The 141381-nt window shown below is 51.9% G+C and overlaps 2 protein-coding genes and 1 long non-coding RNA gene across 4 annotated transcripts; 1 reads left to right on the forward strand and 2 right to left on the reverse strand.

Moving 5' to 3' along the window:
- Positions 1-6882: 6882 nt before the first annotated feature.
- Positions 6883-61041, reverse strand: WNT3A (Wnt family member 3A). Its single transcript, XM_007988211.3, has 4 exons — positions 60971-61041; positions 44707-44948; positions 15468-15733; positions 6883-7362 (listed from the first exon to the last, which is right to left on the reverse strand). The coding sequence occupies exons 1-4, from the start codon at positions 61039-61041 to the stop codon at positions 6883-6885; spliced, it is 1059 nt and encodes a 352-aa protein (XP_007986402.2).
- A 31948-nt stretch (positions 61042-92989) lies between these two features.
- Positions 92990-100278, reverse strand: LOC140710225 (uncharacterized). Its single transcript, XR_012091162.1, has 3 exons — positions 100167-100278; positions 99820-99926; positions 92990-93957 (listed from the first exon to the last, which is right to left on the reverse strand). It is a non-coding gene; the product is annotated as an uncharacterized lncRNA (long non-coding RNA).
- A 173-nt stretch (positions 100279-100451) lies between these two features.
- Positions 100452-129847, forward strand: WNT9A (Wnt family member 9A). 2 transcript variants are annotated; one of them, XM_007988213.3, is made up of 4 exons: positions 100452-100626; positions 123158-123414; positions 124280-124542; positions 126705-129847. In XM_007988213.3, exons 1-4 carry the CDS (start codon positions 100532-100534, stop codon positions 127185-127187), a joined length of 1098 nt encoding a protein of 365 aa, XP_007986404.3. In that variant the 5' UTR covers positions 100452-100531; the 3' UTR covers positions 127188-129847. The 2 variants fall into 2 exon arrangements, with proteins under 2 accessions (XP_007986404.3, XP_007986403.3); XM_007988212.3 differs by lacking the exon at positions 100452-100626 and having other exon boundaries at positions 111724-123414.
- The last annotated feature ends 11534 nt before the right edge of the window (positions 129848-141381 follow it).

Below are 141381 nucleotides of genomic sequence, written 5' to 3' on the forward strand. Positions count from 1 at the left end.
AGATGATCCCAAAGGCAATCACTGACAGCAGTCCAGTTCTGCAGGGAGGAACACTGACCTAGTCCCCCAGACCTTGGAAGTTGCTCCAGGAGGTCTTGCCCCTGGGCCCCAGGGCTCCAGACCTGAGTGCCCTGTCCTGAGAAATCCATCCTGAGGGGTTCAGAGGCAGAAAGGGGGATCCATGAGGGGAGGAGACTGGGAAAGAGGGCTGAGCTGTCCAGGAGAGGGGCTGGGGCCTGTGGAGGGTGGTGGTGCCACTGTAGGGCAGAGGGAACTAGGGCCCATCCAAGGTCTACAGCTGGACCTCAGGGTGAGACTGCTTCCCCCAGGACCTGGGATGAGGCTGTGTCTCCCAGACCCCAGGGCAGGGCCCTGTCTTCTCATATTCCAGGGTGGGGCACATCCCCAGCTCAGTCCAGGCTGAGGGTCTGCACTTGTCTTACCTGGACCCGCAGCCCAGGGTGCTCCAACCTCCTCTACCCTCCGCCAGTAGCCCAGGAAGGGCAGGGCCTACAGGTGGAAGGGCAGGGTCTCGGGACAGAGCCTGGCAGAGGGCAGAGGCTGGCTCAGCATCCCAGGGGTTCCCCTCTGGTTCTCCCGTGGACTTTCTCTCATGGCTTCTCACCCCAGGCTTCAGTGCAGGGTGGACAGTCCACCCACCGAGGCCCACCCCGGGCTCGGGGACCAGGGTCCCCCACTCTGATGATGCCAGGCTCTGAGTGCACAGCCCTGATTGTAATTCCTGGTGAGAGGCTATCTGCAGGGGAAAGGGTGGAGGTATCCACCTGGCTGAAACACTGGGGAGGGCCAGACTAGAGGAAGGCTCCAGGGAATGAAGTTACAGGGTCAGCTTATCGGGGAACCTGTGGCCAGGGCAGCCTTGCTAGGGCTTAGGAGTGGCTGATGTCTGATGACGCCTCAGACACTCCACCTCATACACAGACAGGCGTACTGAGGCCTGGATGGCAAGCTGGACCTGACACCATTTCTACAATGCCCTGGTCCTTGGAGGACCCCCTCCAAGGACTGGGGTGTGGCACTCCCAAGTCCCAGCTTCTCTTCCTCTTCAGGGGCGTCCCCCAGGCCTCGCCTTCCCCAACAATAAGCTTCTAGAATGTTCCTTCTTGAGGATGGCCCCAGGGACTGGAAGGAACTCCTGAATTCCTTCCTGGCTGCTCAGCCTGTGTCCTGGAGTTCCCTGGAGGCCGTGACAGACCCCACTCCAACCTCAGACAGGCTGAGGAACCCCTGGGCCAAGGCCATCTTTTGGGCTATGTCAACTCCTGGGGTAGCAGCTGTGCCCCTGGGAGCTGACAGGCCCAGAGCTTGGTCAGGGGTCCTGCCCTCTCCTCTCCCACCCACTGGAGGGTGGTGACGCCAGGCCCACACTAGGGGAGCTAGGCTGGATGTGGAATCCGGTTGAGAGGGGAGGGGCCATCTCCACTGATGGGCCTCTCAGGCCCCCACCAACCCAGCATGGCCCAGAGAGGACCCATGATGGAGCAGGGGCAAGGACCAGGACCGGCAGGGCCTCGGGGCACACCCAGCCCAGGCTCAGCGCTTGGGATGGGCACTGGGCAATCAGTAAGTAGGGCCTCACCCCCACCCCATGTTGGGCATGGGGACCTGGAGCTGGCCTTGCACCTGCCTACTGCGGTCCCAGTGTCCTGGGGAGGCCAGGCTGGCAGCCTCCAGGCTCCTCCTTGAAGGGAGAAAACTGAGGCCCCAGGATCCTGAAAGTAGGTGTGGGGAGGGGGTGTCAGAGAGAGGAGGGGTGCCCAAGGTGAGGGCCAGCCACACCCCTCTGGGACTTCAAAGCCCACAGGGTGAGATGTGCAGGGGGCTGGGCAGGGGAGCCCTGGTGGGGTGGGGCCCTACCACCTCCGGGCCTTTTATATGGTTATTCCTGTCCTGTCTCAACTACCTGTGAACAGGCCCACCAGGCGCATTTCCTCCTTCTGCAGGGCGGGTGGGCAGGATGGGCTGTAAACGCCCTGGGGGGTGGCTTCTGAGACTGACTTGGAGGCCTGCAGGCTCTGGGGGGTTGGGGGCTGGGGCTCTGAGGGTGATGCTTGCCCTTGGCAGGTGAGGGAGGCCATGCACCAGGTGCAGCAGCCCAGGCCAGCAGGCCCTTGAGAGGGAAGACCTCCCTTGGCTCCCTGCCTTTTGCATAGAAGAGAAACTGAAGCCCAGGCAGGGACAGGGCTTGCTCCTACACACGGTGAGTTGAGGGTTTTACCTCCCAGCCCCATCGCCTATAAACTGGGGTGTGTCCTATGGCCCCAGGGGCTGCAGACCAGCTGCACCCCATTCCTCAGAGACACATCCAGGACCTCTTGTGGGGTCACCCTCTGTCTGTGCTAGGGCCACCATGGGGATGAGGACTGCTGAGACCATCTTCACAGTGGTCCTTCACACCCGGCCTGCAACGGGACCTTGGGCTCTCCACCCAGATGGCCCCCTGGGTCTCCAGCAGGCTGTGTGTCCTCAGGCCAGCACCATCCCCTCTCTGGACCCCAGCAGTGGAGATAGAGCCTGGGTGCTGGGGATCTCTCTGGGGCCTCTGGGGCCTACCTCAGCTTCAAGCCCCCAGGTGGCCCCACACTCTCACGCCCTCTGCCTGCCCAGCTGCCTCCCGGCTGGGTCAGTGTCTTTCATCTGCAATGCCCCCAGCACTGGGGCCCAGTAGGTGCCAATTAGGGTGGCTCTGCCCTGGGTCCTGACTAAGAGGCATGGTGCCCATGGGCCGGGGCTGACCAGGGGCTCCTGTCGGGTGCTGCCCTCCCCCAAGGACTGATGCTTTATGGCTATTGCTCAGGAGGGCCTGGCGGGTTGAGCGGGCTTGGGGTCCCCTCACTGGTGATGCACCACGGGGGAGAAGGGTCCTGTGTCCTTAGTCACTGCCTCCCTCATTGTAGACAGCAGCACAGCTGCCCCCCTGGGGCCCCCCTGGGAATTCCAGTTGCCCTGCCTATGGCAGGTCAGAGCTGCCCTGGAGCAGTGGGTGACCTGCCTGGGATGGGCGTCAGAGCCCCAGACAATGAGGCCATGGCTGGGAGTGATATTGGGGTGCCCACCAGACCTCGAAGCTGATGCACAGTTTTGGGAGGTAATGGAGAGGGGAATCTGACCTCCAGAGCCCTGGACCGGGTCCCTTCTCCCCTGGTCCTGACAGGCCCTGGGTAGCTCTGTGCTCCCGTGGCTGGTGGCTCTGGAGAAGCACTCCCTCCCCACAACCACCCCAGCAGCCACACTTCAGCCCTCATCCCCTCCTAGGCCTGGCCTCCTTGACTGTCCTCGGCAGGGGCCTCTGCTTCATGAGGCTCTGCATGGCTGCTGCAGGCAGGGGTTGGGCAGTGGCCAGACCTGGGCAGGAGTCCTGTGCAGCAATCAGGGTATGCTAGAGGGCGGCATGCTATCTTGCTCTGTGGGTGCTATGTTGCCCCACTATGCCAGCACTGTGAGGAGGCCCTGGGCATTGAGTGGGGTGGAAAGACCTGACCTGGGGTGGGGAGGAGCAGGGCCCTGGTGGGGGCCAGGCTGGATCTGTAGCCTCAGGGAGGTGGCTGGGACACAGGACCAAGGGGTCCTGGGGAGTGGGTAGTGAGGGGCAGGTAGGGGGTTTGGGAAGGCCAGGCTTCTGGTGGACCACTCAGAAAGGTGAGGAGCAAAGCCTGTAGCTTGAAAATAGCGCCCAGAGAGGGCAGCCAGGCCCAATGTGGCCTAGAGAGGGTGTCCTGCTGGGCAGCCATGAGGGCACCTTGGAGCGAGGGTGTGGGGAGGGAGGTCAGCAGTCCCTCAGGCCCCTCTGCCCAGCCTGAGCTACATGCCCTGAGCCTGTGCCCTCCCGGTCTGGGATGGCAGGTGCCTGGCAGGGTCAGGGGACACTGTGCCTGGAGGGATCATGCTCCTGCCTGGGGCTGGCCCGTCTCTGGCTCTTGGGGCCGGGAGATTGTGTTCTCATGGCCTCCATGCCTAGGATGCTGGTGCACCCGCCCTACTCCTGGGGCTGCCTTGACCCCCGCTTCCTACCACAGGGCACACCGGAGGATGGCCAGCCCTTCCTGTTCTCTTCAGGCCTGGCTCCCTGCTGGCGTGCACATGGCCTGAGTATGGTGGCTGTGTTGGGCCTGGCCTTCAGGCAAGTGCACTGGTTGCTCCACCTCCATGGCTTTTTCCCTTGGCATTCACTGCCCTGAAGGTCTGGCTGGGCATCCAGACAGGGCCCAGAGATGGGCACAGGGACCGGGCAGGCATGGGAGGGCAGAGAGTGGAGCAGAGATCCTTGGTGGGGCTGGGATGGGGAAGGCATGGCCTTGAGACAGCCCTTGGGCCCCTGCTTCCTGTTTCCAAAGGCACACCCAGCACCCCTAGTGAGGCCACATGAGGGCTCCTGTCAGTAGGATGGCTCACCTGTTGCAGGGGCTCTCCCTGCCTTCCTTGGCTGGGGAAAGGAGATGGGGGCTCCCACAGGCAGGTCACCACTGTGCACAACCGTACGAGGTGAGGATCCCAGAAGAACTCCTTATGGCCAGCCCCATCCCAAGGTCCTGCTTGGATCCAGCTGATCCTACACTTAGAGGCCACCAGCCACCCTGCCACTGTCCGCAAACCCAGAGAGTTGGGGGCACGTCCATAGCTGGTGCTGGGGTGTCAGCTGAGTGAGTATGGGCTCTGGGGTGTCAGCTGAGTGAGTATGGGCTCTGGTGGGCATCCTGCTGCTCTGACTTGTTGGGGGCTCAGCCAAGCCCCTTACCTTAGGGCTACCTACCTGGGGACTCCAGGTGCCTGCTGCTGTCTCCCTATTAGAGGCTCTACCCCACTGCAGGCCTTGGTGCCAGTGGCCAGTCCCTCAGCTTAGCTATTTTTATTCCTTCCACCTGGAATTCCAGCTCTGGAGGTCCCCTACCCATCATGGCCTTGGGGCATCCCCCTGCCCCTGGACCCAGGCCCTGAGATCCTGAGTAGGCATCTTCTCAACTCTCTCAACACTGTGCTGACCCATCACCAAAAATCCAGCCCAGACCACAGCCTTGATGGCTTGTTTCTGTTTTTTCACTTTTCCCATTGTTTGAAACTCACAAGCTATGACTAAAATAATTTCTTTCATAGAAAGAAAAGGAAAAAAAAAACACAACACATCTATTCGTCTAACTCCAGTGGACAGTGAATATAGCAGCATCAGATATAACATTAAAACCAAAACGCAGAATTTGAGGCAGAGGATGGCGGTGTCCCCTCTTCTGGGCTCTTGGGGCGCCCCGCCTGGCCGCGTCTCCTCCTCGCACCTTGAGGGTGGGAGCCGGTTCACAGTGGCAGAGGCTGAGGCGCGCTGACCATGGGGCAATCAGGGATATGGGCCGGGTGGGTTCAGCGGCCTCGTATTCATTCCGGGGCCAGGCAGATGAGTTAGGAGGGGCCGGGCCATTGGCTCCAGGAAAGCGGACCTTTGCTCCAGTCCCGCCATGAGAGGCCAGGAAGGGGGCCGGCCCATCTCAGGGCTGTGGGACCTTCGCGAGCAGCACAGTGGGGAAGGGGGGGTGATACCCCCCAAACCTCCGAACAGCCCCCAAATGAGACCAGCAGTTCTGGGCAGCCTGGGGGACTGGACCCCGCTGTGGACAGGCGGAGGAAAGGAAGGGACGGGACGAGAGGCTTCTATCTCTCCTGTGGCTGGATGGAGTGCAAGTGGGGAGACCCGAGGGCAGGGAGGAGGGGCTGGGCAGCTGCAAAGAAGAGGGCGCAGCTGAGTAGCGCAGAGACGGGCGGGGCCTGGGGCGCAGCAGGCCGGCTCCCTAGGAGGAGGACCTGACGGTGTGGTAGCCCTGGCAGGGCGGACCTCTTTGGGAGGGCCTCAGTCACTTGCCTCCGCGAAGCCCCGGTCCTCTCCCAGGACCGAGCTTGGTCTTGGGGTTGGGGGCTGGGAGGCGCTTCAGGCTTTCCCCAGTAGGGTTCCTGGTCAGGTGGGTGGTCAAACCCCAGGCAGAGGAAGGGGTGGCACAGGCGTCGGCGCGCCTGGAGCATTCCAAAACCAGGCGCTTGGAGAGGAGCCCTAGGATCCCAGGGGCACGGGTTGGGGACCCGACTCGCTTCATGGAACCTTCCCAACTAGACACAGGAGTGGATGGAACCTTACAGGTGATTGGGGAGGAGGGAGCTAGTGGGCTGAATTCCCTGCTCTGGATCCCAGATTCCTGGGCGGTTCCCAGGGAAGTCCCACCCGCGGAGAGAAGCCCCGCCCCATCGGAGCCTTGTCCCAGAGGAGCCCCACCCACAGGAAGGAGCCTATGCAGGCCACGCCCCCCAGAGCCACAGTCCGCATGGAAGGGGCCCTGCCCTGGTCAGGAGAAGCTCTGCCCCCTCCAGGCAGAAGCCCCATCCACCATGAAACCCCACTCCTAAGGAGGAGCTCCGCCCCCAGGGAGGAGCCTACCCCAGAGCCCTGCCCCATCCTAGAACCCCGCCTCCTTCAGGAGGAGCCCCACCTGCGGGTAGAAGCCTACCTAGTGCCCCGTCCACCCAGAGCCACGCCCTCGCAGGAAAAGCTCTGTCCCACCCAGGAGAAGCTCCGCCCACCATGTAGCTCCGCCTCTGTCCTGGGGAGCCCAGTCTCCAGGGAGAAGCCTACGCAGAGCCCCTCCCCATCCTGGAGCTCCGCCTCATTCAGGAGGAGCCCAGCCACCAGAGAGGAGACACTGGCTCCAGCGAGGAGCCCTGCCTTTAGGTAGGAGTTCTGCCCCCAGGTAGGAGCTCCACCCCTAGGGAGGAGTCCCGCCCCCAGGGAGGAGTACTGCCCCTTTTAGGTGAGAGTCCTGCCCCACCCAGGGAAAAGCCCACCCCCAGGCAGGACCCGCCCCGTCCAGGGGGAGCCGCGACCGGTGCCTACTTGCAGGTGTGCACGTCGTAGACACGCGTGCACTCCTGGCAGCTGACGTAGCAGCACCAGTGGAACACGCAGCGGCACTTCTCCCGGCGCCGCTCCGCTCTCGCGTTGTGGCCGCGGCCGCAGCAGAGCAGGTCGCAGCCGTCGATGCCGTGCGAGCTGACGTTGCAGGTCCGGTCGCGCGTGCCGAAGGAACCTGTCTCGGGGTTGGGCTCGCAGAAGTTGGGCGAGGCCTCGTAGTAGACCAGGTCACGCTCCGTGGGCACCTTGAAGTAGGTGTAGCGCGGCCGCAGGGTCTCCACCCATCCGCGGGACTCCCGGTGCTTCTCCACCACCATCTCCGAGGCGCTGTCGTACTTGTCCTTGAGGAAGTCACCGATGGCGCGGAAGTCGGGTTGCGACCACCAGCATGTCTTCACCTCGCAGCTGCCCGACAGCCCGTGGCACTTGCACTTGAGGTGCATGTGGCTGGCAATGGCCTGCGGGGCACGCGCAGGAGCCAGCGTCAGGGCGGCCCCCTGGTGCGCCTCCCCGAGGAAACAGCATTACATGTCGCCCGCAGCCCACCTGCTCCATAAAGTCCCCGGGCAGAGGGGGCAGACTCCCAGACAGGGCCCCAGGGCCACCCCCTTCCTATGGTGCAGATACTGGTGCCTGCTCCCTTGCCATACCCAAGCCTTCCCAGGTCAGGGCTTGGGGGGCTCCCCTGTCCCCGTCTCCTAGCTGAGTACTTCTACACTGTCTAGGGTGGAGTGAAGGAAGGACAGAGTTGCAGCGTGGGATGCCATACACGAAGAGCCACGGCAGTCAGAGTGCAGGGATGCAGGGGGATAGGCGTTCCTTCTGACCCTGAGGACCCAGGCACGCTGCCCAGAGGAGGTGTATACGGCCTGGTGGAAAGGCAGGAGTCCTGAGCATGAGTAATAAGAGTGGCCCAAGAAGCTGGTCACTGTATGGGTACTACAGAGGAAGAGGAAGGCAATGTTGGGACGTAAGGGGACGTCCTTACCTGAGGGGATGGGGCAGGACCTGGCTGAGGAGCAAATTGGTTTCTCCTACGGGCAGTGGAGAACTCAGCTTCTTTTCCCTTCTTTCTTTGGGGAAGGGGTGGGGGTGAGTGTAAAGGGGCATGTGAACATCAGAACAGTCTAGGTGGCACTGCACTGTGGCAGCCACTGGCCAGACAGGAGCCCGTGAGGCATGGCAGTGCAAATTCAGAAGTACTATAAGTGCCAACTGCATGCTGGATTCCCAAGACTTAGTGTACAAAAAGGATGGGAAACAACTCATTCATAATTTTAATACTGACTACATTATTGAAATGATAGCATGTCGGCTATCCTGAGTTAAATAAAATTTAGTATTAAAATTTGTTTCTGGCCGGGCAGGGTGACTCATGCCTGTAATCCCAGCACTTTGGGAGGCTGAGGCGGGTGGATCACTTGAGGCGAAGCCCGGTGTCTACTAAAAATACAAAAATTAGCCAGGCGTGGTGGCAGGCACCTGTGGTCCCAGCTACTTGGGAGGCAGAGGCAGAATTGCTTGAGCCAGGAGGGGGAGGTAGCAGTGAGCAGAGACTGCACCACTGCACTCCAGCCTGGGCTACAGGACAGAGTCTGTCTCAAACCAAACCAAACCAAACCAAACCAAACCAAACCAAACCAAAACCAAAACCAAAAAACTTGTTTTACCTGTTTACTCTTTAAATGTGGCTACTAGAAAATTTATAATGATCTTTGTGTCATTTGTGGGACAAATTATAATAATCCATGAGCCATTTGTGGCTCCCATTCTACTTCTATTGGACAGTTCTAATCTAAGGCTTCAACTGGGCTCTGGGTCCCAATCTTGCCTCCTCCTCATCCCCTTCTGGCTCTTTCTTGAACTCCTCCCTCTGATATTGACTGTTTCCTATGGGCATCTGCAGAGTAACATATGCCCCGCCCTGCCCAGTCTAGTTTATCTAATATCCATTTTATTTCCTCTTTTGTTTTAGTTTTATGTTGGATCAAACTTACATAGGTGCATACTTTAGAGAGTCCAACAGTTTCCAAGACCTGTTTAGATAAACAGGAATTCTGGTCCTACATGCAGCCCCTTGCAATGTTTACAACTCTAGTAACACACTTATCTTGACACCTCTTGATTTTTCAGCATTAGGCATTATTTATTGGCCTCTCGCCATGGTGGATGGCAGTTAGTTTTCTCTCCTTACTCCACCATACTGATGTATACTTCCCAAACACCAACCACTCCTGCCCTAAAAACTAGCTTAATTTCACATCAGTATTCACTGCTGGTGGTATTGGGACAACTTTAAGTGTCATACATTATGATGACTTCTTTTCCTCAATGACTTTTTGTAGTTGGTATTATCAATGTACCTGTAACTGATTCAGCCTCAAATTCTCCCTTACTTATCTAAATATTCTCTTCAAAATGTCCAAACACATCAGCTATTCTATCAATTTCATCTTCTTGCAGATATTTTTTTTTCCCAGAAAAGATATTGTAAATTTTTTGGAATGTCCATGTCTAAAAACAATCTTTTCTACTATCCCATTTAATCGATAGTTTTTCTGGGAAGTGAATTCTTCGCTTAAAATTCATTTTTACATCTTGGAATTCAAAAGTATTATTACTCTGTTTTCTTCTAGCTTTCATTATTGCTCCTGAAAAGTCTGGCACTAGTTTGATTCCTGATTATCAAGCCCAAACATTCTCCTTGGCAGCTTGGAGGACTGTTCTGTGTGGTAGGCTCTGAACTTCACAACAGTGTGTCTTGAAGTAGATCTTTTTCTACTGTTGTTCTAGTCACTTCGTGGGCCTGTTTGGTCTGAAACCTGTGCTCCACAGTTGTGAGGAAGCTTCCTGCCTTGTTTCTTTGCTGACTGCCTCCTCTTTTTGTTTGTCACTGTCTTTCTTGGACAGATCCTCCAAATCTTCTCCTTGCTCTTATTTTTAATCTCTCTCTCTCTTTTTTTTTTTTTTCTGTCTTGTGGGAGGGTGTCTCAACTATCTTTCAATTTGAAGATTTTTGCTTCTGTTATCATATTTTTAATTTCTAAGAGCTCTTTTGTAACCTGAATGTTTAAAATTACCATCCTGTTCCAATTTCATGGATATAGTGTTTTATCTCTTTGGGGATATTAATGATCATCCTTTGAAGTTTCATCTCTCTTTACAATGTCTCTTTCCCATAAATTTTGTTTGAGTTTGTTTGTTTTGGACTCTGCCATTGTTGTTGTTAGAGGCCTTCCTTAGAGGTCTGATGATCCTTGGCTGTCTGCTCATATTTAAACATGGGACACTAAAAATCTTATTGGAAGTTCCTGTACATGGGAGAGACTTGTCAGTCTTGGTCCTCTCTATAGAGTGATCTAGCTGCATTGCTTTATTGGGACCTTCCACAAGTCACTGTCTTGAAGTCTTTTTTGAGTTGGTCAGAGTCCCCAGAGCAGAATCTTCCATCCTCTTGCCTGGAGGATAACTAGGGTTCACAGCTAGCATTAGGAAATCAGGAGGAGAGAGAAAGGCATGAACTTCCATATGTAGAGAGAAAATTTTCACTTTGGAAGCTTTACTCTGAGATGTGCTTGGCGTCCCTCAGATCAGACACCTCTGCTTTGCAGAAAACAAACCTCCAGACTTCAGCCACAGGGAAAGGAGAGGCTGCTGCTTGGCTACAAAGAGTTGGGTAGTGGAGTGAGTGGGCTATAAAGTACTCTGAAAATCACCTTTCAACCAATCTTCCTGTTTTCAGTCCCATATTTATCTCAACTTATCAAGATATCAGATACTGGGAATTCCTAGACTGGTTCTCAAATTTCTCCTCTACTGGCTTAAGACTCAGTTTTCTTGGGTCCGCTTGAGTATTCATCTATCTGCTTTTAGCTTTCAAAGTTTTGTTAGCATTGTTTCCCCTTTATTTTCTGTACTCTCACGAGTATCCATCTCTATCTATTCATCCATCTATCTAATCTATTTATCCATACATCTTATCTATCTATATTAGCATGTATATCTATGTATAATCTCTATGCACTATTTATATCCATTTATATCTGTCATCTATATCTACTATTACCTGTCTCTACTTATATCTATTTATATTTTATTTATATTTATCTCTACATATCTATTTCTTTTAAAATTAATTTATTGTTATTTTAGTGGGTTCCAGGAGAGTGCAGACGGAAGTGTTCAGCTTCTCATCTTTAACTGGAAGTCTTTATTTGTTCTGCAATTTATATGTAATTCTTTTCCAAATCTATTATTTTTTTTTTTTGAGACGGAGTTTCGCTCTTGTTGCCCAGGCTGGAGTGTAATGGTACACTCTCGGCTCACCGCAACCTCTGCCTCCTGGATTCAAGTGATTCTCTTGGCTCAGCCTCCCAAGTAGCTGGGATTACAGGCATGCACTACCACACCCAGCTACTTTTGTATTTTTAGTAGAGATGGGGATTCTCCATGTTGGTCAGGCTGGTCTCGAACTCCTGACCTCAGGTGATCCACCTGCCTCGGCCTCCCAAAGTGCTGGGATCACAGGTGTAAGCCACCATGCCCGGCCTATTATATTCTTTTTATAGTTTCTAGTTTCCTGCTGCAATGTTCACACTTGTGTTTTAGCCTTGGGAACCTAAGTAAGCATTTTCCCCCTCAAAGTCTGTGTCTAATAATTCCAGCATTTTCCCCCTCAAAGTCTGTGTCTAATAATTCCAGTATCTGAATTTCCTGTGTACTTGTTTCTGTTTTTTTTTTTTTTTTTCTGATTAAACTCATTGTATCATCAGATCATGTGATAGATTATCTTTGATTGTGTGCTGGACATTGTGTTTTCTTTTTTTTTTTTTTTTTGAGGCAGAGTCTTGCTCTGTCACCCAGGCTGGAGTGCAGTGGCATGATCTTGGCTCACTGCAAGCTCTGCCTCCTGGGTTCACGCCATTCTCCTGCCTCAGCCTCCCGAGTAGCTGGGACTACAGGCGCCCGCCACCATGCCCGGCTAATTTTTTTTTTTTTTTTTTTTTTTTGTATTTTGTAGTAGAGACGGGTTTCACCATGTTAGCCAGGATGGTCTCAATCTCCTGACCTCATGATCTGCCCGCCTCGGCCTCTTAAAGTGCTGGGATTACAGGCATGAGCCACTGCGCCCAGCCGACATTGTGTTTTCTAAAAAATTATTATAGAAACATTTATAGGCTTAGAGGAGGGATATCGTCCTTCTCCAAAGAGGATTTTGTCTGCTTTTTCCAGTGTATGGGAGTACCAGCAATTTGGGATTACCTTAATCCAAGTTCAGGTTTTGAGAGATTTCTAGTCTGCCCATGTGCACAGGGCAAGACTACTTCTGGCTTGGCTTTGCTCTTCAGGGTCACAGCCTACACTGAGGAAGGATTTACCAGAGATCCCACCCTTGGTGGGTCCCTTAGCTCTGTGAGTCTGCTGGAAATGCAGTGCAACCTCTGTAGTCTCTTCCAGGTCAGCAAATGGACCCTAGACAAAAGCTACCCCAGGTACCAGGCTTGGGATTTTCTCTTGGATCAGGGGCTGTTAATTCCTCACTAAATGGTCAGTTATTTGACACTTAAAAATCATTTTATGGAAGTATAATAGACATACAAAAAAGTATATGTGTCATAAGTGCAAAATATACAAAATTTTACGAATTACCTGCCCCAGAACACCAGTGTCTCAGAAACCCCCATCCTCCTCTCTGTCTTTCCAGGACATAGATTCTCACAGCATTTTCTTGATGACTCATAACATTGAGCACCTTTTGTGTAGGTACTGGAATTTCTATATTTTCTTTCATAACATGGCTTTTAATTTTTTGGCCAATTTTCTCATTGGTTTGTCTATCTTTTTCTTCTTAGTCTGCAGAGTTATTTTCCTACCGTAGCTTCTCTACATTTGCTGCATATGTGAATGTGGATGTATGTATGTGAATGTGTCCTCCTCTATGGGTTGCCTTTTCAATCCCATAGTGGTGTGTTTTTATGGATGAAATTTCTTAATTTGAATATAGTCTATGTTATTCCACTTCTCTTTCAATGTGAGTGTTTTTTGGACTGTTTAAGACGCCTTTGCCTACTCTTAAGATCACAAAGATATTATATATTTTCTTGTAAAAGTTTCATTGTTTTACCTTTCCCACTGGGATTTATAATTGATTTTTACAGATGATGTGAGGTAGCAAGCCAGGGTTATGTTTTTTCCATGTTGCTATCTGTCTTAGTCAATGCTGTATTGCTACAACATAACACCTGAGACTGAGTAATTCATAAATGTATTCTTTCATGGTTTGGGAGGCTGGGAAATCTAAGATCAAGGTGCTGGCAGGTTACGGCTTGGTTTATCTACTTCCAAGAGGGCACCCTGAATGAATGCCATGTCCTCCAGAAGGGAGGAACATCATGTCCTCATATGGCAGGAAGGTGGGTGAGAGAGAGAGAGAGAGAGAGAGAGAGAGAGACATCCTCTTCTGCAAGCCCTTTTACAGCAGCATTGGTCCCTTCATGAGGGCAAGGCCCTCATGACCTAAACACCTCTTATTAGGTGCCCCCTCTCCAGACTGTTGCACTGGGGATCACGCTTACAATATATGAATTTTGGGAGACACATCCAGACCATAACACCACCCAGTTGACTTAGCACCATTTATTGAAAAGCCCATTCCTCCCATGGCACTGCACTGCCTCATCTATCATGAATTGGGTACTTATGGGGACTCCACACTTTTAACAGGGTGCTTTTTATAGTTCATCCTGCATCTGAAGTTGTCTTCCGTAGGAAGATTAGTCTGAGTTATCTAGTTCCTCACTGTTAAAAGGTGAATATCCCCTGTTCACTCTTCACCCCTGTGTGATCCCCTGATTCTACAGCCAAGGCCAGCTGCCATCTTCATGTTGCTAAATCCTGTGGATGCCACTTGGTCCTTACACCCGTCACTGCCCATCAGCCATATTTCCTCTCTTGGTAATCCACTGATCTTCTGACCAAGTCCTTTCTAACAAGCTGCTGTGGTCTGAATGTTTGTGTTCCTCAAAAATTCGTGGGTTAAAATCTTTACCCTCGGCTGGGCACGGTGGCTCACACCTGTAATCACAGCACTTTGGGAGGCTGAGGTGGGTGGATCACTTCAGGTCAAAAACTCAAGACCAGCCTGGCCAACATGGTAAACCCCATCTCCACTAAAAATACAAAAATTAGCCCGGTGTGGTGGCATGCGCCCACAGTCCCAGCTACTCAGAAGGCTGAGGCAGGAGAATCGCTTGGAACCCGGGACATGGAGGCTGCAGTGAACTGATGATGCCACTACTCCAGCGAGACTCTGTGTCCCCACCCCCCCAAAAAAAGAAATCTTTACCCTCAAGGTGACAGCATTAAGAGGTAGGGCCTTTAGAAGGCGATCAAGTCAAGTCATGAGGGTGGAACATCGTGAATGGGATTCGTGCCTGATATGGTTTGGATCTGTGTCCCCTCCAAATTTCATGTTGAAGTGTAATCCCCAGTGTTGGGCGTGGGACCTGGCAGAAGGTGTTTGGGTTATGGGGGCAGATCCATCATGAATGGCTTGGTGCTGTCCTCATGATAGTGAGTGAGTTCACACAAGATCTGTATGTGGTGACCTCGCCCCCACTCTGTCTTCCTTGCTTCTGCTCTGGCCCATGTGACGTGCCTGCTACCACTCCACCTTCTGCCATGTGTAAAATCTCCCTGAGGCCTCCCAAGAAGTTGAGCAGATGCTGTTACCAAGCTTGTGCAGCCTGCAGATCTGTGAGCCAATTAAACCTCTCTTCTTTATAAATTACCCAGTCTTGGGTAGCAACACAAGAATGGCCTAAAACGGTGCCCTTATAAAAGTAACCCCAGAGAGATCCACACCCTGAGTGAGGACACAGAAGGCATCATCCATGAGGAGCAGGCCCTCACTGGACAAGGAATCTGCTGGTACCATGACTTTGAACTTCCCAGTCTCCAGAACTGTGAGTACTAAACTTCCATTGTTTATAAATTATCCAGTCTAAGGTATTTTGTTGTAGCAGCACAGACAGACTAAGACACAGGCTCACGAAGCTTTACACGGCTTGATCTGGGTTGGCCTCTCCACATCAAGATGTTCTTTTTTCCATTACACTCTGTACTCTGCCCAGACCAAGTCGCTTGTCGTCTTTCACCTCCAGGCTGCCTGGGAGGCTCTCTCAGCCTCCCTCCCCCTAAATTACTGCCAACTGTCCTTAACATCGGGTCACCTTGTGTGCATTTCCTCATTGCAGAATTCCTCCCCATCTCTGTGGCTGCCTGGCTGTCTCCAACCCTGGGCTCTTCAGGGGTTCCTGTTGACCAGGCCTTTGCCTCCTCCCTCCTTCTTGGCTACCCCAGTCCACACGTGGGCTCGCCATCCCCAGGAGCGCATTGGATGCTGTGGTGCAGCTGGATGGTGCTAAGCTTTGCATACCCCAGGCAGGAGTTGAGAAGACCCTCAGCCTGGCCACCATCCTGCCATATGCCCCAAGGAACCAGGGCACACGCCCTGTTGAAGAGGCTCCTTTTTCCCAAGCACCCTTGCAGGCAGTGAACCTACCTGGCGCCCAGCCTCATTGTTGTGGCGGTTCATGGCTGAGCGGGCATCTGGCCGGTTCTCCCGGGCGTCGGCGAACTCCCGAGACACCATCCCACCAAACTCGATGTCCTCGCTACAGCCACCCCACTTCCAGCCCTTGCCTGGTGAGCCCTGGTGGCGGCTGCTGCAGCCACAGATGGTGGCCGTGCCCTCTGCACATGAGCGTGTCACCGCAAAGGCCACACCAGCTGAGGCAATGGCGTGGACAAAGGCTGACTCCCTCGTAGCTGTAGAGAGAGGAGAGATGCAGGGTTAACAGGGCTCAGCTCAAAGGACCGCCTTGGGCAGGGCAGGGGTCTTAGCTCATTTGCATTGCTGTAAAGGAACTCCTGAGGTTGGGTGGTGTATAAGGCAAAGAGGCTTACTTGGTTCACGGATCTACAGGCTACACAGAAGCATGGCTCCAGCAACTGCCTCTGGCAAGGGCCTCAGGCTGTTTCTACTTGTGGCAGAAGGGAAAGCGGGGGGGGGGGCGGGTAAAGGGGAACCAGTGTGTGCAAGAAATTACATGGTGACAGAAGCCAGAGAGAGGGGAGGTTGGTACCAGGCTCTTTTTAACAATCAACTTTGGCTAGGTACAGTGGCTCATGCCTGTAATCCCAGCACTTTGAGAGGGTACGGTAGGACTGCTTGAGACCAGGACAGCCTTTTCAACATAGCAAGACCCCATCTCTACAAAAATTAAAAATATTAACTGGGTGTGGCCCCAGCTACTTGGGAGGCTGAGGCGGGAGGATCACTTGAGCCCAGGAAGTTGAGGCTGCAGTGAGCCATGATAGCACCACTGCATTCCAGCCCTGTCTCAAAAAACAAACAACTGGGCAAGGTGGTTTATACCTGTAATCCCAGCCCTTTGGGAGGCGGAGGTGGGAGGATTGCTTGAGCCCAGGAGTTTGAGACCAGCCTTGGCAATGTAGCGAGACCCCATCTCTATAAGAATATTTAAAAATTAGCAAGGTGCAGTGGTGTGTGCCTGTAGTCCCAGCTATTCAGGAAGTGGAGATGGGAGGATTGCTAGAGCCCAGGAGTTTGAGGCTGCTATGATCACACTCCAGCCTGGGTGATAGAGCAAGACCCTGTCTTTAAAAAAAAAAGGCACAAGGAAGGCCAGCGTGTACCTGGAAAGATTGTCGACATCACCCATCCTGGGGATATGCAAATCAAAAAACCCAGTGAGGGGTTGCCTCACACCTACGGGGACAGCTGCAATCAAAGGGTCAAAGAGTAGCAAGTGTTGGCAAGGATGTGGAGAAATCAGACCCTGACCCTTATTCACAGCTGGATGGAGGGGAAAGGTGCAATCCTCTTGGGAGGCACTTTGGCAGTGTCTTCAAGGGTAAACGTACACCAGCCGTTAGGCTTGCCCCAGAGGAAACCTGTGTCTGTGCACAGACTTGTAAGCAAATGTTCACACAAGCCATAAACTGGAAGTACCCCAATGTCCATCAACAGGGATGATTAAAAAACAGTGGCAAGTCCATAACAGCATTTAATTTAGGAATAACAAGAAAAATAGCATGAAGGATCTCAAAATAACCATACAACTGAATGAAGACAGGTAAAACCAGACAAAAGCCACTTCCTTCTGCTGCCCAGACAGCCTGGGGTGCAGACCCCAGAGTGTGGCTCCACCCCGCACACCGCCCACCTCTGCTGTGCCTCTTGCCATTTCCTTCCTCCACCCCGAGCACCGGCACTTGCATGGCTGAGCGGTAGGGCCACCTCTTCTGGAATCTTCTCAAGACCAGTGGCCTCCAGCGCCTGCCTCCCCAGGGCCAGCCCCAGTGACCCAAATGCTCCTGCCTACAGCTTGGAAGGCTGGCTGCAGGGTGTCTGCCACTGCTGACATTGGAGCTGCCTGGGTCCTTGTACACAGCTTCCTTCTTCCCCAAAAAGGGAAATAGAGGCTGAGTTGGGGAAGTGGCATTGCTTGTGCAGAAGGGTGGTTGGGGAGGGCTGGAATTTAGGAGAAAGCTCTGGAGGCTAGGATCAGAGGGATGGGAATGAGGGGTGGTGTGGGCTTTGCAAAGGCCAGACCCCCAGCCAGGCTTCCCCAGACAAGTTGAAAGAATGAGCCGTGTCTTCGGGGTGGGTGTATGCAGACACTTCTGCAAGGGCACGAGGAGAGGGGTGGGCCTGGCCAGGCCCTGTTTTTATTGATAAAAGGCTGGGGGTCTATAATCCCAGCTACTCAGGAGGCTGAGGCAGGAAGATCACTTGAGTTCAAGAGTTCGAGGCTGCAGTGAGGTATGATTACACCACTGCACTCCAGCCTGGGCAACAGAGTGAGAACCTGTCTCAAAAAAACAAAATAAAAAAAAGACAGGCACTCACTTTGGACCCACCCTCCAACACAGGTGAGGAACAGAGTGCCTGCTGTTTGCCAAGCATTGCAGTCTGAGCTGGGGAGGCAACAGGGAGCCAACCAGGAAAGAGCCCAACCTGCTACTGGGCAGGGATCTTACAGACCTAGCAAGAAGACACCTGGGCTTTGGAGCCCCTGAGCCTCGGCCTGCCCTCGGGGGGCTGGGTGTGTCCTGGGGCAGGTTCCTGCGTGTCTCTGCTTCTGTTGTGGGAGGGTCCTGAGCCCCCACCTTTCCTTGGCTCTGACCTTCTCTCTCCCCTCGAGGCCCTGGGAGAGCAGGAGGGAGAAGGGAGCTCTGATGGGCCCTCTCGATGGGGACAGAAGGAGGCCTGAGGTTCTCCTGGAGCCAGGGTCCTCCCATGGATCAAGGCGGGGGATACAGGGCTGTGTCCCACTGTGTCCCCCTGCTCCTCCTTGGTAAAGGCCCGCAATGGTCCCCTCAGGGTCACAACAGAGTCATCATAGGGGGCTGTGACCTCCTCTGACACCTGGATATCCAGAGAGCTTTCATCCTCGGGTGGATGGGACTGATATAGTCTGGATATTTGTCCCCGCCCAGATCTCATGTTGAAGTGTGATATCCAGGGCTGCGGTGGGGCCTGGTAGAGGTGACTGGGTCATGGGGGGTGGGTCCCATGGCTTAGTGCTATCGTCGAGATTACAAGTGAGTTCTTGCAAGATCTTGTTGTTTAAAAGTGTGTGGCACCTCCTCCCCCACACTCTCTCCCGCTCCTGCTCTCACCATGTGACACGCCTGCTCCCCCTTTGCCTTCCGCCATGATTGAAAGCTTCCTAGCCTCCTAGAAGCAGAAGCAAGAGCCATACTTCCTGTGCAGCCTGCAGTGCTGTGAGCCAATTAAACATCTTTTCTTATAAATTGCCAGACTCAAGTGTTTCTTTATAGCATTGCAAGAATGGCATAACTCAAGAACACAGGCATGTGGTTGCAGGCTGCCTAGGAGAGGACTGAGAGAGCAGCCCCTGGGGCTTGTGATGTCCTTGAGCCCAGGCCGGCAGGGACAGAAAGGCATGAGTGAGTGTGCACACACTCAGACGTTCCCACACAGCCCAACACACATCCACACACAACCAGCACAGAAGAACGCACGTTTGCTCCCATACCAAGAACATACAAAGTAGAAGGTATTCGAGGCTGTGGCTTTGCACTGGCATCCCCTGTCCCCCTGGCTGCTAGCAAAGCCCCCTGAGCCCTTTGGGCCTGCTTTGGTTGACTCTTCTGTGGATTGGCCAACAGCTCCCTGATGGCAGGTCCCAGCAGCCCCATCCCCTCCCTAGGGCCCTGTCCAAGTCAGGCCTGGACACCCACTGCATCCAGCCACAAGCCCAGAAGAAAACTCTCCATTTCTTCTGTATCCACTTCCCACCACCAGCTCAGGAAGGGCTCTGCTTGCTGGTCAGAGACTGTCCAGTCCTGAAACAGCCCCAGTTGCCCAAGCTACTCTGGCCTTCCCAGGTGGCCTTCCCAGGTGGGCCTCTCAGCCAATTTGCCCCTCCTGGTTCTCATCTGTGGGTCCATCTCCCACCTTGCCATGAAGAGGCCCCTAGGAGGCCCCAGCTTCCAGCTTCCTCCTTCTACCACATGCATGCACAGCCACATGCACAGATGCATGCACACACAGACCCATGCATACCATACACGCATGCACACCCCACCTGATGCACATGCACACACACATGCAAACACACACATATAGGCATGCACACCAAACACATGCACACATCATACATGCACACACATGCACACCACACCACATACCTAAGCACACATGCACACCCCACTACATGCATGAACACATATACACATGCATGCAAGCACAGCATACACGTGCACTCACATACATGCACATCCCACACACACATGCACACCATGCAGGCATACCACACATACCATACACATGCACACACATGCATGCACACCCCCCACATATACACACCCCACCACACACACATGCACACATACAAATACACACACTACACAACACATACACATACATGAATACACATGCACATACATGCACACCCCCCACATGCATGCCCCATGCACGTGCACACACACATGCACACACATATACATATGCATGCATGCACACCATACACACCACACACATGCACACCTCCCATGGATGCACATATGCATCCACAACCCACCACACGCAAACACATGCATACACACAGATGTACACCTCTCCCTCGCAACACACTCTCTGCAGGCTGAGGTCTTTGCCCAATGCCAATCTGAACATGCCAGGCCCCCTCTGGATCTATCTCCTCTCCTGACCTCAATGCCGCTCCCTGGCCTCAGGCCGCACTCAGCCCTTTGTTCTCCCCTTGGGCTCTTTCTAGTTCCTTACTTGGCTCAGGTTGGACCTGCTGTGCCCCTGCCTGCTCTGAGGGGAGCGGCCAGGGACTGGGTATCCTCTACACCTGGCTGCCCCTCCCCAACCAGGAAGATTTGCCCACTGACTCCCTCCCCAGTCCTGGCTGCCTAGGGGCAGGAACTGTTTGGCATACCTTTTATTTCCAATCTGGAGCACAAGGTCCAGCCCATAGATATTTCCTGGGGCCAGAGTGAAGGGCAGGAGCCCTGGGCTGAGTCAGGGAACCAGGAGGGTCTGAGCCTACCCACAGCAGGCCCACCCTTGCCCCTGGGTGCAGATGGTCACCCAGGCCCATCAGCAACTTCTGCTCTTTCCTTTCCCAGGGAGCAGCTAGGCAACCACCTCCTCCTCACCTCTCCAGGAAACTTGAAGCCGCCACCCCCAACCCCATGTTACTTCCCTGACACAACTGATCAGTTCACAGACAGGCCTGGAGGGGCCTTTGCTGAACCCACTGCCCCTGAGTGAATATACGTGTGGCTGGATGCAGGGCACTTCCTCTCTGTGCCTCCAGGCCTGAGGCCTCTTCTTGTCGTCCGCTCCCTAGTCAGCACCCCTCCCCTACCATCTGCCCTGCTTCCCTTCCAGGGCAGCTTGAGAGGGCAGGGTTGAGAAGTGTCCTGGGTGCTCCTGGCCTCACGCATGGCACACAGCTCCACCTGCCCTCCTGGTTGGACCCTCTCACTCCCAAATGGCCTGGACATCCCACACCCTGAATACCCTACTCCAGCTGAGCCTGCCTTCCCACCTGGTGGGCTGGCTACTACAGGAGTCTGTCTCCAAGGCCAGCCCCTCCCTCTTGCTCCTGAGCTTCTGATAAGAGGAGAACCAGAGCCTGAGGCTAGGGCTCTCTCTGCCTCACTCATGCCCTACCCATAACAAGGGCTTGGAGATCCCTGCTTATCAAAACTCGGGCAAACAGCCCCAATAGCCAGACACACTCAAGGGCAAGGGCAGGTGGTGCTCAGGGCTTCCACTTGGAGAGAAAAGAGCTAATTCTTGCTCAGTTTGGTCACCAGCTGGCTGAACCTTGATTTTCCCTTCCATCACGTGTGGAGGTGGAGCTCCTTGCCAGGTGTGAAAACCCTGGTGCAGGCCTTCAATTTACTGGTGAAGACTGAAGACAAGAAGTCTCTGTAGAGAGGCTTGGATCCCAGGACAGACACCCTCATCCGAGGCCAAAGTAGAAGCTGCAGGCTGAAAGACTACAGGCCAGAAAAGCATGAGAACCTATGTTCTGGCAAAGAGAGGCTGCATTAAAGTTGAAGCCACAAGGTCTCCAAGCAGTTCCACAACTGCTCACAGTGTTTATCAAGCACAATGGGAAAAGCCTTAATTGTGCACTGGAGAAGTCTGGCAGATGCCACCTTATGCTGGGGACTGAGTTAACCTTGCTGGAAATGGGACACACAATACCATGTGGCTCCAGGGATGATGCATGAAGGCCACATACAGCCTTCGAGGTATTCTCGCCCAAAATGCACAGCCTGCATCTAATTGTCGGGAGACATCAGACCAACCCAAATTGATGGCTGTTCTGCAAAATGCCTAACTGTGCTCCTCAGAGGTCTCAGGGGCATGAGGGACAGGGAAGAGCGGAGGAGCCAGAGGCATGGCATCACCAAAAGTGACAAGGGACCCAGGAAGGTGTTCTGGGACAGAAAAGGGATCTTGATAGAAAAATGAAGGAAAGCTGAGTGACATCCAGAGTGTGGTGAATAGAACACACTTAGTTTTGAACAATTGGCATGGTTATGTACCACAGGGTTGGGCAAGGGGACCCAGGGCTCTCAGTGCCACTCCTGCAATGTTTATGTAAGTCTGAAGTTATTTCAAAATAAAAAGTTAAGCCTGGGCAACATAGCAAGACCCCCTTTCTTAAAAAAAAAAAAAACATAAACATAAATGAGCTGGACACGGTGGCGTGCATCTGTAGTCCTAGCTACTCGGGCTGCTGAGGCAGGAGGATTGCTCGAGCCCAGGACTTCAAGGCTGTAGTGAGCTGTGTTCACACCATTGTACTCCAGCCTGGGAGACAGAATGAGACCTCATCTCTGATACAAAAATAATAAAATAAAATAAATAAAAAGTTAAAAAATGTCCTGAAACCATACAGAAGGGAGACCCCCAGAATGTCCAAGTGGCAGCCACAGCGACAGGAGATTTAAGCCTATGGGATGGATTCCACCCAATGTTCTAGGGGGAATCTTTTCACTACCCTCCCAAAATAGCACAAACGATGGGGTATATCTGGGAGCACGGGCATCGTTCTGGAGAGAGAATACATTGCTTTGATCAGATTTCCACAGGAGTTTGAAGCACACAGGTTATGAACCACTGCCCAGAGTCATCTCTGTTTACAGAGGAGCCGATTCAGGGCTCCCCTGAGGCCAGGGCTCATGTCCAGGCTCTGGAGTCCTGGCAGCCAGCCTCTACGGAATGCAAGTTCTCTGCCACAAACACCTTTGTCAGGGGTTTCTGCTTTTGTTGACACAACAGAGGCATCTATGGGGGTGAAACAGAGGCATCTTGCCTGTGGGAAGTGCCAGCCATCCCAGAAGGCCAGGGAATCATCCCAGTCAGCAGGAAAATGCCTTCATTAGAGTGGACTGTCAGAGGTCCCACTGGAATGGGACACAGGCTACTGGGAGGCAGGGTGCTTAGACACAAATGCTGCCAATTTGGCCAAGTCACCTGGGAAGGAGCCTGGTTGAATTTTTTGAGTCACCTAAGGCCTGCTCTATTCAGGCCCAAGACTTTTATTCTAACACAGCAATCAGTTGTCAGAGAAAGGAAGAAGAAAGGAAACTGCATAACAAAATTGTTCTGTAAGGGAAGTATCTTCCACTTGGGAAAACCATCTTTCCCAGAAACTTGTTTTCATCTCATTTAGCAGTTATTTACTGAATTCATCCAAAGTATCAATTATCTATCTTTCCTTCCTTTCGTTCATTCATCCATCCGTCATCTACATCCTCCATCTATCCATTCATCTATCGTGCATCATCCACCATCCATCCATCCATCCATCCATCCATCCATCCATCCATCACCTATCATCCATCATCTACCACCACCTACCACCTATTCACCTATCAATTCATCTATCCATTCACCATCCATCCATCCATCTATCCTCCATATATCTATTATCTATCATCTACCATCATCCACCATCCACCACCCATCTATCCATCCACCCATCATCCATCATCTGTCATCTACATCCATCCATCATCCATTATCCATCCATCCATCATCCACATCTATCCATCATCCATCTATCATCCATCATCCACCATTCATCCATTCATCATCCATATCCATACATTATCTATACATCTATCATCCATCGTCATCCACCATCCATCCATCCATCCATCCACAATCCATCCATTGTCCATCCATTACCCATCATCCACCATCTACCATCACTCATCCATCCATTCACCCATCATTCATTCATCATCCATCATCATCAATTCATCACCCATCCATCATTCAACCATCATCCATCCATCATCCCCTTCATCATCTATCCATTCATCATCTATCTGTTGCCCATCATCCATCCATCTCTAATTCATCCATCACCATTTATCCATCACCATTCATCCATCATCCACCCATCATCCATTCATCCATCTAGCCACCACCCACCATCCATCCGTCATCCATCCATCCATCCATTCATCCATCCATCCAGGATCTGAGAATCCCTAATGAGCCAGGCACTGGGCTGAACTAGGAATATGAGATGAATAAGAAGCAAGGTGCCCACTCTCAAGAACCACAGACAAAAAATCCTCCAGAGGCTGGGCGTGGTGGCTCACGGCTGTAATCCCGCACTTTGGAGGGGCTGAGGTGGGCAGATCATGAGGTCAAGAGATCGAGACCATCCTGGCCAACATGGTGAAACCCCGTCTCTATTAAAAATACGAAAATTAGTGGAGCGTGTTGGTGTGCGCCTGTAGTCACAGCTACTTAAGAGGTTGAGGTGGGAGAATCACTTGAACCCGGGAGGCGGAGGTTGCAGTGAGCCGAGGTCGCGCCATTGCACTCCAGCCTGGCAACAAAGGGAGACTCCATCAAAAGAAAAAAAAATCCTCCAGAAAGTGGACTGCTGCTCAATATGATAAAATTTCTAACAACCTAGGCTTTCTGAAAGTTGAAGGAGTTCCTGTCCTGGTGATAAATAAAACAGAGGTTGGATGACAACCTTTCAGGAGAAGAGAGTCCTTGCCTTGGTAAGGAGAATGAACCAAGGGAAGCCTTCCCTATCTCTAGTGGGAGGCTTTGCTGGTGTGTGTGTTAGGCTTTTTGCCTGGGACTGTGCTAAATCACGTGCTTTTGGGAGCTTACAGTTCACAAGGGAGGCAGTAGAGAGGACAAGGACACACAGCAAGGCTTGACAACATGAGCTCTGAGGCAGGCCTGGGATGGAGGGGCGATGAATAGTGGGTAGATGGATGGGTGGGTGGATAGATGATGGATTGAGGGATGGTGGATAGATGGATGATGATGAATTGATGGATGGTGGATGGATGGATAGATGGATGGATGAATGATATTGATGGATGCTGGATGGATGGACAATGGACAGTGGATGGATAGATGGATGATAGATTGATGGATGGCACATAGACGGATGGATAGATGGATGGATGTTGGATGGTGGATGGATGGATGGATGAATTGATGGATGGTAGATCATGCATGATGGATAAATGGATGATGATGATGGATGGATGGATGAATGATGGATTGATGGATGGTGAATTATGCATGATGGATGAGTGGATGATGGATGGATGGATGGATGGATGGATGGATGGATGGATGGATAAAGTCTGAGAAGGTGAGGGAGTTCTAGGTGGTAAGAGGTGGGCATTTAGGGAAAGGCAGAAGAGCTGCCAGGCAAGGTTCCATCACAGCTGAGGGCAGTGCAGTTGTTGGATGCAGGGAATCATGAGATTAACTTTGATGGTTCCTTTGTCTCTTGCATCTCGGAACTTTTGGACTAGAGGGATCTTAACAATCCTTTGTTTCTAGATTTGGATTTAATGGGCTTTGCAAGTATCAAAGAGCATCTGGGGACTAACAGAGGACTGCCAAGTGTTTTTATTTTGTTGAGAGAGGAAAAGATATAGATAGGTAGGTAGATAGATAGATAGAGATAGAGATATATCTATATATAGACAGATATAGATATGTAGATATATGGTAGATATTATACATATATATGTATAAAATATCTACCATCATAATTTCAAAAAAGGACCTTTGAACATCAAACAGGAAGGATATATTTCCAAATTCTTTTTTTTTTTTGAGATGGAGTCTTGCTCTGTTGCCCAGGCTGGAGTGCAGTGGCATGATCTTGGCTCACTGCAAGCTCCGCGTCCCGGGTTCATGCCATTCTCCTGACTCAGCCTCCTGAGTAGCTGGGACTATAGGCGCCCGTCACCATGCCCAGCTAATTTTTTTGTATTTTTAGTAGAGAAAGGGTTTCACCATGTTAGCCAGGATGGTCTCAGTCTCCTGACCTCGTGATCCACCCATCTCGGCCTCCCAAAGTGCTAGGATTACAGGCGTGAGCCACCGTGCCCGGCCATGTTTCCAAATTCTTAAATGTTGAACATTTGCCCAAATCATTCCAAAATCCTTGTCTTTCACATTTTACTAAAGTTGCTCAGTTGCCACTATTTATTAAGCAGTGACTGTCTTTTAAGTGGCAAAGAAGGCTGCAGCCTCTGTCCCCTCAGAGCTGACCTTCCTATGGGGAGGTGACCCAGGAAGCATTTCAGCAGGGACAGGTGTGTGCTCAGAAGGTAGGTGCTGAGGGAGCACAGCATGGAGGCTTCCCTGCTCTGGGGTGACAGTGGGAAAAGCAGGTCCAAGCCTATCCTTGTATTAACTAATGAGAGAAGTGTCCCTGACAGGAAGATGGCTCAGAGAGGGTCAGCCACGGGCCCCAGGCTGCACAGCAGTGAGTGCAGAGCCCAGACAGAGGGGTCACAAGAGAGGTCCCTGAACCCATCATTACAGGCTCCTGCAGCTCCAATGGGTGTTCCCATGGCTGGTGTTTCCATGGCTGTAGCTCAAGGGAGCAGGGAGCCCACCTGCCTGGCTGGGCCCTCACTGCATGGCTGAGAGGGGCATGCCTATCTGTGGAAAGGCTGTCGGGGCTGATACAGGGCAAGAAGAGAAGGACGGTCCGGAACTCCTGGGCTCCTGGGACATGCCTGTTGGTACCAGAGGGGACTCCTGAGTGGCTTTTCTGAGGGACAAACAACTTGAAGGAGGGAAAGTTCTGGGTAGGGGGAGGGGATTGTTGTTAAATGCAACCATAGGACAATGAAATCCAGCTCCTCAGGGAGGCAGAGTGCTCAGTCTGAAGGGCTTCACCCAGGTTGGCCCCTCTGGGAAGCCCAGCAGGGAACTAGGACTGGAGGCTTCTAACAATGGTCATGGCTGGGGGAGGGTCTCCAGTGATTCTGACACATCAACAGAGGTGAGATCTCCCAAGGTCAGATTCCATTCTGTGCTGACCCCTCCTCTGGGCTGTGACCAGAAGGGAGGCTATGGACAGCTCTGCCATGACTTTGTAAGGGCTATATGGGACCCTGGACAAGACCCTGAATAGGAGCCTGCCAGGAGAAGGGGGTGGGGGGTGTCTCTGATATGCTGATGGCCATCCCCCCATGAGTGGACGGTGGTCACTGGGTCTCTGGCCTGGCCTCTTCCTGGAGGTGGGCACCTTGGTCACAGGCTCTGGGATTCAGGGCCCTGGCTGCTGGCAGCTGGTGGCTGGGCTGCTCAGCCTGGGAACGGGGCTATGGTTCTGCTTCTGTGGCCCCATCCTGGGGCAGCTGACACCTCCTTTCCTAGGAGCTTGGGATGCCACCTGTGCCCAGTCTGCTTCTTGATGTTGACCCATGCTCACCTGGTCATGCCTCCTGGGGCCCTCCAATGCTGTCCCCAGCCCCTGGAAACCTGTGGCTTCATCTCTTTCCCCTGGCAATGCTGACGGTCTGACTGGACACCCCCAGCTCCAGCAGGGAAGCACAGGCTGAGGGCGGGACCCCATGGTGGCCAGCTCAGCCAGGTGCTAGGGGCTCAGATTCCCAACATTGCCCACTGCCCAGGAGAAAAACTGCTGAATCTCCACTGAGAAGTTCTCACCTTCACTGTGACAAAAAATTCCTTCTGCCCCCCAAGTGCACCCTACTGCAGCCAGCTTCTCTCCTCAGGTCTGCAGGGCAAATGCCCCATCCCCCAGGCCTTGCCCCTGCCTGATCTGCCAGCCCTTTGCAGCACCAGTGAGGAGCAGTCTCCCTGTACTTCAGGGACTGGCCTTCAGGCATCTTGGTGGATGGAGGGTCACAGCGAACCCAGTCCCCCCGTGCACACTGCACCCTGTATTACCACACCCCCACCACACACGTGGGACCCATAGAGTTGTGGGGACAATGGCCACCCCGAATGCATTGGGTCCCTCTCTCCTGGTGCTGCCCTCATCTCCTGCCTGCTGAGGCCACAGCTGCTGGAAGGGGCTGGCTGAGTGAGGGGGTGCCTTGGATCCCAGCTAGGACCACCTGACCAGACTGGCAAAATCCTTCTCGTGCCCATCGGGAGGCCACAACAGGCTTCCAGCGCAGCAACGGGTGGGCCCTCTTCCCCCACTGAGGCCCGAGCACAGGGGAAGGAGAAGACCCTTTGCTGTGCGGCACACAGGGGGACTCAGCCCGCGTCCCTGTCCCCTCCGGAGCCGACGCCCGGGCGCCTCCCCTCAGGGGCTGCCCACCTTCCCTCATTCCTGCGGCCCCAGGAGGAGCCAGGCGGCCGGGAGGGGGTGTCGCGGTGGCATTTGGTAATCATGGCCTGCACAAAAGGCCCCGGAGCCACCTGAGAGCGGAATGCGGCTCGCGCCCCACCGCGGCCACGGCCCCTGACACCGCCGGGCGGCCCGCGCGGCCGGGCGCCGTGCTGACCCGCTGGGGCGCTTGAATCCGGCTTTGTGCGCCACTGTCACGCCAAGTTAGGCCCACAATGGCCGGCGATATTTTATATGAATTTCCCCCGGTCGGTGATTAGGCGAGCGCAGGCCAGTCATAGCAACCTGGAAGTATGCGCCGCGCGCCAGGCCGTCGGGCGCGAAGGGAAATCCCCATTCAGACGCTTTAATTCAGCACCGCGAAGGGCGTGTGAACCGCCCGCGCATTTGCACTCTCCCCTTGTGCTTAATCTTGTTGCCGTCGCTGGGATATTGTGCTCCCAGCCGGACGCGGCGGGGAGTCAGCCGGGGTTCCCCTCCCACTGGGGAGAGTTAATGATATACCAGAGAGGCCGCTGGAGCCAGGGGAGCCCCCCAACCCAACGCAGCTTAAACGGCAACACTTTCCGATGGGGGGGGTCAGGGGTCGCAACCTGGATTTGGGGACGCTGGTTCCCTAAAGAGCTGCCCTCTGTGTCCCCATGTCCTAGCAGGCAGGCCCCACCCCTATGCCGGCCCTCATAGGCAGGGGACACACAGGGAGGTGGTGGACCACCCCGAGGGGCTCCTGGGGACTCTGCCGGGAGGAGAGGAGGCTGGGCTGTCTCCTGACTGGGGATGACATTGGGGAGATGATAGGGGAATTGTGGGGCACCCAGCAAGGCTTACTGACATGTGGTGTGCAAGAACCCTTTCATTACTCTCCCCACCCTTTGGGGCTGGAGGGGTCCTGGGGCACCAACCAGGAATCTGGCCCTGTGCTTTGAGTGGGGATACCCTGGGGTTCACAGTCCAGGGCAGGGGGTGGGGACTGGAAATGCTTGAAGAGGGGGTGGTGTGTGAAGGCTGAGTGGGAAGGCCACTGCTGCAGGCCCCACCCACACTGGGTAGGAACAAGCAAACCCCAGGGCTCTGGGAAGTGTCCACAAGGAGTTGTGGGAAGCACACTTACTTGGGAAGCACAAGAGATTGCATACCTCCCCCTGCCACTACGCTCCCCCCAGCCCATCTGGCAGGTGCCAGGACCTGGGGGGACTCCTGGGCCCAGCCCATGTTAGAGGGCACCGAGTGTGTGAGCACAGGTGGCATCCCTAGGCTCCAGGCCTCACTCGCTCCTGGCCTCTGTCCATTTCTCTAAGGAGCACATACCCCACCTGGCCTAGAGCAGGCCAGGCTCTCTGCAGAGCCACATGCCGCCTGAGATCCAGATGCTGGGCCCTGGGTTGCTGCATCTACTGCAGCCATCCCTGCCCTTTCTCTGTACCTGTATCCATGGCAGCTTTACCTTGCCGGGGGTCAAGAGTGGAGTGTCTCCAACTCTTCAGGGAAGTGAGCCCTCCCGGTGCCTGGGGCCAGCGGCAGGGGACAGAGAAGCTGCATAGTGTGCCCAGTCTCCATGCACTTAAAATTCCTCAAATGCTTTCTGCCCCAGGCAGGTTGAATGTCCTGCTCCTTTTGGACCCCAGAAGAGAGAGCTCTTCAGAGACCAGGCTCAGCTTCTGTGGCAGAGCCCCATGTTCCAAGGACTGATGGTTTCTCCCAGCCTCAGTCTGGTGGCCCCAGCCCCCAGTCCCAGCCCAGGTGGATGGCAGATGGGGCTGAAAGCAGGAGGTGTGAGGATATGAAGCTCCTTCCTTCATATGTTCACACTCATGCACACGCACACACACATGCACATGCATACACAGAGGCATGCATATATATGGCATATGTGCACATATAGGCACACACATGCACCCCTCACAATGCACACACTAGGGTGCACACTCATGTGCACACACACACAGGAGGCTGGGCCCCTCTCCTCACAGCTGGCTGAGGGTTTTTAACTGTGTTCAACAAGGCCATCTTGGCAGGGGTGGCCAGGCACCCTGCGGCCCCTGCCACAAAGCCTGGGGTGACCTTTGACATGATTAGGGTTGCCCTGACCCTAATCCAATCAGATGATTATGGAGAGCATGGCCAGGGCCTCCACAATGGCCTCCTGAGCAGGCCTCTCTCTGAGGCACCCGGCAGGCTCCTTCCTCCCAGGCCACCAGGACTCCAAGCATTTCTGAGTCTCTGTGGTAGCAGGAGGGAGGAGCTGGTACTTCCCCTTTCCTACTTAAACCTATTTAAGCCATGAGGAGGTAGGAAGGGTCCCAGACTGTGTTACTCCATCAGAAAGGGGAGGAGAAGGGGGTAGTAGGATGAGAGAAGGGGAGAAGGAGAGGGTTGAGGGGAGGTGAGTGGGGTGGGAGGGGAGGCTAGAAGCGCAGTGGGAGTTCAGCCCTTTGCAGAGAGGCCGGCATAGCAGCAGGAAAGCAACCCGAAATGAGGGCTCCCTGCCCCCACCGAACGTCAGCACCTTGGGGCAGGACCTGGGCATCTGTGGGGCCCACTTGCCCCTGGAGAGCCTGCGGCATTAATCCAATAGCCCCATTGAGAAATTCTCAGTGACCGCGCAGATCCATCCCCGCCCTGCCTGGAGGGATCCTCTAGAGTCCTACCCTCTCTGCTTCCTCCCAGGCTGCACCTGCCTTCCCTGCGGGCTCTGGGTTCCTCCAGTGATTCCTAAACTGTATGCTCCAGCTAGGCCCCGTCACTGCTGGGCCTGCCTGAGGGCTCTGCTCACCCGCACATCAGCCCCAACCTTGGCATGGGCTGTCCCCTCTGCCTGGGGACTTTGCAGCCAGGTTGCCAAGGTTCAAGTCTCTGTTTTGTCACAGTGCTTCAGCTTCCTCATTTGTAAAACAGGGTCACTGCACTGCTGGCCTCATCAGATGGGCGTTAGGATTCAACTGGCCACGGTGTGTCGAACACTTAAACAGTGCCTGGAAAGTACTGGATATGTGTGTTTTAAAGAAAGGAAATCCTTCAAGATTCAGCCCAGGGGTCACCTCCCCTGGGAAGCCCTCCTGGGATTCCCTGAGGAATGCACCATTGTCTTTAGGTCACTGACTTAACACATTATTTCTAAGCATGTGCTGTGTGGCAGAGTGCATCTCTGTGCTTTCACAGGGGACTGACTGTGTACATTTGCACCACATGTATACCTGTGGCATGTGCTATCGGGATGCTGTCACACACCAGACCCATGGGAGACCCCCAAGGGTCCCAGCTCTTGTTCCAGGAGACTCCTGGATCTTCCTGGAGTATGCCAAACCCTAGGGAGTTTCTCCCAGAAACCAAGAGTGGGAGCTATTGATAATGACTGGGACTTGTGAAAATCAGGCACCTTTAATTCCCTATTTTCCTTAAACTTTAAGGAGGACCTAACTGAGTCATGTGCTGATAGGCTTTTTCCACATTTTGATGATAGGCCACCATGTGATTTTTGGCATACATAACTCTAAAAACATTCAAAGAATTGAGAGATGCATGATAACTAAGTGCTCCCATTTTTATCTATTTATTTATGTGAACAAAATTTTTCTCAAATCTAGCACTACTAAGTTCAAAAGCAAGATGGGCCTACCTGCAGCTAATATCCTATCCGGTGGTGAAAGACTGAAAGCTGTTTGTCCACTCTCAACTCTGCTATTCATCATGGAACCGGAGGCTCTGGCCAGGGCAATTAAGGAAGAAAAATGAAAAAAGTGCATCCAGATTGGAAGGAAGAAATAAAACTATCTTATATGTAGAACGCCCTAAGAATCTGCAAATAAAAAATATATTAGAACTGATAAACAACTCCAGCAAGGTTACAGAGTACAAGATTCATATTAAAAATAATTTGTGTGTGTATGTGTGTGCACACGCGTATGTGTGTGTGTGTGTTTTTGAGACAGAGTCTCACTCTGCTGCCCAGGCTGGAGTGTAGTGGTGTGATCTCAGCTCATTGCAACCTCCGTCTCCTGGGCTTAAGGGATTCTTGTTCCTCAGCCTCCTGAGTAGCTGGGACTACAGGTGTGCACCACCATGCCTGGCTAGTTTTTGTATTTTTAGTAAAGACAGGGTTTTATCATGTTGGCCAGGGTGGTCTTGAGCCCCTGACTTCCAATGATCTCCCTGTCTCGGTCTCCCAGAGTGCTGGGATTGCACGCATGAGCCACTGCACCCGCCTTCATTTGTGTTTCTATACACTAGTGACAAATAATTCAAAAATGAGATTAATAAAACAATTTCATTCACAACAGCATCAAAAAGAATAAAATACTTAGGAATACATTTAACAAAAGAAGTGCAAGATTTGTATGCTGAAAACTACAAAATATCATGAAAGAAATTAAAGACCTAAATGGGAAGATATCCTATGTTCATTGATCAGAAGACACAATATTAGTAGAACAATATTTCCCAAACCGATCTATGCATTCAACACAATTTCTAAAAATCTAAGCTTTGTTTTTTGCAGAAATTGATGAGCTAATCCTAAAAGTGATATGGAACTGTAATTGCCTCCAAATAGCCAAAATAACCTTGAAAAAAAAGATGAGCAGGAGGACTCACATGTTGTAATTTCAAAACACTACAAAACTATAATAATCAAAACAGTGTGACACTGGCGTAAAGACAGACATATGGAACAATGGAATAGAATAAAGAGCCCAGAAATAAATTCATACATCTAGGGCCAACTGATTTGCAGTAAAGGTGCCAGGACTATTCAAAGGGGAAAGAACAGTCTGCAACAGATGGTGCTGGAATAACTGGATTTCCACATGCAAAAGAATGTGATTAGATCCCTGCCTCACCTCGTCTATGAAAATTAAAATAAAGACCGAGATGTAAGAGCTAAAACTCTAAAACTCTTATATATATGTTAAAAAAAACACTAATTAAGAGTAGATCTTGGCCGGGCGCGGTGGCTCACGCCTGTAATCCCAGCACTTTGGGAGGCCGAGGCGGGCGGATCACAAGGTCAGGAGATCGAGACCATGGTGAAACCCCGTCTCTACTAAAAAATAGAAAAAAATTAGCCGGGCGCAGTGGCGGGCGCCTGTAGTCCCAGCTACTCGGGAGGCTGAGGCAGGAGAATGGCGTGAGCCGGGAAGGCGGAGCTTGCAGTGAGCCGAGATTGCGCCACTGCACTCCAGCCTGGGCGACAGAGCGAGACTCGGTCTCAAAAAAAAAAAAAAAAAAAAAAAAAGAGTAGATCTTTGTGAGCTTGGGTTAGGCAATGGTCTCTTAGATATGGCATCAAAAGCCAAGGAATCAAAGAAAAAAACTGATAATTTGGAATTCATCAAAATTAAAATCTTGCATGCCTCAAAGGATACCATCAAGCAAGTGAAAAGACAACTCATGGAATGGGGGAAAATATTTGCAAATCATGTATTGGATAAGGGACTTGAATGCAGACTATATAAAACACTCTTACAACTCAATGACAAAAAGACAAACAACCCAATTAAAATGTGAGTGGAAGAATGGAATAGACATTACTACAAGGAAGAGAGGCAAATGGCCAATGAGCACATGAAAAGATGCGCAACATCCTTAGGTATCAGGGAAATGCAAATGAAAACCTCAATGAGACATTGCTTCACACCCACTAGGATGGCTAGAACAAAACCAGCAAGCAGAAAATAACAAGTGCTGGTGAAGATGTGCAGAAATCAAAATCCTCAGATCCTGCTGATGGGAATGTAAAATGGTGCAGACACTTTGGAATAGTTTGACAGTTCCTCAGAAAGTTAAGCAGGGAGTTCCTCTATGACCCAATTCTGCTCCTAGGTATATACCAGAGAGAATTGAAAATACACATTCACACAAAAAGCATTACTTATAATAGTCAAGAAATTGAAAAAACCCAAATGCCTATCAATGAGTGAATGGGTAAACAAAATATGGTCTATCCATACAATGGAATATTACTCAGCCATTAAAGGGAAGGAAGTTCTGGTATATGACCAGGCTCCTAGACCATAGATTTGGGGACTCCAGAGCAGCACTCATTCATAGGCCTCTCCTTGAAGCAGCTGGAGGTGCAATTAGGTTTAGAACCCAGTGCTGTTCACTGACTTTGGGGTTTTGCATTCAGCTGGCTGGCCCCCCAGCCAATCTGCTGGCTGGGATTCCCATCTGTGCAGATCTGTGCCTTTCCATGGGCGTGGTCCAGACAGCGATGGCACAGGCTCCCCAAGGCTCAGCTTGGAGGATAGAACCAAGGTTTCCTGAATGTATGACTCATGAGGCTAGCTTCTTCCTGGCCTCCAGCCGGGGTCAGATGTCCAGGTTGGGAGTCAGTGAGCTGATGCCGTCTATGGGCAGGAGCCCTCCCCCCTTCCACAAGTGAGATGTCCTCTCCTCTTCCACAAGTGAGAGACACCCTGACATTCTGGAGGGCAATGGAATATCCTAAAGATGCCCGAGGGTAGCAGGGCTTTAGGGAATGGCATGCTGCCCTCTGACCCCATGCAACACAGCCTTCCTCCATCAGCTGGTATGGCTCTAAGCAGGACAGGCTTCCTGTTTTCTTCCTAAAATCCCTGCTTCCTTCTTAGAGGGGGAGTGGGCAGCCCTAAGCACCCCATCCTGGCTCTGGAGCCAGCAACCACATGGCACAGGGCCCAGTCTGGTGTTCTTGGCCTTTTGCAGTGTATATGTTGCCCATGCCTCCCTCCATGCCACCACTGGCTACAGGACAGCCCAGGAATCCTAGTGGGCAGCAATTGCATCACACGCACACATAGACATGCACATGCATGCCACAGCCACATGCACACTTGCACAGGCACATCCATATACACCCATACACAGGCACATGTATCCACCAAACCACATACACATTCACTACACCTGACACACATGCACACACATGCACATGCACACAACCCCACACCACGTGCATGTGCACACATGACACATCACACCACGTCCCCATGCACGTGCACACTCACATACGCACAATGCATTACACATCACACACACCCTTGGACACGCTCGATGAGCTGCACAGCCCTGGGACTTTACTCCTGTGCACCCTGGCAGCCGTCTCCAGGGGAGTTGCGTGGTGTATTTCCCCAACCAGCAGGTCTGTGAGGTCTGACAAGCTGTAAGCATTCTTCCATTACACAAATGGGAGGCTGAAGCTCCAGGAAGTGAGCTGCCTCTCACTCAAGGTCACAGGAAGGCCACCGTCCGAGCTCCCCAAGTTCCAGTTTCTTCTCCTACGTGGACCCTGACTCGTCCCTCAGGGACATCCTCCTTATCCTACAGTGACCAGTGCCTGGACTCTGAGCCTGACCCTCTTGTCCCCACTCTCTGCCCTGCAGTGCCTTCCCCACGCCTGAAGAACACAGGCCCGTGATGGGGGCTGGGGTATGGCCATGATTGCTGGATGTTGGAGGGCTCCTGCCCATGGACGGCCTCAGCCAGGCCCCGCCAGCCCTGGAGGCAGTGTCAGCTGCGCACTCAGGGGCTCTCCTGGTCGGGGCACATGCCGGGCCCCCCAGAGCCAGGCACCTCCTCTTCAGAGGACTTGTGGTCTTCCTTTGCATTTGGCTGCAGGGGCTGAGCAAGGCCATGCTCTCTTTCCACAGAATCATCAGCTAATGGGGCTCACCAGAGGCTGTGAAGCTGGGTGAGGGGATAGGAGCAAGCGTGGGGGACACTCCTGAGAGGGCCTGTGGGAATTACAACAGTAGAAAGGGTGTTCCTGGCAGAGGGACTGCAAAGTGCAAAGGTGGGAGGGAGGGAGCATCATGCTCCGTGTTTGAGAAGCAGCCAAGAGGCCAGTGGGGCTGGAAGACACAGGGAGTGTCTCAGTCCGTGTGGGCTGCTCTGACAAAACACCATAGCCAGGGAGCTCATGAACAGCACAAGTCTAAGGGCAAGGCACTGGCAGGTTTGGTGCCCGGCGAGGGCATGTCCTCGTTCACAGACCTCTCTTTCTCACTGGGTCAGTATATGTGTGGTAGGAGGACTGAGAGGCTCCTTTTTATTTATTTTTTGTTTATTTATTTATATTTTTCCTTTTTTTTTTTTTTTTTTTTTTTGAGGCGGAGTCTCGCTCTGTGGCCCAGGCTGGAGTGCAGTGGCCAGATCTCAGCTCACTTCAAGCTCTGCCTCCCGGGTTCACGCCATTCTCCTGCCTCAGCCTCCCGAGTAGCTGGGACTACAGGCGCCCGCCACCTCGCCCGGCTAGTTTTTTGTATTTTTTAGTAGAGACGGGGTTTCACTGTGTTAGCCAGGATGGTCTCGATCTCCTGACCTCGTGATCCGCCCGTCTCGGCCTCCCAAAGTGCTGGGATTACAGGCTTGAGCCACCGCGCCCGGCCTTTTTTTTTTTTTTTTTTTTGAGATGGAGTCTTACTCTGTTGCCCAGGCTGGAATGCAGTGATGTGATCTTAGCTCACTGAAACCTCTGCCTCCAGGGTTCAAGTGATTCTCATGCCTCAGCCTCCTGACTAGCTGGGATTACAGACACCCGCCACCATCCTTGGCTAATTTTTTTGTATTTTAGTAGAGATGGGGTTTCACCATGTTAGCCAGGCTGGTCTCGAACTCCTGACCTCAAGTGATCTGCCTGCCTCCACCTCCCAAAGTGCTGGGATTTCAGGCGTGAGCCACCGCACCCAGTGTATTTATTTTTATTTTTATATTTTTTTCAGAGACAGGGTCTCATTCTGTTGCCCAAGCTGGAGCACAGTGGTGCCATCATGGCTCACTGTAGCCTCAACCTGGACTCAAGTGACCCTTCCTGAGTAGCTAGGACTACAGGCATGCACCACCGTGCTTCACTAGTATATGTTAACTTACTTTTTGCAAAGATGGGGTCTTGCTATGTTTCCCAGGCTGGTCTTTAACTCCTGGCCTCAAGCAATCCTCCCACCTCGGCCTCAGTGGCACTGATCCCACTCATGAGGCTTTACCCTCATGACCTGACCACCTCCCAAAGGTCCCACTTCCTAACACCATCACCTGTGGGTGAGGATTTCAATGTAGGAATGAGGGAGGGGCACAAGCATTCATACTCTTGCAGGGAGGACAGGGAGGAGGGTAAGGTGGCAGCCAGGGGCCGAGGGTTTTTGACCTGAGCAACAGAAAACTGGGGTTGTCCGTTATAAAATGAGGGAGCCAGCAGGGAAGCAGATTTGCGGAGAAGTGAGATGAACTGTGGCCTTGGGCATTCTGCCAGCAGGACCCCTAGGACTGCAAGGTCCCTGGGAGGACTTTCCCAGCATGACCTATCTCGCCTTTGTCTGAGTAGCCTTCCTTCGGCACCATGGTCTCCAAGGTCTCCTCAGCTTGCTGATCACATGCTTAGCACAGCTGTGATCCCCTGGGCCCCGCCTCGGCCAGCAGGACTGTGCTGGGCCACCCTGGGATGGATGGTACTATGCACATTCCGCCCTACATGCTGGTCTCCCAAAGTAACCTTGATGCTCCATCGAGTGGTGGGATCTGTGTCCTCTACCCCAGAATATAGCCTGGAACACAAAAGGAAGCTCTGAGGGCCCTCCAAAAAATTAGACACAAACAGTTAGTACCGACATTGTTAGCTCTCTGGCAAGTAGTTCAAGGGTCATCGCAACCCAGTGAATGTCAACTTGAGGAAATGGTGACCTTGACTTGCTAGGAGAGCCTGGTGGTGTTTTCATGTGGTGGTGCCCACAAGCCTCCCTGGGACAGTGAAGGCCAGTGTTCCCCGGGCAGGTGGATAGATCTGGAGGGAGTGGAGGAGACCTTTTCCCCAAGGAATTGTTTGTCTGTTTTAACCTGTTTGGGTAAAAAAAAAAAAATTCATTTTGCCTAACTCAGAACTCTCTCAGGATGGAGCAGTGGCTAATCGAAGGGTGGTCTTTGAAAACCTTGAAAGTTAAATAAAGCCACTGCCACCTGGGGCAACTGGATAAAGGGCATTTGTGAAAAACTTGCAGCCAATACTGCTGAAAAAAATCAAAGACAACACAAACAAACAGAAACACATCCCATGCTCATGGACAGTAAGAATCAATATTGTGAACATGACAATACTGCCCAAAGCAATCTACAGCTTCAAGGCAATTCCGATCAAAATGCCAACATTATTTTTCACAGAATTAGGAAAAATAATCCTAAAATTTATATGGAACTGGCCAGGTGTGGTGGCTTAAGCCTGTAATCCCAGCACTTTGAGAGGCTAAGGTGGGTGGATTGCTTAAGGTCAGGAGTTTGAGACCAGCCTGACTAACATGGCAAAACTCCGTCTCTATTAAAAATACAAAAACCAAAAACAGCAACAACAAAAAATTAGCCAGGTGTTGTGGCACACGCCTGTAATCCCAGTTACTTGGGAGGCTGAGGCAGGGAATCCAGGAGATGGCTTGAACCTGGGAGGCAGAGGTTGCAGTGAGCCGAGATCCCTCCACTGTACTCTAGCCTGGGCAACAGAGTGAGACTCCATCTCAAAAAAAAAAAAAAATTATATGGAACCAAAAAAGATCCCGAATAACCAAAGCAATCCTAAGCAAAAACAAATTATACTACTAATTATACTACTATACTAATTTGAAGCAAGCTTCAAATTATACTACAAGGCTATGGTGACCAAAACAGCATGGAACTTGTATAAAAGTAGGCACATAGACCAATGGAACAGAATAGAGAACCCAGAAATAAAGCCAAAAATGTACAGACAGCTGATCTTTGACAAAGCATTAATTGGAAAAAGGTCACCCTACTTAATAATTGGTGCTGGGGAAACTGGCGAACCACATGTAGGAGAATGAAACTGGATGCTAATCTGTCGCCTTATACAAAAATCAACTCCAGATGGATCAAAGACTTAAATCTAAGACCTGAAGCTATAAAAATTCTAGAAGACAACATTGGAAAAACTCTTCTAGACATCAACCTAGGCAAATAATTCATGACTAAGAGCCCCAAAACAAATGCAACAAAAATAAAAATAAATAAATGGGACCTAATTGAATTAAAAAGCTTCCGCACACAAAAATAAATAGTCATCAGAGTAAACAGACAACCCACAGAGTGGGAAAAAATATTCACAAACCATGCATTTGACAAAGGGCTTATATCCAGAATTGACAAGGAATTCAAACAAATCAGCAAGAAAAAACAAATAATTCCATTAAAAAGTGGGTAAGGGACATGAATAGACATTCTCAAAATAAGATATACAAATGGCCAACAAACATAGGTAAAAATGGTCAACATCACTAATCATCAGGGAAACACAAATTAAAACCACAACAAGATACCACCTTACTCTTGCAAGGACGTCATTATTAAAAAATCAAAAAATAATAGATGTTGGTGTGGATGTGGGGAAAAGAGGATGCTTATACACTACTGGTAGGAATGTCAGTTAGTTCAACCACTGTGGAAAACAGTATGGCAATTCCTTAAAGAGCTGAAAGTAGTTCTATCATTCAATCTAGCAATCCCACTACCCAAAGGAAAAGAAGCTATTATATGAAAAAGACACTTTCACACATATGTTCACAGCAGCACAATTCCCAGTTGCAAACATGTGGAACCAGCCTAAGTGCCCATCAACTCACGAGTGGATAAAGAAAATGTGGTGTATAAGGCCAGGCACGGTGGCTCACGCCTGTAATCCCAGCACTTAGGGAGGCTGAGGCAGGTTGATCACCTGATGTCAGGAAGTCAGGACAAGCCCAACATGATGAAACCCTGTCTGTACTGAAAAAACAAAAATTAGTGAGGCTTGGTGGCAGGCACCTGTAGTCTCAGCTACTCTGGAGGCTGAGGCAGGAGAATCACTTGAAACCAGGAGGTAGAGGTTGCAGTGAGCCGAGATCACACCACTGCATTCCAAGCTGGATGACAGAGTGAGACCCTATCTCAAAAAAAATAAAATAAAATAAAATAAAATAAAGAAAATGTGGTATATATACACCATGGGATACTACTCAGACATTAACAGGAATGAGATAATGTCATTTGCAGTAATTTGGATGGAGCTGGAAGCCATTATTCTAAGTGAAATAACTCAGGAGTGGAAAACCAAATATCCTGTGTTCTCACTTACAAGTGGGAGATAAGCTAGGAGAACACAAAGGCAGACAGAGTGATATCACGGACATTGGAGACTCAGAAGCGGGAGGTTGGGAGGGAAGCTAGGGATAAAACACTACATATTGGGTACAATGTACATTATTTAGGTGAGGGGTGCACTAAAATCTCAGTTAACCGCTAACAATTCGTCCATGTAACAAAAAAACACTTGTACCCCAAAAGTTATTGAAATAGGAATTAAAAATAAATAAATAAGAATAAATAAAGAAAAACATGCAGCCAACACCATACATGCAGGCAGCTCAAAGTTTTCACCCTAAGATCAGGAGCAAGGGAAAGATCCCCACTTTTACCATTTCTGTTCAACATAGCACTGGAAGTCCCAGCCACAGCAATCAGGAAAGAAAAAGAAATAAAAGACATCCAAATAAGAAAGGAAGAAAGGCAGCAGTTTCCATCCACAGATGACATCAACCTGTATGTAGAAAATTCTACACAATGCACCAAAACCCTCTCAAAGCTAACAAACAAATTAAGCAGGGTTACAGTTGAGGATCAAAACTCAAAAAAATGTATTTCTTGATTAAAAAGTTGTATTTCTATATATTAACAATGGAAAATCTGAAAAAAAAATTAAGAAAACAATTACAAGCTGGTCACAGTGGCTAACACCTGTGGTTACAGGCACTTTGGAAGGCCGAGGTGGGAGGATTGCTTGAGCCCAGAAGTTCAAGACCAGCCTGGGCAACATAGGGAGACCTCCATCTCTACAAAAAAAAAAAAAAAAAAAAAAAATACAAAAAATTAGCCAAGCAAGGCTACTCAGGAGGCTGAGGCAGGAGAATTACTTGAGCCTGGGAGATGGAAGTGCAGTGAGCCTAGATGGTGCCACTGCACTCCAGCCTAGGCGACAGAGACAGACACTGTCTCAAACCAAAAAAAAAAAAAAAAAAAGAAAAGAAAAATGTTTCCATTGACAGTAGCATCAAAAAGAAAAAAAGCACTTAGGAATACATTAACCATGGAGGTACACAACTCATACCCTGAAAACTACAAAACATGGCTGAAAGAAATTACAGAAGTTGGGCACAGTGGCTCATGCCCTGTAATCCCAACACTTTGGGAGGCCAGGGCGGGCGGATCGCTTCAGCCCAGGAGTTAGAGACCAGTCTGGCCAACACAGCAAAACGTCATCTCTACAAAAAATACAAAAATCACGGGGGCATAGTGGCACATGCCTATAGTCCCAGCTACTTGGGAGGCTAAAGCAGGAGGATCGCTTGAACCTGGAAGGTCAAGGCTGCAATGAGCCGTGATCATGCCACTGCACTCCAGCCTGAGCAACATGAGCAACAGAGTGAGACCTTGTCTCAAAAAACAAACAAACAAACAAACAAAACAAAACAAAACAAAAACAAAAACAAAATTAAAGAAGAAGATCTAAATAAATGGAAAGATTCTGAGCTCCTGGATTAAAGGCCTTAATATTGTTAAGGAGGCCGGGCATAGTGGCTCAAGCCTGTAATCCCAGCATTTTGGGAGGCCGAGACGGGCGGATCACGAGGTCAGGAGATTGAGACCATCCTGGCTAACACGGTGAAACCCCGTCTCTACTAAAAAATACAAAAAACTAGCCGGGCGAGGTGGCGGACTCCTGTAGTCCCAGCTACTCGGGAGGCTGAGGCAGGAGAATGGCGTAAACTCGGGAGGCAGAGCTTGCAGTGAGCTGAGATCCGCGGCCACTGCACTCCAGCCTGGGCGACAGAGCGAGACTCCATCTCCAAAAAAAAAAAAAAAAAAAATATTGTTAAGGAGGCAATGCTTCTCAAGGCAACCTACAGAATCAATGAAATCCCCATGAAAATCCCAGCAGCATTTTTTTTCACAAATGGAAAAATTGCTCCTAAAATTTACATATAGTTGAAAGGGACCCCAAATAACCAAAACAATCTTTTTTCCTGTCCCCTCCAAACAATCTGGAAAAGAAAGAACAAAGTTGGAAAACTTATTCTTCCCAATTTCAAAACATACCACAAAGCTACAACAATCAAAATAGTGTGGTATTGGTGACAGACAGACATACAGACCAATAGACTGGAATTGAGAGTCCAGAAATAAACCTATATGTCTATGAGCAATTGAGTTTCAGCAAGGGTGCCAAGACCATTTGATGGGAAAAAGAACAGTTTTTTCAATAGAAAGCACTGGAATAACTGAATTTCCATGCACAAAAAAATGTGGTTGGATTCCTACCTCTTACCACATACAAAGATGAGCTCAAAATAGATCAAATACTTCTATGTAAAAGACAAACTATTAGGTTCTTTGAAGAAAACATAGTGTGAATCTTTGTGACCTTAGGTTAGCTAATTCTTGCTTCAGTATGACATCTAAATAAATTGGATTTCACCAATATTAAAACATTTTGTGTATCAAAGGACACTCTCACAAAAATGGAAAAACCTACACAATGAGAGAGAAATATTCACCAATCATACATCTAATGCACGTCCAGTATCCAGAATATATAAAGAACACTCACAACTCAACAACACAAAGACAAAAAATCCAATTTAAAAATGGGCAAAGGACTTGACTAAACATTTCAAAGAAGATCTACAGCTGGCCCCAAAGCCCATGAAACGGTGCTTGGCATCATCAGTCATCAGGGAAGTGCAAACTGAAATCAGAAGGAGGTTCTACTTCACACTCTAGAATGGCTAGAAGTAAGAAATACAAGCACCAGATAACAGTGTGTCAGCGAGGATGAAGCTGGAACCCTCAAACAATATTGGTAGGAATATAAAATGGTGCAACTGCTGTGGAAAATAGTGTGATGGTTCCAGCACATTGCAGCCTTGACCTCCCAGGTCAAGCAAAGCAAAACAGAATTACCCTGTGACCCAGCAATTCCAATCCTAGATACAGAAACCAAAAGATGTGAAAAAAGGTGTTCAAACATATGCATGTCCAAGAAAAGGCCACAGTAGCATTATTCACAGCAGTCAAAAGGTGGAGACCACGCTGATATGCATCAGCCTGAAGAATGAATAAACAAGCGTGCTCCATCCATGCAATGGAATATTATTAAGCCATGAACAGGAATGAAGTGCTGAAACTGTCCACAGTGCAGGTGAATCAACACGTTCAGTGAAAAAAAGCCAGACGCAAAATATTGAGCGATGCCGTTTCTTTTTTTTTTTTTTTTTTTTTTTTTTTTTTTTTTTTTTTTTGAGACGGAGTCTCGCTCTGTCGCCCAGGCTAGAGTGCAGTGGCCAGATCTCAGCTCACTGCAAGCTCCGCCTCCCGGGTTTACGCCATTCTCCTGCCTCAGCCTCCCGAGTAGCTGGGACTACAGGCGCCCGCCACCTCGCCCGGCTAGTTTTTTGTATTTTTTTAGTAGAGACGGGGTTTCACCGTGTTAGCCAGGATGGTCTCGATCTCCTGACCTCATGATCCACCCGTCTCGGCCTCCCAAAGTGCTGGGATTACAAGCTTGAGCCACCGCGCCCGGCCAGCGATGCCGTTTCTTAAACAGGCAGAGTAGCTAAATCACAGGGGAGAAGGTAGGTGCGTGGGTGCCAGGGGCTATGGAATGGAGAAGAACGGGAATGGCTACTTAATGGGCACAGGTTTCCTTTTTCCCTTTTGGGCACAAGACATTTTGGAACTAGGCAGGTGATGGTTGCACAATTCTGTGAGTATACCAAATGCTACTGAATTGAATACTTTAAAATTGCGGACTTCCTGGTATGTGAATTTCACCTCAACTTTTTAAAAAAAGATGCTAAAGGTTTAATCTTACCCATGTTCTCACCGTCTCTGTCTCCCTGTCTCTCAGTTTCTCTCTGTGTGTCTCTCTGTCACTTTTTGTCTTTCTCGTTCTATTTCTGTCTCTCTATCTTTCTGCATCTTTGTGTCTCTGTCTCTCTGTTCCTCTGTGTCTTTCTCTTTTGGTCTCTCTGTCCCTCTCTGTCTCTCTCACTGTGTGTCTTTGTCTGTCTGTCTCTGTGTGTGTCTCTGTCTGTCTCTCTCTGCATCTTTCTGTCTCTATCTTTCTCCATCTCACTGTTCCTCTCTGTGTGTGTCTGTGTCTCTGTCTTTCTCTGTGTCTCTGTCTCTATTTCTTTCTCTCTCTGTCTCTGTCTTTCTCTCTGTTTCTCTTTCTCCTCCAGCGTGCCTCCAAACCTCTCCCTTCTTGTAGGTCTTTCAGTTTGTGTATTTCCTCTGCAAGTCTGGCCTGTGCCCTGGCTCCTGGGAGCAACCCCGCCGCTGGCCATTGTTGGAGTCACCCTAGAATGCCCGCTTTCCTGTCCAGGGAGCAGAAGGAGGAGGGATACCCGAATAACCCCACGGGCTCAGTCGTGCTTCAGCCCCAGATCGTCCTCCTGGCGGTAAGCGGGAAGGACCCTAGCGTCCACGTGAGGCGCTGTTCCCACCGTGTGCACAGATAAGAATGTCAGGCTGCGCTAGGCGGGAGACTCTGTCCCACTCCAGACTCATCTGCCCTCCCCCAGACCACTCCTGTACCTTTGTCCAGCACAGGCCCGAAGATGGCCAGGCTGTCATGGACGGTGGTGCAGTTCCACCGGCGGCCGCGGAACTGGTGCTGGCACTCCTGGATGCCAATCTTGATGCCCTCGGCCACGCTGGGCATGATCTCCACGTAGTTCCTGCAGAAGCGGAGCTGCTTGGGGACCAGGCCTGGGATGCTGGCGCACAGGATGGGCTGTGAGCCCAGGGAGGAATACTGTGGCCCGACAGCCAGCGACCTGCAGAGGGCAAGACCTGGCGGTGAGTGTGGGGCTGAGACAGTGACACAGATGAGCAGGCTACAGACCCTTTGCTCTGGGGCCTCAAGTGCATGCGGGTTGGGGGTGGGCGAGACGCAGCTTCCACCATGAAGGAAATCCGATTTCTTATTTTGCAAGTAAGATAATTTTTTTTTTTTTTTTTTTTTTTTTTTTGAGACGGAGTCTCGCTCTGTCGCCCAGGCTGGAGTGCAGTGGCCGGATCTCAGCTCACTGCAAGCTCCGCCTCCCGGGTTCCGGTCATTCTCTTGCCTCAGCCTCCCGAGTAGCTGGGACTACAGGCGCCCGCCACCTCGCCCGGCTAGTTTTTTGTATTTTTTAGTAGAGACGGGGTTTCACCGTGTCAGCCAGGATGGTCTCGATCTCCTGACCTCGTGATCCGCCCGCCTCGGCCTCCCAAAGTGCTGGGATTACAGGCTTGAGCCACCGTGCCCGGCCAGTAAGATAATTTTTACTTAAAATTCCAATTAAAGATTCTCTATGGCCTCTAAAATAATGTTCATAAACCATGCCTTCTAATTGTTTTTTTTTTTTGTTTTTTTTTGAGACAGGATCACACTGTGTTGCCCAGGCCAGAGTGCAGTGGTATGATCATGGTTCACTGCAGCCTCCAGATTAGCTGGGACTACAGGCACACACCACCACAGCCAGCTAATTTTTATTTTTACATTTTGTAGAGACAAGGACCTGCTATGTTGCCCAGGCTGGTCCCAAACTCCTGGCCTCAAGTGACCTCCTGCTAGAGCCTCCCAAAGTGCTGGGATTACAGGCATGAGTCACCTTGCCCAGCTCTTAAGCCTATATGTTATACATGAAGTGCTTGACACAATGCTGTGTGTGGAATAAATACTCAATGCTGGCTATTTAATTTTTTCTAGATGTTTTGATATCATCTATGTGTTTTTCTGTATGTTTTATCTGGAAGTCTGATTTTACAAGGCCAGGAACCTGACCTGCCCTACCCCCAATACTCAGCTCAGAATCCAAGTTGTCCAGATCTGTAATAGGACATGATGCAGCCCCGCATTCCTGCTCAGTACAACTGCCTGGGCCTCGTTCACACCAGGTTGACCTGGAGCCCGTTGGGGGACTGAGGGCTAGAACCTGAGAACTCAGGCCGGAGACTGGGTCAGGTGGGGACTGCCCAGAGGAGGGATGCCTTTGGCTTTAGGATTGGAGGAGGAGACCTGGTTTCTGGGATGTAGGCGTGACCCAGCATAGAAATCACCGTGGAACTCAGACCCATCCTGCCAGCCCGCAGGCCGGCTTTTGGCTATGTACCCCTAGATGTAAACACGTGTCCACAGTGAGACGTGTTCAGGAATCTTCCCAGGCCTTTGAGCCTGAGAGCAGGAACTTGGACGCCACCCAAGCATCCGTCAATAGGAGAGTGAATAAACAAATGAAAGCCGCCTCTAGGGTGCCACCCTGCTCAGAAAACCAAAGGCATGGGCTCCCGTGAGCACGTGGGGAGGAGGGGCTCAACCATGAGATGTTCCTGGGGCCCTCTGATCCCCCAATCTGAACTCAAGACCAGGCAACACTCATCCGCAGGAGAGTCAGCACCGTGGCGACCTCACTCCTCGTTTTCGAGGTCCCAACAGCTCCCAGGCTGTGCTCTGCTTTGGCAAAAGACATTTGACATCTGTGCCTTTTATTTATGTATTTATTTATTTATTTATTTATTTATTTATTTATGTTTTTTTTTTTGAGACGGAGTCTCGCTCTGTCGCCCAGGCTGGAGTGCAATGGCCGAATCTCAGCTCACTGCAAGCTCCGCCTCCCGGGTTTACGCCATTCTCCTGCCTCAGCCTCCCGAGTAGCTGGGACTACAGGCGCCCGCCACCTCGCCCAGCTAGTTTTTTTTTTTTTTTTGTATATTTTTAGTAGAGACGGGGTTTCACCGGGTTAGCCAGGATGGTCTCGATCTCCTGACTTCGTGATCCGCCCGTCTCGGCCTCCCAAAGTGCTGGGATTACAGGCTTGAGCCACCGCGCCCGGCCATGTGCCTTTTAAATTAATGTAATTAAGTTTAAAATTAATTAAAATACAAGAAATGTAAAACTCAGCCCTTCAGTGGCACCAACCATGCTTCATGTGTGGCCCGTGGCTACCCTGAATGGGACAGTTAGATAGGGAATGTGCCTGTCATCAGGGAAGCTCTGCTGGGCCAGCCTGGCCGAAGTGCTCTGCGTTTAACTGGGATGTTGGTTACGTGAGTGCTTCACATCAGAACGAATTGAGCCATGCACTTAGGGTCTTCCATTTTGCTGTACAAAATACACCTCAATTTAAAGAAATCACCAGGTCCTTTTGGGCACTGGTGGAGGTGGGTGGAAAGAGAGTTCCTCATGCTTACGACCACCTGTCGATGTGTCCACTGGATCCAACCAGTCTGGATCTCTTTAGTAGAGACCCAGCGTTCAGGGTCCCCAGTATGTCTACCCTCTGGAGATCTGGCCTCCCTCTCCCTGGTCACCTTCCCTCCTGTCTGGCCCCCATTTGAGTGCATAACCTCACGCCAGACCCCATGGGCATCCCCAGGCCACCACCCAAGCCTGCACCCCTGTGGTCTGTCCTTGCACAGTCGGCTCCCTTGTTCACTCCTTTATCCATTCACTATACGCAGGTACCCTGCCCCGGGTGTCCCTGCACACCCCCTCCACCGTTTTGTAGATCCCAGTACTCCCAGGAAGGCCAGCCCTGATGTAGGCTGGGTTGGTGTCCCTGCTGTAGGTAGCTGGACAGTCTTCTTCCATGTTTCCCTCCCCTATCCTCTCTCTTCCTTTGAGTCCCAGCCACTGGATGACCCATCCGGGGTCCCTGGGGTATGGTGTGCACTGCCACTGCCCAAGCCCAAGTGGTGGTGACCAGGGTCAGCTGTCTCTTATCTGGACTGTGGGAGAGAGGCCTCTAGACAGGAGAAGGTGGGTTGAACCAGGCTAGGGAGGTGACCATAGGGGCTGGATTCGTGGTTTTCAAACCATGCACCTCAGAGCACCCAGGAACCCCAGCAAAGGGGCCTTGAGGTGCCCCTGTAGGGTAAGGCTGGGAGACCAACTGTCTGCTTAGCCCAGGACTGCAGGGGCTTCCTTTTTTTGTTTGTTTGTTTTGAGATGGAGTCTCACTCTTGCCCAGGCTGGTGCAGTGGTGTGATCTCGGTTCACTGCAACCTCCCCCTCCTGGCTCAAGCGATTCTCCTGCCTCAGCCTCCCAAGTAGCTGAGGTTACAGGTGTGCACCACCACACCTGGCTAAGTTTTGTATTTTTAGTAGAGATGGGGTTTTGCCATGTTGGCCAGGCTGGTCTCAAACTCCTGACCTCAGGTGATCCACCCGCCTTGGCATCCCAAAGTGCTGGGATTACAGGCAAGGGGCTTCCATTTTTAAGCCAGGGTGAGGTGAGGTGGCTGCCCCAGGTGAGGTGCCTCCATTCCATGAACCCAGATGCTTCCCCTTCACCCATTCTATGGCGAGACTCCATGTGGGATGTTACTTGCAAAACATCCAGCACTGGTTCAGGACGTGCCTGCTACAGTGTTTGGGACAGAGCAGACTGACGTAAGCATAAAAAGATAAGACAGATAGATAGAGAATGGAGAGGGTGGTGGGTGTGAGATAAAGCAGGCTGACTTCAGCGTGAGCTGTGGACACACAAGGCTTTGATGTCCAAAGGCTGCATCTTTTCCAGATGTTTGAGAATTTTCCTAATGGAATGTTGTAGGGGACAAACATTTGAGTGTCATGGCTGAGGCCTGGGAGTGTGTCTGAGAAGGGCTGAGTACCTAGGCTCCAGGGCCAGCCTGGCTTACAGCCAGAGAAGTGAGCAAGAGGTGTCCGAAAGAAGGAAAAACTTGAGTAGTTGAATGTCCTTGTTCACTTGGAGACTTAGAATGAGGAGAAACAAAGGAATCCACTTAGAGTTTGCTGCTTACAAAACAGGGACTGCCCTGGGGGATGTGGCCATTTCCAAGGTGCATCCCTTCTCCAAGGCTAGATGCTGCATTCATTTTGGGGGCTGTCACTCTGCCCACCCCAGAACACTATGACCAGCACGGAGCCAGGGTTACCTGGGCTCTCAGGCTCGGAGCTGGGAGGGGTTGCCTTTTCCCCGGTCTCTAGGGAAAGCAGAGAGGGGGACTCCCAAGTCTGAAGCCTCCGTTCTCAGGGTGCTGAGTCAGCCAGCTCTGTGCCCCTCTCACCCTCCTCCTGGGTGGGCCCTGGCCTACCATCTTCCTGAGTATGGCCAGGGTGCAGGTGGCCAGCTGCCATCCCAGAGGTGGCTCCAGCATCCCTGGCCTCTAACAGCTCTGATGGGTCCCCTCCCTTGACGGGCCCTTGTGGATATGGGGTCAGGATGGGCTTCTCCTGCCTCCTGTGGACCAGAGGGCCCCTCTAGTTCCTTGAGTTGCTTCCTGAGAGATTTCTCCTTCTGACAGCACCAGGTCACCAGAAGGCCTGGGCCACAGACCCTGCCTGAGGAGGGTGGAAAGCTGGCAGGCAGAGGGGGAGCTCCTGTGGGGCCAGGAAACAGTACAGAGGAGGGCCCAGGAGGCTCACTGGGTCGCCAGATTTTGGTTGGGCCTTGAAGGATGAGTTGGGTCATTAAACAGAAAATCAAAAATAAGGCTGGGCACGGTGGCTCATGCCTGTAATCTCAGCACTTTGGAAGGCTGAGGCAGGTGGATTGCTTGAGGCCAGGAGTTCAAGACCAATCTGGGCAACATGGCAAGACCCCATCTCTACAAAAATACAAAAGTTAGCTGGGTGCGGTGGCACACACCTGTAGTCCCAGCTGCCTGGGAGGCTGAGGTGGAAGGATCACTTGAGCCCAGGAGGACAAGGCTACAGTGAGCTCTGATTACACCAGACTGGGTGATAGAGTGAGATACTGTCTCTAAAAAAAATTAAAAATCTAAATTGCACAGGCACTATCCCTTCCCCAGCCCCCAAAAGCTCCTAGGATCCAAATTTCTAATCCAAGGAGAATGCAGATGCCTGGAATCCATCAGTGCTTGAGAAACCATGACCTGTAACTTCCTCCTCCCACACTCTGTGGGCCAGGCTTGCCTGGGACAAGGGACAGACAGGCCTGTCTCAGGGTCTCGCCAGGGAGTATTGGCTGCAGTGAGTTGGGGAGGGGTTCTGCATATGGAGAGTGAATGAGAACCCAGTCTTCGAGATCATGTGTCCCCAGGGTCCTGTTCTCAGCACAAGTTCTCAGGATGCATCAAATACGATGCAACCTGGACTCCCAGATCCGACCTTGGAACATGAAAATGACGCTCATGCCCAAACTGGGGAGGTCAGTCTGCGTATTTTTTGTAGAGACAGGGTCTTGCAGCACTGGCAGGCAGCAGATACTCCCTCTCCCTTTCCTGCTCATGCTGGCATTTCCTGACCACCTCTGAATTCCAACACCTAAGCTTCTCAGACCCAGAGAAGAAGAAGGATCTGAGGGCCAGGCTGCCACCTCCGGCATCTTGCTAGGCAAGCTCCAGGGACCTGAGCCACCGCTGTCTCCGCCAGACTATCGACATGGCCTTTATTATTTGTAAAATTTTATTAATTTACTGTTTTAGAGATGAAGTCTTGCTCTGTCATCCAGGCTAAGGGCTCACTGCAGCCTTGACCTCCAGAGTTCAAGGGATCCTCCCATCTTAGCCTCAGCCTTCCAAGTAGTTAGAACCACAGGTCTGTGCCACGATGCCTGGCTAACTTCTGTATTTTTTGTAGAGATGGGGTCTTTCTATGTTGCCCAGGCTGGTCTTGAACTCCTGGACTCAAACCATCCTACCGCCTTGGCCTTCCAAAATGCTGAAATTACAGGTGTGAACCACCGCGCCCGGCCACTGTGGTCTTAGAGAGCTAGTCCCTCCTCTTCCCTCCTCCTGTGGCCTCTCCACCTTTCCCGCACTCTTGTCTCTGAAAGGGAGCCTTGCTGAAGCTGGTTGTCCCTTCCACTACCCAGCATTGCTCCTGTTACTACCACCACCCAGCCCCTTACCTGGCCTCCACCTGCTGAGCAGAGCTCACTGGTGACCTGAACACAGGTTCCAGTCATGTGGCTCCCCAAAACCCACATGACCTGCATAGGTGGCACTGGGACCTCCCAGAGCAGCAAGCCAAGGCTCAGGGAATGAAGCTTTGCCACAGCTACTGGCTAATACAGCAGAACAGGGCTTCCTGCATGCTGGCCTCCAGGGGCCGCTGCTTTCTAAGATCCTACAATGCCCTTCAAATGTGTTGATGTAGTTTGGATGTGTGTCCCCTCCAAATCTCATGTTGAAATGCAAACCCCAGTGTTGGAGGTGGGGCCTAGTGGGTCCCACCCATTTAGGTCTCAGAGGCAGATCACTCGTGAATGGCATGGTGCCCTCCCTGCGGTAATGAGTTCATGCAGGAGCTGGTTGTTAGAAGGAGCCTGGCACCCTCCCCTGCTCCCTCTCCCGTGTGTGACACATGTACCCCCCCTTTACCTTCCACCATGAGTGGAAGCTCCCTGAGGCCTCAGCAGAAGTAGATGTTGGTGCCATGCTTGTAAAGCCTGCAGAACCCTAAGCCAATTAAACCTTTTTTCTTTCTAGTCTCAGGCATTCCTTTATAGCAATGCAGAATGGACGAGTACATGTATGAAACCCCAGTCCCTGCAAAATAACATTTACAAACGAGTCAGAGATAAATGGCGCAAGTCACACAGAGCCTGGACAGCCTCCTTGCAGCTGACGACCCAAGACATCACAGGGCTTCCTGTCCCCAGTGCAGCCCCCTTTCCACCCCAGGAGGCCACCCGGGGGCCATGGGTGGTGGCCCTAACTGTTGCACCTGCAGCTTTGGGACTGTTGGAACCTCAGTTTCCCCAGCTGAACTGGGTGGTCATGGTTTAGAGCAGGTTCCTCTAAAGGGTGGCCCCAGAAGCATGAGTGCCATGGGGAACATGTGCTAGGTTCACCCAGGCTGCCTCTGGCTTGGACATTCTAAGGCTAACAGGGAAACTTCTACGGCTTCCTTGAGTCTAAACTTGCTCCATGGCCATGTCTGTCTTCACGAGGACTCTGAGGGTCCTTGGGGGCTTCCTTGGGTCAAGTCTCTGGGGAGTCAGTCTTGCTGATAATCACCCTGGGGGGGCCAGGGACCTACCTCCACCCTAAAAAAGGGTCCCCAAAAGAGCAAGGTAGTAGCAGACTCTTAAAGCATGTGGGGGGATGGAAAGGGACATCAGGTGCCTGGAAGGTGACAGGCATGGACAGACCCTGAGCACTGGCTGTCAGTCCGTGGCTCCTGCCTGCTCATGGCCTTGGGCGGAGCAGCCACGAGTGGCCGCTGTCCTGCCTGGTGCCCTAAGACAAGCGTGGCCCCAGCCAGCAGTCAGGGCCAGGAGCTCCCACTTGGGCTTCTGGGGCTTCTGATGAATTCTCCAATCTCTCCTTCGACCTCTCCCACGCTTTGTAGGCATGCAAACAAGTGTCTGGTCAGGGACGAAGGGTCCTTGCTGAGGGTCACTCATACAAAGAACCACAGGTAAGCACTTGGGCGGCGCGAGAGGGAGGGAGGGGGCGGTGATCTTGTCAACCGTCACTCCCTACTCACTTCCTGGATGGATGCCATCGATCTGGATCGCAGTGAGGTCTGGGCCCTGCCTCGGGGCGGTGGGAACAGCAGGGGCAGGAAGGCTGGGCCCAATCCCCCGGGAGAGGCTGAGGCCAGCCTGCCCTCCCTGACCCCATGCCCTGCACCCCGAGCCTGTGATTCACCGGATGGGGAATTCATTCCCTTTGCCCTCTCACTGCCAACACCACAGTGTCCCAGGAAGAGTCCATGTTTCCCACGTCCAGCCGCCACACAGCTGAGTGGCTGGAATTCTATCTGCCCAACTGGATGGGACACCAGATATCCCTCTGGCCATGCAAAATCGGTGTCCCAAGGGAATGTGCCCCTGCTCTTCCAATATCTCCAGCCTCTCTTGCTCTGTCCCCTTTCCCTGGAATCCCAGCTCTGGAGTGAACGGCAGAGCTGGGCTAGCAGATCACAGCACTCCAGCACCACAAGGCCTACTGGAACCATCGTGTAATCATCCAGAAGTCCCCAGAAACGGAGATGATGCTTAATGAGTTTTCAAAAACGGAACACAAACTGTTTCTATTCTTAGAAAAACAAAAAGTTGAAAAAGTTGATAACATCACAGACTTGTCTTTCCTTCCAGATTTTCACAAATGCTGTTAGGTTCTTTTTTTTTTTTTTTTTTTTTTTCCAATAATAGTTTGTTTTGAAGGGGAGGCTGTCATATTCACTCAAAACACACACAAATGTAGTTTTGTAAAATGGCCCCAGTCTCTAGACCCACGGCTCCCACCTGTGGCCAAAGTCACAGCAGCCGTGCCTGCAGGCACTAATGGTTTTTCTTCCTCACTCCCTCACTTCTGTCGAAAGGCCAGGCAGCTCGCCAGAGGTACGGCAGAGACGCTGGCTGTGACATGCAGGGGAGGAAGGAGGCTGGCCCAGGACCACAAGGCAGGCGGTAGGCTAGCCCAGTCCAGACCATGCTGGCCTCTCCGGCTTGGTTTGGTCCCACGTGCAATTTCCCATCTTATGTGGTGGCACTGGAGGTGCTACCTAATCCCTATGGATGGAGGCTCAGGGCAAAGCGTGGAGGCCTTCTCGCAGCCACACAGCTGTGGGGATCCTGAGTGGCCATCATATCCAGCCTCCACTATTCCCGTGCAAGTCCTTCTGAGGCTGGCAGGCTCTTAGGTTTCTCAAGTCCAGGCCTGGTGTCTTTCAGCAGTAAAATTTAGCAAACTCAGAGCACCCATGTACCAGGGGCACAGCTCTGTGCTTGCATGTTTGCTGGGGGCGTGGAGACCTCACAGTAATGCTCCACCCAGGTGTGTGGACAGGAGGCCTGGAAGGCAGGCATGGGCTTCAACTAGGGCCCTGTTCCTCATTTGTTTGTTTGCTCTTTCTCTCTTTCCCCTCCGGGGCCTCAGTTTCCCCATCTGCCTAAAGGGGTTATGGACCCCTCTCCTACCTGAAGCTCTGAGAGAGGAGGGGAACAGTGTGTGGAATGGGGGCACTGCTCTCAGGTCCTGCTGCCCTGCTGGATGTCATCTCAGCCTCCTCCTGGCCTGAGAGGGACCCAGTGCACCCCACTCGCGGGCCTGCCAGGGCTGCCCCTCCAGGATGCAATTTGTGCCCTGAGCCCAGCTGGCCGCCTCCTGGGACCCCCTCTGGCTCCAGCACAGCTGCAACACAGGCAGGTATGGAGGACCAGGGCAGGTGCATGTCTCTGCCATGGAGGGTCCTGCTTGGGCCAGTGGGCTTCCCCTCTGTGGGGCCTCTGGAGCAAACATCCTGTTCCAAATCTTTGTCTTCTTAAGATCAGGGCCACTCCATGGGCAGGGATAAGGTTTCCTTCCTCAGACCTGAAGCTCAGAGTGTTTGCCTGTTGGTGGATGACATCCCAGCTCACCCAGGCTGAGACTTCCCAAGGGTGCCCACCTGCCCGGGAGACCCCTGAGGCTCTGGCTTCTCCTCACACCCAGTGGTGGAACTGCAGCTGCCTGGAAGACCACTCTTGGCAGCTCAACCTTGTGAGCTGGCTAGGGTCCCCAGGATTTAGAGCCCCCAGGTCCCTCCTGGGTGTCGGCACCCCTTCCCAGTCCAGGCTGCCCAGCCCTGCCTGGAGCTTTCCCAACCCGCACCTCCTCCTGCCCGCTGGCCCAGCTGGGATTACTGACACATACTTTGAACGAGTCCCAGCAGGCACAGCGGCTCCTGTGCCCGCGGCCACGCACTTGCCAGTTTCCCTGGGCGGCAGCGGCACGTTTTGCCGGGGAAGGAATGTGGAAGCAGCAATGTGAGAGACACCTCCAGGGTGTCACCTGGGGAGGCCAGTAGGGAGGCCAAGGAGGAGGCCATGTGCCCCTCACCAGCCTCAGGGTTGTAACCAGTGAGGGGTGGGGTGGGGGATTGTCCAACATTAAAGTGCACAGCCTGGGCCATGAAGCAAGACTCCATCTCAACAAAAAATAAAAAACATTAGCCAGGCGTAGTGGCATGAGCCTGTAATCCCAGCTACACACAAGGGGCCAGGATGGGAGGATTGCTGGAGCCCAGGAGGTTGAGACCAGCCTGGGCCACATGGTGAAACCAGTCTCTACAAACATACAAAAATTAGCTGGGCGTGGTGGTGCATGCCTGTGGCCCCAGCTACTCAGGAGGCTGAGATGGGAGAATCGTTTGAGCCCATGAGGGTCGAGGTTGCAGTGAGCCGAGATCACATCTCTGCACTCCAGCCTTGGTGACAGAGTGAGACCCTGTCTATGGGGCTGTACAGGTCTCCTTTGTGAATGACATTCTTTTCCTTCAGCCTCGGTAGCTGCAGCTCAGCACTTCCCAGGTACCATTCGGGGCACTGGCTCTCATCCCTAGGGAGCCTTTTCTCTTCAGGAGCCAGAACCAGCCTCCTTGGCACCTGCAACCTCTGCCCCAGCCCCGCCCCTTGAGCCACACAGAGTCTAATCCTTCTTCCCCAACCAACTGCCTTCAGAGACATGAAGTGGATCTTCTGAACAGAAACAGCAACGCAGTCCTTCAACTACTGGTAAAGGGGGCAAGTTAGAAGACTCGCGTTTTGGTCAAAAATCCAATGGATGAGGGCTACAGGCAGTGGTCCACATTGAGAGACCTCCCCACCCCCATCACTGCAGGTGTGGCTTCAGGCTGGCTTTCTCAGACTAGAGTCCCAACAGAGGGATGCTGTTGGTTTGTTTTTAAATTTCCATTATTACAAAATCCACAGGAATGGTTGCAGCACTGTCAAACCGCTACAATGTCACCAAATCCTTTTTAAATTCCCAATTTCTATTCTGGTTTCTTCATGGACAGATGGTCAAGCGTTCACATTTGGGCTCTGCACGGTAGGCCCCACGTTGAGAAGCCCCAACGGGGTCCCTTGATGGAGATGGCACGAGCCCTGTTGCCTGCATCTTGGGAGGGCTGCTGGACACTGGAGCTTCCCTCCTCACAGCACGGCGATGTGCACAAGGGACCCAGTGGAAGAAGTGGCCACTGAGTGGTCACCACCCCTAAGACTGGGCTGCTGTGACTGTATCTACTCATCCTGTTCTCCCTGCTACAAAGGATTCCAGGAGGCCTATGCGAAGCAAACATCATTGGAACAAGCCTCTTGAGTCAGAGGGGCAGCTGGCCTCAAGGACCCAAGTTGGCCAGTGCCTGAGGTGCCAGCGCCAGGCAGGAGGAGCTTTTGTGCTCTGAAAGGGCGTGGTGGGTCCCTGTGGTGGCTATGGATCTGTGGCCACTCCTGACTGTCACCCTCAGGAGGGGTTTGTGTGTGGGCAGCTCTGAGGGGCAATGCCACCCCAGGGCCCTGAGATCCCACAGCTCTGGGAGGGCTGGCCTGATGACTCCACTCAACTCGTTTCATGAGTTTTATTTACTAGTGACTGCTGTCCTCAGTGCCAGAGGCAGAGATGAGAGGCAGAAACTGCAAAAGACAGAGAGACAGAGGTTAAAAGAGATAGAGTGATAGAAACAGGCAGAGAGAGACAGACGGACAAAGAGTGAAAGAGGCAGAGACAGACACAGAGAGATAGAGACAGAGATGGGCAGAGACAGATACAGGGAAGAGCCAGACAGACAGGGAGAGACTGAGAGACAAAGGTATGGAGACATGGACGAACAGAGACAGGGAACCGAGAAACAGACAGAGAGACACAGATAGATGCAGGCAAAGGGGGAAGGAAGAAGGGGCTAGGGTGAGGCCGGGCCTGTGGAGGGAGTGTGCCAGTCACAGGCTAATGTGGAGGCAGGGCAACTCCAGGAGTGGCACCCATCCCTCCTATCACGAGGCCCTTCCCATCTGAGCTTTTGGGTACCCTGGGCCATGTCCCTGCCCTGCCCGACTGGCCCCTCTCAGTCCCCGAAACACCCATGCTGCAGCCACCTGCCCACACGCCGCACATGTCTGCCTGACCCATCATTCCAGCCGAGCTCCTTCCCTCCTGCACCCCTTCCTGGCTCCTGCCCCCTAAGCTGCCTCTTCACCTGACCCGTCTTCCAGTCAAGCTGTCTCCCCACCACAGTGAGGCCCATCAGGACTGAGGACACGGGGCGAGGTGCCTGGCGGTGGTGTGGTGCAGACACTGGCTGAGTAGGGCCTCCAGGGGTGCCAGCCCTCCAGCCCATGAAGGGCTGGGATGAGGGGCTGAGCTCTTGTGCCCAGGAGGTTGTTTGCGCCCATGAGTGTGTAGGAGAGTGGGGGGCCTGAAAGTGTCTACATGTTTTGTCGAGGGCTGTGTGAGGTGCCCTATAAAAATGGAGGTCACGATGTGTTTCTGTCATAGTGACAAGCTCGAGGTCCAGAGGGATGTGAGGGGGACTCTGGAGGGAGCATGAGTGAGGCTGTGGAGCAGGTCAGGGAAAGGGAAAAGGCTGAACACGACCCACACTGCACTTCCCTGGGACAACCGGGGTGGCCATCTATAGGCAGCCAGGCCTCTGTGCTCAGGAGCCCACAGTCCAGCAGGAGCTGGTGATGGCCGGGCAGAAGGAACGGCCTGAGAGGGACAGCAGGGCTGGGTGAGGGGCGGAGCTTGCTGTGCTCTGACAGGCAGCAGGGGTGGCTATCACCAGGCCTGGTAGCAACTCCAGGTGGCTGGGAGGGTGTGAGTCCCAGGGGAGGGCCAGGACTGAGAACGGAAGCAGGAGGTGGCCGTGGCGGGAGTGCCACAGCCCAGTCTGGTAAAGGCAGCCGAGGGACTTAAAAGATGAACAAAATCCAATTGCGAGCCCCAAAGTGGGCTTGGACCCTGGGGAGGTGGTGGCGGGAGGCACAGGCCTACCTCTAGGGTCCTGGTGGGGTCCCTGGGGAGATGACAAGATGCCATTAACCCAGACATGGGAAGAAGAAGGGAGAGGTGCTCAGAGTGCCCTGGAGTGCGGGCGTGCCCGGGGATTGTTCTCAGATGGGGCCTCGGTCTCCTTGCAGCGCAACTGCCCTGTCCTCTGTCCACATGGACTCTTCCATGAATTCTTGTTCCTGAGAACTCAGCTTAGAAGGGGTGTGCAGGGAGGTGGGGGTCACTAGGTTCCTGCCATCTGTGGCCTCATGGGACGCAGGTGGTCAGGTGCATAGGCCTTGGTTTGGTCTCCTGCCTGGCTCCTGTCTGTCACTGGATGAGCTCAGAATGGATGCCCCTGGACATCTGTGCAGCTCTGAGCCATTCAGTGTTAGACCAGGCCCGTCTCTGCATTTCAGACCCGCTCGGCCTTGGGACTGCTGGCATCTGCTATGTGGGTGTAAGACACCTCTGGGCCACCCAGCCCTGGGGAGGCAGGTGACCCTTCACACTCTCACAGTGCTGCTGGCCACACATGGACACCTTTGCCTCTTCCTCTGCCAACTTCAAAAGCCTAATTACCCTGATTTGGGCTGTTTCCTGGTTTGTTTCTCCAGGTGAGGAGATTCCCCTTCACTTTCACTTTCATGTGCTAGTGATGGTGGAGGGGGGAGAAGCAAGGGGCCAGCGGCTTCATGTTAGGGAGGGGCTGGGGGCGCAGGTGAGGAGTTACAGAGAGGCCACCCACCCCAGCCTGCTCTGCTCCACTGGGGCTCACCAGGAGCCCACCTGGCAGGGGCCAAGGTCCCTTCCTCCCCTGGTGATGCTTAATCTGGGGAGGATGCTGGGAGACAGGAGAAAGGAGGAGACGCTCTACTGGGTAGAAGACTCGGAGAAAGAGAGAGAATCTTCCCTGGCTATTAAACTGCAGGACACAAGTGGCAGGGGTCCAGCAGCAGGGGTCCTGCAGCGCTGTGTCCTTCTGTGAGTCTTCCTCCCTATGCTGCCCGTGTGCTGCTCACGCCTGGGGGAAGGCATGTGCTTGCTCCAGCAGGAGCAGCCTGCCTGGGGGCAGAGAGGGGATCAAGAAGGGGGCAGACTTGTCCCCAGGAAGCCAGCCTCCCCCAAGCGGAGGCTGCTTCTCAGGAAGCAGAGAATCCCCAAGTGTGAGAACCCTACTGAGAACAAAGTGGGGGTGGGGATGGGGGAGGGGTCCTCACCACCCACCCACATCAGTGTCAGGTGGGGGTTCTATGTCCCCCTTCCCTGTGTGGCCAAAGGACTGTCCTGCACTCTTGATGGGAGGGTGGGGAGGGTACAGGGACTTCACTTCTCTGCTCCTCCTGGCTCCCCTGCAGAATACCTGACTGTCCTGGAGGGTGTCTCAGGGTCCATTCAGAGTAGAACACAGGGGGCCCAGGTGAAAGGGAGGTATACATGCGTATGAGGTGGATGGGGACCGAGGCTAGGAACCCTCAGGGCCGACAGGACAAAGATCCTAGGGCGCAGGGTTGCCAGGAGGCTGACGACATTTATGGGAAGGGCGCGGGGGCCAAGGCGCTTCCTTTTGCGCTCAGGAACGCGGCGGGTTCTAATTAGAAGCCTGCCTGGTGCGTAAGCTGGCCGCCCTCAGGGCTCTCTCCGACAAACGCGCTGCCCCTGACTCCCTGCGGCCGTCTGGACGCGCGTCAGTATCCCAGCGCCCCAAGGCGCGCCCTGAGCCTGGCCCTCAGGTGGGCCACTGGGCGCCGCAGGTGCCGCACAGGAAATAGGGCACGCGGAAGTGGGGGTGCGCGGGGGTCCCCGAAGCGCGTCCCCGCGGCCTCGCGGCCTCTTCCAGGCCCGTCAGCTGCCTAGGGCTGCCCTTTCCCCGCCCTGCTGCTCCTGGCCCGGCGCCTCTACCGCGGGAGCCCCCGCTCCTGAACCATCTCGAAGAGAAAAATTATTATCGGATTAGATGTACCTCGGCTCGCTGGGTCTCCCCCCTTCCCCTCGGCGTAATTATTATAATTCCAGGCTGCCGTCGGAGAATGATGGGGAGGGGAGTGTGCATGCTTGTGGGGAGGCTTCTCTCCAACTGCGGGTCCTACCAGCGCTGCGCCTGGCCCTGAGCGCCCACATTCCTGCCACTTGTGTTCCTCAATCTTGGGCATCTCAGAGTGCCCTTAATTCGGAACTGGGGTGACCCTTGCTTGGTGAGGGCTCTGAGGGATCACAAGCCCTGGCGAAAATGTGGTCCCCGTTCCCCCTCCCACAGGATATGTGCGGTGGAGGTGGGAGGCTTGAGAGAGACCTTTGGGGACCCTTCCTTTGGTTTATCTGCACTTCCATCGCCAGCCTGGGGAGGGTCTCACGGAACGCGCCTTTTCTGGCATGGAGGGCGCAGCTAAGAGCTTTCTGATTGAGGGTTCTGGAGCCCCTCACACCCCGTGCTTAACTCACCCTTACCTCTCTGTACAGCAGCCCCTCCTCGCTATGCGGACCCAGGCGAAGGGCTCGCAGAGAGGACCCCTGGAAAACCCCGCGCCCAGACTGTGGCGGGGAGGCGCGCGGGGCCCGGGGCCAGCCCCCAGTGCTCCCCGCCGCCGGCTCTGCGCCACTCCCCGCCGGGTCCCAGCTTTCTTTACGTAACCACGCTGCTCCGAGCTGTTCAGTCTTGTCTCACCGACTTTGTTTTAAAACGTGTGTGTGTGTGTGTTTGTGTGTAAGATACGGTTTTTGAGGAAAGTCTCCGGCGAATTCCCTCTCGCTTGCCCTCTTCCCTCGCCTGTCCCCTGGCCTCGAGCTGCCTGTCCCCTCGGTGACCGTGCGTGCCGACCTTCTTTCAGCCTCTCCCCAGCCCACTGTTCGCCCTGTCCGACGCCAGGGGCAGCTAGGACCTCCACAACCTCCCCTACTCCCCCGCTCGGGAACCAATGTCTCCGGAAGCTCCGCCACCCACGCGTCCCAGCGGCCTGAACAGGTCCAAAGTGGCCGTCCAGGAAAACCAACCGCCCGCGGCCCGCACGCTGGGCTGGAGCAGAAGGGCGCGGGCTCCGGCCATCGTGGGGTCCCTGCCCGAGGGGGCCGTCTGCTGCGGGCCTGGCGCACAGGGGCAGGGGCGAACGCGAGGAGGCTCACTCACCACCAGATCGGGTAGCTGCCCAGAGCCTGCTTCAGGCTGCAGAGGAGTAAGAAGTATCCGAGCGGGGCCATCGCCGCGCGAGAGGGCGCGGAGGGCCGGGAGTCCGCCCCGAGAGCTTGAGCGCCGGGGCGGGCCGGGCCCTGGGAGCTGGCGCGGCGGCGTCGCTGGGCCCTCCTGCGACCGCGGGTGCGCGGGTGTGCGCGGGCTCCGAGGGCGGCGCTGCGCCAGGTGGGCCGGCGGCCGGGCTGCGGGCCGAGGCCCGGGGCGGCGCGGGGCGGCGGGGGCGGGGCAGCGCCGCGGGGGGCGCCCGCCAGGGCCGGGGCCCGGGCGGGGCAGGCAGGGGCGGGCGGGGCCCTGGGAGCCCGAGCGGCGGCGGCGGCTTTGGCCCCCTCCTGTTGCCGTGGGTGCCGGTGTGTCTGAGGACGTCCTGGTGTGCGGGCGCCCAGGTGTGTGCGGGGCGCTGGGGTGCGCCAGATGGGCAGGCGGCTGGCCTGGGGCTGCGCGATCCGCAAGTGCCCTCCTGGAGCTCCTGGGCCGCGCCCCTCAGGTCTCCCAGGCCGAGTCCTGGGTTTCCAGCCCCGCGCGCCCTGAGCTCACGGTGGGACCCGCAGTCCCCCTCTCGCTCCCGGTCTATGGCGAGCTCCGTCTCTTGCCCTCGAGGTGTCTGGGCTAGGTCTCCCCTTCATCCAACAACCTGCTTGGGACGGGGGTTTGAGGCGGGAGTGACGGTTGTCTGGTGCACGTCCTTTGGCCCTGTCTGCCTGCGGCCGGACTCCTTCCTCTGAGACCAGGACTGCCCGCGCATTCGGCGGATAGAAAGGGTCCGGGATGGGTGCAGCCTGCAATGGGGACAGCGGCCAGGTGGACCTCCAAGGTGCAGCCACGCGCCTGTGGGTCACAGTGGGGGACGAGTGGGACTCTCTGTGGCGCAGGGATTGACCCCTCCATTTTTCTCCCCATCACTCCACCAGGGAAGAGAACAGTGGAAACCCCTGACGCGATGGGACGATGGGACGGTGGGGAAGCGCAGTGCTGCCCCCAGGTTCTGGGACCACCAACCTCCAGGTCTGCCCAGAGCTATGCAGCCTGTTCAGCCAGAGGGATTTCTGACTATTTAGTTAAACTGTAGGAGTTTGCTGATGGACAGGGGAAGACCAGAGAGGGAAAGTGACTTGCCCAAGGTCACCCAGTGACCAGTCAACTCTCCAACTCCCAGTCATTTGCATATTCATGTGGAGCCCCAGGAGCCGCCTGGGGAGGTTGCAATTTGCTGAGGGGAAGTGTCTCCAGCCTCCCCCGCGGGACCTGATAACTGGGATGGTCGGGAGGCTGAGGCAGGAGAATGGCGTAAACCCGGGAGGCGGAGCTTGCAGTGAGCTGAGATCTGGCCACTGCACTCCAGTTTGGGCGACAGAGCGAGACTCCGTCTCAAAAAAAAAAAAAAAAAAAAAAAGAGGCACTCTCCCACCGGGGCTGGTCCTCCTGCAGTCACACTGTGACCTAAGCTCAGCAGGAATCTTGGTTGCCACTTTGGAATTGAGGAAGGAGGCTCTGGGAGCTTCTGAGAGCTCCAAGCAACTCCAGATTCATCCGTGGTGTGTTCTCTGGGGATCCTGCACTGCCCAGCCTGTGGGCCAGGCCTCCTGTGCCGCTGCAGAGTTGCGGGAGGGAGGTGCATGGAGAGGCAGGGATGGGCATGTGGCCGCTTCTGTGCAGCTTCTCAGGGAGGGGATGGCTGAGGTGTCCCCAGGTGTGTCGCTGGCTGGCTGATGGAGGCAGCTGCTTCCCACAGTGTTCCCCACTCACAACTTGGTTCTGCATTTGCAGAGGGAGCCTGTGGTCCTGTGGACACCAGCCCTAGGGGTCACCTCGTGACTATGTCAGGAGACCTGAATTCAGAGTGACAGCCATTCTCTTTAAAGAAAAGTTCCCTTTGCTCCTCACTACCTTGGGAATCCAGTTCCCTCTAGGCATGCCCGGCTGCCCACCCCCTTCTCCGAGGCACTGAGGGGGCCCCCACCCTCAGAGGGAAGGAGGGAAGAACTCTGGAATGAAGCCGCTGTGGGGGCAGGGAGGGAGAGGGGAGGGAGCGTGTTTGTGCTCCTCTGGACTTTGCCTTGCAGCAAAAATCCCACCCAATTATGGTACTGGGGGAAACCTGGGCTGCAGGTGGGGTGGGCGACTGAGCCCAGCCTGAGGCACGCAGACTCTTGTTACTCCCACCTCCCCAGCAATGAGGCTCAGGGATTAGAGCCTTGGTGATGGGGAGCCCCCCAGAGGATGCCAGCTCTGCACACACAAAGTAGGGCAGCCTTGCCCGCCGACAGGATGGGCCTCATGACCTCACTGAAGGGGGCAGGTGAGCGCAGACTGCTCAGTCCTGCTCTCCTGCCCCTTGGTTTCCCAAGCGCCTCCTCCTGGTTGCTTTCTTCTCCCCCATCAGGCCCCATCCTCTGCCAGTGCCACCTGGGTAGTGGACACACAGAGCCGGCGGCTCCCCAGGCTGCGGAAGATGAAGGGAGGAGCAGACCCCGAGGCCCCAGGCAGGAGCTCAGCCTGCCCAGACCCGGCTCTCAAGCGAGGGCTCCTGTTTCTGAAGACTCTGGATACCAGGGAGCCAGGGTAGGCTGCGTGGAGGAGTGGGTGGAGACTTCTGGAACTAGCTCCTGGGCACCTGCCTGTACCATGCGGGGTTCCTCCTTCCCTCTGTGAGCCTCCTGAGAGCCTCGGCTCCAGAGCAGCCAAGTCAGTGGGGCTGGGCTGGGGTGGGGTGGAGAGCAGAGTGGGGGAGCAAGGGTGGGACCCCAGCTGGGTGTCAGGGGCCTGAGGGGCTGCCACTGAGTGTCTTCTAGGCTCGGGTGATGTTGCCTACAGCACCTCTTCTCCCTTGCTTGAGGTGCAGCGGAAGGTGAGGGGCCTCCCTGGAAGCGCCCTCTGCTGTCGCCTAAAGGGAGCTATCCCTGACCAGCCTGTCAAGGTCTACGTCCCCACCTGGTCATTGCGCTGGGGACTGGGATGGGGTAGGTCGAGGTCAAGGCATAGGGCAGGCTCCTGGGGGCATGCCGGGTGGGTGCTGAAAGGTAACTGAGACCCGACTTTGTCTCCACAGACCTCCTTGTTGGCCAGGACACAGACCTACATTCCAACAGGTAGAATGGGGAGGTGGGTGAGACCTTTACAAGCCAGCATCAGGAAAGTGCTCATGGTCCTCGGAGAGAGCACGTGTGAGAAGGCCTGACAACTGGGCGGTTCTGGAGCTAAGCCATGAGCAGCCAGTCATGTGTTTAATGAAACAAAACTTCTCATGTATGGATGGTGCTGGAGGGAACATCATTTCTGGCCTGCTGGAGGGCCCAGGGAGCGTGCTCCCTCGTTCCAGAATAGGCCCCCAGGCGAGAGGAGGCGCTGCCCACCCCAGAAGCTTTGTAAGACCCCTGCTTGGGTGGGGTAAGCCAGGTGGGAGGGACATCTCTCATGGGCAGTTTGCTTTGTGAGGTAGTGAGTTCCCTGTCTACAGCAGGTGTGAGTCCCTGTTATGGGTGGGGCAAGCCAGGATTTCAGACACTAACTGGTCATCTTTTGCTTCCTTCTTTTTCCTCCTTTGAGCAAAAATAAGTTGGGGGAAAACAGGGAAGGGGTTTGGGCAGACAGAGAGTTCAAGGCTCTGGGGGCTTTCTGGCTGAAGGACCCTGGAAGGAACAGCAGCAGGACAGGGTCAGAAGACAGAGTGCCCCTCCACGCTTAGTTCCATTGGAACTTGCTCCCTTCTAGAAGCTTCCCTGACCCTCCTTGTGGGGGTCACTCTTTGGATGCCTTCTCCACGGGCAGTGGGTTCTTGAGGTCAAAACTTTCAATTGGCCAGGTATGGTGGTTCACACTTGTAATCCCAGCACTTTGGGAGGCCGAGATGGGAGGATCACCTGGGCTGAGGAGTTCAAGGCTGCAGTGAGCTATGATTGCATCACTGCACTCTAACCTGGGTGACAGAGTGAGACCCTGACTCAAATAAAATGAAATGAAATGAAATGAAACTTATAGTCATTTTTTCCCCAGCTCCTCAGGCCAAAATAAATACCTAAGGGCTTTGTTTATTAAGTAATTAGGTCCAACAACTTAATGATTAGTAGCTATTGGGAAAAAAACTCATATCAGTTAAAAATAAATTAATCATATTTTTATTTCATCCTCACTTAACTGCAGTTACTGGCCCTCCGGAAGCAACACCCTTACTTGTTGTTCAAGGTCCTGGCTCCCAGGCCATACAAGGTGATGTTCATGCAGGACAGGTGACCCTTGAACAACACAGGTTTGCACTGCTTGGGTGACTTACACATGGATTTCTCCTGCCTCTGCCACCCTGACACAGGAAGACCAAGCCCTGCTTCTGTCTTCCTCCTCAGCCACTCAATATGAAGACCACTAGGATGAAGACCTTTATGAGGACCCACTGTCGCCTCGTGAACTGTGAGTCTGGCTTCTTTTCTAGGTTTTCTGAGCAGGAGTTTCCTTTCTCCAGCTGAGTTTATTGTAGGATCACAGTGGATAACACACATGGCATGCAGCGTATGTCCTGACTGACTGTGCATGGGATTAACAAGGCTTCTGGTCAACAGGAGGCTGTTAGTAGTTTCATTTTCAGGGAGTCAAAAGTTATACTCAAGTTTTCGACTTTGCAGGGGGTTGGTGCCCTTAACCCCCATGTTGTCCAAGACTCAATTGTACTTTCTTTAAAACAAAATTTTTTTGTAGGGACGAGGGTCTCACCATGTTGCCCATGCTGGTCTTGAACTCCTGGGCTCAACTGATCCTCCCACTTTGGCCTCTCGAAGAGCTAGGATTACAGGTGTGAAATTCTGCAACACCCTGGGAATTTGCTGTGGCATCCCAGGGTGCCTTAGCACACAGTTTGGGAACTGCAGCTGGAAAGGGAGCAGCCAGGGTTGGGCCTGAGATGCGCAGGTCAGCCGAACAGAGACAAGGAAAATGACATGGCCACCCGCTTCCCCAAAGCTGCTGTGGTGAGACACGGTCTCTGGGCCACAGACCTGTCTGCCTCCCACCTCCTATGGCCGTCCTGTCTTTCTGTCAGTCTCTGTGTGTTTTCCTGTCACAGCCGATGACCCCTCCTGCACAGTTGTGAGTTGCTCTTCCTGTCTGCAGCCCCTCTCTACACTCCTTGTCTCTGTTCCTCTGCCCCGTCTCCACCTTTGTTGGCATTGTTCAACTCAGGCACTGTGGGAATTACCTCCTCCGCGTTAATATCATCATGAAAGCCGGCATGGACATTGCTGATGTGGGTATGTCCTGGCAGGGCTTTGCAGGTACGGCTGTGAACTCAGGGCTGTCTGTCTTCCTGTGGGTCACCTGCCCCCTGTGGGAGGCTGTGTGTGGGTTCTTCATATCTGCAGCTCTGGGTTCCTGCTGTGTATTTATTCAGACCGGGGTCTATGGCTTCCCTGAGGCCCCTGCCCAGGACAGGTCCAGTCCGCAGAGGTTGTTGCTCTGCCCCCTTGCTGTGCATGCCAGTCACAAAGCAGGGTGGCAGGGGCACCATCCCCGTTTCCCCCTCACAGCAGCACACCACTGCACTGCTTATCTCAGTGAGCATCTCCCAGCAGCCCAGTCTGATTACCTGTCTGCTTCTTACCATTGCCCTGTATCTGTCTTTCTGAGCTTGCCATTATATTTATATTTTAAAAGCCTTTTCTCTCCAGCCCAGATCTCTTATCAAATATCCACTTTCCTTCAGTTCTCTGGAAGGTTCTTTTTTATTTATTTGTTTGAGACAGGGTCTCACTCTGTCGCCCAGGCTGGAGTGCAGTGGTGCCGTCATAGCTCACTGCAGTTTCTAACTCAGCTGGCTTAAGCGATCCTCTTGCCTTGGCATCCCAAAGTGTGGGGTTACAGGGGTGAGCCCCTATGCCTGGCCTCCAAAATGTCCTTATGGTAAATGTCGGTTAGATGAAATGATTTCTTGAAGGCTCCTGGAATGGAGTGATGACAGTGACTACCATGTGTGCCTGGTGCTCCACCAAGCACTGTCTGGTCAGAAGGAAGTGAATTTTACCATGTTCTGGAAGTGGAAAAGGCTCAGTGAGGCTGAATGAGGAGGCACAGCTGCCTAAGCCTCCTGGAGGCAGCACAGCAGGGCTGGGCTCTCTCTGAGGCTCACCGTCTGTAGAGTATATGTTTCTTTCCAAGATTGGAAGACCGACTGCAGGACTCCAACTCAGAAGGCCATCCTTTCCTGGCTTCAGGGCAGAAGATTGTGCCAGGATGGGGGTCATGCTTGGGAGTTCTTGTGGGCAACGAGGGGGTAGGAGAACACGAGCAAGTCCTCGTGAGCTTGCCTTTCTGAGCTGCCGTGTGGAACGAGGGCAAGGGGCCCAGTGGCCAGACTCCCTAGAGAGTGCATTTGCAGGGGCTTGGGGCACCTCTTTGGGAAATAATTCAGTGTTTTGAGACAGTGCTCTCTCCTCAGGTGTCACCCCTTCAACGACCCATCTTAAAGTTCCATTTTGACCCTTCACCAGATCCCACCTGATGAAAGCAACTGGAACCTTAGGTCAGCCCCTCTTTGTACAGAAAGACTGGGCTCAAGGCAAAGTGGAAGGAGCAATGGGCCCGCAGGGCAGACCCTGGTCTCCAGGTCTCAGCCTCCAGGGATCCTTCCACGCCCCCACACTACTTTCTTTCTTTTTTTTTTGAGACGGAGTCTTGCTCTGTCGCCCAGGCTGGAGTGCAGTGGCCAGATCTCGGCTCACTGCAAGCTCCGCCTCCCGGGTTCACGCCATTCTCCTGCCTCAGCCTCCCGAGTAGCTGGGACTACAGGCACCCGCCACCTCGCCCGGCTAGTTTTTTGTAATATTTAGTAGAGACGGGGTTTCACCGTGTTAGCCAGGATGGTCTCAATCTCCTGACCTCGTGATCCACCCGTCTCCGCCTCCCAAAGTGCTGGGATTACAGGCTTGAGCCACCGCGCCCGGCCGACACTGCTTTCTTACCAGGAATGTCTGTTGACTCAAAGCCCTTCACATGCTGTGCCATGGATGCCACCTTTGAGAAGGCTGACACGATTGTTGTGTGACCATCCCTTCACAAATCAAACTTTGTGTGTTCTCACAGGCAGCTCTTGGATGCCATGAAAATCAACTCTGGGGTCCAACAGACATGTCTTTCTCAGTTGACACCCCAGCCATCCACCTCCCAGGTCCACGCTGCCTCTCTCCGTTAGGGTGTGATGTAGGAGACACACAATCTCATTCTCATTGCAAGGTGACTTCTTGAACCTGCTCTCTGCAGGCGGCCTGGTGATGTGTGGGGAACTGTGGACCTTCCTATGGGGAAGAGAAGATGGAATCCAGGAACCATGGAAGTAGGGCCATCAGCCTCTCCCTTTAGCCATGTGGTTAATCCTGGTTGATCCTATGAAATGGCAATGAAATGCTAGAATCACCCAAACACAGAATCATAGGATGCAGGGGAACTGAGTCAGCAGAACCCTCTGGTCTTAGAAAGTTATGATTCTCCAAGCATGGACCCATAGATGGAGAATCTTAGAATCATAAGAAAATCAAATTTGGGAATAAAAGAAAATCGCAGTGGGCCAGACAGGTAGCTCATGCCTGTAATTCTAGTGCTTTGGGAGGCTGGGGCCAGCAGATCTCTTGAACCCAGTAGTTTGACACCAGCCTGGGCAACATAGTGAGACTTCGTCTCTATAAAAAATTAGCTGAGTATGGTGGTGTGCGCCTGTAGTCCCAGGTATTCAGGAGGCTGAGGTGAGAGGATTGGTTGAGGCCACAAGTTCGAGGCTGCAGTGAGCCGTGACTATGCCACTGCATTTCAGCTTGGGTGACAGAGACCACATCTCAAAAGAAAAAAAAAAAAAAAATCACAGTATCATGGAGTTCTGGAATCCTGCAGATTAATTATCCAGAATGCTGGCTTCCAGGCTATACCTTATTTCCCTGTGAAATGAGGGCATTAGACTCCCCAGACTTTCCTGTGGAAAGAGCTAAGTTTTGCTGTCACAGCAGCTCTTAGGGACTGGTTGGTGGCTGCCTGCTGGAGTTCCTCTTCTGGTCCAATACTGCCACCAAGTGGAGATGCCAGAGGAGGGCGGCACTGAAGGGGGACCCGGGTCCAATCTTCCCTTAGAGGCAGTGCCCCTTCTGGGCAAGGTTATGGGTGGTATGAGCGGTGCCTCCTCCCCAGACCTTGGCTGTCCTGCAGCCCAAGTGGGATTTTACATTGTGGGTATGACCTATCTCATGGGAATGGTGGTGACCACAACACTTGCTGAAGCCTGCATTACCCAGCTGATCCCTGAGACCACAGGAGATGCGATGTCACCATCTTTGGAGCATAATCCAGAGCCAGGGCTCAGAGGCCAAGAGCAAGATTCACAGGGTTGCTGTTCACACATGGGCCTGGGCCTGGGCCCGGGCAGCTTGATAGTCACGCTCCTCCTGTCCACCCCCATAACCCAGGATCATGGGTCTTGGACTCCCTCATCACTGGAGATGCTTTCCTTTACTCTGGTTCACCCCCAGCTTCACCTTTAGGGCCTCCCCTCGGCCTTGAAGATCCTGAGCTCCAGGGACATGGTGGGATTTTTAGAACCTGATACAAGTGCTGCATGTAGGTGGTTTATGTGGGAACATGGTTCTAGGGAACAGGAGAGTGGGGGAACAGGTGAAGAGAGAAAGCCATTCAGGTATCCATTGGCTGCCGTCTTCCCTGGTTGAAGAGGCTGGGGCCCGCTATGCCTGGCAAGGCACAGGAGATATGACTCCAAGGAGACATGATGTTTTGTTTCTTACAAGGCCAAGCCATCAGCCCCTTTGTGGGCTTCCTCCCTAGCATCCACAGCCTGCACACCCTTTCTGACTATCAACAGCACCCTACTCTCCCATTTCACGGAGGAAATCGAGGCCATCAGCTTCTGTGTGACAACCTGCGGTCTCTGCAGAGAGTTTCTCTCTCTCCCTCCTCAGAGGGTTGCTGAGGTTGTCCTCCAACCCAATGGGTCCAGAAGCTTCCTTGCTGGTTCCTTCCTTGCTGTTCCTTGCTAGTTGTCTTCCAGCCCAATGGATCCAGAAGTTTCGGCAAAGCATTCGTTCCTGTTCTCTCCAGGCTCTTCTCATACCAGGCTCAGCAACCACCTCCATACTCTCCTAAATCTTCCACCTGCCCCCTCTACCTGCAGCTTCCTCTTAGTTCAGAAGCTATCAGCTATTTAAAGTGGTATTACTTCTTTCCATTTTTATGTTTTGTTGCTAGTGCTGACTTTTAGCATATTGATGTTGTTTCCTGCAACTGTCCTAAGTTCACTTATCAGTTCCAGCAGATTTATTCTTTTTTGTAGATTTGTTGGCGTTTTCCATGTAAACAATTGTGTTACCAGTGAATAAAGACAGGTTACCTTTTCCTTTAAATTCTAGATGCCTTTCATTTCTTTTTCTTGTCTTATTGCACTGGCTAGAAACTCTAGGACAGTGCCAAATAAAAGTGGTGAGAGTGGGTGTGCTTGTGTTGTTCTTGATGTTTAGGGAGGAAACATGCAGTGTTTTATTTAAGTGTGATGTGAGCTGTAGTTTTTCATAGATGCCGCTTATCAGGTTTAGGAAGTTTACAGCTAGTTCTAATCTGCTGAGAGTTTTTATATAAATATTGGAATTTATTAAATGATTTTTCTGCATTAATTTAGACAATTATGTTTTTATTTAGTCAATTAATATAGTGAATTGCATTACTTTATATTCAAATATTAAACTAACCTTGCATACCTGGGATAAATCCCACTTGCTCATGGTGTATCATCCTCTTTATATATTGTTGGATTGGATATGTTAAAACTTTGTTAAGAATTTTTGCATCTATGTTCCTGAGAAGTACTGATCTAGAGTTCTTTTTCCTTATAATGTCTTTGTCTGATTTGGGCATTAGGATACTTCTGGCCTTATGAAATACTCATGAGTATTTCCAACTCTTTAATTTTCTGGAAGAGTTTGTGGAAATTGTTATTATTTCTTGCTTAAATGTTTGCTAGAATTCACCAGTGAAGTCATCTTGCCTGGTTTCTTTGTAGGAAGGCTTGTAACTACAAATTCAGTTCTTTAAAAAGCTATAGAACTATTTTGGTTATTTATTTCTTGTGCAAACTTTGGTAGTTGATGTCTTTCAAGGAATTTGTTCATTTTATAGAAGTTGAATTTATTGGCATGTAGACGTTTATTCCTGTTCATTTTTTAACATCTATAGAATCTATAGAGATGTCACCTTTCTAATTGTTGATATTAGTCATTGTCCCCTCTCTTTTTCCTGGGTTGTCTGGATAGAGACAGAAAGCCCATGGGTTGAGCCTGTCCATGGTCTTCTCTTCCTGAGTTCCTAGCCTATGAATTTTGGATGTGCTCAGCCTCCACAAATGCGTAAGGCACTTCCTTGTGATAACTCTGTCCTACCTTCAGGGATTCCACTTACATCTATGTTGGGCTGCTTGAAGTTTTCCCACAGCTCACTGATTCTCTTTTCATATTTGCAGTCCTTTTTTCTATGCTATGTCTTCAAGTTCACTAATTTTTTCTTCTGCAGTGTTAAACTGCCATCAATGCCATTCAGTGCATGTGTCCGCTCAGATATCATAGTTTTCATCTTTGGAAGTTTGATTTGGTGCTTTTAAATATCTACTCCTTCTCCACACATAACATGCTCCATCTTTCCTCTGTCTTCTTGAACATGTGGAAGCACTAGAGGCAATTTTTTGATGTGCTTGCCTATTAATTTTATCATCTGTGTCATCATGTTTGTTTCTATTGCTTGATTGATTTTCCTCCTCATTCATGAGTCACATTTTTCTTTTTACTCACATGCCTAGTAATTTTTGATTAGATACCAGACATCGTGAATTTTACCTTACTTGGTTCTGAATACTTTTGTATTCTTATAAATATTTTTCAGCTTTATTCTGGAATGGAGTAAAATTACTTGAAAGCAGTTTAATTCTTCTGAGGCTTGCTTTTAAGCTTTGTTAGGCAGAACCTAAGCAGCACTTATTCCAGGGCTAATTTTTCCCCAGCACTGAGGCAATACCCTTCTGATCATTCCACCTGATGTCCTATGAATCACTAGATTTTTCCACTCTGGCTATTGGGAAGACAAACTGTTGCTGGCACTGTGTGAGCTCTGAGGATTGCTTCTCTAATTCTTTGAGGTAGTGGTTTCATCACATGTGTGCACTGGCCAGCACTCAGATGGATACATTGAGGAACACTTCTGAAAGTCTTGGGAGCTCTCTCTATGCAGTCACTCCTGCCTGGCACTCTGCCTTGTGAACCCCAGCCAACTTGAACTCCCTGGACTCAGTCCTCCTCCCTGCTGCAGTGTAAACTCTCTCTAGACAGTGTGGCTAATGCAACTGAGGAACCCAGTGTTGAATTTTAAGTTTAATGAATTTCAACTTAAATGTAGGTAGCCATGCATGGCCAGTGGCTACCACCATGGATGGCTCAATCTCTAGTGCAGCTGGTAGAGAGCCTGGGGTCCCTGCTCTTCCTTTGGGAAATGAGCTCTGCCCTCTCTGCAGTCAGGACATGTGTGAGCTCAGCTGGCTCTGGTCAGCCTGGAAAACCACAGTGGAGAGCTCACCTGTCTATCACCTGTCCAAGGTGGGCCTTACATTGGCCTAGTTCAAGCTGGTTGCTATGATTTGAACGTTTGTCTCCTCCAAAACTCATATTGAAATGTAATCCCTGAAGTGGCAGTACTGAGAGGTGGAGCCTTTAGAGGTGATTGAGTCAGAGGGTCCTGCCCTCATTAACGGATTAATCAATTCATGGATCAGTGGATTAATGGGTCATCATGGAAGTGGGACTGATGGCTTAAGAAGAGGAAGAGAGACCTGAGCTAGCACCCTCCCCATGGGATGCCCACTACTCCCTTAGGACTCTGCAGAGAGTCCCCACCAGCAAGAAGGCCCTCACCAGATGCACCCCCTTGGTCTTGGACATCCTGTCCTCCAAAACTATAAGAAATAAATTTTGTTTTTTAAAATAAATTACCCAGTTTTAGGCATGCTGTCATAAGCAATAGCAAATGGACCAAGATTCCAGGTTTTGCAGCAGAGTTAGCAGTTACTCTTCACTGCAGTATGGCAGATGCTTAGTTGGGCTCTGGTGTCCAAAGAGCCCCCTCTTCTAGCCCAGTTCTGTCAGATCTTGACTCAGAAAATAGCACAGCTTTCAGACCATCATAAACTCAAGGGGAGGCATTGTGACACTGGGAAAATAGACACTAATTCCACACTTCCAGCCTCCAGAGTCTTAATCTGTCCTAGGCAGTGCCATGGAATAGAAAATCCCAGAATTCCAGCCCAAATGCCCAGCCTCACATCTCACTGGTGGGCAAACCAGTCCAGAGAGATTATGGACTTGCATCCACACATAGCACATAGTGATGGGGACTGGGCTGGAGCCCCTCTGTGCCTCCAGACCCTCCATCCTGGCCGGCTGGCCTGTCCCCCGCAACTCTCTCTCAGAACATTCTCTGATTCTATCTTGCTTTTTGTCTCTGCTCCCTCCCTTTCTTGTGGGGCTTTCCCTCTTCTCTAGGTACCTATTTTGGCCCTTTCCAGGGAAGACAAACACAAGGAGAATCCCATCTTGGGTTTACGTGCAAGGGCACGCTCTGGACATTTCTGTCCTATCTGGTCCATCTCCCCATCTGCCTGCTCCCCTCTGGGGTGACTCTGCTTTTGCAAGCCTGTAGATGGAGAGGGTGGAGAAGGCCTCCGGGGGAGAGACACTACAGGGTGGGGAGAATCTCATTCCTCAGGGAGGGCTTGTCAATTGAGTCCTGGGGCTGCTAACAGGCAGTTGTGTTCTTCCTTCCCTGAAGGCCTTTTTAGGACGAATTCCTCAAAGTGGGACAGTTGGTCCCAAGGTGTCATGCACATTGAAGATTTTGCTACGTATCATTAAACTGACATTCAGAAAGAACCCTCACCAACGGCATGAGAACAACTGTCCCCACCCCTCCACCTGACTGTCTAATCTTTGAGCAGCCTGGTCTCTGAGTCAAAGGACCAAGGAATGAGTGAATGCCCAGGGCTTGGCTGGGAGGTTAGGTCCCTACTGAGGGATGGGTGGGTTTCCACAAGGCAGGGTCTTGGGAACTTTGATACTTACAATACAACCACTGAAATCAAGACACTACTTTGACTCATTACTGCCTTCTAATTGTCACAGCAGTTCAAGGGTGATGAAAAAAGCTTTTTGTCCCAAAAAGCCTTGTTTAAAAAGAATGTCTTGGTCAGAATCATGCATTGCATTTAGCTGTCATGTCTCTTCAACCTCCTCCAGTGCGGCTTATTGGTCTTCTTTGGAAAAATGTCTGTTCAAGTTCTTTGTTGATTTTTAAATTAGTTTTTTGTTGTTGAGTTGTAAGAGTTCTTTATATATTCTGGATGTTAATCCCTTATCAGATATATAATTTGCAAGTATTTTCTTCCATTTTGTAGGGTGTCTTTTTCATTCTACAGTCAACACTTGCTGTTTTCTATTTTTGTTTTCTCTATAGTGGCCATCTTAATCTAGGGCATGCCAACCACTGCATGTTGAAAATCCATGTATAACTTTTGACTCCCCCAAATTTAACTACAGCAGCCTTGACAATAACATAAACAGTTAACACATATTTTGTATATTATATGTATTATATACTGTATTCTTAGAATATAGTAAGTTAGAGAAAAGAAAATGTTATTAAGAACTTCATAAGAGAAAATGTATTTACTATTCACGAAGTGGAAGTGGATCATCACAAGGTCTTCATCCTTGTCTTCACATCCAGTAGGCTGAGGAGGAGGAGGAAGAGGAGGGCTTGGTCTTGTTGTCTCAGGGGTGGCAGAGGCAGAAGAAAATCTGAGCGTAAGTGACTCATGCAGTTCAGATCCATGTTGCTAAGGAGCCAACTGTATATATCTCATTCGTATATATATAAAATATATATTATACATATATTACATATATACACATCACATTTTTATATATGCATATATATAACTTTTTTTTTTCTTTTTTGAGACCGAGTCTCACTCTGTCGTCCAGGCTGGAGTGCAGTGGTGCGACCTTGGCTCACTGCAACTTTTGCCTCCCAGGTTCAAGTGATTCTCCTGATTCTCCTGCCTCAGCCTCCCAAGTAGCTGGGATTACAGGCACGTACCACCATGCCAAGCTAACTTTTGTATTGTTAGTAGAGAGGGAATTTCACTATGTTGGCCAGGCTGGTCTCAAACTCCTGACCTCTGGTGATCCGCCAGCCTCAGCATCCCAAAATGTTGGGATTACAGGCATGAGCCACTGTGCCCAGCCAACATTTGTATATATGTGTATGTCACATTTGTGTATATATATCACATTTGTACATATCACATATCACATTTGTATATATACTGTATGTCACATGTTTGTGTGTGTGTGTGTGTATCCATTCCTGTGTCAACTGATATTTAGGTTGCTTCCACCCCTTGGCTACTGTAATTAATGCTGCAATGGACATGGAAGTGCAAATACCTCTTCAAAATCCTGCTTTCAGTTCTCTGGATCTATACCCAGAGTGGAGTTGATGGATAATATGGTAATTCTATTTTTATTTATTTATTTATTTTTTGAGATGGCATTTCATTCTTGTTGCTCAGGCTGGAGCTCAACGGCATGATTTTGGCTCACTGCAACCTTCACCTCCTGTCTCAGTCTCCTAAGTAACTGGGATTACAGGAATGTGCCACCACGCCCAGCTAATTTTGTATTTTTAGTAAAGACAGGATTTCACCATGTTGGTCAGGCTGGTCTTGAACTCCTGACCTCAGGTGATCCACCCGCCTTGGCCTCCCAAAGTGCTGGGATTACAGGTGTGAGCCACCGTGCCTGGCTTAGTAATTCTATTTTTAGTCTTGTCGAAAACCTCCATACTATTTTTTATAGCAGTTGTGTCATTTTACATGCGCATCAACAGTGCATAAGGGTTCCAATTTCTCCACATCTTTGTCAACACTTGATGTTTTCTATTTTTGTTTCCTTTATAGTGGCCATCCTTAGGTGTGTGAGATGGTATCTCATTGGTCTTCACGTGCATTTCCCTGATGATTAGGATGTTGAGCATCTTTCCATGTGCCTATTGGCAATTTGTATGTCTTCTTTTGGGAATCATCTATTCCCAAATAGGGAATCATCCTTTGCCCATTTTTTAGTCAAGTTATTTGGTTGTGCTTGTTGTTGTTGATGAGTTGTAAGAGTTTTTAGATATATTCTTTTTTTTTTTTTTTTTTTGAGACGGAGTCTGGCTCTGTCACCCAGGCTGGAGTGCAGTGGCCGGATCTCTGCTCACCGCAAGCTCCGCCTCCCGGGTTTACGCCATTCTCCTGCCTCAGCCTCCCGAGTAGCTGGGACTACAGGCGCCGCCACCTCGCCCGGCTAGTTTTTTTGTACTTTTTAGTAGAGACGGGGTTTCACCGTGTTAGCCAGGATGGTCTCGATCTCCTGACCTCGTGATCCGCCCGTCTCGGCCTCCCAAAGTGCTGGGATTACAGGCTTGAGCCACCGCGCCCGGCCTAGATATATTCTTGATATTAATCTTTATCAAGATATATGTTTTACAAATATTCTCTCCCATTCTTCCATGTTGTAGGTTGTCTTCTCTGTTGATTGTCTCCTTTGCTGTGCAGAAGTTTTAAAGTCTGATCTAGTCCCATTTGTCTATTTTTACCTTTGTTGCCTGTGCTTTTGGTGTCATATTCAAGAAACCATTGCAAAATCCAATGCCAATAAATTTTCTACATTTTCTTCTAGAAATTTTATAGGTTCAGGTCTTAAGTTTAGGTCTCTAATCCATTTTGAGTTAATTTTTGTTTATGGTGTAAACTTAAGAGTGCCACTTCATTCTTTTGCATGTGCATATCCATTTTTCCCAACACCATTTATCAAAGAGTGCATTCTTTCTCTGGTGTATGGATTTGACAGTCTTGTTGGAGATCATTTGGCCGTGTACATGAGAGTTTATGGGCTCTCTATTGTCTTTCATTGTTCTATATGTTTGTCTTTATGCCTGTACCATACTGTTTGGATAACTGTAGCTTTTGGAATTGTTTTCTCTCTCTTTTATTTACTTATTTTTTTTGAGTTGGAGTCTTGCCCAGGGTAGAGTGCAGTGGTGTGATCTCAGCTCACTGCAACCTCCGCCTCCTGGGAACAAGCTATTCTCCTGCCTCAGCCTCCCAAGTAGCTGGGATTGTAGGCATGAGCCACCATATCCAGCTAATTTTTGTGGGGTTTTTTGTTTGTTTTTTTAGTAGAGATGGGGTTTCGTCATCTTGGCTAGGCTGGTCTCGAACTCCTGATCTCAAGTGATCTGCCCTTCTCAGCCTCCCAAAGTGCTGGGATTACAAGCGTGAGCCACCGTCCCCTGCCTGGGATTGCTTCCTTAAGTTTCTTTTTGGATTGTTCACTACTACCGTATACAATGCAACTGATTTTTGCAAGTTGATTTTGTATCCTGCAACTTGATTAAGTTTCTTTATAATCTCTATTATTTCTTTGTGGATCATTTAGGATTTCTTCTGTATAAGATCATATAATCTGTGAACAGAGACAATTTTACTTCTTCCTTTCCAATGTGTCTTTAACTTCTTTTATTTGAGACGAAATTTCACTCTTGTTGCCCAGGCTGGAGTGCAGTGACGTGATTTTGGCTTACTGCAACCTCCGCCTCCTGGGTTCAAGCAATTCTTCTGCCTCAGCCTTCCAAGTAGCTGGGATTACAGGTGCCTGCTACCACGCCCAGCTAATTTTTTGTATTTTTAGTAGGGACGTAGTTTCACCATGTTGGCCAGGCTGGTCTTGAACTTCTGACCTCAGGTGATCCACCCACCTCGGCCTCCCGAAGTGTTGGGATTACAGGTGTGAGCCACTGTGCCTGGCCTTTTTTTTTTTTTTTTTTGCCAAATTGCTTTGGCTAGAATTTCTACTACTGCACTGGATAGAAATAGCAAAAGTGAACATCCTTCTCTTGTTCCTGGTCTTCGGGGGAAAGTTATCTGTCTTTTACCATTGATTATATGATTCTAGCTATGGGGTTTTTATATATGGCCTTTAACTAGAGAAAGTTTCCTTCTATTTCTGGGTTGTTGAGTGTGAGTGTTTTTTTTTTTTTTTTTTAAATCATGAAAGGGTGTTTGACTTTGTCAAATGATTTTTCTAATCATTTTTTAATCAATTGAAATAGTCATGTTTTTTTCCCCTTCATTCTGTTGATATGGTATATTGTATTGACTGTTTTTTGTATGTTGACCCATTACTGCATTCTAGGAATAAATCCCACTTGGTCAGATATATAGTCTTTCCACTATGCTACTCAATTCATTGTGCTTTCATTTTTTGAAGGTTTTTGCATCAATATTCATAAGGGATATTGGTCTATAGTTTTCTTGTAGTGTCTTTGTTTGGTGTTGGTATCACGGTAATGCTGGTCTCAATGAATGAGTTAGGAAGCGCTCCCTCCTCCTCAATTTTTTGGATGAGTTTGAAAGGGATTGGTATTAGTTTTTGTTTTTTTCTCACAGAGTCTTGCTCTATTGCCCAGGCTGGAGTGTAGTGACATGATCATGGCTCACTGCAGCCTTTACCGCCTGGGCTCAAGTGATCCTCCCATCTCAGCCTCCCAAGTAGTTGGAACTACAGGTGTGCATCACCATGCCCAATTATTTGTTTTTTGTTTGTTTGTTTGCAGAGACAGGGTCTCACCAGATTGCCTAGACTAGTCTCAAACTCCTGGGCTCAAGCGATCTTCCTGCCTTGGTCCCCCAAACTGCTGGGATTACAGGCATGAGCTACCACACCCAATTCTTTTTTGTAAATGTTTGGTAGAATTCTCCAGTGAGGTCACCTGGCCTTGATTTTATTACTGATTAGATCTCCTTACTGGTCCAATTTTTCTATTTCTTTATGGGTCAGTTTTAACACATTTTGTGTTTTAGAAATATCCATTTTAGTTAGGCTATTGAATTTGTTAGTATACAATTGTTCATGGCATTTAGTCATAATATTTTTATTTCTGTAAAATCAGTAGTAATGTCCCCACTTTCATTTCTGATGTTATTAACTTGAGTCTTGTGTCTCTCTTTCTTGGCTGTTCTAGTGAAAGATTTGTCATTTTTTGCTGGCCTTTTCAAAGAAATCACTTTTGGTTTTATTGATTTTTTCTATTATGTTTTTATTTTCTTTTTCACTTATCTTTGATCTGATTTTTATTATTTCCATTCTCTTGGATGGAAGCTTTGGGTTTAGTTTGCTCTTTTTTACCCTAATTTTTAAGGTGTATAATTATTGATTTGAAATATTTTTTCTATTTTAATGTAGGTGTTTACAGCTATGCATTTCTCTATTACCACTGTTTCCATGGTATCCCAGAAGTTTTGGTATGTTTTGTTTTTATTTTCATGTGACTCAAGGTTATTTTCTAATTTCCCTTGTGATTTCTTCTTTGACCCTTGGTTGTTTAAGAGTGTTTTGTTTAATTTACACACATTTCTAAAATGTCCAGTTTTCTTTCTGGTATTGATTTCTAGTTTCATTCCATTCTGATCAGAAAAATACTTCAGATTATTTCAATCTCTTAAAATTTATTAAAAATTGTTTTGTGGCTTAGCATGTGATTTATCCTGGAGAATGTTCTATGCGCAGTTGAAAATAATGTGCATTCAACTATCGCAAGAACAGAAAACCAAACACTGCATGTTCTCACTCATAGGTGGGAATTGAACAATGAGATCACTTGGACACAGGAAGGGGAACATCAGACACCGGGGTCTATCGTGGGGAGCGGGGAGGGAGGAGGGATAGCGTTAGGAGATATACCTAATGTAAATGACGAGTTAAGGGGTGCAGCACACCAACATGGCACATGTATACATATGTAACAAACCTGCAGGTTGTGCACATGTGCCCTAGAACTTAAAGTATAATAATTAAAAAAAAAAAAAAGAAAATAATGTGCATTCTATTGTTGTTTGGTGGCGTGCTCTATAGGTATTTTAGGTTTAATTGGTTTATAGTATTTTCTAAATCCTCTATTTTCTTAATGTTCTACTGTCTGGTTTTTCTATCCATTATTGAGGTGAGATATTGAAGTTTACAACTACTGTTGCAGAACCGTTCATCCCTTCAATTCTGTCAATGTTTGCTTTATACATTTTTGGTCTGTTAGGTGTTTATATGTTTATAGCCTTATTGTCTTGCTGTTTGAAGACTTTTCTCTCTATATATTGTTCTTCTTTGTCTCTTGTAAAGTATACTTTTCTGACAATAATATAGCCATCCCAGCTCTTTTTCATTACTATTTACATAGAAAGTCTTTTTTCTATTCTTCTATATTAAACCTCTTTGCATCCTTCTATGTAAAGTGAGCCTCTTGTAGACAGCATACAGATGGATGTTGACTTTTAAAATTCAATATGCCAATCTGCTTTCTTAGAGATTTTAGTTAATTTACCTTTAATATGATTACTGATAAAAGGATTTACTTCTGCCATTTATTTGTTTTCTATATGTGTTATATAATTTTTGCTCCCAAATTACTACCTTTTTTATATTTAGTTGATTTTTTGTAGTATAAAATTTTGATTCCTTTCTTTCCTTTTCTGTGTATTTTAAAGTTATTTTCTTAGTGGTTACCACCTAGTTTGAGTAATACCAACTTAGTTTCAATAGCATACAAACACCCTGCTTCTATACATCTCTGTTCCTCCCCATTTATATTATTAGTTGTCACAGATTACATCTTTATACATTATGTGCCAATTAAGTTAAATATATAGATATTATTTTATGTGTATGCCTATTATATCATATAGAAAAATAAAGATGTTACAAACCATACCAAAAGTACATTAATGGTGGCCTATATATTTACCTATGTAATTACCTTTACCAGTGTTCTTTATTTTTTCTTATGGCTTTGAATTACTGTCTAATGTCCTTTCATTTCAGCCTGAAGAACTCCCTTTAGCATTTTCTGTAGGAACAATCTTCTGATAATAAATTCCCTCAGCTTCTGTTTTTCTAGAAATGTCTTATCTTTTATTCTCAAATGAGAATAAAGAGAAATGCTTGCTAAATATAGAATTCTTAGTTGACAGGGCTTTCTTTTTTCTTTCAAGATTTAAATATGTTATCCTATTGCTTTCTGGCATCATTTATTTTTCTGATGAGAAATCAGATGTTAATCTTACTGAGGATCCCTTGTGCATGAGATGTTTTTATATTGTTGCCTTCAAATATTTCTTTTTGTCTTTTTCTTTCAACAGTTTGATTATAATTTGTCTTGGTGTGGGTGTCTTTAAGTTTATCCTGCTTGAAATTCATTGAGCTTTTTGGACATGTATATTCATGTCTTTCCTCAAATTTGGGAAGTTTTCAGCCATTGTTTCTTCAACTATTCTTTCTACCTCTTTCTGTCTTCTTCTGTGAATCTCTAACGGTATATGTTGATCCACTTGATGGTGTCTCATACAGTTCTTAGTCTCTGTTTACTTTTCTTTGTTCTTTTTTCTTTCTATTCCTGAGATGTAATAATTTCAGTTGTCTTACCTTCAGGTTTGTAGGCTCTCCTGCCTGCTGAAATTTGCTATTGAGCCCCTCTAGTGAAATTTTCATTTCAGTTATCCCACCTTTTATGCCAAAATTTCTGTTTGGTCTCATTTTATAATTCCTATATCTTACTAAGAGTTTTATTTTGTCATACGTGGTTTTCCTGATTTTCATTGTCTTTAGCTGTTTGAGCATATTTAAGATCATTGTTTTAATCTTTATCCAATAGTCCAATGCCTGGGCTTCTTAGGGACAGTTTCGATCTATTTTATTCCTTTGAATAGGCCATACTTTCATGTTTCTTTTTATGCTGTGTAATTATTTTGAAAACTAGACAGTTGAATATTATAATGTGGTAACTTTGGAAATAAGATTATCCCTTTTCCCAGTGTTTGCTGGATTTTTTATCGTTGAAGGCCATAGCAGATAATTTCTATAATGACTTTCCCAAACTATTTTTTTGCAAAGACTGTATTCCTAGGCATATTCAGTCACTGACATTTTGTCCATAGCTCATGTTCAACTTGTGCTTTTTTGTTTCATATTTTTATTTTTTGAGACAAGATCTCACTCTATCACCCAGGCTGGAGTGTAGTGGCATGATCATGGTTCACTGCAGCCTCCATCTCTTAGGCTCAAGCAATCCTCCCACCTCAGTCTCCTGAGTAGCTGGGACTACAGGTGAGCACTGCCATGCCGGACTAATTTAAAAAATTTTTTTAGACTAGGTGTCACTATGTTGCCCAGACTGGTTTCAAACTCCTGGGCCCAAGCAATACTCCCACCTTGGCCTCTCAAAGTGCTGAGATTACAAGGGTGAACCACTGCACTCGACCTCAGCTTGTGTTTTGACAGAGATTCCCTTCAATATCAGGAACTAAAAAGAAACAAACAAACAAACAGCAGAAACCAAATAACGACTCCCAGACTTTACAGATTGACTCTGTGCTAGGCACTCCTTCAACACTTATCCAAGCCTGCACTTAGCTTAGGGATTAGCCCAAAGTGGACGCTTAGGATCTCCTCAGGTGTTTTCTGAGCATGCATCTTGCCCTGGGCATGCATGTGGCCTTCTAAATCCCCTTGTACACATGGGTGCTTTTGAATGCCCTGATTTTCCAAAGAAACTCTCACCAGCTTTTACTACTGGGTCTTAAGTGTTTTATTGTAGGTCTCAACTATAATCTTCTGCCCTAGGCGTCTGCAGGATGTGAGTTCACCTTGCTCTCTCTCTCTTTCTATATATATATATGACATGTATGTTTATATATGTAGTATTATATATAGTATTTATATATATACACAGTATATACACACACACACACACACACACACACACACACACACACACAGTATCTGCGATGTTTCCATCTGCATTCTGAGTTAGGCAAAACAAAGACAAGCACCTTGTATGAGTCCTTTGGGCCACCTCTCCCTAGGCCCTCAGACAGCTTAGGACAGACATGCACAATAATGTGCCAATCAGGTCTGGTATGCTCCCTCTTGTATGAGAGACCAGGGTCCCACACTGAGAATACTGACTTCCCTCTCCAGGACTGCTGCTGCACCAGGGAGAGAGTGGGCAAGGGCAAGTAAAAGGGCCATGGAGCCATCCTACCATTTTAAAGTCACCTGTTTCTTGATTCAGCATTTGTTTGGTTGCTGTGACCCTTTTACTGCTTCCCAGAATTCTGACAAAATTGATTCTGACCGTTTCTGCTTGTTTCTGGTGGGGTAGGGGCAAGAGATTGGCACTGCCTGCCTTGCTATTTTGCTTATGTCACATCCAATCAAGGTAGCCCTTTCTGTATTCCTTCTGCTGGTGATTTGTTGAGCTTCTTGGTTGTGAGAGTTGATAGTTCTCTTAAAATTTGAAAAAATTTTAGCCATTTTTACTTCAAATCTTTCTGTCCTCTCCCCTTTGGGGAGTACAATTACACAGGTGTTAAACTGCTTGAAATGGTTTCAGAGCTCACTGAAGCTTTCCTCTGTTTTCTACTGTCTCTTTTTTTAATCCATGTTTTCATTTGGAATAGTTTCTATTGCCAATTCATTAATCTTTTCTGCTGTAGTGTCTAATATGCTATTAATTCCATCCAGTGTATTTTTTTATTTGAAAATTTTAATCTCCATTTAGGTATTTTAAATATTTCCCACATGTCTCCTTCATATACTCTTTTTTTGTTTGTTTATTATTTTTTCTGTTTTGTTTCATTTTGTTCTGTTTTGTTTTTATTTTTGTTTTTTGAGGCAGAGTCCCGCTCTGCCACCCAGGCTGGAGTGCATTGGCGTGATCTCTGCTCACTGCAGCCTCCACCACTCAAGTTTGAGAGATTCTCCTGAGCCTCCTGAGTAGCTGGGACTACAGGTGTTTGCCACTACACCCGGCTAATTTTTGTATTTTTAGTAGAGACAGGGTTTCTCCATGTTGGCCAGGCTGGTCTCAACCTCCTGACCTTAAGCCATCCTCCCACCTGGGCCTCCCAAAATTCTGGAATTGCAGGCATGCACCACCGCACCCAGACCTCCTTCATATACTCTTGCTTTCCTCTATCTTCTTGGACATGTGGGGTGTATTTATAATAGTTGCGTAAATGATCTTATCTACTAATTATATTATCTCTTTCATTTCTAGATCTGGTTTTGTTGGTAATTTTTTTTTCTCATTATGGGTCATATTTTCCTGTTTATTTGCATGCCTAGTTATGTTTTATTGGATTATCTGGCATTGTGAACTTCATCTTGTTGAATGTTATTTCTTTAAATGTTTTTGAGCTTTGTTTTGGGATGCAATTTGATCCTTTCAAAGACTGCTTTTGAGTGTTTTTCAACAAGCACAGAGTGACTCATAGTCAAGGGCTCATTTGGCCATCTCTGTGTCCTTCTTGTCCTCTTCTCAATGTCCCATGAATTGCGAGGTTTTCTGAACTGGATATTAGCGACCTATTCCCAGTTTTGTGTGAGCTTCACCAATTTTTTCTCCTGCATTTCGGGTGGTTCTTTCCCCTGTCTTAGGTAGTTTTCTTGCCCTTGTGTACTGATCAGTCCCGGCGAGGACACTCTGCAGCCCTCTGCAACTCCCTCCTCTTCTCTAGTCTTCTGCCCTGTGAACTCCAGCCAGCTTGTCATAATAAAATATCTCAGGCTGGTGGGCTGAAACAACAGACATTTATGTTCTAAGTTCAGGAGGCCAGAATTCTGAGGTCAAGGTATGGGCAGGGCTGGTTTCTCCTGAGGCCTCCCCTTGTGGCTTGCAGATGCCACTTCCTTGCTATGTCCTCACATGGCCTTTCCTCTGTGCACACACAGCCCGGTGTCTGTGTGTACAGACTTCCTCTTCTTATAGGGGCATCAGTCAGATTGGATTAGGGATCCCCTCATGGCCTCATTTTAGCTCAATCACCTCTTTAAAGACCCTGTTTTCAAATCTGGTCACATTCTAAGGTACTGGGGGTTAGGACTTCAACATATGGATTTTGGGGGTAGGAAAGGGTCAGGACTCAGCCCAGAACAGCCTCTGGGACTCTGGCTCCGTCTCCTCAGGGAGACTACTGGCCCCTGCCTGGACCCACCTCACTCTGTCCCCTCTCAGGGCCTGTTGTCCTGTGCTGCTTGTTGGCTAATGTTGGGAATTGTGGTTCCATCCATTTTGTCTAGATTTTTTAGTTGTTTCACGAGGGAGGGTAAATTTGATCCTTTTTACTTAATCTCGGCTGGGAGTAGAAGTCTCACAATAGAGCTGCTTAACCCATCCTCTTGTTTTCCACTCCATCCTCATCCCAGCCCTGGCGGCCCTTAGCAGAGTCCCAGGTTGCTGCCCAGAGACCCTGCCGTCCATCCTCTTGTAGCTCTCTCTGCTGTGCCTTATCAGTTACCTCTTCTCTGTTTTTTTTCTTTCTTTCTTTCAAAGTTTTGTTGTAATCTCTTGAGCGAGCTTCTCCTGATCAACTTGTCCCTATGGGTCTTCTATGTTTTCATTCATTCATGACTATTTTAGTGAGATCTTGAAGAAGAAACCAGTGAGTGTTAAACAGATTAAACTGCTGTCTTCCACCAGACATTTCCTCATGTCTTTAAACAGTTAAAGTTTCTTGGAAGCATTATTTGAAAGCAGATGTTCTCCTGGGGGACATTTATAATGCTTGTAACTTTTCACTATTGTAAATAATGCTTTGATCACTGCCCTTGTGCAGAATGTTTTGTACATCTCTGTTACTTTTCTAGTATAAATGCTTAGAGACTGGGTCAAATCTTTGACAAAATTAAAACCTCTGAGGTATACTGCCAGATGGCCACCAAAATTTTGTATCATTCTACCCAGATACTACCAATGCTTTCTTCCTATGCTTACAAAGCACTTGCTTACTCTGGAATAAATAAAAAGTTTTCCTGTATTTCAATTATTTTAAAATCTCTTTAATCCACCTGAAAATTGTTTATGGCATAAGCTAGGGTATGACTTTATTTTTATTTGTGAAACAGTTAATTCACTCTCTTCAAAATGGTTTTCCATCGGCACATCTTTGTGGAACATTTCTCCTTCCTTCTCCTCCTCAAATTGAGCTGGTGCCATACCTGGGTGCTTCCAAGGGAGATATACAGGATAACACTGGCTTCTGGGCCTGGGGTCATGTCTGGCTGGGGAGGGGGAATCCCCAGGACCAAATGTTCTCCCAGAGCCCTGGAATCTACCCCAGTTTTATCCTGACAACCCTGCTATAATGACGTGTATATGGATACCAGAACCACTACTTACCAACCAATTCTAGACTATAGCACCTTTGCCCACTGCAAAGCTGACTCACACCTGAAGATGTCTTTATTATTATTATTATTTTTTAAGAGACAGGGTCTCACTCTATGTCCAGGCTGGAGGGCAGTGGCATGATCATAGCTCACTGTAGCCTCGACCTCCTGAACTCAAGCGATCCTCCTGCCTGAGCCTCCCAACATGCTGGGACTACAGGCTTGAGCCACTGCCCCCAGACAAGATGTCTTTACCATCATACCCCAGGGTATCTATCAGTCAGGGTTTGATTGGAGAAGTAAACAGCTTGGAGATGTGACAGAAATTTGACTTCATATCACTTTGGGAGCTGGTTATATGGTTATACTGTCTTTTTTTTTTTTTTTGAGACCGAGTGTCGCTCTGTTGCCCAGGCTGGAGTGCAGTGGCGTGATCTCGGCTCACTGCAAGCTCCACCTCCTGGGTTCATGCCATTCTCTTGCCTCAGCCTCCCGAGTAGCTGGGACTACAGGTGCCCGCCACCTCACCCAGCTAATTTTTTGTACTTTTAGTAGAGACGGGGTTTCACTGTGTTAGCCAGGGTGGTCTTGATCTCTGACCTCGTGATCCGCCTGCCTTGGCCTCCCAAAGTGCTGGGATTACAGGCATGAGACACCGCGCCCGGCTTTTTATTTTTTTATTTTTTATTTTTTGAGACAGAGTTTTGCTCTTGTTGCTCAAGGCGGAGTGCAGTGGCATGGTCTCAGCTCACTGCAACCTCCAGCTCCTGGGTTCAAGCGATTCTCCTGCCTCAGCCTCCCAAGTAGCTGGGATTATAGGCACCTGCCACCAAACCCGGCTAATTCTTTTGTGTTTTTAGTAGAGATAGGGTTTCACTATGTTGGCCAGGCTAGTCTTGAACTCCTGACCTCAGGTGATCTGCCTGCCTTGGCCTCCCAAAGTATTGGGATTACAAGTGTGAGCCACCGTGCTTGGCCTATACTGTTTCTTGAAAGCTGTTGACTTGGAAGTTCGTGGAATGGGAAGATGGGAGTGGAAGATGGGCATGAGGTGGACATGAGGCTCCTGTGAGGCAGAGTCACGGCCCAGGAAGGTGCAGCAGGACCCGGAGGGATCTCCTGCCACCTCCCAGACTTCACCTTCAGTGATGGGTCCATGCAGGACAGGATGCTGCCTTTTGTATTGCATTAAACACCCGCTGGCTGGCCAGGGTTGTGGGGGGCAGGGCCAAGGCAAAAGATCCAGCAGGAAAGCTGAGTGCAGTGGTTCATGCCTGTAATCCCAGCACTTGGGGAAGCCAAGGTAGGAGGATCACTTGAGGCTGCAGTAAGCCATGATCACACCTCTGTACTCCAGCCTGGGTGACAGGGTGAGATCCTATCTCAATAAAATAAAATAATAAAATAAAATAAAATAAAATAAAATAAAATAATAAAATATAAAGTAAAATAAAATAAAATAGTAAGATGCAGCAGGAGTAGGGAGCCATGGACCTAGCCACTGTCCCATGCTCTCTGTTGGGTGGGACACATCTGCCTGTGCCTGCATCCAGGCTTAAAGACACAAGGTACTCCTTTACCCAAATCTCAGGCAAAAATGTTCCAGGGGTCCATACTCCCTGGAATCTTGTTCTAGCTCAGGGAGTCAATTAAATTTGGCAGAGAGGCTCAGCGGGGTGAAGGGGTCACTCACAGGCCTCCTTGGCCTCAAAGGCTGAGCCTGTCACATGTTGAGAAGAGCTACTAGTTCAGAGCCAACCCTGGAGGCTGTTGGCCCCACCCTCAGGGACATGCCCATGCGCAAGTGAAGAGCTCAGCATCTTCCTGCTTGTCCACACCCTCCTCCCAGGAGAAGCAGTGAGCACCCTTGGACCAGGGGCCCTTGACTAGATTTGGGCTGCTTTGGGGTTTAGAGGGACAAGTACTTGGTGCCCGGAAGGGCCTGGATGCAGGAATTCATGCCCCTTGAGGCCCACTAGGGAGCTGTAGTCATGGGCGGGAGTCCCAGCCATGGGAAGGTGAAAAGGCAGGCAGAATCTAGAGCTGCTTTTAGTTGGATTACTGCTCAAAGCTCCAGCCAAGATGAAAAAGGAAACTTCGCAGATGTGAATCTTGAGTCTGGAGAGCATCTGGGGAGAGAAGGGCTGCCAACCCAGTGGGAGCACCACAACCTGGCCCAGCACCTCACCTGCCTCCCCAAGGGGCTGGCCAGCTTCATGCTTGGTGTCCTCATCTTCCACCATGAGGTTAGAGAGTGCATCCTGTGTGACTTTGATTCTTTTAAATTCATTGAGGTGTATAGTGTGTTCCATCTTGGCAAATGTTCCATGGGCATTTGAAAAGAATGTATATTCTGCTGTTGTTGGGTGGAGTGTTCTATGGGTGTCAAGCAGACCCTCCAGGTCAATGGTATTATTGAGTTCTTCTATATCCTTGCTGATTTTCTTAGAGTAGTTCTATCAACTTCTGACAGAGAGATTTTGACTCCTCCACTATAATTGTGGATTTGGCTACATCTTCAGCTCTATGAGTTTTTGCTTCATGGATTTTGAGGCTCTGTTGTTTGGTATGTACACATTTGGAAACAAAAATGAAACTATAACATATCAAAATATATGGGATTCAGCTAAAGCAGTGCTGAGAGGGACATTTGTAATAGTAAATGCTAGAAAAGAGGGAAGCTCTCAAATCAATATTCTAAATTCCCACCTCAAAAAACTAGGAAAAGAGGAGCAAAATGAAACAAAAGCGAGATGATGGATGAAAATAATAAAAAGAAGAAAAATAAGTAAATGAAATAAAAAACAGAGAAACAATAGAGAAATATCAATGAAACAAAAATTTGGCTTTAAAAACTAAAATCAGGGCCGGGCACGGTGGCGCACGCCTGTAATCCCAGTACTTTGGGAGGCTGAGGCGGGCAGATCACCTGATGTTGCAAGTTTGAGACTAGCCTGACCAACATGGAGAAATTCTGTCTCTACTAAAAAAAGATTACAAAATTAGCCTGGCATGGTGCCGCATGCCTGTAATCCCAGTTACTCGGGAGGCTGAGGCAGGAGAATCACTTGAACCCGGGAGGCGGAGGTTGCGGTGAGCCGAGATTGTGCCATTGCACTCCAGCCTTGGCAACAAGATTGAAACTCCATCTAAATAATAATAATAATAATAATAATAATAATAATAATAATATAAAAGAATAAAATCAGTAACATTTATAAACCTGTAGTAAGATTGAAAAAGACAAAAGGAGACAAGACACAAATCACCAATATTATGAATGAAACTGGAGATATTACTACAGATCCTGCAACATTACAAGAATAATCAGGTAACACCATGAACATTTCTACTCTCATAAATTGAGAAGCTTAAGAAAAATGGACCCATTCCTCACAAATGACAGACTAGCAAAACTCCATCAAAATGAAACAGACAACTTGAATAGTCGTATGGCCATTTTTAAAAAATTGATGTAAATAAACATTCCTTCCCCAAATGTCCAAGGCCAGATGGTTTCACTGGAGACTTTTACTACACATTTAAAGAAGAAATAAGTCCAGGAATAGTGGCTTATGTCTGTAATCTCAGCACTTTGGGAGGCTGAAGTGGGAAGATCACTTGAGCTCAGGAGTTCAAGACCAGCTTGGGCAACACAGTGAGAATCTGTCTCTGTACTTTTTAAAAAAGGAAAAATAAAGAAAAATTTATACAATTTATTCTAGGAAGTTTATGCAATTTATTCTAGAAAATAGAAGTGGTGGGAATCAATCCCAACTCATTTTTAATATCCCTTACAAACTTAGAAGCAAAAATCCTCAACACAATATTAGCAAATTGAGTTCAGCAATATATAAAAAGAATTATATACCATGACCCCGTGGGATTAATTCCAGGTATGTAAGGCTAGGTCAATGTTTGAAAGTCAATGTAATCCATCATATCGACAGGCTAAAGAAGAAAAAGCGTATGATTGTATTGATGCAGAAAGAGCATTTGGAAAAATGTAACACCCACTAATGACAAAATCTCTTAGAAAAATAGGAACACCCATTAAATAACAAAATCTCTTAGCAAACTAGGAACAGAGGGGGACTTTAAAAATATATTTTGTATTAAAAATATAAAAATCTTTATAGCTAATGTCATAATTAATGATAAAAGAGGAATGCTTTCTCCATAAGATCAAGAACAAGGCAAGGATGTCAGCTCTCATCACTCTTATTAACACAATACTGAATGTTCTAGCCAGTGTAATAAGGCAAGAAAAGGAAATAAAAGGTATACAGATAGAAAAGGAAGAAATAAAACTCTTCCTATTGGCAGAGGACATGATTATCTACATAGGAATACCAATGAATCCTAAAAAATAAGCCTTGTAGAACTAATAAATGGGTTCTGTAGGGCTGCAAGATAAAATATCAACACACAAAAATAATCTTATTTCTATATACTTATAGTGAACATGTGGAAGCTGAAATAAATATAAAAACACACCATTTTCAGTCACTCCAAAGAAAATGAAGTATTTAGTTACACTTAACAAAAACATGTATAGGATCAAGTATGTGTTGAAATTGCAAAATAATAATGAAAGAAGTAAAAAACAAAAACCCTAAATAAATAGGAGTGCTATGTTCATGGATTGCAAGACTCAAATAGCAAAGATGCCAATTGTTCCCACATTGATCTGTAGGTTTAATGTAGTTCCTATCAAATCCTCAGCCAATTTGTGGGTTTAGACAAGTTTATTCTAAAATGTATGGGAAGGCCCACTTTTTGATGGGGTTGTTTTTTTCTTGCAAATTTGTTTGAGCTCTTTGTAGGTTCTGGATATTAGGGCAAAGGATATGAACAGACACTTCTCAAAAGAAGACATTTATGCAGCCAACAGACACACAAAAAAATGCTCATCATCACTGGCCATCAGAGAAACGCAAATCAAAACCACAATGAGATACCATCTCACACCAGTTAGAATGGCGATCATTAAAAAGTCAGGAAACAACAAGTGCTGGAGAGGATGTGGAGAAATAGGAACACTTTTACACTGTTGGTGGGACTGCAAACTAGTTCAACCATTGTGGAAGACAGTGTGGCGATTCCTCAAGGATCTAGAAGTGGAATACCATTTGACCCAGCCATCCCATTACTGGGTATATACCCATAGGATTATAAATCATGCTGCTATAAAGACACATGCACATGTATGTTTATTGTGGCACTATTCACAATAGCAAAGACTTGGAACCAACCCAAATGTCCATCCATGGCAGACTGGATTAAGAAAATGTGGCACATATACACCATGGAATACTATGCAGCCATAAAAAAGGATGACCCGTGTCCTTTGTAGGGACATGGATGCAGCTGGAAACCATCATTCTCAGCAAACTGTCACAAGAACAGAAAACCAAACACTGCATGTTCTCACTCATAGGTGGGAATTGAACAATGAGAACACTTGGACACAGGAAGGGGAACATCACACACCGGGGCCTGTTGTGCAGTGCGGGGAGTGGGGAGGGATAGCATTAGGAGATACACCTAATGTAAATGACGAGTTAATGGGTGCAGCACACCAACATGGCACATGTATACATATGTAACAAATCTGCAGGTTGTGCACATGTAACCTAGAACATAAAGTATAAAAAAATAAAGTGTATGGGAAGGCACAGACCCTAACTACCTAAAATTATCTTAGAAAAGAAGAATAAAATGAGAAGAATTGCTCTACCTGATGGTAAGTCTTCCTATAGTATATGGCTACTGAAACCAAGACAGTGTGGTAACAGCTGAGGGACAGACATATAGATCAATGGAACATAGAACCCAGAAATAGCTCCATCGAAATATCCACAACTGATTCTTCTTATAAGGGTTCAAAAGCAATTCAGTAGAGAAAAGGCAGCCCTTTTAACAAATGGTGCTGGAGTAACTGGATAGCCATTGGCAAACAAAAACAAAAACAAAACACTGAATCTGAACCTAAATCTCACACCTTACCCAAAAAATAACGTAAAATGGATCACAGGCTTAAATGTAACTGTAAAACTATAAAACACATAAAATAAATGAGAGAAAATCTTCAAAATCTATGGCTAGGCCAAGAGTTCTCAGACTTGACACCAAAAGCATGATCCACAAAAGGAAATATTGTTAAGTGGGACTTCATCAAATTAAAAAGTTTTGCTCTGCAAAAGTCCACGTGAAGAGTATGAAAAGACAAGCTGCAGACTGGAAGGGCATATTTGTAAACCACATTTGCAAAGGAGTTATACCTAAAATATATAAAGAACTCTCAAAAATCAACATTAAAAATCCAGTTAGAGAGTGGGCAGGAGCATATGTTCTCAGGACCTTCAGAAGTTTTTTGCCTCCATGGGCAAAAATAATAAATTATATATATTTTAAAAAATATATATATATAAATATATATATTTAAATATATATTATATATATATTTAAAACACATATTTTTATATATATTTATATATATATTTATATATATATGTATATATTTTTTTTGAGACGGAGTCTTGCTCTGTCGCCCAGGCTGGAGTGCAGCGGTGGGATCTCAGCTCACTGCAAGCTCCGCCTCCCGGGTTTACACCATTCTCCTGCCTCAGCCTCCCGAGTAGTTGGGACTACAGGCACCCGCCACCTCGCCCGGCTATTTTTTTTTGTATTTTTTTAGTAAAGACGGGGTTTCACCATGTTAGCCAGGATGGTCTCGATCTCCTGACCTCGTGATCCGCCCGTCTCGGCCTCCCAAAGTGCTGGGATTACAGGCTTGAGCCACCGCGCCCGGCCTATTTAAAATATTTTTAAAAATTAAAATAAAAAGGAAAATGAGCAAAAAACAAACAGGCATTCCATCAAGAGGATACACACATGGCAAATAAAAATCATGAATGTTCAATGTAATTAGCCATGAAGAAAATGCAAATTAAACCCACAATGATACATGACTGCACATCTATCAGAATGGCTGAAATAAAAAAGTGACAACTACAAATCCCAGTGAGTGTGTGGAGAAACTGGATCACTCCTTCACTGTTGGTGAGGGTGTAAAATGTGCCTGCTGGCACAGTCCCTCTGGAAGACAGTTTGTAGATTTTTACAAAACTCAACATGCAGTTGCCCTGTGACCTAGTCTTTGCTTTCTTGGGCATATTTCCTAGAGATATGAAACTTATGTTCACAAATACATGGACTTGAATGCTTAGAGCAGTTTTATTTGTAACAGTCAGAAACTGGAAACAGCCCAGATTCCAGGGGTGAATGGTGAAATGCACTGTGGTATATCTGTAGAGTGGAATATTATGCAGCAGTGAAAAGTCATGAACTATTGATCCATTTGGGTGGATCTCAAGGGAATTTTGCTGAGTAAAAAAGTGAATCCCAAAGAGTTACCTGCTGTAGGATTCCAGGTAAATGGCATCCTCGAAAAGACAAAATGAGAGATGGAGAACAGATGAGTGGGTTCCTGGGTTGGGCCGTGTCTACGCAACAGCAGCATGAGGGGTCTCATTCTGATGGAAATGTCCAGTATCTTGATTGTGGCAGTGGACACATGAAGCTAGCACAGAACTAAACACCCACACACAAAAATGAGTGCCTGTAACAAGGTCAGTGGAGTGTATCAATGTCAACTTCCTGGCTGTCATAACATCCTAGAGTTTTGCAAGCGGTTACATTGGGGAAAACCAGGGGAAAGGTACCAGGGGTCTCTCTGCACTATTTCTATGCAAGTGTCCAGTATGCATCTGACAGAGGACATGGTACTATCCATGAGAATAAGCAAGAGAGGTCCTGTGCTGGATGCCGCCTGAGGGGTGTGTGTGTGCTGGCGGGGATGCAGGCACCTTCTCTAGCTGATCCGCAGGGTGCAGCCCTGCCTTGCAGGGAGCCAGGCTCCGCAGAGGCCCCTGGGCTGGGCTCAGCCTCCCAGGCCTGACCTTGTGAGCCCAGGAGCTATTCTGTGTCTGTGTGTCTGTGTGTCTTTCTCTCTCTCTCACGCGCGCGCACGTGCGTGCACACACACACACACACACACACACACACACACACGGCGCAGCCCGTGAGCTCATTTTGCCCATGGCTGGCAGTCTGGGTGGGTTGCTTCTGCTTGAGCTCTTTGTCCAGCTCCATTTCAAATGACTCATGAGTGGTTTTTGCCCTCTCCCCTAGGGACACCCTCTGCCTGGCCTCATAAATCTTCCCAAGGAGGCAACGTTTCCTGATAAGCAACCTCTCACCCCACTCCTCCAAGACCACCCAAGAGATTGCCCCCCCTTCCCTGGGCGGTGCCAACAGCTTCCCCGCCCTGAGCCTCCCCATGGTCTCTTGAGCTCAGAGCGGTGGTATGCAGCTCCCTGGAACCCCATCCTCATGTACTCTGTTAGCTGGGCCAGGTCCAGAGAGGAGCACATCAGCTGGGGAGGTGGCCTTGGTGGGCGTGGTGGGGGGGACGCCTTTGCCCAGTAGTGTGACCTGGCGGTGCCTACACTGTGGCAGCTCAGGCAGCCCTGCCGCACACCCCTCCTGCACAGGCTTAATCAGGGGCTTGTGGCTGTGGGGATTTCTGCTCTTTGTCCTCCCTGCCCCAAGGGAAAAGCTCCCTTTCTCTCACTGGTTCATACTGTCTCCCTCTCTCTCACATGCTGTTATTCTGTTTCTCATTTTCTATCTCATTCATTTATTGTCTTTCCCTCTCTATCTCTTTTTGTCTCTCATTCTCTGTCTTCGTATCTCTCTCCGTCTCTTTTGTCTCCCTCTCATTCTGTCTCTCTTCATCTTTCATTAATTCCATGTCTTTCATTCATTCTGTCTCTCCATCTCTGTCTCTCATTCTCTTTCTCATTCTCTTTTTCTTTCCCTTTCTTCATCTCTGTCTCTCTTTCCATCTCTCTCTCTCTCTGTGACTCTGGCCCAGGGAGCATGGGACTGAAGAGGTTGGATCACTGGACTGGAAAGGTGGAGACAGGAGCTGCCAGGATCCTCACCCAGCCCAGTTGCTGTGCATGGCCAGGGACAGCGGGGCAGGAGTGGCCCTGGGGAGGAGGTGTCACTGTTTCTCAAGGGTCCTGCCTCCTGAGCTTTCTGGCAAGGCCTAGGGGAACAAGCACTTATTTCTTCCCAGCCACATGGTGACTTGAGTGGATCCAAGGACATGCTTCTGAGACTTGCTTCTGTTTTGGTGGGGGCACCCTGGCTTTCGAAAGGGGCCCACCATTGGGGGTGTGTGAGCCCAGAGCCCTCCAAGCCCCTCACAACCCACACCACTTCCCTGAGGAATCCAGACTGGGCCTGGAAGGGAGGTGGGGATGAGCCTGGTCTCGGGGAGTGGCTGCCTTTGTCCAGCAGGGCGACCCAGCAGCACCCAGACACCGCGGCAGCTCAGGCAGCCCCTGTACATGCTGCCCTGTGTGGACACAGTCAGGGTCTGCGGCTGTGGGGGATTCAGCACTTCACAGGGCAGGGGTCTGCACGAAGACAGATGTTTGCAAGAGCGCCTGGACCTGATGAGCATTCATAGGCGGCTTTTGGGTTTTCTCTCTACATGGTGAGGTTCCTTCCTGAGCCCATGCCTCCTCCCTGGTGCTGACACAACCTGTTAGGGCTGTGCCTTCCCTACTCCTTGGAAAGCATACTGAACCCTAGTGGGGGGTAGAGCAAGAAAAACCCAGCCTGGCCTTAAACACTTCTTGCAATCCCTTGGGGCTTCTGCCAGCTACCCAGCGCATCCATTACAATTACACATCTGGAGCTGGGGAAACCACCACAGGAGGGGCTCCAGGAGCTGTGGGACCAACTAGGAGTTCACTGAGCTACAATTCCATGGGTTCCAGGACCTCCACAAGCCCCTGCTGTGCCTGGGGCCACTGTGGCCTGCTGGGTCTCCTGGAATTGATGTCGGTTCAGGGCTGTGTCCAGCTATCCCAGAAAGGTCTGATTATCTCCTCTCCCCACTGCATGTTCACCCTGGTAAAAGGCCAGAAGTGCCTTTGGGGAAGGCTGGGAGAAAGATAAGAACAGTAAGCTTTTGGTAGCGCAGCGGGTCCCCCTCAAGGGGGCTCAGCCTCCCCTCCATCCAGGGGGTTCTGGGTCTGCAAACTGGCTCAAATTTGGGACTTGACTGAGGAGCTTGGACTTTGGATTTATATATATATACACACACACACACATATATACACACATATATGTATACACACACACACATATACACACATATATATATACACACACACACACACACACATATATATATATTTTTCAGACAGGGTCTCTGTTGCCCAGGCTGAAGTGCACTGGTGCAGTCATAGCTCAGTGCAGCCTTGAACTCCTGGGCTCAAGCAATCCTCCTTCCTCAGCCTCCTGAGTAGCTGGGACTACAGGCATACACTATGATGGCCAGCTAACTTATTTTATTTATTTATTTATTTATTTATTTACATTTTTAGTAGAGATGGGGTTTCGCCATGTTGGCCAGGCTGGTCTCGAACTCCTGGCCTCAAGTGATTCACCCGCTTCTGCTTCCAAAAATGCTGGGATTACAGGTGTGAGCCACTGTGCCTGGCCCAGCTAATTTGCTAATCTGTTTTTCTTCTTTTCTTTCTTTTTTTTTTTTTAGATGGAGTTTTGCTCTTGCTGCCCAGGCTGGAGTGCAATGGCGCGATCTCGGCTCACTGCAACCTCCGCCCCCTGGGTTCAAGCGATTCTCCTGCCTTAGCCTCCAGAGTAGCTAGGATTACAGGCACCTGCCACCAAGCCTGGCTAATGTTTTTTGTATTTTTAGTAGAGACAGGGTTTCACCATGTTGGTCAGGCCAGACTAGAACTCCTGACCTCAGGTGATCCACCCACCTCAGCCTCCTAAAGTGCTGGGATTACAGGCGTGAGCCACCATGCCTGGCTTATTTTATTTTTTTATAGACACAGGGTCTCGCTATGTGTCTATAGCTGGTTTCAAACTCTGGGCTTCAAACGAACCTCCAGCCTTGGCCTCCCAAAGTGCTGGGAGTAGAGGGGTAAGCCACCACGCCTGTCCTGTTTTTGACTAGAGTTAGACTTCTGTTCACCTGACCGTGGGCCCAGTGATGGTTTGTCCTGCCTACTCCCCTCCCCTTACCTGGAGAGCTTCTTAGGCCTGGGAGGCCATGGGGAGTTGTTGGGGTACAATGTAGCTTCTAGTCAGAGAACCGCAAGCCCCTGCCTCTCCAATAGAAATATAGGGGCCAGACTGCAGTATGGCAGATGAGAATAAAAAAGCCCACACTTCCAGGGAAACGTCTCCCCCTCGAACTGTGCGCAGGGTTTTCTGGATATGGTTTGAGAGAAGCAGAGGGTGGGGGCAGGTACTTGCCTTCTTAGCGCAGTGTGCCCTTGGGCAGGTGAATGCTGCCCTCTGGGAAGGGCCACTAGTGGCTGTGGCTGAAGCAGCAGGCAGGCCACGGTGGGCGAGGGCAGCCAGACATGAAAGGGAGTTTGAGCCTGGGAGATTAGTGGGAGGGAGTGTAATTCTCCCTGGGTCCAGGTAGGCTGAGGTGACTGCCTCTATCTGCCACCATCATCCTAGGTGTAGTGAGGTAAGAACTGAGCCAGCCCTGCCAGACCTCAGGTGTATCTCTGACATTACCCTGCTGGGGCACTGGGCCCTACCACTCATGTGCCCTGGGTCCTGTCAGCCACATGCCCTGGGCTCCTGGGCGTTCTGATAGGCTCCTGGCTGGAGCTGGGCCAGAGCTTCAAGTGGGGGTCTGGTGGGACCACTCAGGGATGGCCTGCCTGCCACTCCCACCACCAAAAGCTGCCATGAGCTGACAGCCTCCCTTCTCTGGGGAAACAGCAGGGTCCTTCCATGGGTGTCAGATCATCCTTCTCAGCAGCCTCTTGCACCAAATGTGGTCCTGAGAGTCCACGGCTGGGACTAGAGCCCTCTACCCGTCAGCCGGCCAGGCAGCTGCCTCCTTCCTTTGGGGACCACTAAACTGTCGCTGGGAGAGCGATTCAGTGGAAGGGAGCTCTGTGGTGCCAGAGGCGCTTTTGATGCACATTTACAATCTCACATGTCTTCTTCTTGGAGGCAACCTCCGGGCCTTTAAGCATGCCATTGCAGAGGGAGGTCTCCCGTCCCGTCTGCTTCCCACTGCTGCCTCTCACCTCCTGGCACTAGAGCCAGACTTTGGGGGCTCACTGGAGCCCATTGCCGTGGGGCGGGTGGGCCTCCCACTGGGGTCGCTTGCAGCCTAGGTGGGCTGGGCTGCTGTCTGCACTCCCTCTGCTAAGCCAGTCCCATTTCAAGGGAGGTGGCCCAGCCCCTCGTGAGCAAAAGACGACAAATGAGTGCCCTCTCCCTACGGGAGGGGGTCTTATGGATGGGGAAGGATGTGAGACCAGTCACACCTAGTGGAAAAGCAGAACCAGGGGCCAGGGCTCCCACACAGGACATCATGCCTTAGAGGAAAGCCACCACTTTGGATGGGTCTCAGACGGGGAAACCGAGGCCCCGAGAGGGAGTGACTGCCCAAGCCTGGTCTCCTCCCTTCCCCATTCTTGCTTTGCCCCACATGCACCTGGAGCTCACCTGGCAAGCTGGCCTTCAGGCACTCAGAAAGGTTGTGCTCACCGGGGTGACCCACATGGCCAGGCTTTCCCAGGGAAGCAGGGCTGGGAGCCCAAGGGGTGGTGAGGGTGGCTCAGACCCTCGTGGGGGCCATTTTCTGCTGTTCCTATCGTCTTTGTTTTTCCTCTGAGGACCCCTCATATTTGCCTCTGTCGCTGAAACTGGCAGGGTTTCAGAGCCTTCCAGGAGCATGTGCTCCACCCCCCAGGCTCTGCGGTCACTGTGCCAGAATCAGTCCCTGCCGGCGCAGACGGCACTGCCTAGAGAGTTGGCACCACAGCCCAGGTCTCTGAGGCCCCTGCAGCACGTGGCTGGGCAGGCTCGCTGGCCCTGTGTCCTCAGCTTTGGCAGCCTAGCCCGTGTTGGAGGCACCGCCCTGCACTGACCAGGGTCTGCAGGTGACAGGCATGCCACCGCCAGCCTGGACCCCAAGCCCTGTTCTTCTGTCCCTTTTTGCGTGGCACAGAGGCCCCATCCAGGGAACTTACAAGCCTTCTCCTGGATGCCACCGCCAGGTCTGTCTGGAATGTGTGCACCTGTATCCTAATGCCAGCTCTGGGTCCTCTGACACCATTCTGCTTCAGAAGCAGCTCCGAATCCGTATCAGCAGAGGGGATGAGTCCCTGGGCTGTGACTGTGCGCTTCTAGCTACCTGGGCGTGCACCTTCCATCCCAGGAGTCCTCTTTCTCCCCCGTCCCGGACAGGAAACAGGCTCCGGAGAAGGGCGTTGCCCGATGGCTGGTGTGGCATTGACTTAGCCGCTAGCTCCCCTCCCACAATTTAAGAATGGGGAGACCACTAGGATTCCAAAAGGTAGAGCTACTCACCTCACAGCCCTAGCAGGCTATGTCGCGTCATTCCCAGGCCGAAAGCGGCCACAGTCCCCGCCAGAAAGGAGCGATTCTCTGGCCCCGCTCCTTGAGGGGCTCAGCATCTGCAAGAGGAGCAGGCATCACCGGCTGGCCCAACTCCTCCTCACCAAGGTTCCCCGGAGCATCAGCGCAGCGCGCAGCTCGGGGCAGACGGCCGGGTCCTCTGTGGAACCATCCCCGACCGTCCCGGCCTGGAGCCCCGCCGGCAGCTAACCCGGCCGCCAACGCCTCCCTTCCCCTCCCCCTCAATCCCGCCCCCGGGGCCGCTCCAAGCTCCCACCGCAGCGCCCCCAACGCTCTACCTGCTTCCCGATGCCCGCCCCGGTCCCCTAATGCCGTCTCGCCGTAGTCGCCCCGGATTCTCGCACGCCCCGCCCTCAGTTCTCACCGCTCCCCGCCTCCCTTTCCTCCAACCCCGCCGGGAAGGGCGCGCCCGAGACCCGCGCCGGGAGCGGCGGCCCGGGCCCCGAGCGGCCGGGAGGGGCGGGCGGACGGGCGCGCGCGGCTCGGGTTTCGGCCCGCCCCCGGCGCCGGCGTGATCCCCTCCCGGGCGCGGGGCGGGGCCGGGCCCAGCTGGCCGCGCTCCGGGCGCTATAAGAGGGCGGCGGCCGCGGCGCGCCCTGCGCGGAGCTGGGAGCGCGATGGTCGGCCGCCGCGGTGCGGCAAGATGCTGGATGGGTCCCCGCTGGCGCGCTGGCTGGCCGCGGCCTTCGGGCTGACGCTGCTGCTCGCCGCGCTGCGCCCTTCTGCCGCCTACTTCGGGTAGGTGCCTTCGGCGGCCGGCGCGCACTGGTGGGCGGGGGCGGCGGGGCCGGGGCGGGGTCGTCCGGAGTCCCCGAGGCACCCAGGGTGGCTGGGCCGGGGCGCGGCGGGGCCGCCTGGTTGCCTGGCGCTGTTTGTTTGCGGCGTGCGAGTCGCTCCGTCCGCGGCGTGTCACGGGTAGAGAGGCGGGTGGACCCGTCGGGCTTGCGCTGGGCCGCGGTCCTCCGTGACCGCAGAGTCGTCGTCGTCGTAGTCGCCGCAGCCGCCGTGAGCCGGACTGCCTCGCGCTTAGGGACTGGGATCAGGTCCCGGCTTCCTTGGGCCGCCCTGTCCTTGCCAAAAGGCTGGAGCCTGAGTCCTCAGCCCCTGGCCATCGCCCACCTAGCAGCTTCCCCCCTTTCTCTTCTCGAGAAGTTAATTTAACAATAACAAAAATACGTACAAAATCCAGATGTTCCTCTTTCTGAGCCCCAAACGGGGAGAGAGAGAGAGAAAGAAAGAAAGAGAGAGAAACCCTCCAAGCTGGAGGAATTTATTTATTTTTTTGCGCTTTGCTTCTGACGCTGTGGCCCGGGCCTCGGCCCGCGGTAGCGCGTCCATGGGACCTGGCCGGGAGCGCAGGGCCCCGCCGGGGCGTCCCGCGGTGTCACTGCCGGTGCTCGCGTGTCTCTGCAGTAGCGCTTTGCGGGGCTGTCGGCGCGTCTCTCTCTTCCTTTCTTTCCCTTCTTTCTTCCCTCCCCCTCTGCCAAGTCTGGGATGCCCAGTCCAGCGACCTTTACAGGGACCCTCGCTGCGTTTTGGGCACGCTGAGGTGCAGGGTGGCACCGTGCAAGGCAGCGCCCCGGGCCTCACCGCCACCCTCCCGCCTCCTACCCCGAGCGCTGCCTCTGGGAGCCCTGGCTGGCCTTCGGATCCCAGCCCTCGACCTGGACGCCCTGGGCCGCTCCCTGGGCCGCCGCCCTCCGCCGGTCACCTGTTCCCGGCCCTCTGGCCTGAGCGCCAGCGCGCGGCGGGCTGGCCGGCAGAGGGCCCCGTTGGTCCAGGAATCTGGCACCCGCCCGGGCAGGGAGAGGCCGCCTGGGCCGAGGAGCCCTGCAGGTGTATCCTGTTCTCAAAGAAAATAAAATATTTTCATGGGAAACTTTCCCTTTGTGTTTTTCTTTCTCCCCCTTTCTTCTCTCTGTTCCTTTCTTCTGGGTCGTCTTCCAGGGTCAGCCCAGTGTCTCAGTTCCCTGGGGCCCCCACCCGCAGCCCTCTCCTGGCTCTGACTGTGGGTACGGCCCTGGGCCTGGGCTGGCACGCCACGGCACGCCATCTGTGCAGCCCGTAGCCTCACCCGGGAGGGCAGGAGGGAGGGCCACAGGTCCGCGGTGAGTCACCGTGGCCTCGTCAGCCAGCTGTGCTTCCCTGCTCTCCGGCCCAACGGAGGCTCTGCTTCTGGGGCTCAGGACACACCCTAGGCTTGTCCGGGCTGCAGCGGCTTTGTCCCTGCTGTGATCCGATTCCTGGAGAGGGGGTGGGGCTGGGTCCTGGCCTCTCCGTCTCTGACCTATCTCTGGGGTTTGTGCTCTGGAGAAGGTCAAGGGGCTCTGCTGCTTTGTGTGTGTGTGTTTCAGCTCTCTTGCAGACAGTGAAGTCCAGGCTGGTGCCAGGCGCATAGCAAGGACTTAAGTGCTGTTGTGGCTTTTCTGGCGAGGCCCCTTGGCCCTGCTTCTTGGCTCCAAAGGACCCATCAAGGGAGGATTCCTGAGTCCTGTCTGAGGGCAGCTCTCCATGTAGCTGCCCTGTGGGAAGTCCAGAGGGCAAGCGTGCTGCCTTTGGTGACAGCTGGCATTGCAGAGGGCAGCTAGGACTCTGTTTGATGGATGGAGAATGAGTACCTTCCTGAACCAGGGGCTGGGGGGCATCCTGGGTCAGGGCAGGCCAGGCTCCATCTGGACTGCTAGAGGCCTTGGGCCCCCCTTAAGTCAGTTCCCAAGGTTGGGCTGGGGAGGGGAAGCAGGGCACAAAGGGCTCCAGGCTGGGTTGTGCGAAGGCCTCTCCTGCTGGTTTGGGGCTGTGGCTCCTGGCCCAGCAAAGGCAGGGGGTGGCCCAGGGCATTAAAGGCCAGGTGGGGCTGGAGCTGGAGGGGGGCTGGGGTGGCCCTTCCCAGCTCCAATCCAGGAAGCAGGGAGAAGGGGCTGGGATCTAGGGCCGTTTTCTCCCTTCCCCCTCTCAAAAGCTCTGCCTGGCACGGAGGCTCCCGGGCAGGAACGCGGCTCCAGTTACAGCTCAGGAACCCGGAGAGGAGAGGCTGGCCTGGGGGAGGGTCACGTGGACCCATGGGAGCCCTCCCTGCCTGCTCCCTGAGCTGCAACCCAACCCTGGCTGGCGCCCGCTGCCCTCCTAGAAGCCTCTGGCCACCAGGCTGGACCCCCTGTGGGGAAGAGGCTCCCCATTGGCCTGGCCCTGCACCTTGGCATGGCTAGCAGGTGGCATTTCCATCTGGTTCTCCCATAGCTGTGTCCCTGTGCCTCCTCACTGGCCTGGCCCCAAGCCCTTCTAGACAGAGGGGTAAGCAGGAAGGCCAGCCTGAGGTCATAGGAAGGGCTTGGGGTGCAGACTCAGACCCTTTCCCCGAGGTTACTGTAAGAGGGTGGGCCTGGTGGTGGTCTGAGAACGTGGTTTGTCCTCCATTGGGAGGCCTCTCTCGATTCGCCCTTGCTGGGTTGTGGTCTCAGCTGAGATGATAGTTCCGGATTAGACACCAGGACTGCTGCTCTGCTGCGCCCAGACCCTCTGGATGTGGAGTCAGGGCTGGGCCTGGGCCTGGGGGCTGTTCCTGCCCAGCGGCGCTTGGACCCCCACCTGTGGCTGCTAGGCTGCCTGGCTCCCTGGCATCTTGCAGCCCTTTCCTTAGGGGTCCCAGGCTGGCTCGGGATGAGGGCTGAGGCTTCCCACTGGAGTTCTTCTTTAAAGACCCTGAGGCTGTTTTGTGGTGATGGCCCTTGCAGTTTACATCACTCAGGAAACATTTGCAGGCTACTTTGGAGGGCATGATGGTGCAAGGCCAGGCCCTGCCAATTTGCCCCCTTCTCTGGGCCTCAGTAGCCTGGAGGCCTGCCTGGAAGAGGCATGACCAAGGCAGGCACTGAGGGATTGTTGAGGTGCCCCCGGCCGTGGCCCCAGAGCCAGCCATTGGGCTGGAAAGGTGCTTGGAACTGGTCCAGAAGCCAGGCTGGAGGGAGTGACCACTGTGAATTGGGCGCCTGGTGGGCCTCAGGGCTGGCCGAGGATTTTTGTTATTGGCTGTAACTCACGTCCTATAAAATCCAGTCTTTTAGTATACAGCCCTGTGATTTTGAGTACTACCTCATTCGCCAGGCCGTGCAGCTCTTACCACTGTTTAATTCCAGAACATTTTCCTCACCCCAGAAACCTCATACGCATTAGGCAGTCACTACCCGTTCCCCTCCCCCAGTCCCTGGCAACCACTCGTCTGCGTTCTTTCTCCACGGGTCTGCCTGTCCTGGACGTTTCCTAGAAATGGAATCCTATGCTGTGTGGCCTCCGCGCCTGGCTTCTCTCACTCAGCATCGCTGTTGTAGCACGCGTCAGTATTGCCTTCTTTCTTACGACTGAGTTAGACTTGACTGGAAGACTCTCCGAGAGACTTTTTGACCCGTTCATTAGTTGACGGACATCTGGATCGCTTCCACCATTTGGCTATGATGGATAATGTTGCTGTGAGCATTGGTGTGTGGGGTTTTGTGTATGTGTGTGTTTTCAGTTCTTGGGGTACGTACCTAGAAGTGGAGGTACTGGGTCACATGGTAACTCTGCATGTGATGTTTTTGTTTTTGTTGTTTTGTTGAGACAGGGTCTTGCTCTGTCACCCAGGCTGGAGTACAGCGATGTGATGAGACTCATTGCTGCCTCCACCTCAGAGGCTCAACCATCCTCCCGCCTCAGCATCCCAAGTAGCTGGGACCACAGGCACAAGCCACTATTCCTGGCTAAATTTTTTTAATTTTGTTTTTTGTAGAAACAGGGTTTTGCTGTGTTGTCCAGGCTGATTTTGAACTCCTGGGCTCAAGTGATCTCCCGCCTCAGCCTTGCAAAGTGCTGGGGTTACAGGCGTGAGCCCCCACTCCCCACCTGCATTTAGGTTTTTGAGACCCTGCCAAACTGTCTTCTGGATGCAGCATTTTACATTTCTGCCAGCAGCGCACAAAGGCTTGTTTCTCCACTTCCTTGCCAACACTGGTTTTCTGTTTTATTTTCTACTGCAGCCATCCTAGTGGGTGTGGAATGGCACCTTGTGTGGCTCTGACTGCATTTGTCAGGTGGCCAGTGGCGCTGAGCATCCTTTCGTGGCCTCATGGGCCATGGGTCTTCTTTGGAGAATGTCCATGCAGCTCCTTTGCCTGTTTTTAGTGGGGCTGCTTGTCTTTCTCCTGTTGAGTTATGAGAGCTCTTTATATATTCTGGATCTCTCCTTGGACTGAGGAGAACCTTGTCTCTAGAACTGTGAGCCCGTGGGTGCTCTTACCCTTGCACAAGGAGCCGGTGACACCCTGGCAGCCCTACTGGGTGGGTGGGGGCAGCCAGCACATCCCCTGTTTCCTGGAGCCTGGTGTGGGGCAGTTCTGGGTGCTCAAGGGACTCTCAGAGGAGGCTACGGAGAGGCTGCTGTCATGGGTGTGGGGAGGGGATGTGTTTCTCACATTAGTGCCAACATCAGACCCCACAGGGTCAAAGAGGGAGGCCGCCAGCTGTGGGCAGGACATGCCCTGCCTGGTCCCATGGCTCTGCCTCTCTGTGCACCAGGCCTGGGGTACAGCTGGCTGCCTGGTTGAGGGGCACCTATGGGTCCCTGGAAGGGCTGGAGAAAGAGGAGTGGGCCTGAGGTGTGGAATCATGGGGCTGTGTGGTGGGCAAGAGAAGCCTGGGAAGGGGCTGGCAGGAAGATGGGGTCTGGGGTGACCCCTTAGCTGGGGCCTGGGTCAGGTGCTCTGAGCACTGTGGGCCAGAGGGTTTGGAGCAGCTGAGAGCTCAGTCTTAGGTTTGGGCAGGTGTTGTCCTGGAGACCCGCCCCCTCCAACAACTTAGGACACCCCAGGAAGCACATGGGGCCTGGCATCAGGAAGAAAGGCCACACAGCGTGCTCTGGAGGGCCAGAAGGGCAGGGAGGAAAGGGGCCAGGCAGCTGCCTTGTTTCGAGAGATCGTGGAAGTGGCTCAGTGGGGCAGACTTCAGCAGAGGGCTGAGGGGAGGGGCCCTGGGGGCCAGGGAACTCCCTGGGGACTTCTTAGCATGGAGAGGAGAGGACAGGGGCAGTGGAAAGTGGGGGCATTTCTCCAGGACTCCTGGCTTGTGACCCCAGTGGCCAGTAGAGGGACCCAGTTACCTGGCTCCTGGACAGTGGAGCCGTAAGTGGGAGGGCCTGGAGTGTCAGCCTGATGGCCCCTGCAGGCGCTGGTGGCCTTCCTCCCTCCTGCTCTGCACCCAGGGGCCTCGGAACCACCAACCCCACCCTGCCCCACCTGCTTGGGGATCCTGGCTCCCTGGAGGGTGTGAAGGGTGTGTGGTGAGGACGGAGCAGCAGCGCCTGGCCTGCCACAGCTGAGGGAGCAGATGTCCTACCCACAGCCGGCGGACGTGTGGATGGGGAGACAGCTGACCTCATCTTGCTCCCGCCCTGCTGCAGGCTGCAGAGGGCCCCAGTGCCTGCCCTAGCCTGGGACCCTCCACCGGCTGCTTGGGTGGCCCGGGCTAGGGGTGCTCTGCTCTGGGGTTTGGCCATCGAAGAAGCGTGTGGGTGACTCTTCCCCTAGGAAAGAGTGCACAGGCACGGATACCTCCCGGAGGCCCTGGACACCCGGGCAGGGAGGAGGTAATGCCTGTGGGAGGGTGGGGGCTGTGGGAAAGCGACATCTGTTGACAGGCCTCGGTCACGCCACCTGATCCCGGCTGCGGCACGGGCTCCCTTTGTGCATTGTGCTGGGTGGCGGGGTCAGGACCAGCGCAGTTGTCTGGGAGCAGGGTGGCACCCGCAGGAGTGTCTGGGACTGGGGACTGAGCCAGGTTCCCAGAACCCAGAAGGCCAGCCACGAATGGGGGTTCCCCAGACCCCATGCCTTCTGGCTGGAAGTTGACCTCTGATGGGGCCAACCCTGAGGGTCAGATGAGGCCCTTGGGGCACAGCAGTGCCATCTCCCCTGTGCTCCCAGGGCCTCTCCTGTCCCTCGAGGTCGGCCCGGGCTGCTGCTGCTTGCAGGAAGCCCAGTGACTGCCCAGATGCCTCCTTCTCTCCCTGCACACTCAACTCTCGGGTTGGCCAGGAGGGTCCCCATGGAGTCTCCTCAGATGCATCCTTCTCTCCCTGGTCACTTAATTCTGGGATTGGCCAGAAGGGTCCCTGTGGGGTCTTCTCCAAGCTGTATTCTGTGTTCCCCCCTACCCCAAGACTCCCTCAAGCCTGTGGCTCTCTCTGCCAGGTAGATCTGTGTCACTCATTCACCTGACAGCCCAGCCCTGGGTCCTACAGGACCCTGACTCTGGCAGGGCTATGTCTGCACTTGTGGCCAGACGTAGTGCAATGCAGACCTGCCGCTGCCAGGCTGCCGCACCTTCCCGTGTGTGGATGGTAGGCCAGGTGTTGATGGCCACACCAGAGCAACCATGCGGAGTGCAGCCCTGGCGGGGATGTGACCCTAGTTTTCCTTCAGGGGTCATATTCAAGCACATCCATGGGCCGGGCCAGGCCAGGCAGGGTGGCAGGTGGCTGGGGACAGTCTAGCTGTGCCTGCTGACCTGGGTGGCACTGGGCTGCCCCAGCTCCATTACCTGCAGCCTGGGCTCTCCCTGGAGCCTGCCCCCTCCCGGCATGGTGCTGACTGGCTGGGCGCCACTGCCCGCCAGAGGAAGCCCAGCTGTCCAGCTGGCAGCTGCAGCACCTCAGGACCAGTGGCCGGACGGGATGATGGAAAAAGGCAAGCCGCAAGCTGCGTTTGTTTTTTTTAGCGATACCTGAGGTCAGTGCAGCCAGGGGAAGTGGGCTGGAGGTCTGGCCCAGGAGGAGCCACTGCCAGAGCCTCCCAGAGCTGGAGAACGTCAGGGCCGGCGTCCCTCCTGGCCAGATGGGGACAGAGGCGGCAGTCCTGGGGTCACTGTGGGGTGGGGAGAGGAGCCAGGTGGACTTTGGGATGCCCCCTCTGTGACACCCACAAGGAGAGTGAGCTCCAGAGGGGATGACAGTGTGGGAGGTGACACTGGTGGCCGCTGGAAGGTTGTGTGGCTCTCCCTGTCCTTCTGACCAGTTGTGTGGGTCTGCGGCTGTCTGGGAAGGCCATGGGGGGCTGTGGTCACTGAGCACAGAGGCCTTCTGGAAGCTTCTGCTCTTCACCTTTCCCCCGGGGGGTCCCGTGTGCAGCCTTGGTTTCCTGTCTTGCAGCCCACAGACCAGCTGTGCCCCCTCTGGGGTCCAGGGTCCTGCCCCAGAAAAGGGCAGTCAGCCCAAGTGGCCTGGGGGAGCTGGGCTGGCCTCTGTGGTCTGGTTTGGGGGACCTCATGGGTGCTGCAGACACAGACAGGGCAGGGCTTATTCCAGGGGCTGCCGTGGGACACGGTGCTTTCAGCAGGGTGGAGGGGGGGTGTTTCTGTCAGGACTGAGGATTCCTTGCCTGACGGGCACCTGGGCATCTGCACGGGCCACGCTTGCCATCCCTGAGGCATGTGCCCCACTTCCTCCTGGGTGCAACTGGGCCCTGGTGGCATTGCAGCCCTGAGGGACACAGTAGACGTGCTTGGGCTGGAAGCTGGGCTCAGGCTGGGTTGATTTGCAGACCATGGGGAAGGTGGAGAGTTGATCTCAGCCCCGGTTTCTCAGTGCTAGAATTTGTTTTGATTTTGTTTCACACAGAAATTAAATGCTGTCTGGCAGGACTGAGGTTTTGCTGGCAGGGCGTTGTGGCTTCTGGAACTGCAGTCTCCTCTCCCTCCACCCCAGCCTGGGGAAGAGAGCTGGGTCCCGGTCAGAGTGGCCAGACATGCTGGCAGGAGGCAGGGAGGTCAGAGGCCAGCCTTGGTGATGTGTGCTCCTTCCGCAGGACTTCTTGTCTATTGTGCTGGGACCTGGAAGGAGCCTGTGACTTTAGGGACTGGGTAGTGTGTGGTGGCTATCCCTGTGTGTCTCGGGTTCTCTCTGGGGACAAGGCCCACTTGGCTACCCTCAGGCACAGGGCAACGTGTCTGAGTGTCTGGGTCCTCCCAGGGTGGCCCGATCCCCAAGCAGCCAGGACATGGGAGCATCAGGCCCAGCCCAAGGAGTGGGGGGACGTCCCCAGACTCAGCACCATGAGTGCTAAGCTCCGTTTCTGTGGGGCTGGAGAATGGTCTCCACAGAGCTTCTGTAGGGGTCAGTGCTGACCATCCCGGCCAGCCTCCAGGGCTCAAGGAGATGGCCAGGTCACCACTCCTCAGAGCCACCTCCCCCATGGTCCCTGAGACCAGCACTGTCTGCAGCCCCATCTGCAGCGTGGAACTGTTCTGTGTGCCCTGTGGCATGGCAGCTGCAGCCATGTATGGGTGTTGAGAGATCTTCCTTCTCTCCAGCTGGCCTGTGTCCTCCTGCATGGCTGCACCTGGAATGATAGCCAGAGGTGGGAGGTGGCTGAGGCTTGAGGGGTATGGGTGTCCCTTGGAGCCATCATCATCCGGGCCCTTCACTGGGGAGAGCAGTCACGAACTGGTGCTGCCTTGGGCCTGGCAGGGGTGTAGTCAGGTCAGAGGCCGCTTTCAGGTCCCAGCCCTGCCTCCGCACTCACGGGCTGCACGGGCCACCACACTGTTTAATCCCCTGAACCTCGGTTTCCTGCCGGTGTAGCAGAGTCAAAAACACACTCCCTAGGTAGTTTAGGACATGAAGACAGGAGACACTGGAGAGCATAGATGCCCGTTTTCAGCAACAGACCCACAAGACTTAGAGGCTTTTCTGCTTGAAACAACTAAAGCTGAATTTTTACATGGATCTTATGTGTGTACATGCATATATATGTTTGTGTGTGTGCATGTACGTGTGTTTGGGTTTGGATGGACATGTGCATGTGTGTATACATGTATGCATGTGGGGGGGTTTTGTGTCTGCACGTGCTTATGTGTGCATCTCTATGGGTTTATGGGTTCATACGGGTGTGTCTGTGTACACGTGTGTATGGGTGTGTCTGTGTGTACACATGTGTGTATGGGTATATCTGTGTGTATGGGGGGTTTGTGTGGGTATGTTCGTTCCTGTGCATGTGTGTATGCATGTGTCTGTGTATATGGGTTTATGGATTCATATGGGTGTGTGTGTGTGTGTGTAAGGGGGTTTATGTGGGTGTGTTTGTTCCCGTACATGTGTTTATGTGTGTGTCTGTGTGTATGAGTTTGTATGGGTGTGTATATGGGTATATCTGTATGTGTGCGTATGGGTTTATGGGTGTGTGTATACACGTGTGTCTGTGTGTATGGGTGTATCTGTGGGGGGGGGTTTGTGTGGGTGTGTTTTTGTCTTTGTGCATGTGTGTGTGTGTATTTAACTTTATAAGTGTCAAAGAGCTGATGAAATGGATGGAGGGTGGGGATCCCTAGAAATAGCAAGAAGAGATGCTGAACAAGAAAGTGTGGGGTTGGTTTGGTCTCATGGGATGAGGGTGCATAGTAAAGGCTGGGGTCCGCTAAGGAGAGAGTACTCAGAGGAGACCCTCCCACAGCCCCAGGTGGCCCCCAGGGCAGGGCACAGCCACCATGTGTGCACCGAGGTCTGAGTCACCGGTGTGGTCCCGGGCCCTGGCTTCATGCTGGATTTTGGGTGGCTTGACTCTGGGACTGCAGATGGCCCTAGAAGCCTGGCTGGTGTGCACATAATGAGATCCTTTCCAAAATCTGTGCTAGCGTCCTGGGGCTGCTGTCAGGCACCACAGGCTGGCTGACCTGAAATGAGAGGACTTCTGTCTCAGATCCGGAGGCCAGAAGTCTGAAATCATGGCATCCGCAGGGCCATGCCCCTCTGGAGGCTTGAGGGGAGGGTCCTTCCTGCGTCTTCCAGCTGCCAGTGATGGTTGTGAACTGTGGGGCTCCTTGGCTGGTGACTGAGCCACTTTACACCCTGCCTCCATCTTCACGTGGCCCTCTCGTCTGCCTCTCTGTCTTCTCCTTTTTCTTATAAGGACAGCCTCCACTGGCTTTAGAGCCCACCGTGTCTGGGATGATCTTGCCTTGAGATCCTTATCTCAGTTATTTCTGCAATGCCTGTTATTCCACATAAGGCCCCTGACTGAGGTTCCGTTAGACACATTTGGTGGGCACACCATTCCACCTACTGTAGTACCTTTATCCTCTCCTTCAACTTGTTTCTGCCAACTGTTTCTTCAGTACAGTGAGCGGCCCGGGGTCAGAGCTAACCAGGCCTGCACAGAAACACAACGGGGGCCTCAAAAAGACAGCTGCAGCCCAGGAAGCAGAGCAGCGGTGCTGAGTGCAGCAGCTCTCCTCGCTCCTCCTTTAGGAAGGAAGACACTTGGGGATGGCTGCAAGGCTCAGAAAACCACAAAGACTGACCCAGCAAGTTTGGAAAAACCAAATAGAGCTAGAGGGGGAAAAAAGTAAGTAATGGACTGATTTAAAAGCAGATTAGAAACAGCTGAAGGGAATTAGCACACTGGAACATAGGTCAGAAGAAATTACCCAGAGTGTATCAGAGAGGCGGCGAGATGTCAGACAGAGGGCAGGACACCTCGGCGACATGGGGAGGCCATGCCGGAAGTGGCTGAGAAGGGCGCAGGAGTGGGACAGGGCTGATATGTATGAGGGGAGAGGATGAAAGTGTTCTGAAATTGAATAAAGATGTAAAGAAGATTCCAGAAGCCCAATGTCTTCCCAGGCAGAAAGTAAAATAAGTTCACCCTGGAACATGACACATTAGAAGCACACAGCATGCTAAGCACAGTGCCTCATGCCTGTGATCCCAGCACTTTGGGAGGCTGAGGAAGGAGGATCACTTGAGTCCTGGAGGTGGAGGCTACAGTGAGCCAAGATAGCGCCACTGCCCTCTGCCCTCCAGCCTGAACAGAGCAAGACCTTGTCTCAAAAAAAAAAAAAAAGAGTGGGTGCAGTGGCTCATGCCTGTAATCTCAGCACTTTGTGAGGCTGCGGTGGGTGGATTACCTGAGGTCAGGAGTTTGAGACCAATCTGGCCAACATAGTGAAACCCCCATCTCTACTAAAAATACAAAAATTACCTGGGTGGCCAGGTGCAGTTCCTCAGGCCTGTAATCCGAGCACTTTGGAAGGCCAAGGTAGGTGGAACACGTGAGGTCAGGAATTTGAGACCAGCCTGGCCAATATGACAAAACCCGTCTCTACTAAAAATACAAAAAAATTAGCCAGGCGTAGTGGCAGGTGCCTGTAATCCCAGCTACTTGGGAGGCTGAGGCAGGAGAATCGCTTGAACCCAGGAGGTGGAAGTTGGAGTGAGTTCAGATGGCACCACTGCACTCTGCACTCCAGCCTGAGCAACAGAGCAAGAGTCCGTCTCAAAAAAAAAAGAAAAAAAAAAAAAAAAGAAAAGAAGAAAAAGAAAAATTGCACAACATTGAAGACAGAGAATCATAAAAACTGTCTGAGAAAGCAGAATACAGATGAGACGCGAGGACACCAACAAGCTGGCACTGACCTCAGGAGGCGGAGGCACTGCTGCATAACAAGATGCAGGAAGGAGTGAGGGCAGAGCATGGGCTCTGAAGGTGCCATGGAGGGAGTGCTGACTGATAAAACAGTGTCTTGTTGGACCCCCAAACGGAGATAAAACACGCAATTAGCGCATAACTCAGGGCGGGAGTGTTGATGGGAATGTGTTCTCTGGCCCTGTGCTGCCCAGGTAGAGAAGGCACTGACCAGCATCAGGCTTAGGTAGGTCACAGACACATGGTATAGCATTGAAGGTGACCGTGGAAATTACAAAAAAGACTATGCAACTTCAGATGAGCAGAGGGAAAATGTGGAATAACAAAACAAAACAAAACAAAAAACCCAAAAAGAGGAAAAGTGGATGAAAAAACCCAGGACAGGCATGGTCAACAGAAAGGATGAGACAAGAGGGTAAACTGAGGCCCCAGACCCTAGGAGATGAACTGCTCCAGGTGAAAGGCTGGGTTGATTGGAGTGTGGTTAGGGGTTTAGTCTAATTTCCCTGTAAGAGACACTCCAAGGATGGAGGATATAGAATGTTAGAGGAAGGGAGAGAACTCACCAACTCAGAGGGCTTAGGGCACAGAGGGAATCTTGAGAGAAGAAGGAGGAGAGGGCCAGATGGTGAACCAGGCTCTGCAGCATGACCTGAGTCTGTGACTTGGTCTCTGGCAGCCTGAGATTGTGACTCAGGCTCTCTATGGCAACCAGAAACCTAGGCTGTTACTGGGGTTACAGTCCCCATTATAGTGAACCGGAGCTGTGACTCAAGCTCTGTGTGTGAACCAAGTCTGACTCAGGCTCTGTATAGTGAACTGAGGCTGTGATTCAGGCTCTGTATGTGAACTGGGGGTGTGATCTGGGGTCTGCTTGGCAACCTGAGGCTGTGGCTGGGGCCACAGTTTCTGTCTGCTATGGTGAACAGGGGCTATGACTCAGGCTCTGTATGGTGAACTGGGGCTGTGACTCAGGATCTGTATGGCAAACTGAGCTGTGACTCAGGCTCTGTATGGTGAACTGGGGCTGTGACTCAGGCTCTGTATGGTGAACTGGGGCTGTGACTTAGGCTCTATGTGGTAAACTGGGGCTGTGACCCAGGCTGTCTATAGTGACCTGAGTCTGTGATTCAGGCTCTCTATGGTGACCTAAGGTTGTGACTGGGGTCACAGCCCCTACTATGATCAGCTTGAGCTGACCTGAGGCTATGACTCAGGCTCTGTATGGTGAACTAGAGCTATGACTTAGGCTTTGTAGAGCTCCCTGAGGTTTTGACTCAGGCTTTGCATCATGACCTGAAGTTGTGACTGAGGCTGCAATTTAGGAGCAACTGAAATGATAACAGTGATAGCTTTAAGTGTGCATTTTAGAAGAGGAGAGAAACTAGAACGCACAGTACTGTTGAGAAGCTAGAGAGAGAACTGCAGGCCAACATGAAAGGAAATAGAAGGAAGACGTTGGAAATAGTGCCAACAGTAATTACATAAGAGTAGACATGCCGTAGAGATGACAGCTCACTTCTTGGAAATATCTGAGACTAATCCAGTAAAGATGAGGCTCATTGGATTAGTTTCCTGTCTAGGGGAATCCCTACAGATTCTTTGGACAAAAACAGGAGAAAGCAATTAACAGAATCATGACAATAAATCTGAAAATTTAGATGAAACTGACAAAACTGAAAAAGAGTAGTAATAGAAACTAGGTCAAGATACAGAAATATTCATTAATCCTATAATAATTAAAGAAAATGGGGCATTGAGAATATAAAGTGCAGCCACATTGGAAAACATCTGAGTCTCCAAGGGATTAAGCATAGAGTTTCCCTGTGACCCAGCAGCTCCACTCCCAGGTGTATACCCAAGAGAAGTGAAAACATATGTCCACACAAACACATGTGTGAATGTTCATAGCGGCATCAGGTATGAAAGCTGGAAAATGGAACAACCCACGTGCCTCTCAGCACATGAATGGATGAGCACAACGTGTTCCGTCCACACGATGGAATAGGATTCACCCTTAAGAGGAGGGATATTCTGACACAGGCTGCAGCCGGGATGAACCTTGAGGACATTGTGCTGGGTGAAATAAGCCAGCCACAAAAGGTCAATGCTGCATGATTCCACTTAAATATCCAGGATAGGCAAATCCATCAAGACAGAAAGTGAATCAGGGCTGGGGAAGTTTCTGAGGAGGTGGCAGGCCCTGCATCTGACTGTGGTGATTGTTGCCCGTATTGGTGAATACACAGTGAATCTTGCAGTGGGTGAGTTTGTGGTGTGTGAGCTGCAGCCTGACCCTGCTCCACTGTGCTTGGCTCTGTAGTGCCATTGCATGTGGAGGGTTAGTAGCAGCCCTGCCACAAGCACATCCTTTGGGGCCATTTTTCCAACAGCATGTGCTCACTTCCTGCCTGTGTGTCACATTTTGGTAATTCTTGCAATATTTCAAAATTTCTCATTATGATTATATCTGTTATGGTGATCTGTGGTCAGTGATCATTGCTGTTGCTATCGTATTATGGGGTGCCGTGAGCCATGCCCATGTAAAACAATAAACTTAATTGATAAACGTTTTATGTCCTCATTTCTCCACCGACAGCCTATTCCCCATCTCTCTCCCTTTACCCAGGCCTCCCTATTCCCTGAGACACAAGAATATTAAAATTAGACCAATTAATAACCCTACGGTGGCTTCTAAGTGTTCAAGTGAAAGGGAGAGTCGCACATCCCTCACTTTAAAGCGAGGAATGATTTAGGTTAGTGAGGAAGGCATGTCCAAAGCCAAGACAGGCTGGAAGCAGGGCTATAGTTAGCCAAGCTGTGAATGCAAGGAAGTTCTTGAAGAAAATGGAAAGTGCTACTCCAGTAAACACACAAACGATAAAGTGAAACAGTCTTATTGCTGATATGGGGAAAGTGTGAGTGGTCTGGATAGAAGACCAAACCAGCCACAGCATTCCCTTAAGCCAAAGCCTAATTCAGAGTAAGGCCCTAACCCTCTTCAGTTTTATGAAGGCTGAGACAGGCCAGGAAGCTGCAGAAAAAAAGGTGGAAGCGAACAGAGGTTGGTTCATGAGGTTTAAGGAAAGAAGCTGTCTCTGTAACATAGAAGTGCAAGAGCTGTTAGAGATGCTGCAGCAAGCTCTCCAGCAGATCCAGCTAAGATCGCTGATGAAGGGGGCCACAGTAACAACAGATCTTCAGTGGAAATGAAACAACCTTCTACTGAAAGAAGATGTTATCTGGGACTTCCATAGCTAGAGAGGAGAAGTCAATGCCTAGCTTCAAAGCTTCAAAGGACAGGGTGACTCTCTTGATAGGGGCTAATGCAGCTGGTAACTTTTAAGTTAAAGCCAGTGCCCATTCACCATTGCAACAATTCTACGACTGTTAAGAATTATGCCAAATCTACTCTGCCTGTGCTGTAGAAATGGAATAACAAAGCCTCGATGACAGCACATTTGTTCCCAGCCTGGTTTACTAAATATTTTAGGCTCACTGTGGAGACCCACTGCTCAGAAAAAAAGATTCCTGCGAAGTATTATTGCTCATTGGCAGTGTCCTGTTCACCCAAGAGCTCTGGTGGAGATGTGCCAGGAATATATGTTGTTTCCATGCCTGCTAACACAACGTGCATTAATTCTCCAGCTCACAGATGAAGGAGTCATTTCAACTTTCAAATCTTATTATTCAAGACATTTCATAAGGCTACAGCTGCCACAGACAGTGATTCCTCTGATGGATCTGGGAAAAGTCTATTGAAAACCTGCTGGAAAGGATTCACCATTCTAGATGCCTTAATTCATGATTCATGGGAGGTCAAAACAGCAGTATGAACAGGAGTTTGGAAGATGTTGATTCCAGCCCTCATGGATGACTCTGAGGGATCCCAGACTTCAGGGGAGGAAGTCACTGCAGATGTGGTAGAAACAGCAAGAGAACGAGAATTGGCAGTGGAGCCTGGAGATGGGACTGAATTGCTGTAGTCTCATGAGAAAATGTGAATGGATGATGAGTTGCTTCTTATGGATGAACAAACAAAGTGGTTTCTTGAGATGGAATCTACTCCTGGTGAAGATGCTGTGTACATTGTTGAAATGACAACAAAGGATTTAAAATTGACATCAATTTAGTTGATAAAGCAGTGGCAGGGTTTGACAAGAGTGACTCTAATTGTGAAAGCAGTTCCACTGTGGGTAAAACGCTATCAAGCAGCATCACCTGCTACAGAGAAGTCTTTCATGAAAGGGAGAGTCCATTGATGTGGCAAACATCATAGTTGTCTTGCTTTAAGAAATTTCTGACTGGGCGCGATGGCTCACGCCTGTAATCCCAGCACTTCGGGAGGCCAAGGCAGGTGGGTCAAGAGGTCAGGAGTTCCAGACCAGCCTGGCCAACATGGTGAAACCCCGTCTCTACTAAAGATAAAAAAAAAAAAAAAAAAAAAAGATTTCCACAACCACCCCAAACTTCAGCAGCCACCATGCTAATCAGTCAGCAGCTACCAGCATGGAGGCAAGACCCTCCCCCAGTGAAAAGATGACAACTCAATGAAGCTTAGATGATTGTTAGCCTTTTTCAGCAGTCCAGTGTTTTTAACTAAAGCATATGTATTATTTTTAAGACATAATGCTATTGCTCACTTAATAGACTATAGTGTAAGCATACCTTGTAGAAGCACTAGGAAACCAAAAAACTCGTGATTTGCTTTATTCTGACCTTCTCTTTATTGCAATGGTCTGGAACCAAAGCTACAACATCTCCAAGGTATGCCTGTATGTCTCAGTAAAGCTGTTCAGAAAGAAAGGAAAAAAGAAACTGGATCAGAAAAGAAATCTTTTTGCCAAGAATAGCTCAGTCCTTAGATGGCTTCATGGCCAGTTCTTCAGAACAAACAGTTAAGAAGACACAATTCTAATCTGCTACAAACTCTTCTAGGAGAGTTGAACAGAAGACCCCTCACATAGGCAGGCACTGAAACTCAGTGGGAAGAGCTAGAGAGAAGAAAATCACAAACGCAGATGTGAAAATCCTAGGAAGACACTATCAGAAGACGTCCAGCCCCATAGAAAAGAATGGAGCCCATCCTGGCCAGGTTGAGTCCAGGAAGACAAACTTCCACAGAACATTGGTCAGTTTCTGTAGCTCACTGCAACAGTGAGGCTGCAATGAGCTGTCATTGTGCCACCCCACTCCAGCTTCAGTGGCAGTGTGACACTCTTCCTCTAAAAAAATGAAGGAAGGAAGGAAGGATGGAAGGAAGGAAGGAAGGAGAGAGAAAAGTCATACCTCAAAAGATGTAAGGATGACATTTGATAACATTCGATATTTATTTATTTTTTATTATTATTATTTTTTGAGACGAAGTCTCACTCTTGTCGCCCAGGCTAGAGTGCAGTGGCGTGATCTCGGCGCACTGCAGCCTTTGCCTCCCGGGTTCAAGCAATTCTTCTGCCTCAGCCTCCTGAGTAGCTGGGATTACAGGCATGCACCTCCATGCCCAGCTAATTTTTGTATTTTTAGTAGAGGCAGGGTTTCACCATGTTGGCCAGGCTGGTCTCAAACTAATGACCTCAAGTGATCCTCCCACTTTAGCCTCCCAAAGCGCTGGGATTACAGGCGTGAGCCACTGCGCCTGGCCCCATTTATGATTTTTAGAGGTTCTTAGCAAACTGAGAACCAAAGGGTGCCTCTGTGGCCTGAAACGGTGTTTGGGCGTCAGGCTTCATGCTGAAATGTTAAAGGCATTCCTCTGAAGATGAAGAACAAGACCAGGATAGCTGCTGCCACCTTTATATAAACCAGGGTGATGCAGGCTGGTTTTTTTGTTAGTTTGTTTTTAGATGGTCTCACTCTGTCACCCAGGCTGGTGTGTGGTGGTGTGTCTGTGGCTCACTGCAGCCCCCACCTCCCGGGCCTGTGCCATTTGCTGAGTGTGGAGCGAGTTCTATGGATTCTGGAAAGGCCATCTGTGTGCCGGCACAACTCACAGCTCTGTGGGGAAGAACACGCTTCCTCCATCTTTGGATCTTTGCTTGGTCCGGTGCAGCCACAAACACGCGCACGCACATGCAGCCCTTGCTGAGCTTATCCACCCACTGCTGGGCTCTGCTTGTCCACTGAGCACACGTGGGGCGTGACTTGGCATGGATTCACATGGGACGGCTGGCTGCTCACGGACCATGTGACACGCCACGGAGCGTGTGGATCTGACGTTCCCAGCTGCTCTCCTGCTGTCTCCAGCACGTTCCTATAACAAGGCTATGTTGAATGGCATGCCAGGAAGGTACAATGCATGTGCAGTCTATGCTTCCAGAAAGATGTGATTATGTCTGTAATTGTAGGGCATCTTAGTTTACGCAGGCTGCTACGGCAAAACACCACAGCCTGGGAGCTTGTAAAACACAGAAGTATGCTGCTCACAGCTCTGGAGGCTGGAAGGCCAAGTTCAAGGTGTGGCAGATTCTGTGTCTGGTGAGGGCACTTCCTGTTTCATAGACAGTGCCTTCTCACCATGTCCTCACATGGCAGAAGAGGCAAGGGTCTCTCCAGGGTCCCTTTTATTTATTTATATTTTATTTTATTATTATTTTAACCACAGCTCACTGCAGCCTTGACCTCCCAGGCTCAAGTGTTCCCCCCGCCGCAGCCTCCTGAGTAGTTGGGACCACAGGCATGCACCACTGCGCCTGGCTAATTTTTGAATATTTTATAGAGACCAGGTCTCACTATGTTGCCCAGGCTGCTCTCGAGCTCCTGACCTCAAATGATCCTCCCGTCTTGGCCTCCCAAAGTACTGGGTTTACATGCATGAACCACTGCACCCAGCCTGGGGTCCATAAGGACACTAATCCTGTTCATCACCTAATCACTTTCCAGAGGTCCCATCTCCTAATGCTACCACTTTGATGGTGTTAGGTTTGACCATATGAATTTGGAGAAGACACAAATATTCAGACCACTGCAGTGGTTTATTTTTAAAGTTTCCTAGATATGTCAGTCTGGAATTCCAGCCATGGAAGAGTGTCTCCCCGTGTCCTTGACAATATTCTCATCGGACATTTGATTTGTGCTTATTAATTAACGAAGCTTAATGTATCAATATAGTTTTATTTCTTGAGATGGGGTCTTGCTATATTGCCTGGGCTGGTCTCCAGTTCTTGGGCTCAAACAACTCTCCTGTCATGGTCTCTGGAGCAGCTGAGACAGCAGGCAGAGAATGTCTTGGAGTGGGGCTGAGTGTTGGCTCATGGGTTTGAAGAGCCAGTTGGTTTCCTTCCCTTGGCCTGTGGGTTTATACCCTTTGTCTGTCTTCAGTCGGTTCCTTTGTTATTGGTTTATAGGAAGAGATATGCATCCAGACACACATACGTGTACAGCGCTGGCCCCTGGTCTGGGGTGTGAGTTGCAGGCATTTGCCCCAGATGTAATTTGTCTCTTGGTCTCTGGACTCTGTGCTGCCTCTTTTTTGTTTTTTGCTATGCAGAGATTTTTATACTTTTAAGTAGTCAAATATATTCACTTTTCGGTGACTTCTGGGTTCTGAGTCTCACAGAAGAAAGCTTCTCTGTTCTGAGGTTGTGTTGGGAACCACTCCTCCCTTCTTCAGCCCTTCTGTGGCTCTGTCGTGTGGCAGACAGAGAGCCCTGCCTGTCAGGAGGGTCTGGGCCTCCTCTGCTGGGCCCAGGCCCTGAGATCGCCTGCCCCGTTCCCCAGCATGCCCTGTGGTGCCTGTGGTCTGCCTGTTTATCGTCAGATCTTTATCCCCTGGTGCTGTGAATCCCTTCAGTTGGCTGCATGTGGAGCCCAGCCTGACAATGAAGGAGGCATGGGGCAGGGGTTACCAAGGGTGGGAGAGGTGAGGGGGCAGGAGCTTAAGAAGTCCATGGCCAGAGCAGCACAGAATTCAGTGACGACTCCAGGGAAGGGCGTAGCCCTTGGGCCTCAGGCCATCCCTTGCCACTCCTGGGCTGGGGCCACCCTCCCTCCACACCCTTCTGCCAGTGCTGATGGCCCACCCTGCCTGTCCTTGGATCAGGGTCAGTTACCTGCAGCTGCATTTAGGGAGTTGCCTCTGATAGAGGGGTGTCCTGGGGCTGCCCAGCGAGTCTCCAGGTGCAGCCACACTTGCTGCCCTGCTGTCTGCCTGCTCCAGGAGTGCCCTAGGAAAGGCTGGAGGACTCAGCTTGTCACTGTCAAACCAGCTGTCAGTGCCCCAGCATGACCAGTGTGGGCCAGGTGGTGGGCCACAGGGAGGGGGCAGGGCAGACTGATATCCTCAGTCACCATTGACAGGGAGGGAGGGGTGGCTCTGGTAGATGGGGCCCCCTCTCCCTCCTCCCCTGCCCTCTTCCCTTCACCCTCCTGTCTTCATCCACTACCCTCCTCCCCTCCTTCTCCTCCCCTCCGCTTTTCCCCTCCCCCACCTCTTCTTAGTGCCCTCCCTCTCCCCTTTCCCTGTCCCCTGTCCACACCCACAGTTGGGTTTTGCAGCTTGTGGAGGGTCCATGCTGACCTGGCTGTAGGGGTTTTCTGGGACAGTGGCTTGGGGCTCTTGGGTCCTGACGGGTCCAGGCCTGCGGGGAGGCACAGGTGGAAGGCTGTTGTCCTCCTGAGGGCTGTTCTGGTCACAGCTGTGTCATTCCATCTGGGGATGGAGGTCTCCACCTGCAAGCTGCCCTTGTGTGTGAGGTGTGGCTTTCCTGGCCCTGCTCCCCAGCCTGCCCCCCGCCCTAGTCCTGCTCTGTGTGTCCAGCTGTCCTGGGACATCCCATCTCTGGCCCTGGGGCTTGGAGGTATCTGTGCATGGATGCCCACAGTGCCACCCCGTGCTCCTGTCCTGACCCCTAGGGCGTCTGAGGGGACCTGTGTACACTGCACTTCCTTCCCTCACCCAGGCCTCTCCCAGCCTCAGTCCACAGCAGTGTTCAGGTTTGGAGGACTGACTGGTCCCTCCTGTCCTCCCTGTGGGGCCTGTTGTGCTGCACGGGACCTGTGCCTCGGGGACCTTGGGGATTTGCTAGAAGGGCCCTTGGGGTCCTCCTCTACCCACTCCCTGGCAGCCTGGCACATGGGTGTGTGTCTTGAATCCCGGGCATGGCCTCCCCAAGTGAAGACCCCCCGTGGCGCCCCTTGGTGGCTCACTGACTGGTGGGGGGGCTGTTGCAGGTCCTGCTGCCTGCAACTCTGGCTCAACTCACGGGGGCTCGGGCTGGCTCTGCGCATCCTGGAGGAGCAGACCCCAGCTTAGGGAGCAGGACATCAGCTTGGCCGGGCAGGGTATCTCAGCACGCCCACCAGGCGGCTGGCTCCTGTGGAGGGGCTGTGGGGTCCTTCCTGGGGCCTCTACCTGCTCCCTCTGTGGCCTGTGCCTGTGGCCCTGGAGGCAGGTGCCCTTCAGTAGCCTAGGGGTCACCTGTGTGGCCTTGCCTTTGATGGGATGTGCTAGGGAGCCTCTTGGGCCCCTCCCCTCCACACCCCTGGGCAGGAGCTACTCCCTCTGGGTGGGTGGTGGGGTCTAGCAGGGCCGTGCGAGGGTGTGGAGCCTTCCCAAGCTGGCACCCCGGTAGCTCCCAGAACGTACTGAGTCTACTGTTCCCTACTGAGGTCTGCTAGGGGTGAGTTGGGCAGCATGTGTCCAGTGGTGCTCTCGGGAGGGGCCTCCAAGCCCTGGCCCTGTCCAGGCAGGTGCCCTCCCAAGGGCTGTGGGGCTGAGTCTGGCTTGAGGTGGCGGTGCCTGGGGTCCCTGACGGTCCACCCATGTGGGGACACTGGGCTGGCAGGTCTGACACAGCTGCAGAGCATGCTCGGTCAGTCCCAGGATAGACAGGTGACATGGGGGGGGGTCAGGGTTTGAGGTTGAGGACCGAAAGGCCTTGGCTCGATGTGGGCTGGGCTGGGCCAGGGCGGGGTGTGAGGGAAGCCCTGTGAAGTGAGTCCAGCAGCAGCAGCAGCAGCAGCAGCAGGTGAGCCAGCAGCGGGCTGTGAGGAGGGGGCATCCAATAGGGTGGAGCCGGGTTCCTGGAGCAGTTGAGGTTGGGGATGCATCCTCAGTGCTGGGGGCTGGTGCAAGGCCTCGTGTAAAGATGGAGGATGGTGTGTGTCAGCTCAGAGGCCCCCAGGGGTGACCTATGGGGAGGGGTTAGCTGGGGTCTGTCCTGCAAAGGAGGATGTCCAGGCTTGGTGAGGTGAGAGGGGTAGAGTGACAGAGAACCAAGAGCCACTTCCCAGTGCCACACCCAGGCATTGAGGTGGGGAGACCCCAACCAGAACCTGGGGACATATGCATAGACTGCAGGAGTGCTGGGAAGCTGCAGGGGGCCACAGGACCGTAGACATCCCAGCAGGTCATGGCAGAGGGTAGGGGGACCTCAGGCAGTGTCCTGCAGGTCAGCTGGGGCCGAAGAGGGTGGAGGGTGTGGCAGATGCCATCAGGCATAGCTTGGGGTTCAGGCTCCGGAGCCTCCTCCATGCCCACAGCACTAGGCGGGGCTGTCCTCTTTCGTATGTTGTGTGTGTTGTGGTGGTCTTGTCTGTCCAGTATAGCTAGAGTCAGCTAGACTCCCTGAAACTGTGGGAGTTGAGTTGGCAGCAGAGACAGCCCTGTGGTTGCTGCGACCATGCTCGCTGGAGTGGGGGCCATGGATGTGCAGGGGGCCAAGGCCCTTCTCACCTCCCCCTCCCCTGCCTGCTCATCCTGGATTCTTTCTGCCCCTCTCACCCCCGGATGGACATGCCTGTCCCCTGTCCCCTGGCCACCGAGACACCTGGCCAGGCTCCAGCAGGGCTTCCTGGTGCTGGGCTCACACTGGCCTCTCTGTGCCCAGGCTGACGGGCAGCGAGCCCCTGACCATCCTCCCGCTGACCCTGGAGCCTGAGGCGGCCGCCCAGGCGCACTACAAGGCCTGCGACCGGCTGAAGCTGGAGCGGAAGCAGCGGCGCATGTGCCGCCGGGACCCGGGTGTGGCAGAGACGCTGGTGGAGGCCGTGAGCATGAGTGCGCTTGAGTGCCAGTTCCAATTCCGCTTTGAGCGCTGGAACTGCACGCTGGAGGGCCGCTACCGGGCCAGCCTGCTCAAGCGAGGTGAGTGTGGCCGGCCTGGCCCTCAGGAAGGCCCCAGGCAGAGGCAGCAGCCCAGGCCTGGTCCATGTCCCAAGAGGCCCCTCTCAGGCTACACTCCTGGGGACACTGGGCCCAGCCTGCCCAGAGCTCCTGGGCCTAGGCCCTGGAAAGGGCAGCCCCTGGACCTCCCTGAGTGCTGCCTGCCCTGCCCTGCTTTTGGCACAGGCACAGTCGTTGCTGGTGGCCAGGGTGTGCTGACTCCGCCTTTGACGGGGCCCTAGGCTGCCCGGTGCTGCCCCGACAGCCCTCGGCTCCTGCCAGATGGCCCAGTGCCCAGGGGGCTCTGCCTGTGCAGACTCTCCTCCTGCCCTCCCACCCTCATGAGGGCTCTCCACCACCTTATTTCAGCCACCCTCCCACCTCGGCCTCCTCCTGCGCCCTCCCAGGGGCTCTCCACCGCCTATTTCAGCAACCCTCTCACTTCAGCTTCTGGAGTAGCTGGGGCTGCAGCCGTGTGCCACCGTACTGCACTAGCTTGTGTAAAAATTGGGGACCCAAGGCCTAGGGCAGGCAGGACTTTCCAATGGCCCCATGGTGAGGCTGGGAAGTTTGAGACCCTAATGGAGACTGTGACCACGGAGCAGGAGCCGTGGCCATGGTGGGCTCTGGTTTCTCCTCCCAGCCAGCTCTGCACCTGGGGGACACCTGGGCGCTTCCTACCCTGTGGTGCCCAGGGCACACCCACACCCTGTCCCGAGTGCAGCACCAGTAAAGATGCTCTGGGCCCCCACATGGGATTCATACTCTTGGGGTGGTTTGACTGCAGGACAGTGAAGGGGGAACTCTGGGCAGCCTGGGCTCACTGACCAGCCCTTGCAAATCCCAGGCTTCAAGGAGACTGCCTTCCTCTATGCCATCTCCTCGGCTGGCCTGACGCACGCACTGGCCAAGGCATGCAGCGCGGGCCGCATGGAGCGCTGTACCTGCGATGAGGCGCCCGACCTGGAGAACCGTGAGGCCTGGCAGTGGGGGGGCTGCGGAGACAACCTCAAGTACAGCAGCAAGTTCGTCAAGGAGTTCCTGGGCAGACGGTCAAGCAAGGATCTGCGAGCCCGTGTGGACTTCCACAACAACCTCGTGGGTGTGAAGGTAAGTGGGGCAGGGCACGGGGCTGGTGGGGTGGGAAGGAGGGACAGAAAGAACATCAGGGGGGCAGGGCGGGGCATGGGACTGGCGGGGTGGGAAGGAGGGCCAGAAAGAGCCTCAGGGGGGTAGGGGTGGGGTGCAGGGCTGGGGTCGGGACTGCAGCAGGGCGGGCAGGCACACAGTGGAGTGGCCCCCGGCAGGAGGGTGGAGGCCGTGCAGTGCCAGCCATGGTCCTGGAACCTCTCATGCCCATAAGGCTCTCTACCCACCAAACGGGGCACTAGCCATGTTTGCCTGCAGAGGGGCCCCCACGGTCCCTGTGGGGCCACCAGGAGGGTCTCCTTGGTTAGGCGGTCTAACCAGGATCATGGCACTGTGGGCCACACCTGTCAGCCAGCTGGCAGGCTTGTCAGCAAAACCGGTGGGAGGAAAACGTGACCCCCACAGACCAAGGTGGGAGGCATGGTGGGCAGGGGGTCCCAGGGAAGGGTTAGGGGTATGGAACCCACTCACCTGAGTCAGGGGAGTCTCATTCTGCCCCACCAGCCCTCTCTGTGGCCAGGCCTCTATTCTGAGAGACAGAATCCCGACCTAAAGACTTCGAGGTAAAAGGGCTCTCTCCTGAGCCCTTCCAGGGGCCACTGGCTGTTGGGATAGCTGGCCCGGGGTGACCCCAGCTCTCTGGTCATCCTTCATGCCACCTGCAGCCTGTCAGTGCCCAGGTCTACATGTCTGGGGGAGTCCGGGCTGGACCTGTAACCCCACTCTGCACAGAGCCCCCAGCATCTCTGCAGTTCCTGAACAGGGATGGGCAGGGTTGACACCTCTGTTGGAAGCTGAGGGACATTTCTGCCTCCTGCCCTCATCTTCACATTTGCCAGGCAGGCTGGGAATATAGAGCCCCAGCCTGGGGAGGGGTGAGGTAATGAGAGCCAGCCCTGCTCTGAGCCCCACTTGATTGAGAAGTCAGAGTACCCAATCACCCACTTACTGAAGGATCAGCCTCCCCTGTTTGGGCCTCTTGTGCCTCCTTCCACCTTCTTGGGCAGGGGAGAGCCTTTGAAGGCAGATTCAAGCCCCAAGCAAGGCCCTTTCTTTTCCTTTGTGTATGACCCCCCCTTTCCCTCTTCACCGCTTTGTAAGAGATTAATGAGAAGTCGGAACATGAAGGGTGCTCCATTAGCTCCACAGAGCCTGGGTCACCAACATTTTAATTAAATTGGTCCGGGTTTCTCTGCAAAACATCATTAAATGTGACTATGGTTGCCGGGCCAGAGGTGGCTGGATTTCTTAATCCTCTTTGAGCCGGCCCTCCTGGGGGCTGCTGGCGTGGGAGCAGAGCCGCCTGGCTCAGGTCCCACCTGGGAAGGGACCTCCCCACCAGGCCTGTCTTTGCAGGTGAGGCCCTAAGTCCTGGGAGGGGACAGGCCCAGCCAGGCTTCTGTGGCAGCTCCCAGTATAGATTGTGGGTGCCTGGCCCTCCCTGCTGTGGGTGAGGGGTGCATCCCGCTCTGGGGCCAGCCTGGACTCTCTCTCACAGTAAAAGGAGCTCTCCCTTCCCCAGGAGCCCCTCTCCCCCGCAGTGTGGGCCTCCCTGCTCCTGCGGTGCCTTCACTGGCCTCCCAGCATGCTGACCCTCAGCAATGGTGGGATGGGGGTCGCATCTGCATGTGCAGTAGCACCTGCTTCCCGATACTAGGGGTAAGGAGGTCGCGGTCAGCTCAGACATACACCACTAGATGAGGTCACGCTTGTCCTCACCTGTCCAGCGAGCTGTGTGCTGAGAGCAGATATGAAGTCCTGGCAGGACTGGGATTATGGGCATGGGGGCAGAAGGTCCAGCCCCTGCTGAGGGCAGCCCCCGACACAGGGTGGACATCAGGCAGGAGCCTCCCCTTGTGGAGGTGCAAGGGTGGCCACCCTGGGGGCTGAGGTGCCAGCCCTGGAGTCAGCAGCCCGGAGGAGGTAGGACAGCCCCACGAGCCAGGAGAGTGAGCTGAATGTGAGATGTGCAGTGGCAATGCCTACTGGCTGGGCCTGAGCCTGGGCCTAGGCCCAGGTGGGGTGGGGGTGCGGGGTCCCTCTGGGGATCAAGGGCAGGGTCTGCTCACTGGACCCACCTGCACAGCCCTCACACTGCCCTCCCTCCCATGCCCTCCTGCCAGGTGATCAAGGCTGGGGTGGAGACCACCTGCAAGTGTCACGGCGTGTCAGGCTCATGCACGGTGCGGACCTGCTGGCGGCAGCTGGCGCCCTTCCATGAGGTGGGCAAGCACCTGAAGCACAAGTACGAGACAGCACTCAAGGTGGGCAGCACCACCAACGAAGCGGCAGGCGAGGCAGGCGCCATTTCCCCGCCACGGGGCCGTGCCTCGGGGGCGGGCGGCAGTGACCCGCTACCCCGCACTCCAGAGCTGGTGCACCTGGACGACTCACCTAGCTTCTGCCTGGCCGGCCGCTTCTCCCCGGGCACCGCTGGCCGTAGGTGCCACCGCGAGAAGAACTGCGAGAGCATCTGCTGCGGCCGCGGCCATAACACACAGAGCCGGGTGGTGACGAGGCCCTGCCAGTGCCAGGTGCGTTGGTGCTGCTATGTGGAGTGCAGGCAGTGCACACAGCGTGAGGAGGTCTACACCTGCAAGGGCTGAGTTCCCAGGCCCTGCCAGCCCTGCTGCACAGGGTGCAGGCATTGCACACGGTGTGAAGGGTCTACACCTGCACAGGCTGAGTCCCTGGGCTTGAGCAGCCCAGCTGCGTGGGGTACAGGCATTGCACACACTGTGAATGGGTCTACACCTGCATAGGCTGAGTCCCTGGGCTCAGCCCCAGCTGCATGGGGTGCAGGCATTGCACAGAGCATGAATGGGCCTACACCTGCAAAGGCTGCATCCCTGGGCCCAGCCAGGCCTGCTGCACATGGCGCAGGCATTTCACATGGTATGAGGAGTATACACCTGCAAGGGCTGAGACTCTGGGCCCAGTCAGCCCCGCTGCTCAGAGTGCAGGCATTGCACACGGTGTGAGAAGGTCTACACCTGCAAGGGATGAGTCCCCGGGCCTGGCCAACCCTGCTGTGCAGGGTGAGGGCCATGCACGCAGTGTGAGGAGTCTACACTTGCAAGCACTGAGGGGCTTTTCTAACACATTGGGGCATACAGCTGGAACAGGGTGCCAGGGGTCTTCTGGGTTGACTGTCCAAGCCCTGTGTCTCCCCCTCTCCAGGACCCAGAGGCAGGAGTTGGTTCTGGTCTGGCGTATGCAACCTCTTTGCTTGTGCCCTGGGCCTCAGCTTCCTCCCTCTGACCCGAGAGCATTGCACCAATGCTTTCTGAGCTTTCTCCCATCCCTAACACGCCAGTCCCTGGGAAGTGGCTCCCCATGCCAGTCCATTGGCTTTCCCTCCCCACCTCCTCTGAGGCATGGGTAGCAGATGCACCTTGGTGACCGTGTGGCCTCCATGTGGGCCACCCGTTGGGGACCAGCCTGGCCCAGGCTGCCCCAACACCAGCACTGTCTTCAGAGACTCAAACCACTAGAAGAGGACGCAGCCTGTTCTGCACTCCCAGGGCCCCGCCGTGCAGGTGCCCAGGCTCGGAGGACACTGCCGACCTCTGACGTTGAGCACTTCTCTTTGGAGTAAATATCAGTGACTTTTAAATTATTATGATTATTTAACTAATATAATAATTATTATTTTCTCCATCCCTGCCATCTCCCCAGCTGCAGCTCCCCGCTCTCCACCAAGCCCCAATCTGGGAGGGCCCCGCCTTCCGTCTCTGACATGTTCCCTCCTAACCCTGCCTCTGATCTGCTTAGTAGTTTGAAACCACTAAATGGAGATAGATGTGTGTAGTTAAGGAAATACAGTGACCTGCGTCTGGCCACAGCCCTTGGGGCTTCTGGAAGCCAGCTCCCCCTGCTCCATGCCAGCCAGCCACTGCCACATGGTAGGCCAGCCGGCGGCCCCTGCCCTGCACCCTGTGGGCAGACGGCTCAGCCTCCAGGCGGCTGGGTGCAGATTCTCAGGCTGGGGGTGGTAGGGAGGGGTGGGTATGGTGAGGGGGCAGGGCAGCCCTTTGATTGGTTCATGTCATGTCATGAGGAAGCTGCTTGCTCTGTGTCACTGGGGGACAGATTGGGACAGATGCCAGTAGAGGCAGTCTTGGGCTCGCATCTGGCCATGGAATGTCATGCGTTATGGCCCTGCTGTTGTGTGTGCTGGGGACAGGGTGACCTGCACTGACCTGGCTTGGTTTGAGGGTATAGTGTGTGTGTGTTGTGAGAGTGTGTGTGCTGGCATGGTCAGTGTGCATCCGTGTGTGTGTGTTGTGAGTGCGTGTGTGCTGGCCTGGTCAATGTGCGTAAGCGTGTGTTGTGTAAATGCATGCTGGCGTGGTCAGTGTGTGTGTGTGTGTGTGTGTGTGTGTGTGTGTGTGTGTGCGCGCGCGCGCATGCGCACTGGTGTGGTCACCTTGGCCGTGCTGTGCTGTCAGTGGCATGGTGGTGCCTTAGGTTCCCAGAGCCTCTCGCCCTGGGCTCCATCTTGTGGGTGTCCTGATGGTTGTGGCTGGGTTCTGGGTGGGTAGCTGGTATGGACACAGGAACTACTGAGTGAATGGGTGTCTCAGAGTCCCATGGGTCTCCAGAAAGCTGGGGGGTCTGTGTTTTTAAAATAAAACCTATTTATGTTGCTGTGGGTCTCTGCCATCCCTGTGTTATAGTACGTAAGAACGTTTATTCTCCTGTGGTTCAGAGAGCACCCCAACACGTGCCTGCAGCTGCATCCCCAGACCACAGTGTGGGTGCAAGACGCTGGGTTTGTCCGTGGTCTCGTGGAGGCCTGGCTAGAAGGGATAGGGGTGGTAGCCCCTGCCCTCTGCAGTGTCCACATCCACCGGACCCTGAGCAGCATAGCTGGCCACACCCTCATGACATGACAAGACTGTCACTCAGTCACTATTGGGTCTACGAAGGGCATCAAGTCAGAGGAAGGTTTTTATGTTTAATCAAATAACACATTTAGCTCTATGTCATAAATATTCAGAAAAGTATTTTTTTAAACAAGGCAGACCAAAAATGTCTGCTAGCTGGTTGATTTCTAGACAAATATATATTCGAATGTCTTGCTGGATGAAGAGGCCGCTCAGCCGGAGCCTCCTGTTTCATGCGCTTCTCTTCCGAGGGGCAGTAGAGGAGAAAGGGCTGTTGGGAGGGGTTCAGCCCGCTCCTTGGCCAAGGGATCCCAGCCACCTTCTCCGCACCGGGCCCCACTACAAGGGACCTGGACCCCCAGGTGGCTTTTGGCCAGGCGTGGGTGGGTGGGAGGGGCCCTGTCTGTGCTCTGAGTCTCCGTGCGTGCAATGATTTCTCTACCTCATCTGTGTGGCCTGTCCCAGAGGGACTGTGGAGAATGTATTTATTTAACAGCTTTGTGTCACAGAACCAGAAACAAATGGAAACACTAAATAAATGTATTTTAAATTATAGCCTCATCTCAGTCTGCTGCTTTCACAGGGGCTTCTGTAGGCCTGGGACGAGGAGGAGGGCCTTAGGAGGAGGCCTAGGAGTTGGCCTCTGGGAGGAGGAGGACAAGAAAGAGGGTTGGAGAGGAGGTGGACTCGGGGAGGTGTGCCTGGGAAGGAGGAGAAATTGGGAGGCGGGACCAGGGAGGAGGAGGAAGGGGGAGGTTTTGGGGAGAAGGGGTATGTACAGAGGAGGACCCTGGGGAGGAGGAAGACCTGGGGAGGAGGAGGACCCTGGGGAGGAGGAGGACTCTGGGGAGGAGGGCCCTTGGAAGAAGGAGCACCCTGAGAAGGAGGAGGACCCTGGGGAGGATGGCCTGGAGAAGAGGAGGACCTGGGGAGGAGAAGGGCCCTGGGGAAGAGGACTTGGGGAGGAGGAGGACCCTGTGGAAGAGGAGGGCCCTGGGGAGGAAGAGGACCCTGTGGAAGAGGAGGGCCCTGGGGAGGAAGAGGACCCTGAGGAAGAGGAGGGCCCTGCAGAAGAGGACTTGGGGAGGAAGAGGACCCTGGGAAAGATGAGGGCCCTGGGGAGGGAAACTCTGGGGAAGAGAAGGGCCTTGGGGAGGAGGAGAACTCTGGGAAGAAGGAGGACCTGAGAAGGACGCGCTGAGGAAGTGGAGGACCTGGGGAGGAGGAAGGCCCTGGGAAGGAGGAGGAGGACCCTGGGGAGAAGGAGGGCCTTGGGGAGGAGGATCTGGGGAAGAGGAGGACCGTTGGGAGGAGGAGGACCTAAAAAGGAACCCCGGGGGAGAAGCCCTGTCTCCCAGTCACATTGGGCACCTTTGTTGGGCAGGCATCTCCAGGCTGCATGTATGGCCTCAGCTGTCTCTGGTCTCTGTGCTTCCCGTGTCCAGGCTGGAGAGCGTGGGGTGCCATAGGAAGCCCTGTCCAACCCTGTCTTCTCAGACGCCTAGCTCCATCCTACTCCTGCCTACAGCCTCTAGCTGAAGGAGGCCTCTCACTCTCGTAGTGCTGGGTCCCCAGCAGAGCCTCATCATCCCCTAGCCCTGCATCTGGGGGTCTTCTGGGCACAGCCCCTCATCTCCCTAACTCAGAGCCAGTTCCCAGCCCACAGTCCTCACTTTCCCCTCATCTCCATCACCCTTCTGAGCCCATGTCGTGGGTCCCCCACCGCTGCAACATGCCCTGCTGGAAACCCCTCACTGGCCCCTCCAGACCCTGCCTGTCCCTCTCCTGCCACCTTGTGTCTGGTCTGTGCCCTCCCAGACATCCAGGTCCACGCCCACCACAGCAACGGGGAGGGAGGGGCTGCCCACTGAGGAATGTGGGATTATCTCCCTGATGGGAACAGTCCAGGCTTCCTTTCCAGACCCATGGCCACAGCTCTTACTAAGAGGCCAGTGGGGACTTCCTGGTGCCGGTCCCTGGCCCTCAGCCTCTGGCCACTGCCGGGTGAAGCCACGCTGGATTGCTCTGCCTGGAGGGACAGGCCTCTGGAAGGCAGGGTGGTCGGGGGCTTGGGCCTCTGAGACCAGGCAGGAGAGGGATGTGAGCTGTCCAGCCAGGGAGCAGGTGGCCTGAATGAGACCATTCTTCTGAGTGACAGCAGTGAAACCATAGCTGAATTCAATCCGGGTGCAGGCGGCGGGCAGGCGGGGGCCAGGCTGCTGAGGAGAGAAGTCGCTAGTGGGTGGACTGGCTGGACAGGCCACTGTGCACAGCCAACCCTCCCCCTTTGTCCTGGGTCCAGTTGTTTGGGCTGGGGTCCCCTGTGTATGGTGGATGCTCTGTGTGTCTGGTCTGCATCTGCACATGTGTGTGTGTGAGGTTGGATTCGTGTGGGTCTGCTTGTCAGTGCATCTGTGTCTGTAGGTATTGTGTGTGTGTACATGTGTGTTGTATGTGTCCACATGTCTGTGTGCATTTATATGCAAGCATGCATGTTTGTGTGGCTGGGTTTGTGTTGTCTACATGTGAGCATGTGTGTGTGTGTGTGTTGTGCATGTGTCTCCATGCATACATGTGGCTGGGTCTGTGCCTGTGTCCACATGTGTACATGCATATATGTGGCTAAGTCCATGCATTTGTGTCCGGGTGTGCATGTGTGTCTCGAGTGTGTCTGCATGTATGTGTGTGGCTGGTTCTATGCACTGGTGTCTGTGCATGCATGTGCATACATATGTGTGTATCTTTTGTGTCTGCATGCATCCATGCATATGGCTAGGCCTATGCATCTGTGTCTGTGTGTGTCTCTTCATGTATGTATGTATGGCTGGGTCTGTGTATCTGTCTACATGGGTGAGTGCATGTATATGTGCATATAGGTGGCTGGATTCATGCAGCTACATTCATATGTGTGCATACATGTGTCCATGAGTCTGTGTCATGTGTGTCTCTGCACACAGGTGCATGTGCATGCATGTGCACGTGTGTTTGTGTCCATGTGGGTAGGTGCACATGCGTGCACGTGTCCATGTGTCTGTGTCATGCGTGTCTCTGCATGCACACATGTGCTTGAGTGCTGTAGGTGTGTGCTGAGCCATAGCTCATCTCCTTTCTAGTCTCCTACCTCGCCTTTGCTGGGTGATTGAGGCCTGGCCCCTATCCCCACTCTGGTCTCCTCCAGCTGACAAGCTCCCACTGGCCCTGGGCCCACCCTATCCAATGACATCCACCAGGTGAGTGGAGACACCTTGGAATCCGCAAGGTGCTTCCTCACCTGCTCGAGCACAGGTCAGATGCTCCTGGGCAGTTTCTGGATGACAGGGCATCCCCATCTTGGCTTGCGGGGGTGAGGAAAGCAGGGCCCACAGGGCATGGAGCTACTTTAGCTGAGCGGTCTCAGGTGCCATTCGCAGGTGGGAGACAAGTCCAGGACACACAGGTGGCCAGAGGCAAGCCCAGGCTTGAGCCCAGGCTGGCTGGGCCCAGGCGGCTGGGGCGGTGGCAGGCATCTGGCTCCCCTCCAGGCACAGCAGGGGATGGCTAGGGGATTAGGTAAGAAGGCGCGGTTAGGTAATGTCTTAGAAGGACCTGGAGTGTACAGCAGGAAGCTTTGGGTGGGATCCTGCCTGGCCTTCCAGACTGACTTCAGAGACGGAGGGAGAAGGTGGAGAGGAGGAGGGGGAAGGATGGGAGGAGTAGGGGAGGAGGCGAAGGAGAGGAGGGAAGAGGAGGGACAAGGAGGAGAAGGGGAGGGTGCAAAGAGTGAGTCTGGTGCCCCAGAGCCCAGACAGGCCGTGGTGGGGTCCTGTGTTGCCCTTCCTGTGTCGTGGACCTTGGGAACTGTTAGGGACCCCAGGATGATGTCCTCACTGCCTCCATGGGGTCTGGCTGCACATGCAGGTGCTCTGGGGCCAGCTCATGAGGCAGCTGCCGTCAGGCTAGAAGGAGGTGGCCCAGGAGGCCCCGGGATGCAGGAGTCTGGAGGTGTGGTAGGCTCAAACTCACTCCCTGCCCCATCTGGCTACACAGGCCACAGCCCCTGCACTGGGGCCTGGGGTCGCAGGGGTTCACCTTCTCTGCATGCACACTCTGTTCCTGGGGCCTGTTCACGTGGGTGGGCCTCATGCTGGGGCCAGGGGTGGCTGTTCACAAGGGGGTGGCCTCGAGTTGTCCTGCATCTCGTCCCCCGACCATGCTGCCTATCTTCTTAGTGCCCCTGACATGCACTAGAGCCCCTGCTCCTCTAAGTCCCACTGGGCTTGCTCTCTCTGCAGCCTCTGTGCTCCTCGGAAGCCCCTCCCCGCCCACTGCCCAATGCATACAGCAGCTGGCTGGCCCAGGAGGAGCAGATGCTGGGCAGAGCTGTCACCTCCCTGGAGGTGGCCTTGTGTCAGCCAGGCCCAGGGGGCTGATCGGGAAAGGACAGGACACTTCTGGGGGCTGCAGAGGGCCTAGGCTGGGGACCAGAGTCCTGGCCTTGCCTGGTCCTGCCTCTGCCGGGCTCCAGGGCCTTAGTTTCCCCATCCACCCCTTAGGAGGCAGCCCCTGTCGGATAGCCTGGGATTCTGGGGAGGGGTCTGCTGTGGGGCTGGCCAGGCCAGGTGGAGGGGCTGGTGTAGGCACCAGGGTCAGCGGGGCCTGGCTGTGCGGCTTTGCTGGAATGCCCCTGTGGATGGTGGACAGAGTGGAGCAGGGGTCCAGGAGATTGCCAGGGAAACAAGACCAAATAAACACTCCCCCTGCAGCCCTGCAGAGGGGGCTCCCATGGCAATGACCTCATCTGCCCACCCAACCCTGCACAGGGCCAGACTGGAGGTGGGGGGTCCAGGGCTGGCAAGGGAGCCTAGCATCCTGTGTTTGTGTTGGGCCCACGTCCATGGCAACGGCTGGGGGCTCCTGCTGTGCTTACCAGCCAGAGGCTGAGGCCTCCCCAGCAGGGAGGGAGGGGAAAGGAGGAGGGGAGAGGAGAGAGAGGAGAGAATGGAGGAGGGGAGTTAAAAGAGGAAGAGGGAGAGGAGGGAAGAGACAGGGGAAGCGGCTGGGGTGGGGCGTGTCCCAGGCTGGGCCTCCAGGGGTGGCCTTAGCTCTGCAGCCAGTCCTTCCTGCCTTCTGCAGCAAGTCCTAAGCTGTGGAAGGGAGCAGTGGCTCTCACGGGCGCCCTGGATCTGTCCAGGGCTGGGTCACAGGTGAGTGCACGTGCATGGGTTTTCATCTACACAGGCTTATCAGCACCCATTTCAGGTGACTGGGGCCTCAGACCCGGGGTCTCTTGAGGATGTGGTGTCAGCCAGGGCCAGGGTCTCATCTGAGGCTCGCCTGGGGCAGGTTCTGCTTCCAGGCACCATGCCCTGTCAGAGGGAGGACCTGGGTCCTCGGGAGCTGTCCCCGGAGGCCATCCTCAGCTTCCTGCCATGAGGGCCTCTCTGAAGGGCGCTTCCTTCGCTTCCCAAGGTGGGGATGATGGAGAAAGTCTGCTGGAAGGAGGGGCCTTGAAGTCTGTGGAGCTGCCAACAGGGTTGGGTGGGGGGGATGGGGCAGGCGCCGCTGCTGTGCTCTGCTGGGCAGGAAGCAGGCCAGGACAGGAGTCTGGGACGCAGGGGTCACAGGATGCATGAGGGACTATCTGCCATGGCGGCCAGCGTCCTGCATTGGGATTCAGCAACTGTTCACATTTACAGCTGGCCCTTGAACAACATGGGTTTGCCCTGTGTGGGCCCCTTCCATGCGGATTTTCTCCTGCCTTTGCCACCCCTGAGACAGTGAGGCCAAGTCCCTTCCCTCCTCCTCAGCCTTGCAGCATGAAGATCAGGAAGACAAAGGCCTTTAGGAGGATCCCTTCCATGCAGGGAAGAGGAAGTATGTTTTCTCTTCCTTGGGATTTGCCCACTAAGGTTTCTAGACTCTGCTGTATTGTGCGAACACAGTATGTGACACAGATAATGCAGAATGCCTGCTAATCACCTGTTCATGTTCTTCTCAAGGCTTCCAGTCAGCAGGAGGCTGTTAGCAGTTCGGTTCCAGGGAAGTCAAAACTTATGTGGGGATTTTCAACTGCATGGGGGCTGGCGCCCGTAACCTCCACGTTGTTCCAGGATGAGCTGTAGTCATTTGATCTCTCTTCTCTTCTGTCTCTAAAAACAAGATGAATGTCTTTTTGCTTTTTGGCCCCTTAGAGAGGAAGTTGGAGGCATCTGGTACCGTAGTCGAATCGGCATTCTCCTTTCACATGCGACAGTGTGACTGGATGGGCTGGGGCCCACAGCGTTTGCACTGTCCTGTCCTATCCTCCCTCCCATGGTGCTCCTTTGAGCTGCTCTTGTTTTTGGTGTTTTTCCCGAATCCAGCCTCCAATCAAGGCCGTGCCTCGTCCTCAGCGACTGCCTGCCTCCGTAGGTGAAGAGTTAGCTGCCCTTGAATGGCGATGCTTCTGGGCCGCACGGATGCTCCTACTTCAGTCCTGACATCAGCACTTCAAGCTTTCTCGTTGTTTCCCCTGCTACACCGATGAGATGTCATCATTCAGGAAAGAAAACTCTCCCTCCCTTATTTGTGTTTGATTTTTAGTATTGCTAAAGATGCATGGGTCCTTCCTTCTGTTTCAATGCAATGCCATTGTGATTCTTTGAGTCTCTGAGGACTTCCTTGCTTTCTGGATGTCAGGGGTTTGAGGCAGAAGTGAGATGTGGTCTGATTATGTGTCCGCAGAATCAATGTGGGTGCTGCAGGGAGACAGACCAAAAAATGATGCTGAAAGAAACAAATAATCCAGGGCACAGACAAGAGTTTTAAATAAACTCTAGTAAGTATCATTAGGAAAACCTGGGGGAAAAAAAAACCCATCTGGGGCATTGGCTCACACCTGTAATCACAGCACTTTGGGAGACCGAGGCCAGAGGATTGCTTGAGTCCCGGAGTTCAAGACCAGCCTGGGCAACATAGCAAGACCCTTTCTCTGCAAAAAAAATTTTAAAAATTACAGGTGCTGGGTGCTGCTAGTCCCAGTCACTTGGGAGGCTTAGGTGGAAGAATCGCTTGAACCCAGGAGGTTGACGTGAGGTTGCAGTGAGCCAAGATCATGCCACTACTCTGTCTCAAAAAAGGGAAGAAGGGAAGAAAAGAAAAGGAAGGAAGGAAGGAAAGAAGGAAAGAAGGAAGGAAGGAAGGAAGAAGGAAGGAGAAAAGAAAGAAAATCATCTGCCAGGTGCAGTGGCTCATGCCTGTAATCCCAACACTTTGGGAGGCCGAGGTGGGCGGATCACCTGAGGTTGGGAGTTTTCGACCAGCCTGACCAACATGGAGAAACCCTGTCTCTTCTACAAATATAAAATTAGCCAGGCATGGTTGGGTGCATGCCTGTAGTCCCAGCTACTCGGGAGGCTGAGGCAGGAGAATCACTTGAACCTGGGAGGCGGAGGTTGTGGTGAGCTGAAATCACACCATTGCACTCCAGCTTGGGCAACGTGAGTGAAATCTGTCTCAAAAAAAAAGAAAAAGAAGAAAAAGAAAATGATCTATGAAAAAGGAACAATAAAACAAAAAAGTAAACTACTGAGAACAAAAATATGGCCAATGAAGTAATTATTTCCAATAAAAATTGGAAATATAAAGCCCAAGAAATCTAGTGAGAAAAAAATAGGCCAACTTTTCCTTGGCTGTAGGAGAATCTACGGTGTGCACTTGACACCGTTTTGGCCAATGAGATGTCATGATAAATTCCTACAGCGAGAAGCGCTCTTCTCCAGCAAGCAGGCAAAGCTTTGCTGAAAGCGTGCCCATTTTGCTCAGCACATATTTTCCCCTTGCATCCATTTCCTGCATAGGACACAGGATGTGATGGTGGAGTCACTGCAACCGTTTTGAGATCATGAGTAGGGAAGCGAACCATTAAGGATGACAGAGCAAAAATAGAAAAGGCTCCAGTGACCTCGTGGTGCTCTCACATGAACCCTAGTTTTGTTTTATTTTGTTTTTTGAGACAGGTTCTGGCTCTGTCACCCAGGCTGGAGTGCAGTGGTGAGGGCTCGACTCACTGCAGCCTCAACCTCCTAGGTTCAAGCTGTTCTCCCACCTCAGCCTCCCGAGTAGCTGGGACCACAGGTGCCAGCTTTATATGAGCTTTATAAAGACAGCAGGCACCACCATGCCCAGCTCATTTTTGTATTTTTGGTAGAGACTGGGTCGTACCATGTTACCCACGCTGATCTTAAACACCTAGGCTCAAGTGATCCTCCCATCTCAACCTCCCCAAGTGCTGGTATTATAGGCATGAGCCTATAATACCAACACCAGGCCAAATCCTAGCTTTTGTTGTGTGTGTGATTTAAAACAAATGAAAGTGTGTTTGTTTAAGCTAGAGTTGGCTGTTTTCTGTCATCTACCACCCAAGTTGTTCCTAACTGATGTGCACATCAAGCCCGGAGTATTAGGCCTGTCATCTGCAGCAGGGATGCTGGGCTGAAATGCAGTGGCCCCTTGCAAACCTGTAGGGAGGGTCATTTGCAACCTAGATGTCCACACCTAGCCAGACTTCCTTTTAAAAAACTAGAATAAAGACATTTTCAGGCAGGCAAATTCCAGAAAAGTTCACCACCCTCACATCTTTTCCAGTCAACTTATTTGAGGGTGTGCTCTCACAAAACAAGAGAACAAACCAAGGAGAGGAATTCTGGAGGTCCCAAGGAGCAGCTCCTCTGGGTGGTGAGGAAGGGAATCAGGTGGCAGCTGCAGCGGGGCTGGCCCTGCAGCCAGGGCAGGGAGGTAGAAAGGCAGGGATAGCCATGGCCTGACAGCCAGTCTGTGTGAGTCTGTGTGCAAAACAAAACCAAACAAACAAAGCAAACCTTGTGTTAAGATAAAAATAAAGACGACATGGAGACATCTAGGGAGGAGGCTGGGCTGAGGGTGGGTGAGTCGGAGCCCACTTACCATCCTCCGAGGACTGAACCCCGGAGGAACGGAGCAGAAACCTCTCAGCGTCACAGTCCCCCAGCACAATGACTTCTGGGGCTGGGCTGCTTGCAGCAGGAGCCCCCAGCATGGGCTGAAAGGCTCCTATCTTGGCTCCTATCCTCCATTTATTTTAATGGAAGAAGGATTCCCTCCCCCCGCCCCGCCTCAAGACGGAGTCTTGCTCTGTTACCCAGGCTGGAGTGCAGTGGTGTGATCTTGGCTCACTGCAACCTCTGCCTTCTGGGTTGAAGCAATTCTCTTGCCTCAGCCTCCTGAGTACCTGAGATTACAGGCACCACCACGCCCGACTAATTTTTATATTTTTAGTAGAGACCGAGTTTCACCATGTTGGTCAGGCTGGCCTTGAACTCCTGACATCGTAATCCACCCGCCTTGGCCTCCCAAAGTGCTAGGATTACAGGCATGAGCCACCCCTACCAGCCAGAAGAAGGATTGTTTAACAACACGTATCTGACATGTTAAAGATTTGTCTCAGAGTCCCTCAGTAATCCTTCCAGATAATCTCCTCACTTGCCTGCCTTGCCTCCCTCCTTCCCCCCTCCTCCCTCCCCTCCTCCTTTCCTTCCTGCCCTCCTTCCTCCCGTCCTTCCTCCCCTTCTTCCTTCCCTCCTCCCTCATCTCCTGACTCCTCCCTCCCCTCCTCCCTTCCTTCCTTTCTCCCTTCTTTTCTCCCCTCCTTCCTTCCCTCCTCCCCTCCTTCCTTCCCTCCTCCCCTCTTTCCTCCCCTCCTTCATTCCCTCCTCCTGTCCCTCCTCCCCTCCCTCCTCCCCTCCTTCCTTTCTCCATTCCTTCCTCCTCTCCTTCCTCCCCTCCTTCCTTCCCTCCTTCCCTCCTCCCCTCCCTCCTCCCTTCCCTCTTTCCTTCCCTCCTTCCTTCCCTCCCTCCTTCCTTCCTCCCTCTCTCATTCCTTCCCTCCTTCCTTCCCTCCTCCCCTCCCTCCTCCCCTCTCTCTTTCCTTCCCTCCTTCCTTCCCTCTTCCCCTCTCTCCTCCCTTCCCTCCTTCCTCCCTTCTCACCTCTCCCCTCCCTTCCCTCCTTCCTCCTCCTCTCCTTCCTCCCCTTCCTCCTCCCTCCCTCCTCCCCTCCCTCCTCCCCTCCCTCCTCCCCTCCCTCCTCCCCTCCCTCCTCCCTTCCCTCCTCTCCTCCCTTCCCTCCTCCCCTCCCTCCTCCCCTCCCTCCTCCCTTCCCTCCTTCCTTCCTCCTCCCCTCCCTCCTCCCTTCCCTCCTCTCCTCCCTTCCCTCCTCCCCTCCCTCCTCCCCTCCCTCCTCCCTTCCCTCCTTCCTTCCTCCTCCCCTCCTCCTCCCTTCCCTCCTTCCTTCCTCCCCTCCCTCCTCCCTTCCCTCCTTCCTTCCTCCCCTCCCTCCTTCCTTCTCTCCTCCCCTCCTTCCTCCCTCCTTCCTTCCCTCCCTCCTTCGTCCCCTCCTTCCTCCCTTCTTTCCCTCCTCCCCTCCTTCCTTCCTCCCCTCCTTCCTCTCCTCTGACTTCCCTCCTCCCCTCCTTCCTTCCCTCCTTCCCTCCTCCCTCCCATCCTTCCTCCCTCCCATCCTTCCTCCCCTCCTTCCTTCCCCTCCCTTCTTCCTTCCCTCTTTCCTCCCCTCCTTCCCTCTTTCTTTCCCTCCTCCCTCCCCTCCTTCCCTCCTTCCTCCCCTCCTTCTTCCCTTCTCCCTCCCTCCCCTCCTCACTACCTCCTCTCTCCCTTCTTTTTTCTTCTTTCCCTTTTTTCTTTGTTTTCTTTTTCCTTCCCTCCCTTCCTTCTTTTTTCATTTTTCCTTTCATATTTTCTTTTTTCTCCTCCATTCCTCCCCCCACCTCTTTTTTCTTTTCCTTCTTTATTTCTTTTCTTCCTCTCTTTCTCTTCTTTCCCCCTTTCTCTTCTTTCCCCCCTCCCTCTCTTTTTCCCCCCTTCTTCCTTTCTTTTTTCTTTTTTCCTCTTTCTCTCTCTCTTTCTCCTTCCTTCCTTCCCATAATTTAAAGAACATATTTACAGTCAACACTATTCATTTAAGGTAGCCCTATAATTAAATAAACTGTAAGTCTCTTGGCCTGTGTGTTAACCCCAGGATCCTACAGAATGCATGGGGGAGGGCTGGATTAAATTTCACATAGGGTTAGCACAGTTTACTTCTCAGGGAAGGAATCTGGGGTCGTATTTTACTTTCATGGTGCATTTATATTCTGCTTGATTTTTATAAATACATGACACCAATCAATACTGTTTAGTTTTGGTTTTCTGAAAGTCTTTCTAATGGTGGAAGAGGCTGTGGACAAGGGGACTGACGGTGAGCATGATGAAGGAAGAACTCAGCAGGTGGACTTGGCCTTGGAGGTCATTGGCCAGCCTGCGTGTGGCCAGAGCAGCTTCTGGGGAGTCTTGCAGGGGCAGCACAGACAATGAGGAGGAGCTGGTTGGGAGGAGGCAGAGAATGGAGAAGGGCGTGCAGTCCAGGTGCTAAACACACATATTCCACAGGCTACAGGAGGGCTATGAAGATCCATGAGGGCAGCCCTCACACATGTTCATGGAACACACATGCGTGTGACATGTGACACATGCTTACCTTGGGGTGGAGGCTTCACATGTGAATGTATTCCAATTAGTTCTTTCCAAGACTCAAAGGTGCTCAAGTGCACAGCCTCTGTAAACTGACCAGGACCAGCCCATGGTCGTGGTCTCTCATCAGGAGAAAGCTCCTGAAGTCAGTGTCCTGTCCAGTGAATGCTGCCGTCATGGCTGGTGGAGCAGGGAGTCAGAGAGTCAGCCAAAGTGAGCTGGGTAAGCTGCAGTTGTCTTAACGTTGCTTAGCTGGAGGCCAGTGCTTGTTTAGCTGCTGGAGAAAAAACCCTTGCAGCGTGGTTAGAACACAGTTTATTCTTTAAGTGTAGGGGCCCATGGCATGGTCCTAGGTCCTGTTATTTTATTTATTTAATTTTTTGAGACAGGGTC

The sequence above is a fragment of the Chlorocebus sabaeus genome, chromosome 25 (assembly GCF_047675955.1).
Source record: "Chlorocebus sabaeus isolate Y175 chromosome 25, mChlSab1.0.hap1, whole genome shotgun sequence".
NCBI classification, from domain to species: domain Eukaryota; kingdom Metazoa; phylum Chordata; class Mammalia; order Primates; family Cercopithecidae; genus Chlorocebus; species Chlorocebus sabaeus.

Excerpts from the sequence above, each read along its gene's own strand:
- WNT3A (XM_007988211.3), bottom strand. The coding sequence starts at position 61,041 with ATGGCCCCGCTCGGATACTTCTTACTCCTCTGCAGCCTGAAGCAGGCT. Across the intron at positions 44,949-60,970 it reads GGCAGCTACCCGATCTGGTG|GTCGCTGGCTGTCGGGCCAC; the intron begins GTGAGTGAGCCT and ends TGCCCTCTGCAG. Across the intron at positions 7,363-15,467 it reads ACAATGAGGCTGGGCGCCAG|GCCATTGCCAGCCACATGCA; the intron begins GTAGGTTCACTG and ends CGTGCCCCGCAG.
- WNT9A (XM_007988212.3), top strand. The coding sequence starts at position 122,976 with ATGTGCAGGGGGCCAAGGCCCTTCTCACCTCCCCCTCCCCTGCCTGCT. Across the intron at positions 123,415-124,279 it reads GGCCAGCCTGCTCAAGCGAG|GCTTCAAGGAGACTGCCTTC; the intron begins GTGAGTGTGGCC and ends TGCAAATCCCAG. Across the intron at positions 124,543-126,704 it reads ACAACCTCGTGGGTGTGAAG|GTGATCAAGGCTGGGGTGGA; the intron begins GTAAGTGGGGCA and ends CCCTCCTGCCAG.